Raw genomic sequence first — 143885 nt, forward strand, 5'->3', positions numbered from 1 at the left:
CAAGCCATTGCACTGAGTGTGACGTTTATAACATTCCTGGTTCCATCTGGTTGGATTCTAGCCCATCTAGAGGATTACAAACATCAACCCAGTGATTGAAGGGCAAACAGGAGGAATCTGCTTTAAACACAGATGACAAGAGGGAATGTCAAAGAAAAACGAGTCTTCTCTCATGGAAAGCAGCCCCTGGATGTTTTTATAAATAAAAATGATTGTTTAAAGCCATAGCAACTGAAATTGGTTGTTATTCAGAAACAAATGCATTCTGCTGAAGGAACTGAAATCTAAGGCAAGAGGACACTGGACCTTTGAGGGTATTTAATTAAAAGAATCACAATTTTACATGCTGGAATTTTAATAACTTTGAGATGGGGATTAAAAATTATACAGGATGGATGAAGCCACTAAAAGTAATAGGCCCTCTTTCAGAGTAACATCTAGCAATACAAAACCCAGGATAAGCTAGCATGCTGCAAGACTCCGTATTTCTGTGAGAAGCAGCTAATGAAGCAGAGGCAGTTTAACTTTTAAGAAGAATGTCACATCATGAATTCTGTATTACTAGATATTACTGTTACCAAGGGAGAAAGGAGGAGGTGGTGGTACAGGTAGAAGCCAAGCACACTCGATATCTTCTACTTCCAGGACAAAGAAATAGGTTGAGAGGCAACTGTAGATCTACACTTTAGAGCCAAAGACCAACAGCAGAGGAAAAACAGAAGGGGGAAGGCAAGAGATACATCCAAAACAGAATTTCTTCCTTTCCAGTGGCAAGTGAATTGTCACTAGAGCTCATAATACATAAAACTTGTATTCCATTTTGGACATTACATAGGAAATCAGAACCATGAAGTGTTAGTCCTTCCTTGTCTCATTTCTGAAGCTGCTCACAGGACAGCAAAGCTCGTTGTAATGAGCAAGGTCCTATATATGTTTTTTTCATCCTAATGGCCATGTCATGAATACCACAATTTAATACTTTCCTCAAGAAAACCCAGCCTTTTAGATATGTGATGCTCTCCTCAGTTTCAAGAGGGCCTGCCATGCCAGCTGAACCAGATGCACAGTGAGAAGTTGAGAGGGGTTGAACTTTTTTCACATAGCTCTTGTTGGGAATCATTCAAAATAATGCCTCCACTACCAGGGAGGTAGCTAGTCCATGCTTTAAAAGTTTTCAAAATATGTTAAGAAAAAACGTGTTTTACATAGTCTGCTTGCCCTTTCTCTTGACTAACAGATCAGCAAAGATACTGGAGCTTCTTCCACAGGAAAGTCTGGCTGCTGAGATTTCAGCAGATGTTGTCCACTTTCAAAGGGTTTTGTAACCTTATTGCCCTTAAAGTAAGATTTCTCCACCTGATTAAAAAACAATATCCGTAAAATACACACCGCCCTAGTTAGAGCAAAATGTTCTCTTCTCTTTGTAACAGATGAGGTAAATTGAGTTAATTGAATGAAACGAAGTAGCTTTGACATTGAGAGAATAAGCAGTTCTAGCTGAACGTTGTAAAGGATGAGCATCAAGTCAGAATACTTAAATGGGCGGGAGGGGGAGGTTCAGATCAGTCTGGAAACACAATCTTCTCAGCTGGAAGCTCATCCACTTAACCGCTGCAGCAAGTGGGTTCTCTGTGTTACATTCTGAAACTGATCAGAGTACTTAGATCTTTTCTTGCTTCATACTAGTGATTCCTAGGTCAAATTAAGCCCAGAAAAGAGAGATTTGAACGTTCTTTTCCTGCACGTTTTCTTGCTGAAGAAATTCATTCCCACCCCAAATCACCTGGACAATGCCCAGCAGAAAGAACAGACTGTAGTTAGAGCCTCTCTCCATTTAGTGTTCCATCAGCTTTCTGATATTGCCAAATGCTTCCCCATACCCACAAGCATCCCAGTATGAAAACTTCTAATCAAATGTCATGGATGAAAAAGAACAAATTACCATGGCCTAGTTCTTACTATGGTTGCCAACAAGCCTGGAGAAAACTGTCCTGTCCCTTTAACAGAGGCTTAATAGTAGAAATGGGCAGCTGAAGCTTTTCATGATTTGGAAGTAGTCACTTAGTTAATAACAAACCACTATGCATCTATTAAGGGGACAGGACTGTTTTTCTCCAGGCAGTTGGTAACCCTGGTTCTCACTGAGGTAAACTTGTGCATACTGGTACTACTATAGACCTGTAGGACGGGGGGGGGGGGGAATGTACCATGTGGGCTCACAGACAACTTGGGGGTTGCGGTGGCAATTTTCAAAAGGAAAAATGAAAGAAAATTTTCCTTCCTGAAAAAACACTTTCATGACTATTTACAAGTGCTCCCTGGGCAGAGTCAATACTTTTCTATATATAGTTCTTGACAGAGATGCAGTCACAAGTTCCAAGTTGAGTCTTTTGTCAGCTGTTAAAACTGACCATTGATAATACTTCATACACTTGAATTAGTGGAAGTGAGAAGCTCTAAACAGAGTGACATGACAATAAGAAATTCAAACCATCCATATCTACAGTGACAGAATATATTGAAAGGAAAAAGCTATAGCTATTGAGAGTGAAATATTGAGCATAGTGACCTTCAGTATCCCACCAGTTATTGCTTTTAGCTACAACTCAGCTGAAATGAACAGGGCTATGATGCTGCCTCCTCCTAGAGCTTACTGCGGTCTCTCTCCCCCACTGGAAAGGAATCCTACTATATAAAAGACTAAGCGTATTCAAGACAACTCACTTCCTACCCTGGTGCATCTCCAGAGGGCGCTGCTATGGAGGGAAGCCCAGATGGAGGCAGACCTCCAGAGAGGGTGCTGTGGTGGGAAGCCCAGGCCGAAATCAGTCGCAGAGCAGGCAGCAATGCCTGCCCCCGCCTTCACACAGCTGGGATCCAGAGCAGAACAGGTGGCAATGCCTGCCCCCGCCTTCACCCAGCTGCAATCAGGAGCAGGTGGCAATGCACACCTGCTGCCTTCACCCAGCTGGGATTAGGCACAGAGCAGGTGACAATGCTTGCCCACCCTTTACCCAGCTGGGATCAGGCACGGAGCAGGAGGCAATACCTGCCCTCCACCTTCACGCAGCTGGGATCAAGAGTGGAGTAAGTGGCAATGCCCCCCCTCCACCATCACCCAGCTGGGATCAGGAGCGGAGCAAGTAGAAATGCCCATCCCCTCTTCACCCAGCTCAGATCAGGAGCAAAGCAGGTGGCAATGCCCGCTCCCCCCTTCACCCGGCCACGATCAGGAGCGGAGCAGGTGGCAATGCCCACACCCTGCAGTCAACCAGCCAGGATCAGATGCGGAGCAGGAAGCGATGCCCCCCCACCCCCCACCCCCATTCACCCGGCCAGAATCAGGCGCAGATCATGTGGCAATGCCCACCCCCCTTCACTCGGCTGGGATCAGGTGCAGAAGAGGTGGCCATGTCCACCCCCCTGCATTCATCCGAGCAGGATCAGTGACGGAGGAGGAGGGAATGCCTACTTGCCTGCCTTCCCCTTTCTAGAGCCCACTGTATTTTTTCCCACAACGGGCTTTGTTGCTAGTCTGATAAATACTGTTTTAGAGCTTATTGGAGATCATCTTAAATCAACGTATTTGTAGACTTCAGAACATTATGAAATCCTAAGTCATTCATTATAGGAAAAGATTGGGAAGAAGCACCAAGACCAGAATTATGTCCTCCTGGTAAGACATGATGTCATCAGCAATAATTTCCAAAACTCTATTGAGACAAATGCCTAGCCAATGAAGGTTTGGGGGCCTGATCAGCTACCACTTAAATAGGACTGCTGCTAAATCCACATCTCAGCATTAAACCACACCAACAGAACTGCACAATGAAGGAAGGCAGAGAAGTTTTATTCCAGCAGTTCTTTTTTACTGCATCATACTTCAGGATAAAATGTTCATAAAAGACAAGAGCAAATCCAAGGAGGATATAAAAACAAATCCACGAAATTTATTATTTTATTCTTGGAAAACTCATTGATGGGGTCAAGCTTCCTCTGCTGCAAAATAGGTGGGGTGGGGGCTAGGGGAAAGAGGTGTTTGTTCTCAGTTATGCTGCCTTTGGGCTCATAATGGGGAAAAGATTCCAGGGAGGTCATGCTCTCCCCCCAAGCCCATCAGGAATGCCTGACAATGGTTGGGGGTGGGTGGCCCTTCCCTCTTGCATGCCAAGTGCAAAATGGAAGTTTTGCTGCCAGCTCATTTCTGAGATAGTAACCTCCACCCCTAGCACAGAGCTCCCACCCCCAACATCCTCCATTACAACAGCCCTAAACCAAGACTGATTAAACCCACCATTATGGAGCCCTTATCCCCCCTTTGGTGACAGCAGGATGGGAGCTCCCCTGGTGAGCACTACTTCAATGTTAGCACATAGGAGGGAATTCCCGACTCCAAGCACCAAAGGGTTATACAGCAAATGCCACTTAGTCCTCTGTACAAGTATCAGAAAAGAAGTTCTTCCCCTCCTCCCCTAGCCCCCTTTTAATAGAATTCAGTACAGAGTCAGTGGTCAGGGCACTGCCAGTTTCAGCAACAGTACAAGGTATTTTTTCAGCCAGTGCAAGTTCCTTTATGTTAGGATATCGTGGGCTTGGTGCTCTACCAACAGCTCCATGCTCTTCACATCTGCGTACCAGAACTCCAGATGATTTTTCATGCCCTTTATCTAGGAAGCAAATCCACAAGCACTTTAGAAATTGGGAAACACCGAAGTTAACGGGTTGTAAAAATTATAAAGGCAAGAACGGAAACTCTATCAGAACATTTCCTGGAACAGCTAACACTGTTAGAGAAATTAACATGCAGCCTGTCTCCCAGTGGTGTTATTTTCTGAAATTCCTCTCATCTTGGTAACAAGATATTTATCTTATATAGCTCTGGAGATATGATAATTAAGTAAAAAGGTATAGGGAATCAAACTCGATTATTTGTCAGCTCAGCAAAGAGCTTACATGGTTTTTCTGCTTTAAAAATCAAGCCACATAAAACACAGATTAATTGATATGGAAAAGGAATGTTTTACCAATGCTCATTCTTCTCTTCCCCACCCAGAGTTAAAATCTTTCTATGACTCCAGGATAACCCGAAAAAAGGGATGTTGCATTTAAGATTTCAGCTGATTACCTGTTGTAAATCCAACACCCGTGGTTGGACCCATGTCATGTGAACTCTTTTATCCACTTCATCAATACTGCCCTTTACTAAACCCACTGAAAGTGCCTTCATCACTAGCAGCTCCACCTGCAACGGAAGAAAATAATAGCATATGCTGGCTTCAAAAAATTCTCAGACAAGCCAAGGGAAACCACCCGGATAGTGAGAAACTGTAGACAACAATTCCGGGAATACGTAGCAAATTAACAATTCTTTATATTAAGTGCTAAAGTGTAAAGTGCAAATAAATAAATATACAGTATACAATAAATACTATCAGGTCTTATAATTCTTTTGTCCAGACACACAATAAATATAATCAAAATTCCTAATTTTACTATCAAAATCGTTATGAGAAAATTCAAATGTCCATCAAAATTGTCATAAGGTGCCACAATGGGAACACAGTGGGAACTTCGACAACGTGCAGCAAACTTTGGCAGCGTGCAGCAAACAGCCGGAGAATCCTGATAAAGATGATGGGCGACCCCAGTCCAAACTGAAGAATAGTCCAAACGTGCCGACGGGATTATGTGTGCATATTATACAATTCCCGTTTCGTATTGATCATACTTCTTCCTGGGCACAATTAATCAGGGACTGTGAACAAAAATACAGCATAAGGGAATTTATGACACATACATGAATAATTCCATTCTATGCCTTTATCCCATCTACTCACTGGTCACCAGCTCATAGGTTGCTCCGATCTAGCTGCTAATAAATTTCCTTCCCAACTTCAATGCGTAACGACCTCAAATCATGACTGTGATACAACGGACAAAAATCATACAGAGAAGGGGACCCCCTTCATTATATCTTTACAATTTAGATAAAGGTAATTACATCAATTAAGTAATGAACACAATTGCATCAATTAAGTGACAGCTCAAAGGGCAACACAACTTACATACAACCAACCAGACAGAAATCTTAAAGAGACCCACCAGTAAAGCAAATGAACAGCTCTACACCTCATGATTGGAAGTAGCAATCCAGTAGAGGAAGACAAAGTAACTTGTTATGTTTAGGTCTGTTATCCTAAAAAACACGAGTAATCTATCTCATTATTGAGCCCCCCGGGAGCCAGACTCCGGAGTTTGAAAATCCACCTAGTTTCAAGTTGCAGAAGCCTCCTAGGGCTATCTTTCGAGTGTTCGTGAATCATATCCACAACTGTTATTCTGACATCTTTAGGGTTATGTTGGCAGTTCAAACAATGTTGGACCAATGGTGCCTCTCTAACTTGGTTACGGATTCTAGACACATGTTCCTGTATCCTGATCTTCATGAACACTCGAAAGATAGCCCTAGGAGGCTTCTGCAACTTGAAACTAGGTGGATTTTCAAACTCCGGAGTCTGGCTCCCGGGGGGAATTATTCATGTATGTGTCATAAATTCCCTTATGCTGTATTTTTGTTCACAGTCCATGATTAATTGTGCCCAGGAAGAAGTATGATCAATACGAAACGGGAATTGTATAATATGCACACATAATCCCGTCGGCACGTTTGGACTATTCTTCAGTTTGGACTGGGGTCGCCCATCATCTTTATCAGGATTCTCCGGCTGTTTGCTGCACGCTGCCAAAGTTTGCTGCACGTTGCCGAAGTTCCCACTGTGTTCCCATTGTGGCACCTTATGACAATTTTGATGGACATTTGAATTTTCTCATAACGATTTTGATAGTAAAATTAGGAATTTTGATTATATTTACTGTGTGTCTGGACAAAAGAATTATAAGACCCGATAGTATTTATTGTAAACTGTATATTTATTTATTTGCACTTTGCACTTTATTCAAAAAATTCTCAGCTGTTCCCAGGCAAATCTCTGTACAACTGAGCAGCCTAAGCATTTGTTAGAACTCAAAATAAAACAGTTAATTAGAACAGACTGAGGCAATGGTCTCTACTTGCCAGGAAGCTGTTCACCAACCTGAAATGAGTTGGCCTACACACCTCAAGCTTTTCAATTGTGAATGAAGACAGCCAACCAAAGCTCAGGATACTTGGCTTCATCATTTATTAGTTCACAGAGCAACTCACCTCATTCACAGTGACTTTGGCACTCTTAGCAATCTCCTCAAAAGTGAGTTGCCTGTGATTAGCTGGTCGAGTGAAAGTCATCTGCAATCAAGTAAAATGAAAGTTAAGGCTAACTTAACCTGAAGGAAACACACTCTAAAAACATCAGTAGAAAACCTATTTTACTTATCCTTGTCATAAATGAAAGGTCATTTCTGCTAAGAAAATGCACCCACTTGTGGGACACAAAATCATAAACCACCTTACATTAGACCCAGGAGGGGATTACATAGTGATCAACTACAGGAAAAGAGGCAGTGTCTGCAGCCACAGCAGGACTGACAGAGCCTGCAGCCAGAAGCAGGAATGACAAATGGTCGTATCTTCAGATTAAAGCTATAAAACTCACAGATATAAGACCTGCCTGCCCTGGCAGGCTAATTGGATTTTGGTTGGCTCCTTCAAGGATCAGATTATTATTTACCAGCCATGGAGGTAACCAAGAATGAAAGAGATAAAAGCAGCTTGTCAGTCTGGAAAAGGGTGTACAACAGGAGGGAGGGAGAGAAAGAGCACCACATGCATGCTCATTATGCATATACATATACTATACATATATACACACACACAATACATATCCCCCTGCCCCCCATACTGGGGGGATGCCTGCGTTAGGTTAGCAACCTTCTCTGTAAGTATATTTCTTTAGATCTTTATTTTTCCTTGTATGCTGACAGATTTCTGTTCATCTGTGTTGGGACTTTGTAGAATGATGTAAATAAAGGTTTGTTGATCAGAGTGAGAGTGCATACAGTTCTTACCCATCACCTAGCTGCTCAGTCACACTATTTATTTATTACATTTCTAGACCGCCCTCCCCGTTGGACGGGCTCAGGGCGGTGTAACAACATACAATTTATAACATACAGTTTAAAACAATAAAAACAGTATAAACAAACATTTAAACATTGAAAACATTATTCCATGTGCAATAAAATTTCTCAAATGGCGGGTATAAATATTAAAATTCAGCATTTTAAGCACAGGGCTTGGCTCTTACATAATGACCTGCGTCACACTTTATGAGCTCCTGCATGGGTGGTGGACGTTCGCCAGTGGTCTTGGGGAACTATGGAGGAATTCCATCAAGGAAAGGTGTGATTCTGCAAAAACTCTCAATCCTCCCAGGTGCCTTGACTCTCAGCTGCTATCACATAGTGAGTAACAAGGTAGGAGAGAGGAGGAGATGCTTGGTAGGAGATTCAAGACAATCCTTACCAGCCTCTGTGAAAGAACTGATTTGCAAATAAGATAGATTTTTTCATAGCAGGGCATGTTTCTTTAAAAGGTCAGCCACTACTGAGGGATAGGGATGTGAAAAAAGCAGCTTGCTGAACAAATCTCAAGTTTAAAAAAAAAATGGATTCAGTTGATGCCAAAGTGCAATCCTGCATAAGCACCTGGTTTAATTCACCTGGTTTAATGCCCAAGGCACTCCACCACAGCATCAGGATGGTTTCGGTAAGCTTTGGATAGCAAAAATGTTAAGACGTAAGACTGACTTACATAAGGAAAAAGCAGCACTTCCAAAAACAGGACCTTCAATAAGATCAGTTAGATTAAGCTCAATCATGTATATGCTAGGATAACAAGCACTGTATGCCACCGGGCTACTAAGCAGTGTTCTTTGTACAGATGTAGGATTCCAATTTAGATTACCCATTCAGTTATTTCAGCCACAATGGAATGACTATATGCAATGCAGCAATTCCTTTTGTCTCATAATATTAAGAAAGTGTATCTACTATCATCATAAATATGACAGACAAGTGTTTAGAGGACAGTTATGCAAGTCCAGCACTTGCTTTTTATAATTCTTTTAGTAGCGTGAAGAATCCAGAAAAATAAATCCACATCCAGCCACTCATTAGATACTCAAAAGACCTAAAATGAAAACACATTTCTAAATTCACAATTCATACAGATTTTATGTCAAAACGATATAGGTGGGTCGTAGTAGTTAAATTTCTGCTACTGACTCACCTCCATGAGGCACAGCAGCTGAATCTTCTGTAGGAGGAGAGTTTCATTTGCTGCCAGGTCTGGCTGTAGAACATAACAGCACAGAGTTATTCAAACAGCTTCTTTTGTATTTCCCATTCTTTTTAATTTAGCAAGACACATGCCACATATCTCCCCCACTTCCCAGAACACAAGAAAGCACTAATAATTTCAATTGTTCTGTGCTAGGAAACCAAGGCCTGACATTCATATGAGAGTTTTTTCTCTTTACTATAATACAAGAACTCAGGGGCATGAGATGAAGTTGATGGGCAACAGGTACAGGATAGACAAAAGAAAATACTTTAGTCAATGAGCAACTGAATTATGGAATTTACTTCCAGGAATGTAATGATGGCCACAAGCAAGATGGCTTTAAAAAGGTTTAAGAGAGATTCATGGAGGAACCGTCTTCCGTGGCTACTAGCCATGGCAAGTTAAAGGGAACCTCCATTCAGAGGCAGTAAACCTCTGAAACCAGTGCCAGGAGGAAACATCAGAGGGCAGGCTTGGACTCTATACGCTGTTCACTGGCCCTCCAGGGCAACTGGTTGGCCACTGTGTGAAATGGGATACTGGGCTAGATGGACTACTGGTTATGACAGAGATATCTTACTTTTAAATGCAGTTTTTCAAGCACATCAACTCAAAGTCCATTGAAAGAGGAATGTCAAGTGTAATACTGAAAAGGATTTCATTAGGATATCAGCTTTCAGGTAACCGCAAACAGAGGATGTCTGCATAATAAACAAAATACAGCCTACCAGCTGAGTACAGAGGCCTTCCAACTGCTTGACAATGTCCGTTTGATTTTACAGTCTTGAGCCATCAGCAAAAACTAAAGGTTTAAGCCCCTTGGTGAGTAGTACTTGGTTTGGTTGGTCACAGTTTGTGTAGGCCTGAATTAAATATACAGGCCAAACTAATGAGGTTCTTACATCCTGCTGTTGCAGAAAATTTAAATAAGTACAAAGAATGACCAAAGTGATCAGGGCAAGTGTTAAAAAGTCAGCTGTATTAACAGAATGGTATAAATCAAGAAAACAATTGTTCTGTCTTTGTGTTATATATAATAGTAAAGGAACTTGCTTAGAGTGCCTTCAAGCCACAACATCCACTTACCTGCTGGCCCCATGCTGACTTCAAAGCCTGGAATTTTTCCACATTGCCACTGTTGAAGGCATAGAGCGTATCAATCAGCCACTGCCTATCAGTGCTCCTCAAAGACTCCAGTACAGGGTGCATAAGCTAAGGAAGGGAATCAAGCAGGATGTTACTGAGACAGTAACAGCCATCCCCCTTCACCCCAATGTTTTAATTAAAAAGACTGAACTTACCAGTTCCCCAAAATTATAGACTCCTTCACCCAGGAGCCCTGCTAACCCTAAAGTAAAGGCTCTCTCTTGCTGGTCAGCCACTGAAAAGGAAGAACCATCTTGCTCAAGTGACAATACTATAGTTGTTCCTCTATTTTAGCATCTCCTTTGCATGGGTGCATCTCCTTTGCATGGGTGCTTCACTAAGAAGCACCCATGCAACTTGAAATCAGATGTTGGCACTAACAGTATCTGTTTTGTTCATGTGTATGTTATATTATGACATACATAAACATGTGTTCCTCTATATTCTACAAAAGAACAGACTACAAGATTTCTATTCACAGAAGTGCCAAATTCATCTGTCAAGATTGGGGGGGATACTATATAATTTCACATATTTGCTTATTTTGCACAATTTATTGCATGTTCACAGTTCAGCTATTCAGGTGTTTTAGGACATTCTGTCACATAATGGAGTATCGAAAGGAAAGGTCCAGGAACTGAGAATGGAGGTAATAGGAAGCAGTAATAGTCATAAGAAAGTAATGAGATGGGGACAGAAGAGAGCTGCCAAGGAACCTCACTTTTTACAAACACAGGTTTTACCTAGAGTACCTCTACCTTACGAATCTTCACATTCCTTAGATTTCCAAGCTGTGTTACATGAAAGATAGAACAGTATTGGTGGTGGAGAGTGCTGTCGTGTCATGGCTGACTTATGGTAACCCCTGATGGGGCTTTCATGGCAAGAGACTAACAGAGGTGGTTTGCCATTATGTGCCCCTGCAACCCTGGTATTTGTTGGAGGTCTCCCATCCAATTACTAACCAAGGCCAATCCTGCTTAGCTCCCAAGAACTGATGAGGTCGGGCTTGCCTGGGCTATCCAGGTCATGGCAGAACAGTGTTATACTGAGAAATGGTTTTACACTTAGTAGCTACACAAAGCACCCCTTCATCACACTTCCTACCTTGTTCTATCAGGGTAGATTGCCTTATCAACTCAGGAATTCAGCCCCACAAACAAAGATCTTCATAAGCACAACAACTGCAATATGTTCAACTAAGAAAAGAAAGATACAATTACCTGGCAGATCTTTGACATCTATACATCCCAGGAACCGTAATGCATCCTTATAGTAAGAGGCATGATTCCCAATTGTCTGGTAATACTTGCTGGAGAGATCATAGAAGCGACTGTGAACAGATGTCACACCAGGAAGGTTATTCAGCATCTCCTCAACTTCCTCAATGGTCTCCTAAAGAAAAAAAGAGACATCTATTCTTAACTCCCAGAGATATTTTATATATATATCTACCTAACCATCCTTATGATTATATCTCTCAAAAGTTTAAGCACTGGCTAAAGAATCTCCTCCAACACCTCTCAACGTAATTCTCAGCAGTATTTGAAAGGAATCCAAATGCAATGCAAATCAGATTAATGCAAGGATCAGAGTACATCCAGCCTTTTTATTCTGTTGGCAACAGGACTTGCTCTACTGAAAGTCTTTGACTTCCCTGCAGAAACATATCTATAACTTTTGTACAGAGATCCATGACTACTTACAGCATATAATTTTAAAACAAGCCACTCCTAACTCCACCATGAAACCAATTCCTATCTTTTTAGTTAGATTCTCCAACAGTTCCACCTCCTTTCTCCTCAGCTGACTGCCAGAGTGTCACCAGACCCCTACATCTATCACAAACAGCTGATTAGCAATAGAATACAGCTTCTACCAGGCATAGTTATTAGAATCCTTTGGTTATACAAAGGACATTTCAGTACTAAGATCAACATTTTGTAAGGGCCAATGGATTGTGATACTGAAATGTGCTGAGGGATGAAAAGACATGAGAGGAAAAGAAAACAGCTAAGTATCTTAAAAACCTGTTAGGCTTTCTAGCCACCTGAAGAAAATGGATCAGCTTGTTTGTCACATTCACAAGCATTTTGTTGAATGCTTAATGTATACACCTGTCAGGAAAGCCAATACTATCAATATTCTAAGTTATATTGCATTTTCATTAAAACACCTCAAAGCTGAACAGGAATCAAAAGGACTTTTCCACAGAATTCAATACTTAAGAACATACACGAGCACCATAAGGGAAAGAGACACAAAAAACTAATATGCACAAAAATCCTAAGATGATTCATAAAAGAATACACAGCAAATATTACATTAATAGTGACAAATGATTCACCTTTGTAACTTGTAGATCACCAATATTTAATTTCAAAGCACCAATTGCAGTTTTACAAAGAATCACAGCTTCATCACTGCTTTTCACCTGTAGCCACAAAACAGATTACATAGCACAGAAAATTATTGTTCCAGCTAGACAAACTGCTACAGCATAAACAACCTTGGCTTAACTTGATCATGTGTTTGACCTTACTCTTATCCTTAGTCATTTTCTTAGTGATATAGGAATGCAGATTGTTGTCCAACATAGCAGAAGTACAGAAAACCGGTCCACTGTAATGGACTATATACTGTATATGTATGTAATATCTGTTACAAAGTACACATACCTTTTCTCTAGTCTTTTCCAGAAATGTTAGGGCCACATTAGGATCTAAAAAGGGTAAGCAAAAAGTCACATTAAGAATCCAATGGGACATATTAATCTAAAAGTCTTAATACTGAGGACTTTTTGAACAATTTTTCCTTTCGCAATCATCCTTGGGAAGAGATCAGAAACAGGTCTCTAGCTAATGTTCTCCTCCACTAAAGGCTTTATTGGTGATGGCCTCATCCACGTGCTTTCTGAAAGAGATAGCTATGAAGGAATGAAAAAAGGTATTTACCTGTCATCTGTCGCACTACATGAAGAATGATCTCTACAAGGGACAAAGGGTTCACCCTACAATACAGAAGAACAACTCATCTTATAAAGGTACTTCGAAGATTACATTTAATTTTAAAGTTTACATTTTTAAGATTAGTATTAACCCATCCTAGAAGCTTTACCTGTGTTCAAATTCACTGATGAAATTTTCATAAAGCTGTAATTAAAAAAAAGAGACACTTTAAGACAACATAACATATTTATTTTGGATAACAAATAACTTGGTCATCTGTATATACAGGACTTTTTTTACACTGGCAATAGTTTTTAGCTCATTGCTAAAAAAGTATAAAATGCAGAATCTGGGAAAATATAGTGCATCCTTCTTGAAGGTGACTTCACAATGTGCCCCACTGAATTTGACTGGACAATTGTAAAAATACATTCAAAGCCCACCTGTTCTGACTCTAAAGATATTACAAGATTAGTCTCCCAAACTTCTGGCTTCTGTAAATGATCCAAGCCCACAGATGGCAAGAAACATTTACAATAGCACATTCCCTGGGCATTTGTAATTCCACTATAATTGATATTACAGCACATTTCATATCATCAATGTAAAGCACCAGCATTATATATTCAGAACAGAATTCCTCTCACCATTGTCTCAAGAACTGTGATTATAAGCACAATGAAGTTTGATGGTTGTTGTGGGTTTTCCGGGCTGTATTGCCGTGGTCTTGGCATTGTAGTTCCTGACGTTTCGCCAGCAGCTGTGGCTGGCATCTTCAGAGGTGTAGCACCAAAAGACAGAGATCTCTCAGTGTGAGATCTCTGTCTTTTGGTGCTACACCTCTGAAGATGCCAGCCACAGCTGCTGGCGAAACGTCAGGAACTACAATGCCAAGACCACGGCAATACAGCCCGGAAAACCCACAACAACCATTGTTCTCCGGCCGTGAAAGCCTTCGACAATACACACTGAAGTTTAATTAAAGTTAAAGCCGCTTAGAGGATTCAAGCTTTTAAAAGCCAAACTTGCTTTAAAATAAATCACATTAAGGATTAAGATGTATACTTATGAATTTATATGAAACTACATGCTAGGCAGAGTTGTCACAATACGATGCCTTATCAGTAGCAATGTTAGCATACACAAAAGATCAAGAATACAGATTTACTTGATTTCACTGACGATTATCTAGGTATTTTATTCATGTTTTTTAACTTACAATTCCAAAGCACTTGGTGAATGACAATGCTCAGAATACAACCTGACATTATCATGATTATAATACTTGATAAAGGAGGATGTCTACCTTGATAAGTCCATCTCCTTGGGCAAAGCAGGGGTCTTGTACAAAGTCCAGAACCTGCAGAGTTAGTTGGTGCCAAAGTCTGCAAAAACATGCATATGCACCGATGGAAGAAGTTAGTCAAATGACAAATATATACACAGAGGAAAACAGGACCAACAGCCTTAGATACTCAAAGGGATGCAAATCCCTCTATGTCAAAGGATCAGCATGAAATGCTAAGAGTGAGTCTAAACATCCTTAACCAGCTACAAGTCTGGTTTCAACAAGCCTGCAACAGGAATATATCACTTTAAACAAAAAATAACAAAATAGACATGAAATAAGCAAGCACGTACTTCCATGTGTAGAAATGTGATTTTTAACTCTCAGACTTCATAGTATTGTGCAATATTTTATGCAAGCTCTTCAAAGAAGCAGACACCCCTCCATTTTTCAATTGAATAATTTTAACAATGTATTTAACACATTTATTGTTAGCTTTTCAGCCAAATGGTTTTGAAAGCAGTTCACAGGAATCAATACAAATGACAAACTGTAGAATACATGTTCCCTGATCAGGAAATTCTCAAATGAATTGGATACATGTACAACAGAAAGGTACTGTGCTGATGCCCCCCCTTCTTCTGATGGCCCCACCACTAACAGTAAAACGCTGTCTTAAAGCCAGAGCAACAAGGCTACATATTTATACCCATATCTAATCTAACATTTTGAGGAAAATTAAAGAGAAAAGATTACATTCTGTTGTTATTATGAAAGGACAGGGTGGGAAAGATTCTGTGTTCAGATGTTTGGAAGATATTCTAAAATTACTGAAGAATAGATATTTCAACTATGGTCTAAACTTTTGAATAAACTGCTTTATGGGCTGATGGGGAAGCACTAGACACAGCATCACTGGCACCAGGAGTTGATTTCACAAGTACTGGGTTTACACAATGACAAACAGCAAGGGAGTACAACAGCCAGAAGGCCACATCACACTCTCAAAAATGTGGGTTTATCCAATAATGCATTGCACAGCGAACTCTTATGGCAATCACTAGAAATTGTCAGGTATCTCAAAGCAAATGTTTTACCCCCAGGTTGGTCTAATGCAAGCAGCACATTGATTTAAGAGGTCAGACAAGAGCAAAGCCCATCTACACAACTTCAGAGAGAGAGAGGCATGCGTCATTAGCTTGTTCTGAATATCATTTTTAACACTGCAAACACTCTTCGAATTTGCCAGAAGTGGCAAAGATGAGCAAGCAAGACTCGTTACCCACATAGAAGATGGCGAAAAGCCCAGCAGAAACCACTGATTAAATCCCACCGCTAAAGTAAATGTAGTGAGGACCGTTCAAGAATGACACCCGTCTCCCCCAGTTAAGCACAGAGCGCCACTCAGCAACTACTAAAGATCACCACCCCCGCCCCGCACTGCCCATGCATACGTTCATTCACTTCACCCTCTCCTTACACACATCACTCACTTCTTGTTGTAGAGTTCTTCAAGACGGTGCCACACAGCGGCATGGCCGGGCCCCGAGCTCTGGCTCTGCTGTAAGAAGCCCGGTACGTCCTTCATGGCAGAGCCGGGTGAAGGGACAGTTAGAAGGAACGCGCGGTTGCTCCAAGGAACAGCAAAAGCAGGACACCAGGCCTCCCTGCCGCCGGAAATGCACACTCACTTCCGTCACCTTCGGCGCGAAGCATGCTGGGTGCCGTATGGCTCCGTATAGTCCACCCCCTCGGGAGTCGGCCGTTGCGCCGAGACTTGCTGGTGACCATGGCAACAGCGGCCTAAGCCTTTTTGGAAGGCCTGAACTTCCGGACGGAGCCGTGAAAACGCCCGGCTCCTTCCTGTCCGACCCGCGATGTCCTCTGGAGCCTCCACTGGTGCTGCCAGGCCGTAATCACGTGACTGTCTCGCACAGTTCTGTTCCTTCATGGGGGGAGACTACCGATTGCGACCGTCTCGTGTGCGCGGCCTGACGTCACAAGGTCAACAATTTATTAAATAAAATCGTCCCCACGTGTCAGGCAATAATTAATAACACCTCATAGGCTACCCTGTTCGGAATCATTGTTCCATTAGTGCAGATTCCATTTGCTGAAGTGAATGTCAGTGGTTCCTATCAGTTTGGATCATGATGATGAATTTTGTATGCACCTTTGGTTTTTTAAACATTTCCCATTAACAGCTGTAATTCCTAGAGATCTCGAGGTCCCACCTGGACGTTGGCAATCCTTGAGTGAGGGCTGAAGATCTGGATTACAGCTGATCACCAGACAACAGAGATTAGATGTCCTGCAGAAAACGGCTGCTTTGGATGGTGGACTCTAAGGCATTATACCCTGTTGAGGTCCCTCCCTTTCCCAAACCCTGCCTCGCAAAGGCTCCACCTCAAATCTCCAGGAATTTCCCAATCCAGAGTTGGCAACCATTGGAAGTATTCTTTTATATGGGTGGAGTTGAGATGAAGTGTGAAAAGAAGTAGCAAATGAATTGCACATTCTAAAACGAACGCCTTGGCATCTTTGTTGTGAACATTTCCCCATGATTTAATTAATTTGATAATTCTACTTCTGTGGATAGATGTTGCAGTAGTAGGAAGGGGGGCATTGTCACTTCTTGGCATATGGCATAATTTGTTTGTGAACATGACTGCAGCTTATGTGAGCTGAAGAAATGTAGTTGTGTCATACCCATTCCCCATACATTTTAACTCTACCTATTATCAGATATTGGATCGATTTGTCTCATGTCATTCAGTTTCTGGTTTGTACCCCTACTACAGCATATTCTCCAAATGCCAGTTTTCATGGTTTGCCACCATTGCTATGAATTTTAATTCATATACTGCATATTAACATTTTGAAGATTATTTAACACATTATATGCCTGCTTGAGGCAGCTCACAAAATCATAAAAATATAAAAGCAGTAAAATTAAAAACCAGCCAGTAAATCCCAGTAGCATAAGAGTACATTTAAAACCCAGTAGCATAAAAACCCAGAATACAAAACATTTGGCAGCCTAAATGATCCTCAGGATAGTCCTCAGGTTAAAAGCAAACTGTAAAAACAAAGTAAAAGATAAGCTCTGAGCTAAAAGCCTGAGTAAAGAAAGCTAAAAGACAGTAGAGTAAGTACTAGACAAGCCACTAGGGGGATGGCATTCCAAAGGCAAGGTGCCACTGCTGAAAAAGTCCCTGTCTCTGCTCACTACTCTCCTCATTGTGTGCTCTGAGAGCCAAGCTACAAGTGATGAATTACGCTTGCCTGGCAAGTGAACAGACTCACGTGTATTCCTTCCTGTTCACTTGCCGTTCACTTGCGCTCTATTTGATCAAGTGGAGCTTGATCAAGTGTAATTCGTTACTTGTAGCTTGGCTCTCAGAGCAGGGCTTGGGAGAAGGCTCTCAGTTGGCTGGATAGTATGGGAGGAGGCAGTCCTTCCCTGGCCCAAACAGGGAGCTAGATTTGAATGGCTTAGGAAGTACGTTGCTCCCTACAAGGATAGTTAGCAAAAGAAAATGGAATACCAGCTGCTGATTCCCTTTTAACTAGAGTGTAAATATATGGGCGTGCACAGGTTCTTCCGCTGCCTTCCCATCGTCAAAAGGATGATCGTACTGTCAGCTCATAAAGACTTGCTCTTTAAGGAGAGAGAGAAGAAAGAAAGGGGACTCTGTTCTCCATATACTCTTTCTCAGTGGTCAGTGGAGCACAACAACTGTTAGGCCTGTGATGCTCAAAAACCTCTGGATTGGGGCCATAAAGGGGCCTTTTTAAATACAACTTTCCTCAATATACTCACTTACTGCTTGTGGCATCACTGTGGTCTGACCTGCTTGGATTGCTTGATCTTTGGAAAACTAATGTATGTGGCAAGAGGCTGGGTTAAATTGACTTTTTAGTCTCATCAAATACTGGTTTATTAAAATGCCCTAGATTGGGACTGACAGGGATACATTACCCGCCCCCCCCCAAAAAACCTGGTCAAGCTTCAGAAGTTGTGACCCGACCCAACTTGCCACCCATCCCCAGTTGCCTTTGAAGGCAAAAGGATCAGTTTGGTCCTGTTTTCTGATGTTTTAGTGACATCACATGCCACAGGGCTGCCAACTCCAGGCTGGGAAATTCCTGGAGATTTGGGGGTGGAGCCTGAAAGGGGTGAAGCTTGGAGAGGGGAGGGAACTCAGCAGGGTACACAGCTATAGAATCTACCCTCCAAAGCAGCCATTTTCTCTAGGGGAAGTGGTCGCTGCAGTTTGGAAATCTGTGGTAATTCCAGGAGATCACCAGACCGTACCTGGAGGTTGGCAAACCAACAAGTCACCCAAAGCCATAAGGAAGCAGTTTATTCATGCTGTGGGCTTGCCAAGTCTGACCTATGGTGAACTGTTCTCTATAAAAACGGACATAAGTCGAAGAATAGGGTCTTCTGCAGTTAAAATTTTAAAAGGGATAAAGTGACTTGTGAGAATCACTGACTCTCCTAGAAGAATGGATTTTATCTCATTAGGGAGACCACTTTTATGAAAGAGTTAAGTTTTGAATGAAACATAAAGCTGTAGTTTTTGGACAGTTATGGCAACAAGAGACCAAGTAACACACAACACAAAGTAATGATCTGTAGCATCAGAAATTACTGTATTTACCCAGCAACTGCAGAGCAAGAAGCTCTTGCCAGTTCCGAACTGTTTTTTGTACAATACTGTTTGATAGTGTAATAACAACAGCAGCTGCATTTCACTTTGTGCCACTTTTTAAGAGTTCAGGCACCACAAAGAGAGAAAAACTTTTAAACCTTGTTTCCCCCACTCCCAGCACGAACTTGCAGAGGTTTGTCTATTAGGAACATTACAGTAACGAGCTTTTCAGACATTCTTGAAAGCAAACAGACAGAACTGTGCTGTGCCCTATGCTCCAGATCTTTCTCCAGCTTTCATTTCATTGTGCAAGAAGCTAAAGAAGGGGTGGGAGATGGGATCATGACTGCCCCAAGCCCACCCCTGCTGCTGGAACTGTTTATTCATGTGGGGCAGTAGACGGAAAGTCACCTGAACAGACGTGGGGCTTCCCTTGATTATTTGTTTTTTGCTGTAGGGCTAAGCAACTGAAGAGAAATGAACTGGAGGTTAAATTTTAACGTATCTGCGGGAAGGCAGCTGTTTCATTCTGTACATTTTCAGAGATTAGCAGGTAAGAAGAAGCTTTCAAGAGTATAAACGATTTGAAAACACTGAATGTGGGGAAGCGGGAGGGAGAGTGTCGAGAGCTGTATTGAAAAGGTGCCTGAGCAGTCCTGTGTGGACTAATTCACTGAAAGAAGAATGCTGGGTATTGAAAGCTGCCTTATATAGCAGGCGAGCCATTGGTCCTTGTCCCCCCACTAATGTACATTTTCAGAGATTAGCAGGTAATCTCTGACTGGCTGTGGATCTTCAAGGTCTCCGTGTTGGCAGAAGTCTCTCCCAATCCGACGTTCTTGGACAGAAGATGTGTGGGACTGAATGTGTGACTTTGCATGAAAACTGTGTTTTCTGTTCAAATCAGTCTCATCTTGCAAGCTCTTATTCATTGTATGTAGAATACTTTGAGTATGCACAGTGGTTTATAGTTCTAACTCATCCTGTCGGTAACTATGTGAAGCAAGTTAAGTTTAACTTATGTCTTTCCCCTTTCCTCTTTATTTACAATATTTATATACACTTTTTTGACAAACACTCAAATGTTTTCTAGATACACAGATAGAAATATAAACATTAAATCCAACAACGAGAGTCAACAATAGATTCAAAACAATCAGCAGCACAACCTCAGTTCAATTTCCAAAGGAACCCCCCCCCCAAAGATGCTCTCACTTGTCTGAAGTAGATTGTAAAACCTGTATTTGAGGCAAAAATCTGTTTTCAAGGCTTTTTCTGTATACAAGCACACAAGCTTAATAATAATTGATAGTAAGCCAGCTGAACAAAATTTGACTTAAAAGTTTAAATAGCTTTCCATTTCTCTGCAGAAACTCCCTTAACCAATCAACCAAATCAAGCCTGCATTTAAAAGTGGCAAAAAAAGAAAGTAAGGAGTGGTATTTACAAAGTAGGTATAGCAGCAATGACCACGTACTAGCCTTGCTAACGGTCACAATGTATTTACTAATACACTACATAAACTCAATACACAGTAAAATACATGTACAATGAACAGTTATCAATATATAAAACAGAACAGAGAGCTTTGGAGATTGCTACAAAGGAGCTTAGGAGAAAGGAAACATACTGGATCTTTAAGCTCAATAGTCTGATTCCAGGGGGCTTGAACATTGCCAATGATTATTCATGTTTTCTGGGTTAAACATTGATCCTGTTGAATGTTTGTGAGATGCAGTATTCTTTGAATACAATTCCCTTTAGGAAGTGATTGTTAACACATCAAGGTGTGGAGAGGCTGGATACATTAAGTTTGTGACTAGATGATGTTACACAGCAATTGTTGAATGGTTTTTGTGAAGAAGTATCTATGAATAAGATTAATGAACTTTTAACGTGAGTATATATCTTGTTTGTATTTTTAATATTGTTTTTTAGCAGATATTGTAATTATTGACTATGACCTTTGAATTTTAGCTCTGTGTGCTCTTTGACAAAGATTATATGAAACAGGTCACATGAGGATCTAGATAACCCTTCGGAGGACCAGACCTTTGTTTTTGGATTCCACACAGCAAGTATATACAACAAGGATTGATGTTGTTTAATTGGACATTCTCACTCACTAATTGGACTTTTGCTATCCAGGACCTGTGGAATAGAAATATGCTGGGTTGTTACTATGCACTTGCACTTTAATAGTTATATGTGCAATGAATTCATGTAGCAATTGGTGGCACCAGGACTTTATCATCTTGAGGTACCTGCATTTTAGCAATTGTATGAATGGTTTTCCACATGTGAAGTGTAAAATTAATTGCATTGTTTATTGTATTGATAATTGTTCATTGTATATGTATTTTACTGTGTATTGAGTTTATGTAGTGTATTAGTAAATACATTGTGACTGTTAGCAAGGCTAGTACGTGGTCATTGCTGCTATACCTGCATTTAAAAGTGATCATTACATCTTCTTCTAGGATGGAGGAATCTCTGCATCTGCGCTCAACAGCATCATTACAGAAGCTCTTCTGCTTCTACAGCTTGCAGAAATTTAGTTTCATTGGGATCTGTCTTCTGTCCCCCAAATGGAAACTTTTTGCTGAAGAAACCTCCAGAAAACAGCACAGAAAAGCTGGCAAGCGTCTCTGGAGAGAGGTACAGTCTAACTTCTTGTTCACTTTCCTGTCCGTCTGGTATTGAGTTCTGGCACCTCCTTCTGAAACTAAGTTTGGACATAATTTTCATGGATATATGTACCATGTCCCATAAGAATGTTAAAACTGTCTTCCTAGATCAGAACAAGGCCCTGCATTCTGTTTCCAGTAGTGAACAATCAGATGTATCTTCAGTTTATCAAGTATGATACAATGGTACTTGGTACACGGAGGTATAGAACCTCTGAACATGGAGTTTTCACTGTACTATTTTTACTAATAACCATTGATGATGTGCCTTTTGTTCTTTTTTTTTTAAATGATAGTTGGAATGTCACCAAATTGTTAGGACACTGTAGTCATCTATCTACTACTGATAAAAAAAATCAGGGGAGGATGGTGCACATTTTGTCCATATTTTCCCCCAAGCCCACTTTCAGGAAAGAGTGTACAAAAACAGGTTTCAGAAAACTCTCAGAGGAGCCAGGGAAAACCTGGAAGAGGGATAACCATACACTAATCTCATGCAGAAACCCCTAAAAGAACTATTGCAGGCTTGGGAGGGGGAAGCTTGGAGGAAAACTTCCATGTTGAAATAGCCTCAGAATTTAACTGATAAGAATCAAATGGTTGATTCGGTTTCGTTTTCCCGGCCATGTCGGACGCTCCTCTCCGCAGGTCTGGGAGGAAACGTCCGAGCAGCCTGACCGGGCGGTTGACCCGCGAGGGTTAACCCCCAGGACTCCCAGTGAGGGAGACGGGGTCCGGAGCGCGGCGGGAAGAACCCCCTGAAAGCAATGCAGGGGGTAAATTGCCCGTTTGCTCCAACGGAGGCCGGCAGACTTGCGCAGCACTTCGCGTGCTGCCGGGCCATGGAGAACGGCAATAAGCAGATTTAAGGTGAAAACCTGTAAGTAAGCGAATCCCTTCTGATTTCTAAGCATATGTGAAGGATTGGTGGGAGTTGAAGCTAAGAAGGCGCAGATTTCTTCCCCTTCATGGAGTTTCGGAACTTAGTTGGCGCCCCCCCCCCCCCTAAGATGGCGACGAAAAAGCAGAGCCCAGCAATGAGTAAATCAGTGACGGCGACGTTACAGGGGAAGGGGGAAACTTTGGAAGAGATGGTGAGACGAGCAGTCTTTGATGCTGTGCAGCCCTTTGTAGTGAAACTGAATGAAATGGGGCAAAAGGTTGATTCAGTGGAAAGTGAAGTGAAAACCATTAAAGAAACAGCGACCGGAACAGAGCAGTCTGCACACGAGAACGCAGTACTCATGAAAGCAACAAGTAAGGAAGTGAAGCTTTTGGAGAATCAAATAATAGGATTGCAAGTGGACCGTGCCCAAATGGTACTGCGTCTTCAGAATGTAAAAGAGGAGCAAAGTAAAAATTTGAAAGATCTGGTGTCTGGACTTTTGGCGCCATTCGCAAAGGCAACTAAAGAAGAGTTAAAAAGCGATATTTTGGAAGTCCGGCGGACATCTTCAAAGTATGTAATGAAGCGTCAGCTGCCTCGCGAGATTATTATTGACTTTTCATCTAAGAAGACTCGGGACACCATCTTATATAATTCGTATAATGTGGACTTGGATTATTTGGGCAACAAGGTTAAAATATTGAAGGATGTTCCATTTTTGGCTCGTAAAAGAAGATTTAAGTATAAAGGACTTGCGGCTTTCTTGAGGAAATGTGATGTAAAATATAAATGGTTGTTTCCAGAAGGCGTCTGGTTTAGATATAAGGATCAAACCTACAAGATTACATCGGAAACGCAGCTGACAGACTTTTTGTTCAACCATCAGGAGTTCCAGCAAGAAGAAAGTCCAAAGTCTGAAGGGGAAAGTGGGGGGGAGGAGAGAGCGGGCGCAGCTGCTCCAGCTGCGCAGAGAGAATTGAGACCAAGACGCAGGGGGGGGGGGGGGAAGAAAACCTGATCCTGAATATAGTCTGTATTGTATAAGACCTACCAATCTGATAGCATATTAGAAAGTTAACTTTTAAGAAAAATTGCAGCATGAAGGGAATACAAGACATGTAGTGTAGCGTTTGTTGTTTGTATGTTGCTCTTCCCCTTTCCCCAGTCCCCCCTTCCCTTTTTTTTCTCTCCCCCTTATACTTTTGTAGTCTTTTGTAGTTTTAGATATTAAAAAAAAAGAATCAAATGGTTTATTAAGATAGTATGCATAACATACTACACAAGCATGATGGTTAAATGCATGATACATCAATATGTGGTTAAAGGTGAGGAAACTGGAAAAACAAAAAGGGTTATCTCCCTAAGGAAAATAGTATGTAATACAAGAACAGGAAATAGTTGAACAAGTAATACAAGAGTCTATACCTAGGCTTTATTGTCAGCTTTCAGTAGAGAGAAGAGATTAACACAAACCATTATGCATTACAAAGACATTCATGATGACTTGTAAAACAATTCAGAAACTGTAAAAATAAGTGCAGAGGAGTTAGCCATGTTAGTCTGTAGTAGCAAAATCAAAAAGAGTCCAGTAGCACCTTTAAGACTAACCAACTTTATGCTACAATAAAGTTGGTTAGTCTTAAAGGTGCTACTGGACTCTCTCTGATTTTGTAAAAATAAAGATTACAAATTCAGTGTATTGAAGCTGAAGCCATTGTAAGCAACTTTTCTTCTTACTTAAAGCTAAGTGTTCATATTCTAAATGTTGCAAAATAAAGCAGTTCAATGGTTACCTACTGGAGGTTTAAGGACCAGGAATATAGGACAGCAGAGTCTAAGTAGGGTCTACCAGCCTGGGAGCATTCTGTCCTTCTAGTCTCCTAGCGCCTTTGAGGGTCCATCTATTTTCAGGGTCCTCTCCCATCTAGGTGTCCCAGTCCTATGAAAATGCTTTGCTTTGCAATACTTTGAACTTGGGAACTTCACTTTAATCCAGAAGGGCTGGGACGTGTTAGAGAGGAAAAAGTGGTTTCCAGTTTAGAATGGCTTTAGTTTCCATGCATTAAGTTTTTGCTCTTGTATTTATGATGCTTGAATTGTTTTGCAATATTCCCTGGTTCCCTGATTGTCTTTGTAATGCGTAATAGTAAGTGTCCATCCTGACCTCTACTGAGGACTGGTCATATGGACTGAGTAAGTTTGTCTGTTCTCTGTTCATATAATTTTTATTCATGTATTCCATGCTATTTTTATGTAACCATTTTAATCTTGTGGGTTTCTTTTCCTATTTCCTTGCTTTAGCCATTTATTTGTTTTTACCTTATGTAGTTCATTATGCTTTTGTAGGATGTTAATGCATAGTGCCTCAATAAATTGCTTAATACATATCCGTTAAATTCTGTAGTCTGTGTCTTTATCTTCCTGTTAGCAACAGTCCTTGCCTACTTTTGTGATAGACCCCTAATGAACAGTGTCCTCTAGACAGATAACCTGATTAACAGGCTAGTAGGGGAGAATTTATATGGTTTGTCAAGTTTAGGCTTTCTTCAATCACTATATTTGAGGTCAGTAAGGAATTTAACTTCTTCTGTGTCCATCTCATTGGACATCCTTGGGTTTGCCTTCTTCTATAATATGTGCCTTAGCTTGGTTTTTTGAATCACCTGGATTCCTTTACTTTTTATATTGTGCTTTATCCTGCCATTGAAATCAACAAGACTTCAATGTGTTTGAATTTGGCTGAAGTGAAACAATACTTTTATTGGATCAGCTATGTACTAACCTGTTCCCTGTAATGCATTTTCAGCTTCTGGCAACAAGAGACTACAGATACTTATGAAAAAAGTTACATTTATCTGACTTCTTTGGTTTTAATTCTGTATGAAGTTGTCCAGTCTAATTTGATAAAGCTTCTAAAGGTACACTTCTTCTTCTTCTTTTTTTTTTTAATTACTAACACTACAAAAAGGGAAAAATGGGAACAGGGGGAAAGGGAAAAAACAACATATAAAACACACACACTACATCTACAGGTATTGCTTTCCCTTCATACTACAATTGTTTAAAGTTAAAACTTTATAATATGCTATTAGATCGGTAGATCTTATAAAATACAAACTACAATCAGGATCAGGTCTTCTTCCCCCCCCCCCTGTGTCTCGGTCGCAGCTCTCTCTGAACAGCTACAGTAGCTGTGCTCGCTCCCCCCCCCCTTCAGCTTCTAAGTCCTCTTCTTGTTGGAACTCTTGATAGTTAGACACAAAGTCCCTTAGCTGTGCTTCCGACGTTATCTTGTAGGCTTGATCTTTATAACTAAACCAGATACCTTCCGGAAATAACCATTTGTATTTTATTTCACACTTCCTCAGAAGAGCTGCAAACCTTTTGTATTTGAATCTTCTTTTCCGAGCTAAAAATGGAACGTCCTTCAATATCTTAACCTTGTTACCCAGAAAGTCCAAATCCACATTGTACGAATTATATAAGATGGTGTCCCGAGTCTTCTTAGATGAAAAGTCGATAATAATCTTGCGAGGCAGCTGACGCTTCATTGCATATTTTGAAGATGTCCGACGGACTTCCAAAATGTCGCTTTTTAACTCTTCTTTAGTTGCCTTTGCGGATGTCGCCAAAAGTTCCAACACCAAGTCCTTTAAATTTTCACTTTCCTCCTCCTTCACATTCTGGAGACGCAATACCGTCTGAGCACGATCCACTTGTAGCCCTATCAGTTGATTCTCCAAAAGCTTTACTTCTTTGTTCGTTGCCTTCATGAGTTCTGCGTTTTCCCGAGTAGACTGCTCTGCCCCCGAGGCTGCTTCCTTAATGGTTTTCACTTCGCTCTCAATTGAGCCAACCCTTTGACCGATTTCATTCAGCTTATCAACAAAGGGCTTTATAGCTTCGACGACCGACCGTCTAAAGATACACTTCTGAATTAATCTGATGGTTTGTTGACATGACTCAGAAAATTGATGACTGTCTCTTTTCATGTACAAATTATACTAGTTTGGAAGAGCAATTTTTCACTAGTAGTAACTCACACAGTTTTCACACAGACACAGTAATCTCATTTTGCTGAATAAAATTTGAATGCGCTTCTTTGTAACCTTTTTATTTTTGCTGTCTTGTTGGTAGGATCCAGGGAGCAAGACATTTTTCCTTATCCAGTACTCCAATGGTGTTCTTTGGAGCTGGCAGAGGGGGAAATAATTGTGGAAAGGTGAAATTCACTCTCAAAGATGTGACAGAATTAATTCAAAAGAAAGAGTGCCACAGGATAGTAGTGATGGCTGGAGCAGGGCTTAGCACTCCCAGTGGCATCCCAGATTTCCGGTAGGTGCTACAGGATGTCTTATACTCTTGATTAGATTATCTATAGGAAGCTATTTACAAACATTACTTTCACCCCACCATGAATGTTCAGTGGCCAGCCCACTGCTTGTATCACATATGAAGCAGCCTTGAGAAGCAGGCAGCAGTCCTTTTAGTTTGGTCATAATCTTTGCTGTGGAAGAATTTAAAAAGAAAACTGGACCAGGCCTCTGTAATTATTTGGTTCTGTGTTTTTTGCATCTGTTATTATCTCTTTCATATATAATCTGTGGTTGAAAAAAAAATTACCATATCTCCCATATCCTGTAGTAAATGTCACTCCTTCCTCCCAACCCTTAAAAGCAGTCAAGTGTATTCCGAATTGTCCATGCCATCCCCAAGTCCTCCCTCCAATTCACCAACATACTATGTGCTATCCGAGAGCTAAACTTTTCAGTGGTTCTAAAACTTTCTAAAGTGGGAAATCTATGCTTATGTTGGGGAGGGGGAAAGTATTTTATTTATTTATTTAAAATGTTATATGCCACTTTTCCACCCATTTCAGGGTCCCCGGTGTGGCGAACATTAAAACATTTCAGTTACTAACAAGCATTTAAATTATAAATATATTAAACATATTTTTAAAAATTAAATAAAACTAACATAAAAGCTACATTCTTGTATTTTTCTGTTTTTTAATGGTTTTGGATTATAAAGGCCTATGGCCATATACAATAAATTCAGAGTACTCCCTTAAAATCTATAGACACACAAAATGCACAGATAGGAAGGACAACTAACAACAGTAAGTGAGGGAACATCAAACAAAATAAAAACACTGATGGAAGGCAATGATAGAGGGAGACATACAAATCTCCCTGGGGCAGAAGTTCCAAAATTTTGGTGCTGTGACTGAGAAGGGCCCTAGCCTCAGATGACAGGAAAACCCAAAGCTGCATCTCCAAAAATGACCAGAGTGGTTGGGTAAGTTCCTGTAGGAATAAACAGTCCTAAAGGTATGCTGGCCTCGAGGAATATGGGGCTTTAAAGGTCAATACCAGCACCTGGAATTGGGCCAAGTAGCAAATTAGGAGCCAGTGTAGATGGAACAAGACTAAGTGATACAGTCCATATGACCCACTCCAGTCACTATTCTGGCTGCAGTATTCTGTACCAACTGTAGCTTCCAGACAGTCTTCAAGAGCAGCACCATATACAGCATACTGCACTAATCTAATCTACCTGTTACCAGGGCAAGCATCACAGTGGCAAGATCTTTCCTGCTCAGGAATGGCCATAGGTGGCTCACTAGCCAAAGCTGGTGAAAGGCTCTCTTGGCCACCACTGCCACCTGTTTATCCAAATGGAGGCCTAGGTCTCAGCAGCACCTCCAAGGTACTAACTTGCTGCTTTTGGAAATGCCACCCCTTCTAGAACAGGAGATGTCCCACTCTTAGGTCAGATGTCCCTCCCACCAGTAGCACCTCTGTTTTGTTGGGATTAAGTTTTATCTTGTTAACCCTCATCCATCTCAAAACAGCCTCCATGCTCATTTTCAGAGTATCCATAGCCTCCCTGGGATCTGCTGGAAGTATGAGATAGAGCTGAGCGTCACCCATATATTGGTGGCAACTCAGCCCATATCGCTGGATGACCTTTCCCAGAGGCTTCACATAAATGTTAAAAAGCATGAGAGGCAAGATGAAACCTTGCAGTAGACCAAGGAGATTGAAACCACTGCAAAACAGTGCCTCCCAGCCCGAAAAGGCAGTCCAGAAGTATACCATGATCAATGGTATTGAAAGGTGCAGAAATATCAGGGATAAATAACAGGGTTGCGCTCCTCCTGTTCATCTCCAGTGCCAGGGCAACCATGGCCATTTCAGTCCCATAACCAGGCCTGAAACCAGATTGGAGTAGTTCTGTATAGTTTTCAAAGGCCGCCCCAAACAGAGCAAGATCTTGCGACTGTGGTTGCACTCCTCCCTGTTCATCTCCTAGCACCAGGGCAGCCAAAGCCATTTCAGTCTCATAAGCAGGCTTGAAACCAGACTGGAATGGATCCAAACAATCAACTTCTTTTAGGAATCTCTGAAGATGTCCAGTCACCGCTCTTTTAATCACCTTGGGCCATAGTTGTTCAATTCTCCAGGGTCCAGAGTAGATTTCATTCGGAGTGGATGCATTGTTGCCAGCTTCAAGGCAGAGGCAACCATCCCCGTAGGAACCAGGAATCCTGCCCCCTGTTCTTGGGCTCTGACCCACAGTCGCTCCAGACCTTAGGCAGAAGGAAGGTTCCTGTTCTTTTGTGAGACTTTACAGTCTGTGGGTTCTCTCTGAGGCTTAAAGAAAACTTCAGTTTATTGCTTAACAGAGTGTTGCTGAGCATAAAGCTCTCTAATTTAGGCAAGGGACACAAAACAAATAACTTGTCTTTTGCTAGCTAAAATCTGCCTAACTAAAACTTATAAAGCTTGCTACCTATGCATCTCTGAATAGCACTTAGCTGGTTGTTTTTCACCTGTCTATTTAGCAGGTGTGCCTTCTTCCATGCCATGCAGCACGTGACATGCTGAAGCGTCAAGGAGCATGGAGCCTGCAGCTTCTCTCTCACATGATGGTGAAGGACAGATAGTTAGAGAAGGGAACCGGGTATGCTGGAGAGTAGGAAGCCATCTTTTCAGGACTCCAGCCATCACCATACCAACCAAAGGCCAGCCATTCTTAGTAAACTTCTGGCCTTAACTCTGCACTTACTTATACCCTCCTCAGTCAGGGAGGCATTTACTGTCTCCTAGATCCAGTCTGCCAGCAACACCCCCAGCAGGGCAGATTTAAGCAGCCAGGAGGGGCAAGGGTTGTACAAGCAGGCAGTAAGTCTCAAACTTCCAAGAATCCTGACTGTATCCTCGAACTGAACAAGCTGAAAGGTATCCCATGCTAGACAAGTTGGTGCCATGGGACCATCTGATTTACTTTCTGCTAAGGTAGAGTTCAAGTTAGAGTAGGTGTGAGAGATTTTATCTGCTAAGTGTTGAGCAAAATTATCACAGTAGGCTGTAGAGCAGTCCATCTCCTGTAGGCTGGAACCCAATAGTCCCCTTACCTCCCTGAAGAGTTCTGTAGGTCTACACCATGGTTACAATGATGGCAGAGAAATGTTGTTTCTTTACCTGGAATCACCTGCACCAGGTCAGGCAAGGAGATGGTTGGCAGTATGGTGTGCAGTGTGTGTAAAGTGCAGTCAAGTCATAGCCAATTTATGGTAATCCCTTCTTGGGTTTTCAAGGCAAGGGATTAATAAAGCTAGTTTGCCATTGCCTACCTCTGCATAGTGACTCCAGTCTTCCTTGGTGGTCTCCCATCCAAGTAATAACTCTCAGAACTGGCAGAATCCTGGACAGGGCATCAAGCCAGGGGGATAGAATCCTGATAGGCTACTGCAACATTACCAGGCCTATGCTGATGCATCACTGAGTACCCTGGGGGCCTCTTTGGAGTTTTTAACTTCTTCCTCCTCTTCCCCAGCCAGGTGTCAGTGATACATGCTAGGTTAACCTTCTCATCCAGAGTTAAACCCTTGATGACTTCTGTTCTGCCTGCTACTGACTTGGCATTTAGAAGTAGAATGAAGTTGCTTTTGAAAGTTTTGTGTTGAAAAATATTATCACACAAAATTCTCTTTTTTATATGGCTAGGAGAGCCCGATTTTGTGTGTGTGTATATGTACTTGCAATGGTGGGTTTCCTACATATTTTGTCCTAATTTTAAATCTCCTCTTTGTCTCTGCAGGTCCCCTAGGAGCGGCCTCTATGATAACCTCCAGCAGTATAATATTCCCTATCCAGAGGCCATCTTTGAACTTAGCTATTTCTTCCAGAATCCGAAGCCTTTCTACATGTTGGCCAAGGAATTGTACCCTGGCAGTTACAGGCCCAACTATACCCACTACTTCCTTCGACTTCTGCTTGACAAAGGGCTTCTACTGCGTCTGTACACACAGAATATTGATGGACTGGAGAGAGGTTAGCCCTTCCTCTCCAGTTTGGAAGAGAGCAGTGTGGTGTGTACTTAGGAAGAGGAAGACTCAGGATCAAATCCCCTCCTCTTCCATGAAGCTCAGTGAATGATCTTAGGCTGAGTGTGTATGACTGGCCTAACATCTCTCATGTCATTCTGAGGGTGAAATGGCAGAGTGGAGAGTATGCTTCTCCAAGCTTCTTGGAGAAAGGGCAGGATAAAGATGGAATAAATAATTGGGGTAGTGGTGTCAAACTGCAGCGATGAGGTGTTGGGTGGTGGGATAAGTATAATCTGCTTTACTAACCTTGGGCTGATGAAACTAATCTCCTGCCTTGTATGTTCTAGTTGCTGGAATACCTGCAGATAAACTAGTTGAGGCTCATGGTACATTTGCTTCTGCAACATGTACAGTTTGTCGAAGATCATACCCTGGTGAAGACTTTAGGGTGAGTAGCTGTACTGAAGGTGTGCCACTTCAGGACTGTCAGAAGCATATCCAAGAGGTTTGGGCAATGTTGCCATTTGTTGTACAATGAATTGGATCCAAGGAATGGGTTATAGTGATGTGATGACAGACTGTGTTTATACTGCAGAACATATGCTTATGTCCTGTCACATATGATTTCATTTCAGGCAGATGTGATGGCTGACAAGATCCCCCAATGCCCAATATGCACTGGACTCATCAAGCCTGACATCGTATTCTTTGGAGAGGAGCTCCCCCATCGGTTCTTCTTGCATGTGACAGATTTCCCAATGGCAGACCTGCTCTTTGTCATTGGAACCTCCCTTGAGGTCTGGGCTATCATGAACATGGGAAGACAGTGATAGCTGGGGTGTTGAGACAAAATGTTTCAGGGAATTTGGAAAGTACAGAGTAAGCAATGAGAGTCCAAATGGAAATGGAGGGTAGCAATTCAGGGATTGACAGAATCATCTTGACATGTTGGATATAGGTTTATAGATAGTTCAGAAAGCATAGACTGGTAACATCTAAGCATGGTTTCCAAGTCACTACTTATGTAAGAAATATGGCTCATGTTTCCAGCTGAGTAGGTTGTGTAAGCCAGGAACATTGGAAGTACAAGTACAATTTTTCTCTGGGAGATCATCATCCCTGCACTAACACCAGGAAGTCCAGTGTGTGACCTGTTCTAGTCCCAAATTGGTCCCAATCAGAAAGAGTATTGACTGATGAGGGACCAATGCAGACTGAAGACATTAGTATACGCTTGTAGGGATCAGAGGTAATGAAACAGCACACCTGACTGCTTAAATAACAAAGAGCCACCTAGGCATCTCCCTAGTGACTGCTTGAATGTTATCATTCGGTAGTTCAGAGAAAGCTGTATACCTGGTGTAATGTAGCATCTATTTATTTCATTTCTACCCCTACTCCTCCCCAAAGTGGTTTACATTGTTCTCCCGCTCTCACAAAAAACGTTATGTAGGTTAAGGTCAGAGTGTATGACTGGCCCAGCGTTGCCCGGCAAGCTTGTGGCAGAATAGGGATTAGAACCTGGGTCTCTGAGAGCCTAATCCAGCACTCTAACCACTGTCCTATGTTGACTTGGCAACAAATTCACTATGGCATATTAACCATTACTGTCTTGCAAACACAACCCCACTGTATTACTCAGTAATTGTAAAGATGACTGAAATAATATTTGTGAAGCAACATTTCAGTCTAGCAGCACCTTAAAGACCAAAGATTTCCAGGAGATTTTGAGAGTCAAGCTCCCTTCATCAGATTTGTAAAGTGCTTTCAGTGCTTAGGACAAATGTTACATATTGCTATTCTAAATGTTATGATAGCAGTTTTATTTCAGTCTGCAGGCTCCACTAAACATAAAGTCTTATTTAATAAATGTTTGAGTAAGTAATATGGGAAAGTGATACAGTTAAACATTCGTGGCCCTCCTGTTCATTTCTCAGTGAGAAATAATAGTAAAGTGCTACGAATTTCTTGGCAGTCTTTCTTTCTCCCCTGCTGTTTTGTTTTAGGTGGAACCTTTTGCCAGTCTAGCAGGTGCAGTTCGAAGCTCCGTTCCACGCTTATTGATCAATCGGGACTTGGTGGGTCCATTTGCATATCAGCCACAATACAGTGATGTAGCTGAACTGGGAGATGTTGTCAGTGGAGTCGAGAAGGTGGTGGCTCTTTTGGGCTGGAAGGAGGAGTTGCAGGAACTAATCAAGAAGGAAACCGAAAAGGTATGCAAGCTTTTCCCTTACTCTTCCTCCTTCTTGTGAAGACTTGCATGAGTGCAAGCAAATAGCAAGATTTCTGAAAGAACCAAAACTGCAGCCAGCGTAATGGAGCCCACATCACCAGTTCTTCATCAGTCTGTACATTTCCACGTCCATCTCACAGTTGTCTCCTGTACTTAACAGTATCAATTCCATCCCAGATGCATGTTTTGTATTTATTAAAATATTTGTACTCTGCTTTTCTCCTTGAAGGGACCCAAAATGGCTCACCACAAAATACAAACTGTATAAATAAACCACCTTACAAGTCTAACAACAAACTAGGTCTTGGGCTGGTCCTGGGTTCAGTGGTTAACTCGTCTAAAAGTGCAGGCTGTGACCCATGGGCTAAGAGCCAAAGGATCAAGATTCTAGGCATACATGCATAGGATCTGTTATGTGATTGTTTTAATGTAGAATGACCAGAACTTGCAGGCTAGAACTGTGACTAGGGGATGATTCTGGCACCACATTGGGGGCTGCAGCTGCAGGAGATGGCAATGCAGCCTCCTAATCAGGAACTCTAACCAACTATGTCAGAATGTATGCCTTCATGGAAACTGGTAATCTTGTTCTTTATTTGTACCGTCCTTTTTTCCGTTACAATGAAACTTTAAGCAGTTTCTTTGCAACAAGCACATATTCAATTTTAGATCCAGAAATACCTGCATAAATCTAGACTGCTTAACAAAAAGATATTTCTTCATATGTTGAATTATTTACATAAAGGCCATAATCCAAAACCAGCGACGCCCCTTTCTGCCTAAAGTGCTCTGCTTATGTACAGAGATTCTTCATTGACATCACTTCCTCTACTCACAGATGGAAACAGGGAAGCAATGAGCTGTGCATGTGTCAAAGATATTGGATTGGGACAGGCGTGTTTAGAACCAGGATACTCTAGAATTATTCAGTGAATTTTGATTTTTTAAAAACTAGGTTGCTGAATTCTTCCACATACTGTCTTTAGATATTTTTTTAGAAAGGAGGAGATAAAAATTAATTAATTGTTTGGTCTTTGAAACTTAAAAGATAGACACCAGTGGTTTCACCCATAGTTTTCCCCTTGCTATTTGCTTGTACTCATGCCCATCAGAACTACTTTTTAAGGTTACATTACATATACACACAGCCTCCATTCTTCAGCTTGGTTTAATACTAGAATTTAAAGAGAAAGCCCTGTAGGTAGCCTCCTGTCTCAGGATCAGAGGGCCCTGTGAGGCCCACCCAATAAAAACGTCCCCTCCCAGGAGCCCTCTAGCTCTACAAATACACCCTTTTCCTTCCTGACCCCTTCAGTCCTGGCGCAGGCAAGGACCTGAATGGCTGCTATCACTCTGGTCGAAGAGTTCAACTAGAGAGGGCCCAGAGTATGCCCCCCTCCAAGCAGCACCCCTCTGTAGGAGAGGGTGTAGCCAGATAGCCAGATAAGTCAAGCTAGAGAAGTGAAAACTCAGGCAGAGTAAATCAAACTGTTTTATTTAACGATGGGCAATCATCGAACAAGTGTGAGGAGCAGAACACTTCTGATACTTTTCAACAAGCAGGACAAGATTAATAAAGGAGCTGGCAAACAATAAAGCATTCTAACACAGCTGCCTGAATTGTCCCTACAGTACCTAGCCCTTCCTGGGTCCAATTTACCCTTCCTAGGTGAGGGATTCTCTCTTGCTGGTAGCTGCTCCTCTGCCACTCAGCTCCTGGGGGCAGAACCCCTCCCCTCTTCAGGGGGCCTTATATTAGTTTTCCCATGGCCCTGCCTCCTTGGAGCCAACTGACCTTCTTTTCCCACAACTTCCCTTAGTCCTATTCTAAAGCTGGAAAGAATCTTGGGAAATGTAGGCCTGCAGGGGAATTGGCAGTCAGGTCTACTGGAAAATTTACTGTAAGGTCTCAGGCTTCCTTGAGGCCTACAGGCCCAGGATCATGACACCTCTATAATGTTCTATTGAGTAGGACAACCTGGAGACTAATGTGATTTTATCACCTCTGCTAGATATATAGATGTCTGGGATAATCATAGTGTGCAGTTAATAACCTCGTGGGTGGGGAGGGGAATAACCATCTTCTGTAATTATTTGCAAGGCAGCAAAAATACTGAGCAAATTCAGCAGTGTAAATAGTACCAGTTCTGTTAATTTCAGTTGGAGCTATGGAGAAAGCAGGGTTGCTTTTTAAGGAAAGGGCTGAGAGTCCATATTCCAGGCATGTCCAGACTTTGTTGATGTGTTCAGTGAGCTCCTCCACTGTTGTAAGACTCAGTTTTTAGCAGTTTATTTGGGGAGTGACTGAGCCCATGTTTTTCTTCTGATATGCTTAAATTCTTGCTTAGTCTACAGTGCAAATGTTCTCATTGTATGTACTAAAATTACCATTCTTTCCAGATCTACTTTAAAACATGTAGACCTCACATGTTATGTTCTTTCTATTTTTAGTTGGATGCAAAAGACAAATAGGAACTCTGACCTCTGCTGCTGAAAATATTTGTCTCCTAAAAGAACTGTCAGCCCAGTTGAATGTTGCGCTTATAAAAGCAGAGACATGGAGGTAAACATGCTGTCCATGTTGGTATCACCTAAGAAATAGCCATTAGAGAAATAATTTGAAGTTTCTGAATTTCTTCCAAACATCAGAGACAGTACATGTTCTCGGGGCTTTTAGGAAATAGCAGGTTTTGAACTGGCTTTTGTATAGACTCCAGATCTCATGTCTGAGGCAGAGATAGGGATGTTCAGTAGAGCTGCTGCCTCCCATTACAGTGTCATCGTCATAGTCTATGGTATTTCAGCAGCTTGTTGTAATAGGGTTTTGTCCCTCATGTGTGACCGTTTCCCCTTATTTGTTAAAGGGGCCAGGATTAAGTCAAATAACTATTGCAGCCTTTATCAAAAGTAAACTTGGAAATCTGTAATTGAGTTCAACCATGTTTGCTGTAAAGATCTACGTAAAAGCAGAGATTACTAAAAGAATGTGATATTCACTTGCATATCATTTGTATAAAATTGGAAGATGTCTGTACAGCCTCATTTCTAGAAACAAACTATAGCACTATGGATGTGTTAGTGCATTTACCCAAACGCATTATTAATCAAAATAAAAGTACCTTTCATGAGGATCCAATGTATCTGTTTGTAAATTAACCAGAATTTAAAATCTGAACTTATATCCTCAACCCTTGTGTTATCTTTCCTTTTTCTTTAAAGGTTGCCTGAGGCATTTTTCGTCCTTCAAATAATTGTCCCACTTACATACAGGAAGTTTTGCTGAATTCTCGGAACATCAATGAGTTGAAAACTTTTTCTTTGAAATATAAACAGACTTTAGCGAGTCTTCTCATATTACAAAAATTTTGATTAGTAAATGGAAGAGAGGTGTCACTTGTAATATCACCATTCATGTGCCCTGGGTCCAGTTACATTACAGCTTATATCGGATATATTAAATCCATTTTGGTTTTGGTTTTTTGTACAGCATCAATAGATACATTGCAAGAAACAGCAAGGCCCCAGTCTATGCAGAGCCCCACATATATTTTCTAAATTGTGACAATCAGCTGTTGGAAAAGGAAAGGGGGAAGTTTAGCCAGCCCCATAGATACATCCCAAACAGTTGATCAACATTAAGAGTGTTTCTAACTGAGATTTCTGTGTACATATGGCTCCATATGGAATCATAACAAAAAGATTGTTTGTGAAACACCTTTTGTTATTACAGTAGTACAGTAAAACTGAACTCGAATCAATACACTTGGATACAAAACATCCACACTAAGTGCTAAGTTAAATTCTGTGCTTTTAATTACTCCCCAAGTCAAAGTCATGTAAACCTGAGATTACCTGATTCTTGTGCTTTTAGTAAGACAGACAAGTCCCCTCCGCCCCCACAAGCTGGAAGAGCAATACTGATTTCTCTCCAATTAGCATCTTACCTTAGATACTAGATTAAAACAAATTATTTCCTGAAGTGGCCAGGAAGTCTTTGCAAAGAGCCTCTAATAGCACATTTAAATGACTAGATTTGTTTATCTGGATATATGATTTAAATATTGGATCTTGAGTAGGTAAGTCATTCAAACAAGGTAATGAAACAGCACACCTGTTTGTACTCATTATCCATTAAAGCACAGAAAACTTATTGAGATAAGAGTATTCATTGCCTTCAGTTTCAAAACTGATCTCATTTGTCAGACAAAATAATAATTTCCTCTGTTTTGCAACAGTGATGAATAATAAATAGTTTGTGCACTTCAACCTCCTTTATGTGGATGATGGGACACAGGATAAGACTGGGAAGAGCAAGATTCAAGTCCAGTAGCACCTGACAGCCCCCCCCCTCAACCTTAGAGAACTCCTCACAACAATGCACTTCCCAATGTGGACATGAACTCAGGAACCAGGGCCTGCAATAAACAAAGATGCCAGCTCTGTCCCCATATTCACTCCAATAATACAATCACTGGACCTAACAGCACCAGCTATACCATCTCAGGCTCATTCACTTATTCATCTTTCAACATTATACATGCCATTAAATGTCAGCAATGCCCTTCAGCTCTCTATATTGGAAAAACAGGTCAGTCTCTGCAAAAGAATGAACGGACATAAATCTGGTATCAAAAATCGCAACATTCAAAAATTAGTGGGAGACTATTTCAATCCGCCATGACATTTGATCACTGACCTAAGAGTAGCAGTTCTCAAGCAGAGAAACTTCAAAGGAAAATTACAATGCAAGATTGCTGAAAGTGATTTTATTTGCAAATTTGGAACAACAGATTCCCCAGGGTTGAATCAGAACATAGGATTATTCTCACATTACAGATGCAGATTTTCTGCACTTTGCACTCAAGCTCTATCAAGCTAATTACAAAATGTTTCATAGCTAGCTTTCTGACACTTTAATTTACAATACCCCCCACACACCCTTTTTCTGCTCCATGAATCTGACAAAGGGAACTCTGACTCTCGAAAGCCCATACCCTGGAAATCTAATTGGTCTTTAAGGTGCTACTGGACCTGAATCTTGCTCTTCTACTAAAGACCCACACGGCTACCCACTTGAAACTATCTTCAGGATAAGACTGGCTGTTCATGCAGCTCAAATTGAAGAAGTTCAAGACACAACTCAGTTTCAAAAGTTTGCATCGTTTAAAAATGAACAGTATTGCTCAAATCATAATTAGAAGTGGCCGGAAGATCATCATCCAATTGCAGGCATTAGGTAGGATCCTCACCATATCAGATCACTGCAGATTAACCCATATAAACCTTAATCTCCTTAGTGTTCACTTCGTTTCAAGTACAAAAACAGTTTCAGCCTTGTCTCACCTCCATAGCATTGTACTCAAAAACTGTCTGCAGCCATTCAAGTTTGGCCTTGGTTGTACCTTAGATCCTCTCAAAACTTGTTTCTAGTTGTTCCAAAACACAGTAAGCCACACGCCAACAATGCACACACATTGTTATCTGAAGATTTATTTTATCCTAGTGAAAAGCTTTCATTTATATTTGTGCTAAATTCAGAAATTGCTGGTAAAGTGGAAACAAGTTGGAAGATGGGATTGCTTCTTTCAACAGAAAAGTCTAAAATCAGAATGAATGATGTGATTACCTAAAGCAACCTGTGAACACTGAATGCAATAGAAACTTGGGACAGAAGCAGACAGAGTGCAATCAAGCAATTTGTCACTGCTTTTTTTGTCTGGCAAGCACAAAAAAGTGAGGAGAGTTCAGAAAACTAAACATGGTAGAAAGAGGAACAGCACAATGTCATAGACTCTCTAAGGGTCAAAGGCTTTCTGACCCCGTTATCTGGATGGATGTTTGTATGAACAAAGGACATTTCTCAGTTTCTCACATTACCCACATATTCTTGACATTTCCCCCATACATGTATTTTTGCACACTTATACTTACCTACATGTTTCTGTACATCCATAATGTGTCACATTGCTTACACATTCCACGTAAACTTCCAGCTGTATACAGTTTAATGTAACATATGTAAAAAATGCAGGTTTAGCCTGGTTCTCAATCCTACAGTATATTCCAATCATGTCTTCAGTATACCCATGTATTCTTAAAAACAAGTACATAAGCATGGTTGCTACATACGTGCTTGGCACAAGTATCAACACATACCTCTACCTGCAGACACCCCCCCCCCCTTCTATGCATGTATACCACATTTGCTTCTCTCACAAGTATCTGCACATACTGCATTCACAACACCTTAAGTGCAATAGCTCTTTTGGTGTAATGAGACTGCCCTTCCCGCTCCTCCCTATACAATCTTCATAAGATTCCTACTGGAAAGTCCTGGGAGTGAATGAGAGTGTGAGACTCTTATGGACATTGAGGGGAAGAGACCACGACAGAGCTAAACTGTGAAGAGCTCTCTGGGGAAGCAGTACTTATAGGTCTAGAGAAAAGGCAGATGTTACACCAGTCTAGGCAATGGATCTCCAGCCCACAGAGTCCTTTCCTGGAACTAGTCTCTTGGTACAGCACCGCTCATGGAGAGAGAGTAGAAGGTCCCTAGATTTTTAGGGAAAAGGTGACCGTTCAGTCCAATTCCAAATCAGAGTCATGTGATGCTGTCTCCTCATCTATTGGCTGAACAGCATCCTCCATTGAGGTTAAACGGAGAGCAGTCAGATTGCCCTCTGGAGTCACACCCATTGGCTGGATGACTTGTTGTCTGGAATGGGAAGAGGGAAAAATAGCAGATTAGTGTGTGGGGGGGTGTGTGTGGTTCCCAGGTGGAAATCCTTAGAGGAGATAGTGCAAAATAGATATGAAATGCGCCAAACTTTTCTTCAGACTGGCCAGTTACATGTAGTGGCACTGATTTTGCCGATGGCTGTGCCTGGCCTGAAGCTGCTGCGCCTGGCCAGGAGCGTGCGCTGGCAGCGGCAGCGCAGGGCAACTGAGCAGGAGGCCTGGGATGCCGCACGCACACCACCCTGGCTGTCTGCTGTGCCAATGGGGCGGCTGGCTTGCAGCTGCTGGCAGGGAATGCACAGAATCGTGTGGGTGCACTACCGAGGGCAGCGTGCCCTGTGTGATGATGTCACTTCCAGGAAGTGATGTCATTGCGTAGTCTGGGTGCACGCGTGCACAAGTGGTCGCAAGTGTGCCAACAGCCCTGGAGCTGCCCCCGGGTGCCGGCTATCCTCACTACGGCCCTGCATTTTCCTACAAGGAGAGGCCCTAATTCTGGTTGCATCACTAGCTAAAGGGCCATCCCTCCATGCTAAAAATATGAGCCTTCTAATGCCCTTTCCTGACAGATCCATGTTATGTGGTTAGATACCAATGCTATTATGAGCACAGAGGATTCAAGAAGTAACTGCTTTAAAATATCTCATAGTCAATTTAACAGGCAAATACTTTTGGAGTACATAGTGTTTTCCAGTTATGCAAGGGAACGTGAAGTTGCAGTGGAAACATTTAGAATAGCATTTCTGTCTGTCTCATTCACACTGGAAACATGTAGCATCTGTATTAAACTGTCTGCTGTCCTTTTTTCTCTGTCTCCCAAGGTATCTTTTGAATTCCTTAGGTAGATCCTGGGCTCCTGCTTGCACTACTCCTAAGTGATGCATAAGCAGCTACTGTAGAATGCATGCCTGGAGAGAGGCAGAATTGGTGGCCTCAGATCCTAGGGAGCTTGACTCTTGAAAGCTTATACCCTGGAAACTCTTGTTGGTCTTTAAGGTGCTACTGGACTTGAATCTCGCTCATCAGTTCCTATCTGTCACTGTACTAGTGCTTCCTAATAGCAACCATCCAGGGGCCTCAGCACAAAAATCAACATTATGGAACATTTAATACATGTGAAGTAATAAAACACAGAAAGCAGTTTATGACCCTAGATTTCCTGTTTTTTATTTCAACCAGGCATTCCCATGCCAATAAGGGTCCCAAAGAAGTTGCTAAGAACTGAAAAGAAAATCCTATTTATATGAGTTATCAAAATCTAGTTACTTTGTGTTTATCTAACCAATCGTCCTAGCTCCCTCTCCAAGTATACCCAATGTGTTCATTTTCCAGCCCTGATTAACCATTATCTACAACACTGAGCTTGGATTCCCTTTCCTATCCTCTTTCCAAATTCTAGTCATTTCTACTTTTATCTTGTTAATGTATATAGTTTTTAGCTCTCACTTGTAGAGGAAAAAACTTGATGGTGTTTGTGTAGCACTTTTTTTAACAGTCTAGTCATTCTGGATGAGAGTAATTAGGGCTAAGGTGCCTGTACTCAGCATTCATTTACCTTTTTGTCTCCCCATACCATTAGAGCCTCTTTATCTTCTAATGCATTAATGTCTGCAAATACACTAAGCGGTAAAAAGAAACCCTAGAAGTTCTAGTCATACTAAACTGAAAATGAATTCATGTTCATCTAAGTTATTATTTTAAAGTAAATTCCAATAACCGCTATTTAAGATTGCAGAGAGTGAAGACCTGTAATAACAGAATAATGGAAATCCAGTACAGCTAGGTAATTTGACAAAGTCTATTGAGCAATAAATCATTGTGTCTTGATAAATCTGCTAAAGCCATGGTGGCAGGGTAGTACCTTGCTGCTTGAACATTTTCAAACAACCTAATTGCACTGTATTCCCATTCAATGGTTGCAGGAGGAATTGTTCTCTGGGAAAAATCTACTTGTCTGAATCTACATTAGATAGAATTCCAGTGTAATTGATCTTAACCAAGCAGCCTGTTTAAACATGCCCCAAAGCAAAACCCCATTTTCACATAATGTCTCTCATGGTACCTGGAGAGTTTGTCAAACATGTTCACTAGTTTCATTGCTTCCAACTCCTTCTGCTCTTCTGTCATCCCCTCCATTGGATTGGGAAGTTTCTCTTCCACACGTCCAGTTATTGGGTTAATACTGAACAAGTATGCCAAAAATAAAACCAAACACACACACACACACACAGAGAGAGAGAAAAAATATGATTAAGACAGAAATATGTAAGTTTAGTAACCCCTGTGACTCTACTCTTCTGTGCTTTTACATGTCTTTCATTTAAACCAAAGGCTCTTGAGTATCAGCCAAAAAAAGTCATCGCTAGTCAAGTCCTGCCAAAGAGGTAAGGCCCCCAAGGAGCCTAGTCCTTGCAAAGAAACACACGTTGTCCCATGATTCTGCTCTATTTGGGGAACCCTGATTGCCCTATCAAATATATTTGGAATCCAGTACAGATGCCATCAGAGGTTATATTTATGCTTCAAGTTGTACTGCATCAAAGCAGTGTGTTCCTGATAGAGCATATGCATTTGGCAGAAATAAATAGTCGATGATCAGATACAAGGGCAGCTTGGATCCTGAGACACAATAACATGTATATGTACACTGCAGTAGACTACAGGTCAACCAAATCTTTCACTTGTAATTTTAATCTTTCCAGAAAGTGGATGACTTGTTTTGTGAAAGGCACTGTTTCTGTAGTACTTTACTTTTATGATTTGCAATGAACAATGTTGCAGTCTGTCCTAATTCGTGAGGATATTGGGGGTGGAGAGTGGGAGAGAGATTTGGAGTCCAAAAGCAAGGGACCTAGGATTATTCAGTAATTGCAGACGTTAATCATCTTAGCAAAACTAGTGAAATTGCATTATCCTCAACTGTTATTCCAAATGGCCTCTGTACTTTTCTTGATTAATTTGAATTATACTTAATTACATCACACCCTGTACTTCCTGCAGTCCACAGCCCCTTGACCCTACCGTTTACAACTTTTTTTCTTCATAAGCTCATGTATCTCTCCAGAAAAGGCTCCAGTTCAAGAAGGGTTATGTCAGAATGTCTTGTCAATCTTTAAGGTGCTATGAAACTCCTGTTTCTTTTTCAGAAGAAGGGAGTATCAATTGTCAGTCACCTGATACCACAATCAAACTCCTTTAATGTTAAAAATAACAGCAGTGTATCAGAAGATAAGAAATGTACCCTTCCATATCCAGATCAGCACTTGTCACATATCAGACATTGTCATAAATAATCTACACCGGTGGGATGCTAAGATGACAAATCATGGAAGATGGGACTGATAGTGCAATCCTTGTAGCAGGTAACAGGAAAAACTGCTGGCTGGGGGCTCCATGTGCACCACTATAAACAAGCTAATAGGCAAATAGGGAGGCCATCAGGCAAGGAAACAGTTAAGTGGAGTGTTAAACATGCAGAAAGTGAAGCGTGTGCCAAGAAGGTAATGAGAAGTTAGTAGTGTTGATAAAAGTGACGAGATGACAGAGAAAGGAACGTGCCAAAAGCAGCAAAGGAAAAAGTAGTGCCTAGATACGCTATAAATATTAATGGATCCATACTTGGACTTTGCTTCTTTGTACTCTTCTGTATCAGTATCTTCATCCTCAGAGTATTCACTGTCTGCCCGGCCACCAGCCATGAGGCCTCGTGCTGCCAGGAGCCCAGCAGCATTCCCATAACCTGTGTACTTCACAAACCGTGCCACTGTTGGAGCAAATGAAAATGAATGGATGCCATTCTTCTGCTCACATTAGCAATCTGCTCTACAGAAAACCAAAAGGACCGAAGGGAGCTGTTGAATGTAAATGTTAGTAAGACGAGGGGTTTTTTTTTTCCTTATCAGACCAATTTTCAAGGAGGCCGTTTCTTGCAACCCTTTCAAGCAGTTAGCCATATTTAGAGCTATCTTGACCCAATGAAGAGATTTTTGCCCCATAAGCCCTACACATTAATTTTGATAAGGATCTGATTCTTCTACAACTTTTCAGGCTACATCCCATCTTACTTTTTTCAACCAAATATTAACTCGCACAGTAGAAGAATTGTGTCGAATGTCATAAGGGCAAACATCTACAGGGCAAAACATATTTAGTAAGGACACAGAAACATCGCTCTTGGAAGAACAAGAAACTGCCTTCAATGCCACTGCCATTTGAAGAAAATGAATGGTAACTATTCTGTAAGTGAAGGAACTTTTATTATAGTAATGGCCAAGCTCTCATGCTCTATCCGAGTGTAAGCTTTTTTTTTATGCTGAGATTTCATCTGGGATTTTTTCTTTTTTGAGAATATCCCCAGCCAATGCTCAGCATGTCTCATTTTCATTCACTACATACCCTGGTAATGTTATTTTGGTCTTAGAATGTTCATTTTGCCCTGGATTTTAGCTCCACCTTAAAATCTGTTCCCCTCACCACTGCCTGACATTAAAAACCTCATAAGGATTATCATGTCAAAGGGATCAGCCTACCCACCCAGCTCCCTTTTCAGACAGCCAATGTATAATGTTGCAAGACATCTTGTGCCAGGAAAACAAGAAAAATGCCGAACACTCACCACTCTCCTTGCAGAGAACAAAGAGGAACTCTGCAGCACAGTGTTTCACGTCAGTGTCAATGTGAGTCATGAGGCGCACAAGCTTATTCCTCAGCAAATTCCCCACCTCAGGCCTATTTTTCACATCACGCAGTGGGGGTAGCACCTGCAAACCCATGAAAAGGGAAGTCTTGTGTTAACAGGTCCACCAATCAAATCCTCATGAGGCCCTGCTAGCATTGTACCAAAGAGCTCCTCAACAAAACGTCACCTACAGAAATTGCTTTGGAGGTATTTGCCAGCATAAATGGATTCTTTTAAAAAATGGAAATAAATTCACGAATAGCACAAGCATAGGAGAGACTCATGTCAGTTACCAATTATCATGACTTACAAAACAGCCAATAAGAGGCTAAAGAACTTCCACAACCATAGCCCCTAAGGAAAATTCAGTAAGGATAAATGCTGTGTCTGATGAGGGGGGAGAATGGAATTTTCCCAGTTACAGCCTGTCACATTTTGAGTGAGGGAAAAGCAGCATTTCCATTACTCAAAGCTCAACCTAAAGGAAAGACATGCAGACTTTGAAACAAATGATACATTAGACACAACTTCTGAGCAATCAGCTGATCACGTCAAAGGAGTTACGGATATGTAATAATGCAGCTTTTTCACTATGCCCATGAAGCAGAGCTGTGCATGCATTTATTGCACTATTATAGATTCACAGATCAGCAGCGAAGCAGAGAACTAGCAGCTTTACAGCTATCTGGCCAGATGGAAAAGAGCAGCATGGTGCAGTGGTTAGTGAGGGACTGGGAACTTGGAGCCCCAGTTTCAAATCCCCACTTTGCCATGGAAGCTTGCTAGGTGACCTTGGGTTAGTCACTCTCTCATACAGCCTAACCTACTTCACAGGATTGTTGTTGTAAGGATAAAATGGAGATGAGAGAGTGACATACGTTGGGCTTCCATTAGGGAGAAAAGCTGGGTATAATTATCTAAATAAATATGAAGCAATCCAAATGAGTGTTTTAGCAAGACTTCACCTTAACCCAAACCATGTACCCTAAGTGACTGCGTTAATCAGCCGTACTCCAGATATCCTAGATCTTTGCAGTGGGCTCAGCACTCCCATTGCAGCAGTGTAAAAGAAAGTGCCAACCAAGCCAGTACCCTGCTCTCTGTGTAAGTGGAAGGAAGTAATGAGCTACTCTGCTGCATGCACGTACACAGCAACTGACGCCTCAGGAACCTTCAGGATAGGGTAGAGAAAGGATTGCAGAGGTCAGGCAAAGCCAGAGTTTTCCTAATCCCTCCTGTTGGTGGCCATCCAATTTAGACTAGTCTCCATTACAAAGAAGTTCATCGCACTAGTTAGATTGCAAAATACTAATACATCAAAGAATATAAGACTAATAAATAAGAATGCGCTGCTGACCTAATGCTGCATCATGCACTGAACATCATGAGAAAGTATCAAATACACGACATGTGTGTGATTTTGGCAAAATGTATCACAACTGCGAAATGAGTAGCCTCAGAGCTCAGAAAAATCAAAATAGTTGTGCATACCAAAGATTCTAACTATTGTGATGCTTCTTGAGACCTCTACTCTCTCCATCACATGCTGCATGAAGACTGTGCATGTAACATAAACAGCATCTAGGACATGGGATAGTTGGTAGAGAAAATGTTTCCTTCAAGACACGAGTAGAAGTATTCCCATAGTTTCAAGGACAGTTCCCACAACGTCATGAAGGAACCAAGAATAACAATATTATCTGCGTGGTATATTTGTGCATAGTATTCATGCAATAAGCAACAGAATGTAATGATAAGAAAACATCTCCAATATACATCTCCAATATACATCTCTAGGCCTCTAGCACAGGGCAAGATTTGCTTCATAGTTTGCTGTTTCAAAGGACGTTTTATTTTCTGGGTCCTACCTGAACCAAATACAGTACCTTAGCTTTAAGGAACTTCCTTGTCTGTCGGTGGGCCCGGGCACTCTCAGTCAGCAAGTTCAGCACAGGAGTCAGACTCTCCTTAAGCTTGTGACCCTGTGGAAAAATCCCACAAGTACCAGGAGATCGTAACTACACACATTATGTTCCCTTATATGAAAAGTCTCATGGCTGTAGAAATCTTTATGGAAAGAACCGGGAAGGCCAACTCCCATTCTCTAAGAGCACAGGTAACTACAGAGTACCTGTCAGCCACCAATTTATCACTGGCCTGCAGTCAACCCAACAGTGTACATGACATTCAAGTCACCCCTTTCACAAGCTAGAACTACACGTGATACAAAAGACTGCCACCCCAAAATGGCAGCTCATGTAAGATTCCCCTCCATCGCACGTGATACAACTTACCTCATATTCTCACATGATTATGCTGAGCATTGCCTGTTCCCTGCCCTGCCAGTAGCAGCCAATATATGTGGAGCAGACATAAGAAGTCACTTAGTATAATGACATCAGGATTAAGTTATAAATCATAGTACACAGTAGTGGGGGAGGGGGAGCTCAACGTGGGGCTGTCATTCTTGGCAACAATGTTATGCTTCTTATAATATACACTTTCTCCCTCAATACATCAAAGTATGCTCTTCCTGCTAAATGACCTAACATCTCATTGCAAGCACTGAGTAAAAGAAAGTGTGTGAGAGCTGGTTCAAAGTATTACAGGGAAGCACAGGAGGCAGAAAAACAAGTAATTTGCATTTTTATTTTGCATGGTTAGATGTATCAAGTGAGACTCCCATATTTCACCCGGCATAATCCCCAAGACCTCAAGATACCTAGATTATGACGCTTTTTTCCCCCTGTGGTGTATGAACCAGCCCTGAGCAAATGCCATTCATCAGAAAGTAATCTCTAAGCTACTTTCCTAATCAATGGCCCTTTGGAACCATTCACCATCACCCAAACTCTGCTAATCTTTGCTATAATCTATGATCCCTACAGGAAAACTGACAGCTAGGAATATATTTGGCTATGAAGACACCCTGGAAGCCAGTGTATTATGCAGCAAAACAGACTGAAAAACAATGAGCTGATCCTTATTAATGCTTCTCTTTACTTCACTATTATAACTTATTTATTTACAAAATCATAAGAAAGCATTCATACTGCTTTCATTTTGCAGAATCTACAAACCCTAAATGTTCATGAGGGCATTTTTATAAAACGATCAGAACTGTAGTAGAATGGAACAGCTAAAGAGAATACTTTTCTAATGAAACAAGATAGTTGATTGCAATGTTTACTGTATGTATCACCTTGCTTTTACTGCATTGACTTCCTCCTTTGAAGTCCACTGCACTTTCTGCATTATGGTGTGTCATGCCTTAGACAGATTTTTGTTTGCATTGATTGTTTTGTAATCAAAGTCTTACTGCATTATTTCCTGGATGTCTCATGTTGTCTGATTGAATTGTTTTCTATTGCTCTTACTGCATTTTCTACGTGTGCAATTGCCTTTTGGCATGATGACATATCATGCCTTAGACAGTTTTTGTTTGTTTACTGGATATATTGTGCTGTCTTCTTGAATTGTTTTCTAAATGCTGTAATTTTCCCAGAGTCTCAGTGACAAGGATGGGCTACAGATGAAGAAAAAACAAAATTTATATCTTGTGTTTCTGCCCAATCAAGGTCACCAAGGCAGCTAACAATTAAAAACAAAAAATTATAAAACTATATACAGTTAAAACCAAAGCTAAACTACATCTATAAAACAAAAGGACAGCAATTGAAACAAAGCAAGAAGAAACGTTCACTGAAGGAACACCAGACAAAACAAAACAATCTTCATTCACTGGCAAAAGAGAGTGATAGAAGGGTGCAGACAAGTATCGCTGGGTAGGGAGTTCCATAATTTTGGACCACGGCAAGAAAGGCCCTCTCTTAGGTTGCCACTCATCTAACTACAGTTAAATGCTCATCTGGATCACTAAGTCCCATTTTACATTTCAACTAGTTGCTGACTCAGTTTCAAGCCAACCAAATACACCACCAAAACAACGAATGAAGCAATTCCTTTTTAATAACAGAAATAATCTATTATAGATGGTCCACCATCCAGCTAACTGCCTTATTTCCACCCAGTGAATTATCTTTCATCCCACTCACATTTTACAGCTCATCCATAGCCACTGTATCCCTGCCTCATCCCTATGATGATGATCACTGTTATAACAGCCTGTGTATAAAATAGAGAGATTTCTATGGTTAACCTAAAGCGAAACTCTTATCATACAAGCAGAGGGATGAATGCCCAGACCTGTCCTTTGGGGAGCACAGAAGACATCAGAGGTAAGAGTGGAGGTGAAGTAACAGGCAATTGTGAAACCCATCCTTTCCACCCACCCTGTCAAGGCGGCGGTCGAGGAAGTCCAGCAGAACATTGACAGCATCCATATTGACTCCCATGTATTCAAGCGAGCCTGGCTGCACTTTGGGTAGCAGCAGGACATCCAGACACTTGAGAGGCAGATTGCCCAAGAGGTTCACTGTGTGGCTGAACATGCATCAAAAAGCAAAACAGGTAGAGACTTAGCAACTTTCATGATCAACAAAGCACTATTTTGTAAATTAAACCTATCAAATATCCAAATAAAATATCTAAGCTCTGGCTACTTGAGAACAAGATCCCACAACTGTCCCTTTTCTGGTTCTCTCATGGAAAGCCCACTCAGGACAACTGAATTACTTATGCATTAAGTCCAGAGCATCAGACTTGGGCTGCTTCCACATGGCAAGAATTCTCCCTGTTGCTGACATCGCTGGTGCAAATGTGTCAGCAACATAGTTTCCACGTGGGAGTTTTCTTTGAACTTTTCCAACATCAGTCCCTTGTGGCTACCACTCTTCCCTGTCATGCCATCAGAGGGCTTTTTGAAGGCTTTTTAAAAAACAAATCTAAAATGCCCTTGAGAAGCCCCCAGTAGCACAGTTGGGAGCATGACAATAGTAAGGGGCTAACATGCTGGAACATACTGGTGATGTAGGTAGGACCTTTGAAAAAGTGGATGGCGTTTTTTCCAAAAAGATCATAGCAAAGCAGATTTGAGAAAAGTGCGCTAGAAATGTAGAAATGCTGGAAACAGGATGATGCTGTGTGGGTTCTTAAAAAATCATCCCAGTTTGGAAGCAACTGTGCAAAAAAAAAAAAAACCCATTCACATGGAAGCAACCTTGAACTTGAGTTCTTGTAACACTCTACATCAGTCACAAGTCCTCAGCACAGATGCTAACAGTTTTTCCCATGTTAAGGCAATTTCAGTATTGCCATTTTCTCTTCTAGCTAAGAAATACAGTAGGATCCAAATTTTTCATCAGAACAAGTCTTTACCTGTGAAATTCTTCGGTTCGGTCCTCACCATCTGCTGAAATCATCAGGCAATGGCGGAGAAGGGCACTTAGGTGCCGGTATAGAGCAGCATCTTCCTGCCCCAAAACATAATGAAAAGCCTGATTTTGAGTGGTGGATACATATCTCTTTTGCAGTCTCCAACAAACCACTCTTACTGTTCTCTAGATGTTTGTATCAAGATAAAAGTGCAAACTAAGAATATGCATGGTGATCACATTTGGAAGCTCGGAATACAATCTCTGCACATAATTTCGTGTTTCTGGCTGCCAGTTTAAGGGACAAATATGTGGACACAGCTGACAGGAACGGAGATGAGAGAGGTTTGCAGGAGCCCTCAACATTTCTTTCAGCTCCTCCCCTTAGCCTTAAGGCCTTGTTCTGCCCTTGTCTTCCTCCCATATTCTCTAAACCCCAACCTCTTCCTCCTTCCCTATCCCCAAATGTCAAATTCTGCATATAGTATTTAAGTTAAATTGATGCATATGCAACTAGACAAACTTGCAGACTACTTTCCTAGCAGAGTTTGCATCATCTGGTTGTTGAATCTGGAAACTTTTTATGCAGAACTTTAGATCCTGACAAAGTGAAGATTGCCAATAACAGAAACATCTCCCTAGAAAATGTTCAGCTCTCACGTCACATAGCCCGTGCTGCACTTTACACTTTGTTCTCCCACATCATCTTCCTCACAGGTCTTCTTCAGCAAGTAAGAAAGACCCCACACTTTTCTACAGTATATGCCATTGGGTCTACCATCTAGTTAATACAAACACTAGGTGATGGTTTGACTTAGTTATTGCTGCACAGATATTTAACAGCCAGTTCACTCGCCTTTCTTTTCCAGTAAGACATATTGCTGAAAAACACATTGTGCTGGATACTGTAGGAGAGATCCCTGTGAGCAAAGGAAGGGGTGATTTCTGCCAATCCCCCACTGCGGCAGCCCTCCAACTCCCCCCTCATGTTGCTCCTGGGGGTCCCCCATCCCAGAGGAGCACCATTTTTTATTTCTCCTTCAGTTTATAGCAACAACCACACAAAAAAAATTAAAAGTTCAACATTAATAGGTTAAACATACTACAACATCAAGATATGTTCCAATAATTGATCTATTACATATTACTGCTTTTAACGGAAATCTTACATCATATTCACTTAGTAGTACTTAATAAATGCATATCACGCAACAGTTTCATGGGCATTGTCTACTTAGTGGTGCCTCCCTTTCCATGTATTCTCAAAAAGACAGCCATCTACTAAGAAAATCAGTAGAGTAAGGTGTTATTAACTACTTTAAGTGGCAAAGATATCTTAGGAGCATCATTTCAGAGGGAATTTTAGGCTGCAATAAGAGAGGGAAGGCAGGGAAGTTGTGCTTCCATGCACATAATTTAAAATGCAAAAGCAGTGAGATGGATAAACAGAGGTTTGTTCCTGTGGAATGAACATGTGTTGTTTGACACATGGAGGGTTGCAAGCAATTGCCCGCCTCCCCAAATGGTTTCCTGGCCAGAAATCTAAAGACAAGGAGAAATGCCCGATAAAACAGAGATCTTGCAAGCCACTTCCTGGTGCCTCACCTCGTCGACCTCCCTCTTGCTGGTGTCAAAAGTGATATTGAAGAGCACCTTCAGGATCTCCATGGCACGCTCCACCTCCTCTCGAGGCAAGAGCATGGCAGGGTTCTCCTCAGCAGCCACCTCATGAGGGTCTATCCACTTCACTCCCAGTGTAAGCTCTAGGGTATCCGTCATCAGACCAATGCCCCGGAGTTCCTGCGCAAACTGCTGCCGGATGTCCAACCTTAGTGCGGTCAGCAAAAAGAGAAGACGTAAGTCAAAAAATTTGATTTCATGGGGGAGGTTTCTTTCATTGTAGAGTTTGATGCGTTCTGTGAGGCCCACCACAAGCTGGGCTTCAGAGGCCAACTCTTGGGCCTCATGGCTGCTGAAGACCACATTGCACAGACACTTAAGTGCCTCCAGGATCACATCCAGGTCTGGAACCTCCCGAATTTGTTCTTCTGTATAATCAATACCAGCATGCCTAGCTAGCGTCTTCAGGCTTTCCATGGTTGAAAAAGGGTCAAGACAGCTTTTGTCCCTGGAGAGGATGCGTATGCTTTCCAAACATGTGACCTGGCAGGATGGCTGCAGCACTCTCTCCAAAAACTTGATGAGAAGCAGAGCCAACATCTAGGACGTTAGAAGGAAAACATGAAAAGAACAGTAAGTCCAGCGGTTAAGGAATAAGCTTCTATGTAAGAAAAGAGTACTAGACTGTATCTGTATCTGTGGATTGCACAGGTTCAGTTAAGTTCCAAAGTACCTTACACCTGATCAAACCATATAGCATCCCAGCCCCATCTCTGCCTATACTGTAAGCATTGTGAGCACTGATGTGGCTCATGCAATACCTCCCCCCTCCCTTCATATGCAACAATTTCACTAAAGACTTTCACTTTAGCAACAATCTGCAGTTTAGTGTAACATCTGAATCTGGAAGACATAATGATGCAGTGAAGAGTGATTCTGCCTAGTAAAGCATTACTAAGTGAGATTTCAATCCTGGAACAATGTAAAATCTGGCAGGCCTGCTTACTGAGCTCCATTTATCTTTACCTGGTTTTATTCTGCAAACCATAGTGCAACTTCACCCAAATGCAATTACAGAAGTTAGACATTAGAAGATACACATTTTGGAACATTGTTAGGAGTAGGACTGGAACTCTCAGTAATATGCTGTTTTGGTTAACGAGTCTGTGTTCATAATACAAACTACTGTCCTCTGTAAGACTACTAGTTGATTTCTATCTGGACCCAAATCTGAGGAAGAGAGACTGAAAAATTAGGGAAAGATAAGAGAATGAAATACCAGCTTTTCATCCTAAGACTAAGTGCAAGGAAGTCATTGACACAGTTACTATGTGTAAATCACATGCTGTATAATTTGATAAAACCACCACATATTTTTATTAAACATTTGTGTACTTGCACTTCGGCATGCTTGCAATCGCAAGAAAGCTTGCCTGAACAAACATAAAACTGTGTTGGCATCTGTGCACTCTGAAGAATATGCCTGCCTCTGCATGACCCTGTTCTGGCATCAGAGGTATGCATGCATTTCCATTAGCAATGGGCATGTAGTTATAAAAAGATCAAACACTACCGATTTACAGGACTTGCAGTAGCTCAGGGTAATTGGCTTAGTAATGCTGCCTCTTCAAGGATAGTTCATGAAGGAGGTGAACTTTTAATTCCTTATGTTTGCTCTTCTTCAAGAGAAAGGGCTTTCTTTTCACATGAATGTAATGTCCAACAAACAGTATCTGTTAGGCAACTTTACCATTTGCTAGACGCTACTTTATAAAATTCTTAATGTCATGAATATGTTTTTAGAAGTAGCACTTGGATGCTAAGATGAAGTATGAGGTATGCCAAAAGGGTAATATACACAAGGAGTTCACAGATCAAAACTTGAACTCCAGGTATTTCTCCAGTTACGTACCATCCCTCTGAAACAGACATGTATGTTAGTCTCCTGACATTATGAACATATGGAGCTACTTTCAACAATGCCAGGTTATTGGTCCATCTAGTCCACTATTGTCTACTCTCATTGGCTGCAGCTTTCTAATTGGAAGTTTCAAGTATTAAACATCAGGCCTTTTAAGTGCAAAGCTTGTTCTGTCACTGAACTATGGCTTCTCTCCCTAACATTAAACTTCTGAATTTTCTGTGACTTAAATAATCAGGACCAGCCATATAAATTTACTATAGTGTTGCCAAGTCTTCACTTAGAGAAGTGAAACAATGCAGTAACAATAGGATCTACATTTGCTGCACATCCAGCCCTTGAAGCTTTTTGGCCACCTTTCTCTCCTGCCACCTCTGAGACAAAACAAGAATTCTGTTTGCTACAACAGGCAACAGAGGAGGCTGGGCAAAGGGACTGGCAGGTGCTGCAGCTGATCATTTATTGGTGTCACACGGCTTTCAAAGTGGCAGGCACCACCTCTGGATGAAGACCGGGCAATCCAAATTCATAATCAGCATTTTAAAGGTAAACCAAAAAGCTGTTTTTCTTCACATAACATATACTTCCAGATCCAGTAACCTTTATTGGCATAATAAAAGCGTCAAAAAAGTTAACATATACTTAACCAATGAAACTAATTGGGCAACTAACTAATTGCATTTGCCACAGGACACTGCAATCGCTATTAGCATAAATGGCTGATAAAAGAATTTGGTGCATAAATGGAGGAGGACTGGTATGTTAGTGGCTATGAGTCACTGAAGTTAAAAAAAAAATCAAGATCCATACTCACAGGTTGCATTTGCCGATGATAAGATGTTGGGATTAACAACAGGAAACTAAGACTGCCAACATGCGTGGTTTGTGAACTTCTCCAAGGCATCTGACTGGCCACTCTTGGCAGACAGGATGCTGTTATTGAGGGATCATTGGTCTGATCCTGCAATCCATTTCTTTTGACTTCCAACAGCAAAAACAGGAGCCACAACTCAGGATTTGTTTTTGTTTTTAAATTACATCTTGCTACTTTCCCATGAAATTCAAAGCAGTGTTCAAGAGTTTTCCAAATGATTTTGTGTCCAGGCATTGCTCTGATCCAGACCTGACCTGAAATGGTTGCCTTAAGATGAACACGTGCCATGGGAGAGCACATTCTTGGCATGCAGAAGACCCCAAATTGAATCTCCAGCATCTCTCGCTAAATAGAATACAAGGCAGCAGTGTCCAAAACTCGGGAGAGCTACTGAGAGGGTAAACAGGGCTGCAATGGATGGGCCACTGGTCTGATCTGGTAAAGACAACTATATATGAAACAACAGCACAGGAACTAACCCTCAATGCAACAGATCCCAGGTGCTCAACTGTTCAAGTGTTATACAACTATCCAAGACACTTGAGACACAAAGGCAATTCACACAAATATTATGCATGGATAGCTATTTGCATTTGTCCTCTCTATGCAGTGGTCAGCCAGCTATGTGCAGATGCTACCAAGTCCAAGAATAAGCTTTCTGAATGTTGCCACAAAGTCATTATTAATGCTTATGTTGAAATGTGCAAAATGCTTAATTTTGTGCATGGCAGACCTGCACAATTAGCCATAGAAAGAGAGCAAATGTGTGTGAACAGGTTTGCACTTCTTCAGACAACTCCATGGTATAAAACAGTGGTCTTTGACCTTTCTTACCTTTAATCCACAGGTTGCAGCATATGACAAAGTCATACGCCAAGATAAAGGGTTATAACTTCACCAAGTGTCAAGGCCAGGACCATGGGCAGCAGATCAAGTGATCCAGGGACAGGATACATAAGACAAGCACTTGAAAGCTTCCACAATGAGCGGCACACCAAGGGTCAGAACCCTAGAGGAATCCTCTCCACTGCTAGGTGACCTCACTTTACTACCCTGCTGCTCCTCTCAGCATGAGTACAAAGAGACGCAAGAGGCATGGCACCCTTGCTCTCTATGCATGTGCACAAGCAGCAGAACCTTCAAAAAGGCAGCACAAAATGGTGGCTCTAGGAAAGTGGCTTGTGACCAGCGACTGAGGCTCCACAACCTGACCCATGGGTTGAAGGCCACTGGTACACCACACTGACTGTCCTCCTTCCCCAGCACTTTTCCAATATGGTATTTCATTCCAGTGAGGCCCCATCAACCTCTCTCAACCAGTCAGCATGACCTCACCAACTTTAGAACCTTTCACCAACAGAATTTAAGAAAACTACTTGCCTTCCTTTCTTCTCGTTCCTCATCTTCAAAGGTGAAACACTGAGACTTCTGAGAATACAAAGGGGGAAAAAACAATTGAAGCAAACTGAGAAAATAAAATTTACTCCTAACAAAAAAAGTAACCAACTGACCAGCAAAAGAAAAAAACAACCTGTTTAGAACTGATAAGGGGAACAACCCATAGAGGTAGGTTTGCATCATCCTAGGCAGCTTGTGAGCCAAGGAAATCAGTGGGGCCTTTGAACATCTCAGGTTACAGGTCATGTGAAGTTGTCAATGGACAACTAGGATGGAATGTTAAAGATATTTATGACATGAGGCACTGAACAAACCAGTCATGATCTGCAATCCCTTAACCTACTTGTGCCAGGAAAGCCCATTTGAGGTCAACAGGGACCAACCAGAGGATATGTGCTTAAAGCTCCAGTCTGATTCAACAGAACAACACTGAAGAGATATACTCCATGCTGGTGACTTCAAGACAGAGTGGCTGTCTATTCTGTAACATGCCATTTTGTGGGTGAAGTTACATGACCCAAGTCTTGAAGAAGCACCTATATCATGATGTAGCACCAGTTTTCTAAAGCTCCTCATTCTATTGGTGGCATCTGTGAGAATCAAGAGAGAAAGTGATAGGGTTGCCAGCCTCCAGGTAGTGGCTGAAGATCTTCTGGAATCACAACTGATCTCCAGCCAACAGAGATCAGTTTCTCTGGAGAAAATGGATGCTTTGGAGGGTGGATTCTATGGCATTATACCCTGCTGAGGCCCCTCTTCTCCCCAAACCCTGCCCTCTCCAGGCTCCACCCCCAAAATCTCCAGAAATTTCCCAACCTTGAGCTGGCAATCCTAGAGAGTGAATGTGTGTTGGTTCTAAGGCCAGCATCAGCCCAAGGTGAGGTGGGCTTCTGGTAGAGCCCACTGCTGCTGACTCCCTAGTTACACATCTCCTCTTATCTTGATACCTCCTTCTGAGTGCTTTATCACCTCTGCTCCTAGCTACGTATATGGCCGAGCGCTGCTAGAGAAGGACATGCAGGTGCTGCACAGAGAATCAGCATTCCTGGTGGATGTGGCACTGGCATTCCCAGCTGCACCCGCCACCCCACACCAACGGGGAAAGGGTGTGCAAGTGTGGGTACCTGTGACTGCAGGTGGGGGGAGAGCTTGAAAGTAGGCAAAGGAAGAACTCAGGCAGGTGGGGGCACATGGGAAACCTTGTAGTGGGCTTGGTGGGGACCTGAGCACTCTCTGCCAAGCCCCCGCCCCCAAACCTGGAACCTGCCCTGGTTGGTACAACCCAAGTCTCAGGGGTTCAGCTTTCATGAAAACAGACATACATGGTCAGGGAGCCTACAAGTGTATTGGCAAGGTCCAAAATGAGACTCATTAGGCAAGAGTCATGCTCAGAAGAACAAGGCATGCAACATGTCGGAGCATTCAAAAAAGAAACAGTTTCACACTTGCCATAGTAACAACCTTGCAGACAGCCACTGCTCTCTGCACGTCACATGTCAAAAGAGGTATCTCTGTTTTACTCCTAGAGGTATCTCTGTTTTACTCTGTATTTCCTCTTAGAGATCAAGTATTACATGGAACTACCTTGCCAGAAACCCATAGTATATAAAACTGTGTGCACATATCACACATTCATTTCACAAGTTTCAATTTTAAAACAAACAAAACATTCAGAACTTCTCGTCTGACAGCCAGTTTTGCTGAACAATGCACTAGGGCGCCATTTGCAGTAGCATTTATCTTTGGTTATGCTACCATTGGTATACCTCTGGTAGTTTGGTATGTAATACCAAGGTAGATTACACAGTGCAAGTGAAATACAATATAATTATGGCAGAATTGCTCTAAATGTTGTCCACATACTAGCATAGCAATAGCCTAGTCCAATTTCTAGAAGAAGAAAGAAGCACAGGCCTTTGTTACAACCTTGCTTCTGTGAGGGTCCCCTTTGCCAGGGGCCCACACTAGTTTGCTGCTTTTTATTCCCTTAACATTTCCTGTCTCCAAACCCAGGATGAGAAGGAGATCTGCTGACCCCAACACTGGATATATTTAAACTATAACTTGCAACATGGATTATCTTTAATTTATCCATGCATAGCACTTATTTATTATTGTTATTAATGCCAGGAAGACTCAGACAATTTTTATGTTTCAACTTTCGAAAGCAAAGTTTATCAGTGCAATCCTAAACAGAGTTACTCCAGTGTAAGCCCACTGACTTCAATGGCCTCAGACTGGAGTAACTCTTCTTAGGATTGCACTGTAAATGTCCCATTCAACCTGTCTCTACTTCATTTATGTAAATATACATATAAATCTGCAACACAGAAGCCTATCTTTCATTCCACCATTCCTAATACATAAGATTTTGGACATTCTTTACACTTTGAAATCCCAAGTTAACTACTCTTAATATTAGCATAATGTTCAATAGTCTTTTAACGATTTCTTACACTATAAAGGGACTAATAAACTACAGATGCCTGGTATGTTAGAAGAACCTGACAAGGATCACAAAAAAAATCTTATACAGATTTAGAATATATTACAAGTTTATTGTAAGTATTTAACAATGAGGGATGCTATTAGGTCTAGTTGACGTGGCAAACATAAAAGAAAAAATAATGGTTGCAGCACCACTAGATTCCCAAACAATTCAGAGATTATCAATATATTCACAATATTTCATATCGCTACTAGCACTTAATCAGTAGCATAGCAAATCACTGTGCATCTAGCAACATTGTAGCAACATTCTATCTAAACACCATGTGTAAGACAAAGCACCAAAGTTATCTAATTAAAAATTTCTCCCTAAATGTATTCTCTCCTGCTCATATATTCACATACTACGTAACAATCTTCAAATATATTCTACATCTTTAAAAAATGGTATTTTTCAGATTTGGATTTCTGGAAGGACATGAATATCAAATTTCAACGGTACTCCGTTTCCCCAGTACCATTTTGAAATTCAGGTTTGAGCTTTTCCAGGATTCTAGAATTATTTGGGTCCCTGAAGACCTCACGTTTCAAGATATGCCCCCCTGAACAATGTGCCTCCAGCCATCCTACTTGCAGAGGGGGAAAGGCCCCCAAAGGAGGCAGGAAATGAGAAGGGGTGATTCAGAATCACAATTCTGCTAGGCCTTGGGAAATTTGGAGAATCAATGAAAAACAAGACACTTGCAGCTGCTGATAAACTCCAGAACACACCCACACCCACCCCACCCACACACCCACACATGGGAGGGGAGGAGTTGTAATGGCTAAGAATCCCAGAAAATCATGGTAATGATCCAAAACATCCATTTTCATGTACATGTTGGCTCCGGAATTCCAGAATACACACCACTAATAATCTTCCCTGTACAATCAAATCCTTTTTATTAACAACCTGCTCCCTGGTTCTCTATTTATTTTTTCTTCCAGTTAAATAGTATCTTTCAGATGGTTTGATTCAATCCTCCACTTTCCTCTTCTGTACTGAAACTTACTGTCCTTTACAATCAGCTGAACTTGGGTTAACTATTGACATTTCTTCACCATGAAGTGATGGGGAAACTCTGGATGGCCATGTGGTTCTAGCTTTTGGTAACTGTCTTGTGCCATCCAAGGATTCTCAGATTCAAGGAAAATCCTTTCCAAATTGCAGCTCATCATTCCTGCCCACCCACACGTCCTGAAGGACTGATGGACAGAAATCACAGTAAAGAGCCAAAATTAGACCTCTTGCTTTTTAATTTGCCTTCTGAATTGCCTCATAAAATTATAACAACATGTAAACATTTATAATCACCATGGCCAGAAAACTACTTGGCAAATTTACTTTTCATTTATACAGTTATCTACAAGGTAGATTTTTAAACAGACCTTGGCAAATCACTTTTGACAGTACAATTAAACAGTCCAACTGGCAATCACCTCTCTCTTGTGGGAATACTAGATGAAATAAAAACTCAGATTCCAGCTTTAGAAATGTTTCAGTAACACTGACCAACACAGCATCCTAGGCCATCTCTGGCACACATGCCAAGCAAGGGCATGCCAGACCGTTTTAATCAGCATACAAGGCCATTTGACTACCCAAGGAACTGAGGTGCTGTCAGTGCTGCTGGAGATCAGTTTGAGCTCAGCATATCTGGCCAGGAACAACCCGTATCTCTCTCCTTACCTCCCCTTTTGTTTGCTAGCATGCAAGCATCTCCACAGGTAGACGCTGGCTTCTTCAACAGTGATGATTCTCCACAGAGCTCTTGTTGCTGCTGCAGATGCAGATGTGTTTGCAGGGGCAATGACACATCCACTTGGAGGCTTCCCTTCACTCTTTCCCTGAGGCATTTTCAGTGTTTTCCTCTGCAGCAAATCCATGTTTTCCCTCAAGGAAGGATGCCATCACAGCTGTCATGGCAAGTCCCCACCCTTTAGGGGTCTTGTGCAAAACACATCCTACAAGAGGGGTAGGGAAGCTTTTTGGTATTTGTACCAAAAAGGTGCCTACCCTTCTTGTAGGTCTTGTTAATGAAATCTAGTACTTCATTCTTTTTATATTGAATCAACAATCTTTGCTTTTATATCCACTTCCACGATCTGCTACTTTCAGCTCCCTCCATGGTGGCTGAAGGTCCATGGATACCCTAGAAACAGACACCTGTCTATAGAAAAGAGTCCAGTAGCACCTTTAAGACTAACCAACTTTACTGTAGCATAAGCTTTCGAGACTCACAGTTCTCTTTGTCAGATGCATGGAGGGTAAGAAGAAACTGGTCAGATACATAGGTGGAGAGGGGAGGGGGGAGTAGATGCAATCAGTAGCTTCTGATAATGGGATTGGTTACTTCTGATAATGAGATAAGCATTCATAGTCTCTATTCAATCTAAGCCTGACCGAGTCAAATTTACATATGAATTCCAATTCAGCAGTCTCCCTGTTGGATTCTGTTTTTGAAAGGTTTCTGTTGAACTACAGTGACCTTTAAGTCCTTGATGGAATGTCCTGATAGATTGAAGTGTTCTCCCACTGGTTTCTGGATGTTGCCATTTTTAATGTCAGATTTGTGCCCATTTATTCTTTTGCGCAGAGGTCGGCTGGTTTGTCCAATGTACAGAGCAGATGGACATTGTTGGCACATGAGGGCATATATCATGTTGGAGGATGAGCAACTGTAAGAGCCAGAGATAGTGTAGTTGACGCCATTGGGTCCTGTAATGGTGTTTCCTGGGTAGATATGAGGGCAGAGCGGGCATCTGGGTCTGTTGCAGGGTCTTGTACCTGTGTTGGTGACTCTGCTAGCCAATTCATGATTGTAAGTGAGAAGTCGTTTAAGGTTGGGGGGCTGTCTGTAGGCACAGAGAGGTCTTCCACCCAGGGCTTGTGAGAGAGAGGCATCATTTTCCACGATGGGTTGTAGATCACTGATGATACATTGGATGGATTGGAGCTGGGAACTATAGGTAACAACCAGTGGTGTTCTGTTGTTAGTTCCTTTAGGTTTGTCCTGGAGCAGGCTGTTTCTGGGTACTAGTCTGGCCCTGTCGATTTGTTTCCTCATTTCATTTGGTGGGTACTGTAGTCCCAAAAATGTTTGTTGTAAATCTCTTAAGTGTGAGTCCCGGTCGAGAGCATTGGAGCAGATACAATTGTAACGTAAGGCTTGGCTGTAGACAATCGATCGAGCAAACTGATCCCATTATCAGAAGCTACTGATTGCATCTACTCCCCCCTCCCCTCTCCACCTATTTATCTGGCCAGTTTCTTCTTACCCTCCATGCATCTGACAAAGAGAACTGTGAGTCTCAAAAGCTTATGCTACAGTAGAGTTGGTTAGTCTTAGAGGTGCTACTGGACTCTTCTATTTTGCTACTACAGACTAACACAGCTAACTCCTCTGGATCTATGACGCCGGTCTATGCCAGCCCCTCACTTCAGTTTGAGAACATGAGCATGAGTGTAAGCCCTGCTTCAGTGTCAGCCACTTTTGATAGATCTGAGGAACCGGAGGAAATATATACCAAACGTCCCCTGTATACCAAAGTTCTGTCCAAATATCCCATCATTCAGAGGATGTTTTCAAAGGTAACTACCAAAATTCTCATGCTCCTTTCATATATTAGATTAACATTTTATCAACTGTAGAGCAGGCACATTGTATCTAATGACCTTACCCAGACTATAACCCATTTTCATCCAGTCCAAACAGCCTTTTGTAAATAGCAGAATAGGAGTAGAGTGCTCGAGTGTTCACACCTTCCTTTTCAAAACGACAATGCTCTCATATCAACAGTTCCATCTGAAGAACACTTTCCTGGGTATAAGCCCTATTGAATACACATGAGTAGACCAGGGCCCTTTTCACACTGCTTACCTTCACTTGCAACGACGCAGAACATCGCACTAAAAACGCGGAAGATCGCGTTTTCTCGTGCAAGATTTGCACAACATCGCACAAAATCTCGCGCGAGAAAACATGATCTTCCGCGATTTTAGCGCGATGTTCCCCGTTGTTGCGAGTGAAGGTAAGCAGTGTGAAAAGGGCCCTGCTTAGGATTACTCTCCGAGTTCACCCGTATATTACTTCATTTCTGTAATGGGATCCAGCACAGTATAGGAGTCAGATTATCCGACTAGGATCTGGGAGATCTATGTTTGGATTTCCACTCTGCCATGGAAGCATCTCAGCCTGAACGACTTTACAGGATGTTGCAAGGATAAAATGGAGAAGAGAATGATATAAACCATACTGAGGTTTCCATTTGGGAGATGGAGCTGGGGCATAAATTAAGTGAACAAATATTAATAAATGTTTTCACTACAATTTTAGTGGGGATTAAACTATTATTTTTCCTTTTACATAGAATCATAGAGTTGGAAGGGGCCATACAGACCATCTAGTCCAACCCCCTGCCCAGTGCAGGATCAGCCTAAAGTATCTCTGACAAACATTCATCCAGCCTCTTTTGTCCATTCCCCCCAATCACCACTACTAAGGAGAACTGCTATCTAATACTCCTTTGGACTGGGAATCAGGGCATAGAAGACTGCGCATTTTAGTCTATTATTTCTGTCCATAAGACTGAAGCAGTTACATATTTCCCTATAACTGTCTGTACCGAGTTAAAATTAATTACACTTTTAATTACATTATAAGCAAAATTATGAGTCTTAGTTTTGACTTACTTAACTCCTGTTGAAACCAATAATACTTAGGTAGGTAGGTAGTACTTAATTACATCCAATTTTAGCTAGATTGTGCCCATTGTCTCCTTCAAACATCCCAGGGGACACAGTAGTGTTACCAGAACTGCTTTTTATTATAAGGGGGAAATTAGCTTTAGCAGTCTGTAACTTAAAATTAGCGCGGATCTTAACCTATGTCTACGGAGGTCCCGATTCCAGACACTCTAGTGAAAAAGAGGCAGACTACAAATAGGTTCCAAACACGTGTATTTAGTGTGGCGTAAGCCTAAACTTGCACAAGCATACAAAGAACATACAAGACCTAAGAAATACAGAGTAGGAAATATAGAGACTTTCGCATTAGCTGGTTCCCAACGATGGTAGAGGGAATACTCACTTATCCTGAAGCGAAGCAGAGACACAACAGCGAGGGTGGCCCAATGCCAGCACTGGGACCACAGACGGACAGCGAGGGGTTCTGGATAGGATGGCACGAGCCTGGCTGGGACAGGACGGGAATGGCACGAGCAACGTGTCGTCTGAGAGACCAGCTTAAATACCCCAAAACGTACCCTGGGGCTGGTGCTGTACTTGGTGGTTCTCACAGTTTAAAACAAAGGTTCTAATGGGCTACTGAATGGCTTGGATGGGCCACTTTGGTAATCAGATCGTGATAAGTAACACCTCAGGAAAAAGGGACAAAGGAGGGAGGGGGAAATCCGAGTGGGCTGAATGGATGTTCCAGCGGACAGGGCTTGTCCTGATGTCATCAGCTCTGGAATGCGGAGGTTTCTTTGAGATGCATTCTCTAAGTGCTTGGGATGGTCGGCACTTAGTTCCTTCTCCGGGGCGGCTCCTAAGATATGCAGAGCGGGGCGAGGTACTCTCGCTGCGGACGTGGTGTGCCCGCTTTGCCGAAATGGCTTCTCAAAGCAGTCTTCTTCCCTGGGTCTTCAGGCTGCCTGGGAACATGGATGCCGGCTGGGCATAGCAGGGGCTGGATAGCAGGCTGCCCGGTAGCGAGGGCAAGCTCGGCGACCGACTCGCGGGAGGCTCCAGGCGGGAACTGACCAGGGAGCGCCTAGCCAGGCTCGCTGGAGGTTTCCCCGGCAGGCGCCCGGCTGCTAGCAGCGGCGTGGGCCCATATGAGGCAGGCTTCCATGGAGGCAGGGGGAACAGCACATAAAACACAGTCCAAAGCAGGGAACATGCACAGTCCATGGCAGATGGCAATGCAGGCACGGGGCACACTTGTAACACAGTCCAAACACACACTGGGAAATCCAGATACAGGTCAGGGCAGGGCTGCCCAGAAAAAGAGTCCTTTGTGCAGTTAACCAAACATGGAGTCAGTAAACTACACAGTCCATAGCAGCAGTAAGGCAATTGACACGCAGGCAGGAAACTTGACACGTGTATCAGAGCACACACGTGCAAAGCAATCTTTGTGTAGCAATAAAACAGCAACGCAGGAAACTTTAACACAGTTCATGGCAGGCCTTAAAGCAGGAGAGGGGGCCTACTTGGCAACAGTAGTTTACTGCCAATTCTTCCAGCAGCAATTTAACATTGTGCTGGCTATTTGGAAGCCCACATCAGAAAGAATCTGTTCAGTAATGGCTCTAGAGGTTATTATGCAGCATTATTATTTATAAACCACCTTAAAAACAAGGCAGTGTACAGGAATTGAACTAATAATAAACCTTGCCAGCAATCTTATAATCTAAAAAAGACAAGACCTTTACAAAAAGTAAAAGTACACAAAAGAATAAAGGAAAAGATGGGGAGGGCAAAGGGTCCCAAGTCATCTTCCATTCAGGCCCTGCCTAGATCTAGACCAGTTGGAGAAAAGAGAAAGAGAGGCATTTTCAACTTGTTTTAAATACTTTCAAGGAAGGAGAAATGTGGATGATGGGAGGCAGCAAGCTCTAAAGGATCAGCATAATGGAAAAGACAGAGATGTGAAACAGAGGAAGAAATCTGAGGTCTAGCCAAGGAAAAGGTATTGGCAGGAAAAAAGAAGGTGAGGCAGTAAATAAAGAGAGAGATGAGAATAGGTCAAAGACTGAAGAGATTTAAACACCAAAAGTAGCAATTTGACCAGAAGCCAATACAGAGATAGAAGCCAATAATGGGAGCATAACAAAAGAAAATGTGGGCAAAATGCGATGCATCATCATTTGCTAGCTACAGTCCTTTGTAGGACATACTATACTAGAACAAGCATTCTAGCACAGGCATTGAATACATTTTGAAGAGTCCTTGCATAATATAAGGAGAAATCTAGAGCTACCTAGCTAATGTTATATTATTAGTAACCATTACAATCAACTAAAGCTTTGTCTTAGCTCAGCAGCTTTCAATTTTATTTTACCTTCAGGTAATTCTTTCCAACTTGGTATGCTTTCCTGAGCACCTGCCACAAGGCCCACACATGCTGCAGAGAATTTAGAGGCATTATAGGACATTATAAGCCTACATGGACATCTTTTTACATCAGCTGAGAATGCAGCCAGGCATACTCAATATTCTCTTGTAGAAGCAAATGATAGCGGGCAGGCTGTCTTACAGGGAAGTCAGCCTGCCTTACAGTTCTTCTCATAGCTTCCAAGGAACTCTATATTTCCTTAGAACACTGATTCAAAAAACAGTGTATAGCTAATCAAAGAAATGCTGGAAAATCTGAAAGATAGGGTTATTGCTCAGCAACTTTAGAATTCTTCCTTGTACAGCCAAAGAGTAACATTATGCAAATTATTTTAGAAAACAAACAGAATATCTTAGGCTGTGTGTGAGAGAGGAATTTGTGCCCCTGTATACAATAAAATCCCCATATGATCTCTTATCATCAAGTATTTCCCAAAAATTCTTCAAAATATTGTAGTCCATAAATAACAATTCTATCAATATCCATTTCTCCTCGCATGAAAACAAGAGGTTCCAGTGCCTCAGAAGTGCATTTGACATCATCAGCCAAAACAGCTGCTACAGCCTGCTTTGAAGACACAGCACCAAAGCACCCACACTGCACAAAGCGAGCCATCCCGCTGCCTTATCATCAGCCACTGCTCCATGAAGCATGTAGAGGAGTGGCAGCTAAGGAGTACAGCATGGGCTCTTCAGTGTTATATCGGGTCACATGGAACAAATTATCTTCCTCTGCAATCAACAGTATCCATAAGTCCACTCTGCCTCACCTTTTGAAATTCCCCAGCACCAATTCATAGAACACCATATTGGAAGGTGACCATAAACTGCTTAAGAGCATTCTAGGAATGGCATCAACCCACCACATTCTGTTGGGGAAATATCCAGCCAAGTTGTTTGTCAAGTTTACAAAGCTAGTAGGACAACAGAACACTTCTCTGTTCAAAATTTCTTATAAAAATGTATTGGCATTATAGGGATTTAGAAAATTTGCTCTGTTAATACATAGTAATTCTCAGATATGTTATCTGCCGCTGTCTGATTCCTTCCCAGTGTCAATACTGGGATTTTCACCAAAGTAAAACTGCTCAGTTGAAGTACATGGGGAAGGTTCAGTGACAGAGCACAAACTTTGCATGCAGAAAACCCCAGGTTCAGTTCCCAGCATCTCCAAGTAAAAAGGATTTCAAGTTAGGAGTCAGAAAGGTATTTGTCCCAAACTTGGGAAAGGTGATGCAAATTGAAGCAGGCAGCACTGCACTAGACAGATTAATGATCTGACTCTGTCAAAGGCAACTCCATATTCAAATACAAAATATATATTATCCATTTATGTTATATATAATATCTACAACTCTTGTTTACTTCTCACCTGCACTGCAGGATTACTGTATGTGGGAGGTGGTACATAGATGTGCAGGACTAAGCATAACCCCGGTGCAACTACCTACAAGATTAATTTTGCAAGTATACCTCACTAGCAGCTTGATTTTAAGTAGTTAGATATTCTTATTATCAAAAGAGCTATGATTTTTATAAAATATTTTGGAACAACTCTTCACAGTTAATGCTTTGAGCCACTTGTTCGCTCCCAATTGGCTTGCAAATGTGACATCTACGGCAAATCCCCAGGTTAAGAAATTCCTTAATTATCTTAAATTGCAGGCCTCATGGTAGTTCTACACCATATACAGCTCCGCCCCAGCTGTGTTTGTTAATAGCACACATCTGCCTGCCACATACAGTTCTTCTTCTCCCTGCTGCTGTCTGAAATCTGCTCCCCCTCCCCATTATTATCTGTTTCCTCAGGATATCTCACACTGGCCCAAACAGCACCATCTACTCATGCATGTGATTTTTTTTAAGCAGGCAAAACATATGCGTGCTGACAGAAGCTGATAACATTTTTTCCAGCAGTGCACTGACTGATGAAACCTCAAGAGGCAATACTGGGAATGATACTGTAACCACCCAACACAGATTCTCCACCTGATCCTTCACAATATCATCAGGCAAAAACTCCCAACAAACACTCACCTCTTGGTTGTAGATCTGTAGCACCTTGAGGACAGTATCTTGGTCCCCACTTTCTACAGTTTCTAGCACGGTCTGGAGCGCCATTGCTCCACTGAGTGGAGGTGGACTGGAGTGCTGGAAAGGGCGGCAGGAAGCTTTACGATCTGGCAGGAGAATGACAGATGTACATGGGCCTTGTTGTCACACAGCTGAGGAGGAGAGGGATGAAAGCAAGTGAGACTGCCCACTTTAATACACCCAAAGCACAGAGCAGATGGATGATCCCAGTAAAACCAGCCAGTAGCTCACTCGCTCTCTCACACTAATCCTCTTCCTCTCTCAGCTTTTCAGTGTTTAATAAATGCCCTTCCAAGCAAAGCAATTAGCAAGCCTCTCCCCCGCCCCTTGCCAAAGGATTACCACAGAATGCATGCTACAGTTCCCTAAAATAGCCTTCCTGCTTCATAGATGGTCCTGATTTCTCTTACTGCACAAAAAAACCCCAGAGGGTCCCAAGGTATTAAGAAGGATGAATACACAATGTAGATTAATGTTTCTCTTGTCACAGTTAAATTGGTGAGATTCATTGGAGGGGGGGGCGGGGAATAGGGGATGATCCTAGTAGAGCCAAATATACAGACTTAAGAAAGTTGATTCACGACTCAGATCTACATCTCTGAACCTGTTTAAAAATATATATTTAGGGCCGTCTACTCAACACATCACTAGCCATCACTAGTGAAACTAAGCCCTATGGGCTTTAGTTTCACGATCAGATTTTCCGCTGCATGTACCACACATATTCAAAATGTTCACAACATAGAAACAAAAATGGCAACTGTTTAAAGGCTGCAAACATGCTTCTTTCTCTCTAATACTCATTCTATCGTAACTGATTTCACAGGATGAAAAGACAGCAGCAGAGACACGGAAGAGGGACTGGCAAGCTGTGCGTATGAATCATGAGAGGCCACAAGTCCACCCCTAACCCACTATATACTTGGAAGTGCTGAGCCTTATAATCAGGAGTTCTAGAGCATTCTATAAGTAGAAACAGGGCTGCAGAACTGTGAAAGCCAAACACAATGAACATCTGCCTAGAGTCGAAAGCTGTGTACAAGCAAGAATGAGAAAACCCTGATAACATTTCCAGAATTCCATAAGACCCACTGTTTAATTGCTCCTCATTTTACATGGTCTGTTCTTCATATTTCATAAGTTTACTGAGGGAATGACCTGGGGAACAATAGTGTAACTAGCCATCAGGTATATAATTAAATGTATATTTACACTTAAAATATGAGACTATTTACTGAGAATTCTTTGAAAACCATTAAGCACAGAGTAATTTTTATACATTATCATCTCTAAACTTTATTTACTTATTTAAATACGTCATAAAATATATTTCTATGTCAACAATTGCATGGGTTTTAAGTATAATTTAACATAAGAATTTGCCTCTCTTTTAAAACCGTCATTCTCAGTTAACAAGGAGAGAGGGAAAGCCTGATGACATAAAATAGAAATCCTGATATCTGCCAAGAGCTGGCCCCATGTGGGTCAAAAATCTGGCACAATGGGTTGCACACAGCCAAAGGAGGGATTTCTGCTATCTTACAGGATTCTCCAGATGCGCAGAAAAATATGACTTTGTAAAATTAACCAAATCTAAGAAAACCTTCAGAAACGAGAGTGATGAGAACTGAAGGGACAGAATGTTCAGAGTAGCAGAGTGTCATTTAAATAAAAAACAGGAGAGGGAGAAAGGTTGCTCAAGTCCTGAAGAAGTTAGAAACCCATCATAAGGGAGATGTGGGGGGGGGGGAGGGGGGTTCCAAATTGAAGCCCCCTTCTGTGTTTCCTTTCCAGCCCGCAGCTTGTACTACAGGCAAGGCCATCCTAAGCAGTGTTACATCCTTCCAATCCCATTGACTTCAATGTGCTTGAAAGGATCATATAACTACTTAGGATAGCGCTGAATAATACTTGCAGTTCAATCCTAAACAGAGTTACCCCAGTCTAAGCCCATTACACTGCCAGCCATTTATACATTAGTAAAGTATATCATCATCCAAGGTCACCAGCTATTACATGCAACTGGTTGCCTGCATCTAGAGCTGCACCCAGGGCTTCTATCTTTGAAACCTTGTGCAGTGGGAATCCTCATGAAACCTAATGGATTCCAGAAAATTCTACAGCAAAGTCAGATCACACCAGCTCAGTTGTAAGGGGCATGATAAATCTTCTAGTGCTTGAGCTTGTTACATTAAAAAATAAGAGTGACAGAAGTTCTTTTTGCACTTCTGGCAAAGGTGGTACTTGCACCAAGATGGAAAAAACTCTCCCTGTGGATCATCATACATTATCATGTTTCATCTATCCGTCATTCTGCCTGTGTTATACATAGTTCCTGTTCTATTCACATGCAATCTCATTTATTGCTATAGGCTGGGTTTGTATCCAAATATTAACAGAATAAGAACTCCAGTTACAATCCCAAGGAACCAGCGGAAGAATCACACTGATTTCAGCAACTTTGAATGGGTCTCTTTTTATCTACTCAAAGCTGTTAAGCCAAGACAAATAATGAAAAATAAGCTACTCCAGGCATACAGATGGGTAAACAAGATGGCCCACAAAACACACACACACCTGCCTCCATGGAATGATTTTATTTATCTAATGTAATGACATTGCTTGTCTAAAACTAAGTCCACATGATCGTATTGAGCATGACTGGCCCAGATGTATACATTTGCATATGGGTCACTTGTCACCAGTACAAATCTAGGTTTGGTACACTCAACAATTCTTAGGAATATTTGCAATGGACCAAGTTTTGCACTCACAACAAATGTTAAAGATGGCCCATTACCATGTAACAGACATAATCTGGGCTGAAGAACAAAGCACAGAATTATTGTGTGAATCAAACTTCAATTACAATGGTACAAATACAGTTTGTATATTTAGCTTTTCTGTGTGTTATTGTGCAGTAAAATGTTGGCAAAATGTACATGGAAGCAATGCCTTTTAATAGACAGCTAGCCTTTGGATGTGTCCACGGTTATCATAACAGCTACTTTCACAGGATAGCCTGGTTGTGTTGAGGGTTTATCAACAATCACTTACAGTAATGAAAGCAAAATATATCAACAGCAATCACATTATTCTCTGACAAACTAATCAAATGATTATATGAATAGGATAGTGGTAGGCTGTGAAACGTACTAATTCCTACATTACAGCACACACAAACTTATGAACACAAGCATGAATCTGTATGAGTGGGGTCTGTTTCTATTAAGCCAAACCATACCTGAGTGGTAAGAATCTTTTGAAATATATCAATGCTTACTGCCATCCTAATTCTTCCAAAAAGTACAGGCCAGGGAAAACAAGGCAAACATCCCACTATTCAGCTTGTCCCAATCCATCATGTGATCTCTTCGTACTAACCAAGGTTAAAACTATTAGTTTATACGATATCGGGTTTTATTTTGTTTTTTGAAAAGCAAAATACCCTTTCCCCCTCTAAATCAATTTTACTTAGTGCTATCATCTTTAATCAAATCAGAAAATATAAACTAACCTGATTAGTAAATGAATTGATGGGATAGGGCGATATTACCTTTTTGTTAGCTTTGTAGCCCTTTGTGTGTGGTTTTCGATCAAGCTTCCGGCTTCATTTCCTGAATGCAGCAACTCCTTCTGTTCCTCCTTCCCCCAACCTTCCAAATGCAGTTTCCAAGAGCAAACAGCAGCTTTGTTATTGTTCCGCAGGAAAATCCCACCAGCAGAAAAACAAGACAGGGTAAAAGATTGAACAGGCCAGAACGGGCCAGAACAGGCATTAAATAAATAAAGGTACCACAAAAAAAAGTGGGAAGCATTAAAGACGCTGCAAAACAATATTTTAGAAATTGAAAACATGCTAATATCATGCATTTATTAACTCTTTCCCAGAAAAAATGCTATCGGAACACCACGAAACAGGCCAGAACAGACACTAAAGAAATGCTAGTACCACAATATTTTAAAAGTGAAAACATTGAGCTGGCATGCTTTTATTAACCCTTTCCCTGCCAAAACGTTCCTGGAACACCACAGAATGGGCTGGAATGGGCACTAAAAAATGATAGGACTACAAAAACCAGTGGGAAGCATTAAAGACACTGCTAAACAATATTTTAGAAATGAAAACACTGAACTGGCATGCTTTTATTAACCCTTTCTCTGCCAAAATGTTCCTGGAACACCACAGGACTGGCTGGAATGGGCACTAAAGAAAGACTGCAGAACAATATTTTAGAAATGAAAACATGGAAATATCAAGCTTTTGCTAACCTTTTCACTGCCAGAATGTTCCTGGAACAGAACAAAACAGGCCAGAATGGGCACTAAAGAAATGGTAGTACCACTAAAAACTGTGGGAAGCATTAAAGACACTGCAGAACAATATTTTAGAAATGAAAACATGAAAATATCATGCTTTTATTAATCCTTTCCCTGCTACAAGACTCCCGGAACACCACGGAACTGGCCGGAACAGGTACTAAAGAAATGCTAGCACCACAAAAAACAGTGGTAAGCAATAAAGGCACCAGAAAGCAGTATTTTATTAATGAAAACATGAAAGTATTATGCTTTTATTAACCTTTTCCCTGCCAAAAGGCTCCCAGAACACCATGGAACAGGCCAGAGCGGGCACTAAATAAATTATAGGACTATAAGGCATTAAAGACACAAGAGAAAGGTACTGGTTATTACATACAAAACTCTTCACGGCCTTGGTCCAGCATACCTCTGGGACCACCTCCCTCCCTATGTCCCTCCACGGTAGCTTCGCTCATCTGAACACGTTCTCTTGCAGGTGCCAGCCTGTACATGGGCGAAATCAACAGCAGTCCATACACGGGCTTTCTCCGTGCTGGTCCTTACCCTGTGGAACAGCCTGCCTGAGGAGGTCAGGAGAGCCCCCACACTCTTGGGTTTCCACAAACAATGCAAAACTGAATTATTCAAAAAGGCCTTTTTCTCGGCTAAGAGGGCGGTATTGTAGGAAAGGGGTCCCAGATGTTTCGCTAATGAGTTAGGAACCATAGATTTCACCAGTATGTTGCCTTACATATTATCTGTTGCTTTAAATATGTACTCCTATATACTATCTGTGCTTCATGTTGTTTAATCTAAGTCCTAGAATTGATTATGTTCTGTTTCAGCAATTCTTCAACCCAATATTGGATCCTTGCCAATACTATGTCTTTGTAAATTTGTATTCATTTACTGTATGACATTGTTTATGGAAATGTTCTTGACACTATATGGAAATGCCTGCCCTTGTCCTTGCTACTGATTGTACTAATCCCATACTATGTAATCCACCTTGAGTCTCAGTGAGAAAGGCAGAATATAAATTACATAAATAAATAAATAAATAAATAAATGAATGAATGAATGAATGAATGAATGAATGAATGAATGAATGAATGAATGAATGAATGGAAATATCAGGCTTTCATTAATCTTTTCTCTGCCAAAATGCTCCCAGAACACAATGGAACAGGCACTAAATAAATTCCAGTACCACAAAAAAACAGTGGGAAGCATTAAAGAAACTGGAAAACAATATTTTAGAAATAAGAACGCTGAACTGTAATGTTTTATTAACCCTATCCCTGCCAAAATGCTTTCAGAAAGCACAAAACAGGCTGGAACGGGCACTAAGGAAATGCTAGTACCACAAAAAATGTGGGAAACATTAAAGTGGCCTGGAGCTATGGTTATCAACAGTTCTGGAGGAAAATGTCTTGTCCCTTTAATAAAGGAAATGGGTAGTTGAAACTTTTCATGGTATGGCATGGCTAGCACCACTTAAAGACAGGATATATGTTCCTACAAATATCAGATGTACCCTTGTTCACTGTAAAATCTTGGACTAAACATGAAGGTTACAATCCATCTAAATTAGCCATCAACTCTTCCACTTGCTCAGACATTGCACAAAAACTGTCTGAAATATGGGGTTGTGAAGTTCCATAAAAAGGTAGGGATGAGTTATGGGTGAGTTCTGGAAAGGATAGTTTGCCAGATTTTCAGGAGGGGAGAGCAATAGAGAATTGGATCGGAACAGCAGTGGTGCAGGGTTTTAAGTGCACCCAAACCAAGTTTTCAGCCCCCTCTCCCACCCCCCACAACTGTCTGGAAGTAGCCTGGGGCTTAAAACATGGCTTCAAGCCAATAGGTGTCACCTGGCTGGAGGCTCCAACTAACAATCAAAAAGAGATGTCCTATTAATATATATAATCAACCAAATAAAGGAAACTGCTTTAAGCATTGCTCCCTATAGACCAATTCAGTCAGTGGGTCAAAATGAAGGTGAGTACAACAATGATGGAAAGAGTGTGTGCGAGAACATTGAATAGTGGATGAATGTGAACAAAACCAGTAATGCAGAAATTGACACTTTGTTTGGAAAACTGCATGAAGCACTGGTATTTGAAAAAAGGATTTGACTAAAGATCAGTGGGCACTTGGAAAGATGATTCAAGCACACAGGGGAGACGAGCAGAGCTGATTTGAAGAGCAGGAGACTGGGTCAAGTTGCTAACCTCCAGGTGGGGTCTGGAGTTCTCCTTGAATTACAGCTGATCTCTAGATCAATTCCCCTGGGGAAAATACCTGCTTTGGAAGAGGGGACTCTATGACATTATTTCACACTGAGGTCTCTTCCTAAACCACGTCCTCCTCAGGTTCCACCCCCTGATCTCCTGGTACAAGCAGGAGTCTGCAACCGTAAGATGGTGGAGCAGCAAATGTCACATGCTGGAATATAACATATAAGGGGCTTCTGAGGAGGAGCAGTTTGCCATTATGACCCCCCCACACACACACACAAACCACTGCTGGCTTGTATTTGCATATTAGCCCAGTAGCTGGTGAACCTCCACCAGATGAGGCAGAGTTGCTGGAAGAGGGATGGGACCAGTGGAGGTGAAGAGCCATTTTTCATGGCTATTTTAGCAACCCTGTCCACCCCTGTTGCTAAGTCATAAAGATGATCCGTTTCAGTCTGATTGTTGCTCTCATTCTTTTTAAAGAGAAACAAAAGAAACCAGTCAAAACCACAGACACTGGAGGAAGAAAGTGGCTACAAAGCCTATGACAACACACAAACACCCCTCCCTCTATGGGCAAACATGGTCTCCATTATTCCCTATGGACAAGCGTGGCCTCCATTATTCTTTAAGGGGAAACGTGCTCTCCATTATTGCATATGGGGAAGTGTGGCCTCCATTATTCCCTATGAGCAATCATGCATTCTCTATTGGCAATCATGCATTGTCTATGGGCAATTGGTGTCCTTAGTTTAAGTATGTCACCTTTAATGCTTGTGGTACTAGCATCTCTTTAGTGCCTGTTCCAGCCTGTTCTGTGGTGTTCCAGAAGCACTTTGGCTGTGGAAGTGTTAATAAAAGAATGTCAGTTCAGTTTTTTCATTTCTAAAATCTTGTTCTGAAGTGTCTTTAATTCTTTCCACAGTTTTCTGCGGTACTAGGGTTTCTTTAGTGTTCATTCTAGCCTATTTTGTGCTGCCTTTTGGTTCCTGGAACAGAACGCCAGTTCAGTGTTTTTATTTCTGAAGTCTTGTTCTCTGAAATCTTGTTCTCTGATGTCTTTAATGCTTCTTCTTTTTTGTGGTACAGCTAGTTTGGTATAGTGGTTAAGAGCGCAGGACTCTAATCTGGAGAACCAGGTTTGATTCCTCGCTCCTTCGCTTGAAGCCAGCTGGGTGACCTTGGGTCAGTCACAGCTTCTAGGAGCTCTCTCAGCCCCACCCACCTCACAGGGTGTTTTGTTGTGGGGATAATAACAACATTCATTGTAAACCGCTCTGAGTGGGTGTTAAGTCATCTTGAAGGGCAGTATATAAATCGAATGTTTTTTTTGTTGTACTAACATATCTTTAGTGCCTGTTCTAGTTATTCCAGGACTTGTGCTATTTGTGCTATTCTAGGAACCTTTTGGTAGGGAAAGGATTAATGAAAGCCTGATATTTCCATGTTTTCATTTCTAAAACATTGTTCTCTGATGTCTTTAATGCTTCCCATAGTTTTTTGTGGTACTAGCATTTCTTAGTGCCTGTTCTGGCCTGTTTTGTGGTGTTCTGGGAGCATTTTGGCAGGGAAAGGGTTAATAAAAGCATGATATTTCTCTTCATTTCTAAAATATTGTTCTCCAATGTCTTTACCACATCCTATTGTTCTTTTCAGTAGCACTATTTGTTTAATGTCTGTTCTGGCCTATTGTGGTTCGTTCCAGCTTTTACACCATCGTCACGCCAAACTCGCGCGAGAAAACGTGCTATTTCGCGTTTTCCCCATCGCGATCCGGAACATGGCGGCATGCAGCACCTTCAGGTTAGTCGTCTGGAATCGGCCCATCTCTGGAAAAACATCGGGCGCAGTTGGAGTTGCCAGTCTAGGGATTGTCGCTGAAAAAGAACTGATCCTGCAGCAATTTCCCACCCTTTCCACAAACCTACTCCTCTCATAGGAAAGGGTGAATGCAAAACTATATGGAAGTGGAAAATCATGGCACTAGGTGGATGATCGGCTGAATTCAACTCTTGAACTTGTCCCTCAGCCAAGAGTAGGAAATAATAAAACATCTAAACGAGTAAAAGAAGGGTTTTTATTTCATTTTAGACGTGGCAGCCATGGAAATTTAGATTATTTAAACAAAGTTTTCAGGGACCCACACTTGGAAGCTTTGTTTTTCTAATTTTCTGTAACTACTAAACCAGGCTTTTGTGTTTACTACTCTTTAATCTATAAGTCTGTGACTGGTTTGAGTTCTGGTTAGGGCCACTGGTTTGAGTGCTGGTTAGGGGTTACCAACTCCAGGTTGGGAAGATCCCGGAGATTTGGGAATGGTGCCTGGGATGGGTGATGTTTGGGGAGGGGATGGATGCCCCCCCTCCAAAGCAGCCATTCTCTTTAGGAGAACTGATCTCTGTCGTCTGGAGATCAGTTGTAATTCTGGGAGATCTCCAGGCTGCACCTGGACCCTGATCCAGATCAGGACCATGGTGCTGAGGAAGGAGGGCTCCAGTCTCCCCCTCCCTCAAGCCATTTTCTCAAACTGAAATGGCCCTGGCAGTGCCTTTTTGCCCTTTTGGGTTACTCCATGTACGGCATTCAATACTTGGATCAGTAAGTTCCCTAGCTGTTGCGTGGCTGTGGGGAAAGTGGCTTGGATTCAGGGAGTTCCGCCCAACCCAACATGTGGCCAAACATGCCGTAGTTTGGCCCTAAAAGGGACAGTATTAGTAAGAAATTTAACTTACTCTCACCTATGCCACAGATGCAGCGCAGTGTAGTGGTTGAAGTATAGGAGATTGGGGGGAACTATGTTTGAATCCTCACTCTGCCACGAAGTTCACTGGGTTCTCTCAACGTAACTTACCTCACAGCATTGTTGTAGAGATAACAATGGGGATAGGGAGACCCACATTGGCTCATTGGAGGAAAGGTTAGATAAAATGTAATAGATACCTCCTTGCATCACTTCAGCCATGTTATCAAACAATCAGTTCACACATTCAGCAGCCAGCCACACAATACATAGGAATCAAGCTACGTACTGCGTATGTGAACCAAAACTTGGAACGAGCTTGAGAATATTGAATTATTTTGCCTTTTTGTTGCAATAATGCCTTGTATTGTAGTGGACAAACATCCCTGCAAATCCTATTTAGGCTAAACACTACACCAAAGCAATTATTCAAGAGAAAATCACTTATGGCCTACTGTCCTTGCCTTACTTTGAACCTTTCTCTCTCTCTCATACACACACACATACATTCCAGTGGTCATGCTTTGGTTATTAGCTCACATGTCATTTTAGAATAATTTCTTCACTGTGAACCTGGAGTTCCTCCTGCAAACTTTTGCATATTTACATAACAGAAATGACAAGGGTTCCCAATTCTGGACTAGGAAATTCCTGGAGATTTGGGGGTGGAGTAGGAGTGCCAGCCCCCACTCCATCTGGGGCAGGGATTCCTTGCCCTGAGTTTCCGTTGCTCATTGCCCGCCATCATATCAAGCGGTTGCTGGGGGGAAATGGGGGGGGGCAGCATTTCAGTCATGATGATATACGGCAGGTTCAGAAATGGCAATTCCTAGAGCTATCTGCTTTCCCCTCTGAGTCATTATGCTTGCGATGCTGCTGCCCCCCCCCATGCCCCCATGGCTCCACTTCTAACCCTCCTGCTGGTTGTCAGGCTTAGTCTGGTAACCTTGGGCAGGCAGGGTTTGGGGAGGGACACCCTCCAAAGCAGTCATTTTCTCCAGGGGAATTGATCTCTGTAGTCTGGAGATCAGTTGTAACTCCAGGCGATCTCCAAGCTCTGGCTGCAGGTTTACAGCCTTAGCAACTACCATCGAACACAGTGAGATTCATATCTGAGTAAACAAGCATAGGAGTGAGATGCAATCCTTCACATAGTGGTCTTAAGTAGACATGGGCACGAACCAGAAAAAAACCGAACCATGGGGTTCGTGGTTTGTGGGGTTTCCACGAACCACAAACCAGCACGGAACTGGCCCAGTTACGAACCAGTTCATGGGGTTTAAATGCCCCTTTGCGGCTTGGAAAGGGGTCTTTAATCGTTTAAAGGGCCATTTCCTGCTGCTTGCAAGGGGCAGGACCCTTTAAACTATCAGCTGGCAGGCGGCGGGGGGGGGGGGGTCCCTGCCGCCTGCCAGCTGATAGCTTAAAGGGCCCTGCTGCTCGCAAGTGGGGAATGGCCCCGGGGAAATGGCCATTTAAACTGGCCCTTTAATACAAACCAAACTAACCAGTAGTCCAGTTCGTGGAAGTTCATGGAAATGAGCTTCCACAAACCCTGGTTTGTATTTAGGTTCGTGCCCATCTCTAGTCTTAAGCGTGCCTAACTCTGCATATTTTAGAGTTATTAAATAACCCTACTGTATTGAGGACACTCCCTCATGAATATAGTTAGGATTGCATCCGAAATGCCTTCAGACTGGGATTTATGCAACCTATATGCAGGATTGCAACTATTTGTCTGTCAATGCATGTATGAGTTGTTGGTAATGCCAACAAAATTGCATTGTATCTAAGAAATCCAATTTATTTAACTAGTAGCACATTGTACTTCAGAAACAAGTGGTACTGCAGAAAAATGTGTTTTAAGACTGTATTACAGCACTCTTATATGTTCTTTCTCCAGTAATGCGGAGCTACAGTTCACCTGGTGGTTTTTATTAACTTAATTTATACCTCACCTCTTCCCCCATGGGGACTCAAAGCACTTTGCTTTGCTCTCTCTTTTTATCCTCACAACAGCCCTGTGAGGTAAGTTAAGCTGAGAGTGTGTGACTAGCCCAAGGTCATCTAACAAGATTCTATGGCAGAGGTGGAGATTCAAACCTGGATCTCCAACTCCAACCAATACTCCAACTGCTACACAACACTGGCTCTTTTAAAGGCATTATTATTTTTTACCTGCCCAATGCTGAAAAATACATAACGGTTATTAAAATGTGTAACTACGGGACACTAGTTCTATGCGCCACTGAACAGAGAGTGGAGGAGAGCTGCGGGATGGCTTCTGCCTTTTTCTCTGCTAGAGCTCCCCTTTCACAGCTGACAGGCAAGTCTTCCACCGGTGAAGCTCCCTATCCTCCATGCAGTGTCGGCTAATACAACATCTGCCCATTTTCTGTATGTCATACAAACTGTTAAACGGCAGAAAGGTTCTATGCTTTTGGGGGGAGGGGCGCGGAGGAATCCCCTCTTTCGTCCTTCCCTTTTCTTTGGCTTAACCAATAGGGAGGTTGCCAACTTTTGCATCAGCCCACTATAGTTTTTCTCTTTAACTGGAGCTTAAGAGGCAACAATTAGCAAGTGATGCGTTCAGCCCCTTACTGTTAAAAGCGCCACTTCCGGATTTTCTCAGTCCGCTGTAAACAGCATAGAAGCTGGTCGGGCAAGCTTCGTCCCAGCGCTACTTAGCGATCTTACGCGCAAACCAAAGTATGTTGGTGCCCCCAAACAGAAACGGCGCTGTTTACTCACAAGCATTGTGTTTGGTCGGTTCGCACTAGCAGGCGCGACGTCACACAGCCCCGCCCACCCCCTCTTATCTGCGCGCCCTTGGGAAACAGTCCATCCAGCCGCGCGGCAGGCCGTCCACACAGGCTAGCTGCAGCCGGGCGGCCCCCTCCATGACGCGCCTCCTCTCGGTGGGCGGAGCGGGACACCGAGGCCGGAAGCAGACATGGCGGACTGGGGCCGAGGTGAGAGTGGAGAAGGGGGGCAACTATCTACGCCGCTGCGCGGGGGGCCTCTTCAGAGGAGAAGCCGCTCTTATCTCTGTGCTCCACGGGAAGGGGGGAAGTTTTGGGTGGCAGAGTTGCCACCTACTTATGGCCGGGGCGGGGGGGCGTGTAGCAGAGCCTCTCAGCTGTTTGGTAGAAATTCAGCTGGCAGCACCTTTCCTCCGTCGCTGCGTGTCCCTCTGCCCTGAGGAAAATGCTTTCCCTGCCGAATTCCTGACAGCTGGGCAGGTGTCAAAGACACAGAAGTCGCCTTGCTAAACAAAAAGCTATTGCTTCTTATCACACACCCCCTCACTTTCTTTTTCTCCTTGCATATTAGGTCTCCTGGTTCTCCAGTAAAATTTCATTTTCTTGGCTGGAGCACAAAGGAAAAAAATAAGGCTGACGAAATTAAAGCAGAACCCAGGATTGGGGAATGTAGCTTTAGGGAATCTACAGAATCTGTAGCGTAAGCAAATGTCAAAATAGCAAGATAGAAAATTTAATGATTCATGTTTTTTGTAGGCATCTTTTATTTAACTGCTGGATATGGTCTTTGCTATAGTTAGTACTTAGGCTCTTTGTTCATTTCAGGTCAGAACCCAAGTGCTGTGGATGAGATGATAGATATGGAAAACAAGCGCATGGCAGAAAATCTAGCCACTAAAGTCACCAGGCTAAAATCGGTTTGTTGATTATTTAATTTCCTTTTTTTTGGTATGTTTTTGGTGGTTTTTCTTCAGCCCTGTACTGGATTTTGGATTGTGTTCAAATTTCTATCATCCTTACTCTATTGAATGTCCCAGCCAGTGTTCATATTCACTTATACTATATAATTTGTCTGAGTCTTACTGAGAAAGGCAGATTATAAATAACATAAATAAAATTTTGTGTTTTGCTTTTTAATACACAGCTGTGGAAAAAGAGGAAGAAGTGATGCCCTTGTTTATGTTTGCAATGGTGCTTGCTTCAGCAGTACATATATTCTTGTTTGTGTTTTAGTGTTTATTAATCCTATATAAAATGTCTTCTGTTTCTAGAAGATAACAATTGTTTCCTTCTGTATCTTGAATAGCTTGCCTTGGACATTGATAAAGATGTGGAGGATCAAAATCACTATGTGGATGGGATGGTAAGCAACTGCTTGCATTATGTATAGAATTATTAGTGAAGTCCAATTATTGCATATGCTCTGCCTGAGTGATTATACAGAAAAGGGCTGGTGCCTGTTCAACCCCCACTTCCTTGGGTGGGCTGAAAGGCCCAGGTGCGGCCAGACAGGGGGAGAGGTTTCAGACCAGGACACCCCAGGAGGATGTCCAGCCACTGGCTGTTAGAGGCCCGGGGAAGGGCCTGGGGGTGGGATAGGGCTGCACCTTGAGCCAGCTGCTGCTACAACTCCTGGCCCAGGCGGTGGCACAAGCTATCGAGGCAGGCCAAGTGGGTGGGGCTGGAACCCTTTAAAGGGGAGAGTTGATAAAAGGGGCCTCCAGAATTAGTCCAGGCAGGAGGAAGGAGTGCCAGGCCAGAGTGCTGAGAGGCCAGGACTCCTAAGAAGCAAGCAAGAAGAGGACCAGGGTGCTGGAAACCCCTCCCCCCTTGCCTTTCTGGTGTGAGGCCTGGGGAGGCCCAGGTAACATAGCAGCACTCCAGGAGCCAGGAGGCAGCTCTAGTTGAGGAGACACCTCACACGTATGGAGCAGGTGAAAAAAGGCCTTTCTCAAAGCCCATTAGAGAAAACCCCAGAAAACTCCTGCTGGGACTTCAAGTAAACAGCTTTTCTCATACTGTGCACCTAGGAAGGAGGGTGGGGCAGCTCCACTAAGAAGACTGGCTCAAGGGCATGCAGACTTAATGTAACCTGCAAATGCACCCAGTGATTGGCTGAGCAATTAAACTGACTAGTCAACCCAAAGAATGGCTGTGTCCTTATTTTAAAACTGAACAGTGACACAGTGTGTCTTCTCCCAAAATGGGGAACTGACCCATGTAGGAAGTACTTCTGTGGAGGGGGAAAGTGTACAGCCCACTATAAGTGATGAAAATTGCGCAGAAGTTAATCTGTGTGCATGCATTCTTTGAAGCTGTAGCTAATTGTGGCTTCATAAAATCATAGAATCATAGGGTTGGACGGGACCTCCAGGGTCCAACCCCTGCATAATACAGGAAATTCACAACCACTCCTTCGCCCCCCGCCCCCACACACACCCAGGGACCCTTGCTCCATGCCCAGAAGATGGCAAAACATTGTCAGGATCCCTAGTCAAACTGGCCTGGGGAAAATTGCTACCTGACCACAAGGTGGCGATTGACAATAACCTGGCATGTAAGAAGGGGCAAAAAGAACTAAGCACTGATGTAACCCTTCCGCCCGTCCCCCCTCCCCCCCGTGATCTGCCCAGATTCACAGAATCAGCATTGCTGTCAGATAGCCATATAGCCTCTGCTTAAAAACCTCCGAAGAAGGAAAGCCCACCACCTTCCGAGGAAGCCTGTTCCGCTGAGGGGCCATTCTAACTGTCAGGAAGTTCTTTCTAAAGTTTAGCTGAAAACTCCTTTGATTTAATTTCAACCTGTTGGTTCTGGTCTGACCTCCTGGGCCAATGGAAAACAGCTCCGCGCCAGCACTTAAGCAGTCAGAAAAATGCCTGTATGTGCAACTCTTATATTTGTCTTCTGCATTAAAACTTTTAAGTTCTGTCCATCTCACCATATTGAGAGACTAAAATTCAAGTCTCTGTTGAGCTTTGAAGCTCATTGGGGGTATGTGGATCAAGTAATTTTCTCATTCAGGTTATTGTAATGAAGCAAGAATACAGGCACTGAGAAGTGCAGTATGGTTGTTATAAATAATGATAGTTCCAGTTGTAATATGGAAATCGTTTTGTGTATTGTTTTATGATATATCTTCTTACAGTTAATGTTGTTATGCCTTCCTGTTAATAAAGTTTAAAATTAAAAAAAAATAATAATGATAGTTTTGTTGATGTAACTGTCTTCATTTAATCTCGTCTGTGTACATGTTTGCATTTGATCTTCTGTTATTTTACAGCATTGAGGAATTGAAATAGCTGAATTTTCTGCCTTTGAAATCTATATGATATCAGTTCCTCTAAAACAGATTTTTAAAAAATATCCTGCTTGTGTTGATTAGGGACTTACAACTTAGCATTCTTTGCTGCTATAAAGTGAAAGCCTTCTCTTTCAATAAGTGATGTCTTTTAAATCTCTTATTTTGCTCTTCTTTGCCCCAGGACACAGACTTCATGAGTGTAACAGGTCTTCTGACGGGGAGTGTAAAGCGTTTTTCCACCATGACCCGTTCAGGAAGGGACAATCGTAAACTTCTCTGTTACGTCTCTGCTGGACTGGTTGTTGTCTTCTTTATTCTTTATTATTTGGTGACAAGAGCACGGACTTGAGGAGGGAGTGTAAGATATGTGTTGGAATGAATGAAGGGAAGAAAAATGAACAATGAAAGACAGGTATTTCCTGGAAAGGACTGTTCATGTGTTTCTGGTGATGGTCTCCAGTGTTCTCTCTTTCGGAGTTGATTTGAGATGATTTTTTATTTTTAAAAGGATATTCTGTCATTCTCCCTTTGAAAATACAGCATAATTCACCTTGTTGAAACAAACTTTATGTATTACTATACCCTTTTCAGGGGCAGAGGGAGAAGAATGCTGATGATACCTTCTACAATTTTGCTATTCAGCAAAAAAATCTCTACAGTATCAGAATATGTTTCTTGGAGGATTGTGATACTAGGATGCATCCATCTCCTAAGAAATAATTGCTCTCTGGAGAGGACTTTTTCCTTGCAAATTTCATTAACTTTCTTATTTCTGGAAACACCAGCGTTTATAACTGCTGCAATAGTCCTCATTGTTTATTAGTCATTAGAACTTGCTTATTAGACTAGAATTAAGCCAACTAGAATACTCATAACTGGAAGGGGAAAGATGACTTGCACAGTGATAGTATCTTGTTTACCTCCTCCTTATTCTGCCCAATATATCCTTTCTGGATTATTTATATTTGTATATGTTTAGACCAAACTGTATAACAAATTATCTTTATTTTAATTTTTTAATTTTAATTTTTTTCTCTTGTTGTCCTGTTCTGTGTTACCATTATGTGCTTTTTAGTGTTTTGTCCTAGATTAACTTGCCTAGATAAGACTGTAAAAATTATCCCCTCTAAACAGCCTGACTGCACTTAAATAACTTTTTATTATTTTCTAGTGCATTATTTTCTTAATAATTAGCATTCCTCAGTTTTTGTTTGTTGGATTTCAGTATCCGTCATGAAAAAAACATATTAATAGCAGTTTTACAGCTAAGCTGCTACACATATTTTAGTTGTATCTTGACAAGTGTTTTAACATTCTGATTTCACAGAGGAAACTTGCCAGTGCTTACAATTTTGCAGCCAAAAAGTAAACTATAAGCAGGAAACTTCCTGGCCCAGTCTGGATATTGACCCAGCCCCAGCCTATCTCTGGCTTAGGTTATTTTCTTAATCTGGAGAGAATCACTTTGCTTATCAATTATTCCATACTACCTCCCCTAGTGATAATATCACTGGATTGCTTTACAAATTTAAAATTAAAAATGTACAGTCTTTGAACACTTGCCAGTATATCTTATTTTCTGCATGTAAAACTTTCCCAGGGAATAGATCCAGAGGAGTTAGCTGTGTTAGTCTGTAGTCGCAAAATAGTAGAGAGTCCAGTAGCACCTTTAAGACTAACCAACTTTATAGTAGCATAAGCTTTCGAGAACCACAGCTCTCTTCGTCAGATGCATGAAGAGAGCTGTAGTTCTCGAAAGCTTATGCAACAATAAAGTTGGTTAGTCTTAAAGGTGCTACTGGACTCAATTATTTTCTGAGAAAGCAATAAAAACATATTGCTCATGTAGCTCTGAAACTAGAGCAACTTTAGTCTGTGCCATTGCTAGTGTACACAGTAATGTGAGACTTTTCTTATGTATAATTTCATATAACAAATCTAGTGTTGAATATATATTTTGTGCCTCTGAAGTCACAGAATCAGAGTTCTGTTTTTGCAGCGTGATTAGGAGCAAAGTATATTTAGGGTCCAATTTACAGAGGCTAGGACCTGGAGGCAAGAGACCTGTTTGCAAAGTTCCATCTCTGTCATGGACTCTTGTGCAGCCTTGGGATTAGAAACATTTGCATCCTGAGATGCTCATTGTAAAAAGGATGTAATTGTCAACTTCCTCACACGATTGTTCTGAGGATAAACATATAATGTACTTTACAAGTGAAAAACACATACATTCTGAGTAACTGCACAAAACTTAGATCAAGATGGGTTAGTCTGTCTGTAGCAGTAGAAAAGGGCAAGAGTCCAGTAGCACCTATAAGACTAACAATATTTGCGGTAAGGTATGAGCTTTCGTGAGCCACAGCTCACTTCTTCAGCTGCCTAAAAGCTCACACCCTACCACAAATTTTGCTAGTCTTATAGGTGCTATTAGACTCTTCTCTTTTCTACTGCACAAAACACGTGGAGGAAAGGGACAGGGTGTAATCATGTTCTTCCTCATTAGTTACTCTTACTGACTCTAAAAGGGAAGACGCCCAGTATTGTCTCCACAGTGCTAATGGTTTTCACTGCCGTGCTGATAGTAGGGACAAAGCCCTGCTAAATTCCAAGGCACCGACTATGCTGAAATCCTTTCAGCTGTTTCTTTAAAAAAATTCAAGTGTCCTACTAACATAATGGTTTCTAACTGGCATCTTTGTTTCCAGAATTTGTGTCTTGTGCGCCCTCTAATGGCAGGATTGAAGTTTATCATCAAATAGGTTGAACATGCAAAAATATTGATCAGGTACCCAATTTATTTTTTTGAAACATATTTCACAACTAGAAACGGTAAAAGGGATTTACAAAATACTTTATCTGAGTTATTGCAAGAATATACAAATATCATGAAAAATTTCTGGAGCAGAAGCCTCAGTGCCTTTTTCCACAAATGTCCCAAATGTACGTAATATATTAAATCCCAACTTTTGCAGCACAACACCATTGTCTGTACATTTCTGTCAGAATTTCGAAATACAACTGATGCCCTCAACGTGCTCCAGCTGCAGTGTATCCTCATCATCACATGGGGCCTATGGCACATTCTTCATCAGAGGGTATAAATTCAGTCTTGAACAATAATCAGTTTCTGAATATTTGCAATGGTCCTTGGTGCACAGGCTGATGGTCAGTTTGGAAGTTATGTGAATAGTCAGCCTGGAGACTGTCAGTGTGGAGAAACATGATAGAGAAATATCGGTAGAAAAATTTGATCTCTGCGCAGAAGTTCAGTAGACATCCACAATAAGAGGTGCTGTGTAATCAGAGTGTCTGATTCCAAAGGAAACAACTGGAGCACAGGATTTGGTCGATGATATCTAGAAGCCAGAGGGAAAACATGTAAGTTGAAGGAGACATTCTTCCATTATTTAACAAAAATTATTTTTGCTCTCTAATCTCATATCTTTTGGACAGAACAGGCTGTATCCTGATGGTTTACTAAATTCAGTTATTTTAAGTGATAATACAAATAAATCATGCATAGTCACAAAACTCAACTGGGACTTTGATGAAATATTGCTGGAATAGTTAAGTACCCTGTGGAATTTGAAAGGTAGACTCCTCAGAGGCAAATGTGATTCTTTGTGCCGAAATGAACATAAGCCATTTTAAAATTCCTTACTCTATGCTATAGCTATAAAGAACTGTCCACCTGTGTGAGTTTGATAAGTGACTGTTTACATTCTGAAGTTCTTGAATATTAGTGATTTGTCCCAAGGCATCAATGAATTGGATGAGCTCCCTTCACCTTTTTTGCAAGACATTTTGGAATACTGATTCTGAGATTGAAATTTATGAAAAGGCCATGCAACATCAGTTATTTCCTGCTAACAACTTCACATGGCATGTTAGATGCTCAGGGCTAATGATATGATGTCTAAAGTTACGGGCCTTTCTATGCTTTAGACACAGTAGAAGGCAGCATAGCTTGCCCGGAGTAATTGCTCTCGCTTCATTTTTTTTTCCCCCTCTGAGAGAGTGCCCAAATTTGATAGAATTCACCACTCAAGATACACCAAAGAAGATACATCCTTTGCCTCCTTAACTGAGGCAGATTCACTTGATCTTTTACAGTGTGTGAAATCACAGTGCAAAATTAAGAAATAAACCCACCATATTAACTTCCAATATTTTTTGCTATTGGTCTAGCCATGAAATGTAGCTTCAGTAGTAACTAACATTAATTCTGCTTATGGCAGTTTGTACGAACAAGGTTCAGAACTGTGTGAGTACACTTCATATGTGTTTACTGTCCAGCAGCTTACTGTACTACACCCGTAAATTACTCATGCACTCAGCTGAATTTATTTATACATATAAAATGGGCAAGAGGGTTGAAATGAAAATGGAGTGGAAACTCAGAGAGCAGAAAAAGTCCCCACCAAAAGCACCTTTTCTTTAAAAACTGTTTCCAATAGCTAAAACTGCAGCAGTGGATGTAGGATATTTCCGTGCAAAAGAATATTACCTATGCAAACGAATAAAGCTGATATTAAAAATCACAGAAAGCAGTGGATAACATTTAATCTTCCACAGTTGCTGTTGATTAACTAAGAAGGATTCTTCTCAGGCAACGGAAATCCAAAGGGAGAATCTAATGTGCAACTGTTGAATTAGAATTCATTAACAAGTTCAAGACTAATGAAACCCCAGGTTTTAAAAGAGACCTGGGAGTCTTCACTACAGGTGCTAATATCTTGTATCCTTCTATAACTTCCAATCGCATCTGCTTATCTTACACTAGAATTTATGTTAATCCTCCTTAGCCTATAAAACTGCGGTTGGGCTTGGCCTTCATACCTTCTGAGTAAACTGATGACACTTTTTTTTTTATTCTTGTTTTAAATCAGCCTCTCTTTGCAACATCTTACCTCCTCCACACACACCTTTCTGTTGTGAACGTGAAAACAAGATGTACACTTCAAAGTATATGATAAAGTGTGCTCTGACTCATGGAATAAATTTTGTCTTTAAGGTGTTACTGGACTTCTGTTTTATTTTGTTGCTTCAGACTAACACTGCTACCACTGTGTGTGTCTAATGGGCCAGTCTAGGGTTATTTGTGTATGTGGGCCTGTGAGAGATGCTCTAACCTTATTTCTGTTCATGTTACTAACATTTTTCTCTTGCCTACCCTCCATTCTTCGGCTCAGGATTTATAGCCAGAAAAAAACAACATATCTTTATACAGCAATCCAGGAGGAGAATCCTTCAAACGGAGGGATGCTGGGTTTTTTTTGTTTTTTTACCTTTCCTACTTCATAGTCTGCAGGTCCAGGTCCCATTTTGTTTGCTGAAGTCTTCGTTCGGGACCCCATGGAGTACTTTGGTGCTCTCTTTTTGTAAAGCTCTGTGTCTGGGTTTACATATGCAGCAGGGCCTGGGGTCTGTAAGAGAAAAGCAATATGACTTTCATCAATGAAAAGAACCTCCAATTTCCTAGGGGAAATTAACCGTTCAATAATATCAAAAGTGAGCTTTGTGCTGAAACGCAGCAACAGTCAGCCCCCAGAATGCAACTCTTAGGCTTTCTGCCTGCTTATTCTCAAACTTTGTTTCTTCCCATCAGCCATGTACTTAGCATGCACACCTCCATCTCTGTATCCAGTATTGTCAGTTCCTGAACAGACCTGTTTCCTTAATCGGTTTGTCACACAATGATGTGAAATTCTCACTCTGGGAAGATGTAAAGATTTTGAGTATCGCTCATGGAAAAGGTTTCTGTCTGAGTCCTCAAAAAGCTAGTGCCAGTCATAGACTGCTTTTGGTCTGGTTCAATATAAAGAAACATTTTAGGAGTTAGACTGTGGTTTAGTATGGTTTCACATTTTTCTTCTTGGCCTTTTCAGTCTGCAAATTAATGTGGGAATGGAGATGGTTTTGCACATCAACTTGAAAATTTGTTGAGTTGCAGTTAGATGTGTGAACAGGTTGTTGATCAAGGCTGAGTATGAGGTGATGTAATATGAAAGCTGTGCTTGTGGAGTTTGACCTATGATGGCTGCAACTTGCAGCAATCATTAAAGGTGGTAGAAACATTTTTATTACTTTTTTAACTTAATAAGGTAGGAAAGAGATTACAAATGACCATTCCTATGGTTTAAGGACAATGGGCAGTGAAGATGTAATTCTACCATTTCAGTCCCACAACACAAGAGTGGGACACGATGTGATGCTAGGTGTGGAGTGTCCAATAACTAGTGATATGCATTAAAACAAACTTTATTAAAGTGTACTTAGGGAAAGGTTGACTCCAGCAGGTATGCCTTTTCTATTTATAATCAACAGAAAAACTGCAGGTATAAATTGACTGCACAGCCTACCTTATGGAGGTCTTCATGAAAACACCCAAGTTTATTCTTCCCCATCATAGTATAGCCAGGGCTGGCAGTTGTGGTCACTGTGTATGGTCCAAGCACCTGAGGGATCATGTATGCATTAGGACCTGAAAGAGGAAAATATGACCAATATGAAAAGTGAGACTTTCAACATAATTGTAGGAATAAACACATAATGGATTATATCTAAAGAGTTACTGTGCATATGCCCAAGGATATGCACAATAGAATTTTAACAATGTCACAAACTTGTGGATATTCCTTCACATTCAAAAGTCATTTTTTAATGTTCATTTAGTTTCAGAGGCCATGTGCTCAGTATCTGCAGTGTTCTAGCATGCAGCTCATGCAACTTTTTAAAAAAAAACAATTCCCACCACCTCCGTCCCCCAGTCAAGGCTGCTCACTCACTACAAGTCCCTTTCCTTTCAATACCGTGTGGCAGTTACAGCATTGTGGAGGATTAGTGGAGGGGGAGCACAGTGCTAGCCATCTACAGTATTACCACCAAGGGGCAAATCCTGTATGGGAGAAGCCAACAGTCCTGTGCTACTTTATAGAACTGAATGGGACTTGTGTCTAAATAGAAGTACATTGAAATGGACTGTCCATCACTTTTATTTTTATTTATTTATATTTCAGTTTATATACCGCCCATCCCCAGGGGCTCTGGGCGGTGAACAGTTAAAATCGATAAAAAGAAGAACTAAAATCAATATACAAACAATAAAACAAATTAACAAAGTACAGTGGTGGGGAGAACCCTCCCCCACCCCAAAGGTGGGAGGCCAACATGGCACCACCGCCCCCTTCAACCACTGAACGCCTGGCGGAACAGCTCTGTCTTACAGGCCCGGCAGAACGATAATATGTCCCGCTGGGCCCGGGTTTCCATTGACAGAGCGTTCCACCAGGCTGGGGCCAGGACTGAAAAGGCCCTGGCCCTGGTTGAAGCGAAGCGGGCTTCCTTAGGGCCGGGGACCACAAGTAAATATTTATTCACTGATAGAAGCAATCTCCGGGGAACGTACAGGGATCCTTTGTGGATCTTTTGATATGAATCCCTTAATAGGACAAGCAATTGATGATTTACAACAGACCTGAGGATCAAAACTAAATAAGAGATGAGTCTTACCTGGAGTGCTGTCAACTTTGGCACCTTCAATCCTGAATGACATGGAATGCCTAGGAGCGTTTTTATAGACAATTTTTTGTGACTTCTCTGGTGAATAAGAGGCTAGGCAAAAGTTAAAAAGCTGCAATTAAAATGAAGTTCATCTTTCATTATAACATACAATTAGTGTATGTAGTCTTTTGAGAGAAGTCTAGAATCCTGTATTTCAAAAAGCTAAAATTTTGTGAGCAGGAAAAGTGCACAGGTTTTGAATAACGTGTGTAAAATAAGTGATAGACTAGTTTGCACAAGTACAAGGAGGGAGCCCTTTTTCATGAGCAACATCTGCCTTTGTTATCCCTATCAGCATTTATGTGTATGTGTGCTCAGTTTGCTTTCTCAAGGAAGACATGTTTGTATTATTTTTAGTCTGCTTTTCTCATTGGGACTCAAGATTGATTACCCAATATAAGTCAGAGCAATCAATAGAAGACATCTGATAACCAAAAGTAATAGGAATAAGATTACAGAAATTTGAAAATAGAGCAGAAGTATTAAGACATGAGCAGGAGACCCACAAGGACTTGCAAGAGAATCAAATTTTCCCCTCCTACACTATTTCTTCTTTCCCTTTCCTGAAAACCCCTGCAGCCACTCCATTTTTCCTGCCTCCTTCCTCTCCTTTCCACCTACCAACAAATGTACCTTTATCTGCCCCCCCCCCATCTTCTATTTTCCTTCCTGGAGGGAGGAATCTATGGCATGATAACCCACTGAAGTTTCTCCCCTCCCCAGGTTCTACCACCAAAGCTCCAAGAATTTCCCAGCACAGAGCTGACAATCCTATGGTGGGCTAATGCCCCTCCCCAAGGCCAAGACAGGCCTGTGGAGGAGGGGCTGCACCTTGCCCAAGCTCTGTATGGAGTGAAGGAGGTAGCAGTGCACAAGCCCAGCAGGAGGTAAGGTGAGAGAGGCGAGGGAGCCTTGCATGAGGGGAAAGGGCAGCACCAGGCCTGCCCAAGCCCTTAGCAAGGTGAGGTGAGAGAGGCCATGCCTGGCCCATCCCTGCCCTACACGATTGTGAAGGAACTGGCAGTGCCTGCCTCATCCAAGACTATTGGGAGGCAAGGAAAGGTAAGGGAGGCAGTGGTGGTGTTTGGTCCACCCAAGCTTCATAGGGGGCAAGTTGAAGGAGGTGGCAGTGGTGCCCAGTCCACTCAAACTCCAGAGGAGGTGAAATGAGGAAGGCAGTGGTGGCTCCTGGCTCACCCAAGTCCCATGGGAGGTGGTGAGGGAAGGGAGGTGGCACCCAGCCCACCAAACACTGTTGGAGGCTAGGTGATGGGAGGTGGTGAAAGCAGAGTAGCACAATAGGTTCAGCAAAGCGTTTGTGTATGCTTGAATTGCAAAGAGCACGTGTGGAGAGAAACTCTCACAGCCTGCTTAATCCAGAAAAGAAACATGAGTCCATTTATTACTGGAACTCCATTGTGGATAGGAAAGGGTAGAGGGAAGATTCTTTCTAGCTCTCTTGTCTAAGATGCCAAGAGATGCAGCATGACATGTCCTTCACCCACGGTGGCAAGATGGAGGAGAAGCACAAAAAGAGGAAGGTGTGATTCAAGAAAGAAGGAAGTCCCTGAGAAAACAGTCTACATTTCAAAGGGATATCACATGGATAGTAGAAAGGAAGGATGGATAGACCCTTGACCTCTCTATCTCTCTTGACTCTCCAATTGCCCCCCTCTGAAACTTGAGATGAGGGATGGCATAACACTTTTTACAGGTGGCACTCAGCCCACCCAAGCATGAGATAAGGCTATGAAAGGGAGACAGTGTCTGCCTCCCAGCCCTGCACAAGACCTGGCAAGGAATGTAGCACCCAACCCAGCCACATGTGAGGTGAGGGAGGTGACACCAAGCCAACTGGGGGGGGGGGGTGCCCAGCTTTTGGGGGTCAGGGCACGGGTAGGCAGACTGTGTCTCCCTGTCTCCCTCCCTTCTTTAGGGAGGGGTGAGGCCAGGCCAGATGTGGGGTGCTTTTCCAGGACTGTTTTTTTACAACCAGTGCCTTCCCCCCCTCTGCCTTTTACTGACAAAAACTAATACCTGAAATCTGGCAGTTCTGTTTTGTTGCCTTGGCACAACCAATGAGAGCATTTGATTCTTAGCTACAAGTGCCACTTCTATTATCTGGACTAACCTCCCATGATTAAGCTTTCAAATTTTTGCTCAAATGTACATTTTTCATGTCCGTATAAAGATCTGTCTGGTCAGTACATGGCTCCAATCTGCTGATTTAAGTATCCACAGATTTGGCCATGTTGAGAATTACATATACTGACAAGCGGGGGATCCACAAGGACTTAGGGGCGACATCTCACTTTCACCTGTATCCCCCTCCCAACACTGTTTCCTTTTTCCATTCTTCTGGCAGCCCCCATATCGTCACCTTTCCCTGCTTCCTTCTCTCCTTCCCACCCACCTACCCAACTACTTTTTAATCTGCCCCTCATCTTCAGCTATATTATTTTACTTCATTTATACCCTACCTTTCTTTTCAGTGAAAACTCAGAATAGCTTACATCATTCCCTTCTCCGTTTTGTCTTCACTACAACTCTGTGATGTGAGTTAGGCTGAGAGTGGGAAGGGTTGTGGCTGACTGGAAGAATATCTGGTTTGCATGTAGAAAGGCCCAGGTTCAATCCCTTGCATCTCTGGTTAAAAGAACCAGGCAGTAGGAGATGTGAAGGGCACCCAAGATCCTGGAGAGCCTCTGCCAGCCTGAGCAGACAATACTGATCTTGATGGGGCTGATTCAGTATGAGGCAGCCTCATATGTGTTCAAGGCTGTTTGGCTGCCTAACGATGGGCACCAGGACTCCAGGAGCATTCATTTCTTAATGCTACAAGAGCTGCTTGTATTATTTGGGGGTTGGAATTAACCCCCCAACTTGTTGTTGTTGTTGTTGGTGGTGGTGGTATTATTGTTATTTCAGATTTTTCTGCAAACCTAGGGCATTTTTCAGGTCTGTAGAAAAATCTGTCTTGTCTGTTCAAGACTCTGTTTTCTAGATGTAAGTATCTACAGATTTGGCCATGTTGAGAATTAAATATATTGACGATGATATGTTAACAATGCCAGAAAGTGATTTACACCTGGCCTGGCCTCACCCCTCCCTAAAGAAGGATGGGAGACAGGAAGAACAAAAATGCAGTAAGAGCAAGATAATATATATGGCAAACAGGTTCTATACACAGTAGTGTAGAGCCTTGTTTTATCCTGGGTGAGTCTTAAACTTCTGTTTTTCTCACTAGCTGAAGATTTGTGAATGATAAGTGTTAAAGGAATTGGGCTCCAGAATAAGCTGTTTGTGTACATATGCATACTCTGATAAAGAATGTGAAACAGGATTAATTTTATCTAGGAATCTCATCAGTCAAGATAAAATATTACACACAAGTTGCAAACTTCTGTTTGGCAGTATTGCTTTGACTTTCTACAGCTGATAAGAGTTACACAGAACTTTGACTTGTGGAAATTAACCTTCATATGTAAACTGTGAACATTGTTTAGTTGGAAGGCACTTTTTGTTTTTTTCCACAGCTGATGGAGCTGTTGTTTATTGTAATTAGAGACTGTCTTTTGATGTATTTTGTTAGTATACGGTGGAGGGATTGGAGTATTTTTTGGAGTTTATTGTCCGGCGTCTGAGTCCCAGCCCCCAGACTTGCCAGGAGGGAGCAGTGGGAGGCAACCAGGAGGCAGCGGCCCTGCCACCCCAGCCAGCAACCAGGTCCAGAACTTGCCTACTCCAGGGGGAAGGGGCGAAAGGCCAAAACCTCAGAGCTGGAGGAAGCAGGGAGAGACCAGCTAGTCCCACCCTCCAGGGGGAGGAGAGGGGGCTAAGCAGGCCAGAGGAAAAGGGCCAAGGCAGGGGGAATAGGGACCCAGCAGCAGCCCACACAGAGCCCTTACCAGCCAAGGAGGAGAAGCAGCCACTACAGCCCAGAGCCATACCCTGGCCAGAGGACAGTAGCCTGGCTCAGGAGTTGCTAGGAGCCAAGCCCCTCCAGGTGAAGCTGCCACAGGCATTCTGGGGAAGAGATGGGTAGCCCCGCCCAGCATCAAGGAGTAGGCAGCCCAGAAGCTGGCCAGGGCAATTCCTTGTGAGCAAGGCCAGGGAAGCTCAGCAGCACAGAAGCCGGCTGGGGCAGCTCCTCGCGAGCAAGGCCAGGCAAGCTCAGCAGCTCAAAGGCCTACTGGGGCAGCTCCTTGTAAGCAAGGCCAAGGAGACCTCAGCTGGGGATGGCTCACATTCAACCCCACCCTGCCAGCAAGGCAAGGAAGCCTAGAAGGGATTAGTGATAGGAGGGAAACACCTGAAGGGAGGCACAGCTGGGCCAAGTCAGGAGAGGGAACAAGCCTGGAAGGAGGGTGGGGCGGAGAAAGGAAACCCTATAAAGGGTGGCTAGGAAGAGCTCTGAGGTGGTGGGTGTGAGTAAGGAGTGATAGCAGAGCAGTGTGAGAGTGGAGGCTTGGAGGAGAGTTCTGGGAGTTTGAGATGATGGAGGACGCAGAGGGTGAGCAGGCCAGGTTGAGCAGGCCAGCGAGTGGACTGAGAGGGAGTCTGGGTGATGTATACCGCCCCTCCTTCCACAGAGCAGGGTCCTGCAGCATCCCTGGCACCCCTCTGACGTCAGGGCCAGCCCAGCCGGTGTCTCGCCCAGCGGCGGCAGCGACAAGCCCTGACATTTATAAATAATTATATAAGGGTTTGTAAATTGTATTTACTGAGTTATTAGACTATTGGTCAATTTGTAGATTTATTATATTGATTATCTATGGATTAGAATTGAATTAATTGATTTCACACAGTAGATTTTATATTTATTTTGTCAATTCACTCTACCAGCAACAGGAGAAGGTGGGGGTGAGGAAGACAGGCTCGATTTCCAGCATCAGATATCCAAGACAGAACTGGAACCATCCATCAGCGTCATATATAAATAATTAACTTTTCTCCAAGCGATTGCAGTTCTTTGGAGGATCAGCAAGATCCAACAGGGCTTCAACTATATGTGCCCCCAACAGATCCAGTGCATCCTTTACAGAGGACACAAACGTTTATGCTGAAATAAAATCTTCTTAGTCTGTAAGGTACTAGTACTGTTTATTTTTGCTGCAACAGACTAACACAGCCACTCCTTTGGAATGTATGCAATAATTTTTTCCTGCATCCATGAGAATCATTCCAGCTGCTGCATATCTCTCTTAACTGAGTGGATGTAGTGAATGGAGACCCCAGAGAGGAGAATATTACTCACCAGGGCCAGGTGTTGTCTCCACTTTTACTCTGGGGCGCCCAGCCATTGTGTAAGCTGGAGCAGTTTTCCTCCCCCGATAAGTCATAGAGGACTGCACATGGTAAGGACCTGGAGTGCAGTCTTTGTTGAGTAAAGGTTTTGATCCATGCATACTGTAGGCAGGGGCTTTCCATTTGGTTGGAAGGTGTGACACAAAACCTGGAGGAAGAAAACAGGGACATATTTTATGGCAAGTTTAAGACATGAAGAGCTGCCTGGTGCTGAGTCATCTGTCTATCTGATGGGCAGCAATTCTCCGAGATCTTGGCAGAAAGCTCTTTCCCAGTCCTGCTACCTGAGATCCTTTAGCCAGATATATGAATAACTGAATTTATTTATTCATTTATTTTCACCCCTCCTTTCCTTATACATAGTTCAAGGCAGCTTACAATGATAATGGGACTGTCTTATGGTTAGAAACAATAAGGTGAGGCTTGGAGTTCTCCCAGAATTTAATTTATCACCAGAGTCCAAACTATGGAGATCAGTTCCTCTGGAGAAAATGGCAGCTTTGGAAGGTGGACTTGATGGCACCACATACCTGCTGAGCTCCCTTCCATCCTTAGACTTCACCCTCCCCAGGCACTGCCCTCAAATCTCCAAGAATTTCCAAGATGGCAATCGCCTGTGTATGAAGTATGTGCTCTCTGTCTCTTTGCACCATGTAAATCTGTTTGGATCCTGCTTCAAATCTCAGAAATTCCTTGTCATGGAATTTTCATTCTCCCCGCCCCTTTCTCCATGTTTTAAGGTGTCTTAAAGACCAAGAGGTATTCCACATTATGCAAAATGAGAAGGTAAACAAAGGACCAAGATATGCATGACATTAAGGACGCCATGATCTGATCTTCCAATGTAATTTTAGCTCACAAAGCAAGGACAGGAAGCCCACTTGGATCAGGGCCATGAGGGAGTAACTCTTTCCAGAAAAGATTAGGGTAACACAACAAATCTACAATCCACAAAAAAGGGGCAAAACTGAAAAAGTTGCTAGAAATGATCATTTATTTGAAAATTCTCCAGGTTTGCGATGTATACATAACAAATAAGTATTTATAGCATCTTTCCCTCAGGTTCACCTTTTCCAGTGGGAAAAGATTAACTTCTCTTAGGAAATAGGCTATTTTTTCTAAGATGTTATAAGAATTGGCTGGGATGGGGGTGACTAGGTATGATACAGGTGCCTCCCCTCACCACGAGTGGGTCTAACAACAGCTTGAAAGATGGTAGTGATTTTTTCCAATGAAATGGCATGGTGGAGCAAAGTGTGTGTGTGTTTTATAATAATAATAATAACAACAACAACAACATTCGATTCCCTTCAGGATGACTTAACACCCACTCACTTTACAAATGATACCATTATTATGCCCACAACAAAACACCCTGTGAGGTGGGTGGGGCTGAGAGAGCTAGAAGCTGTGACTGACCCAAGGTCACCCAGCTGGCTACAAGTGGAGGAGTGGGGAATCAAACCCAGTTCTCTAGATTAGAGAACTGCGCTCTTAACCACTACACCAAACTGGCTGTAGTACTTCTGTAGTACTGTAGGCCTAATCCAAATTCCCACCTCCAACTGCTTTTGGAGTTTTTATTGCAGCTGAGGAGATCCAGTGTCAGCTCCTCAACATCACAAGTAGTTTGGCTCATTAATGGCATACTTCTGGACTTTATCATTTCAGAGTGTGGGCAAGGGTCATTTTAAAAAAAATTAAAGCTCTATGTATGTAGTAAAAGAGCTTATTCGGAAGAGGGCTACCTAAACCTTTCCTCCTGGTGCATTGTTTTAGTACATATGTGCAGATTTTTCACATGAGGGTCATTCAAAAGCAGCAGTGCAGGGTGTATTCCAAACTCCATCAGTGAGTGCTGCTGAAGTAGGCAAAGTGGTGACAGAGTAGCCAGGTCCTCAGCTGCAATATCATCCATGCATGTATCTTCAGAGTGGGTAATGGAAACTACATAACTGTAGGGTGTATTGATGTCCAAGGCCGTTATTGCTCTCCAAGGCCATTCTATTCTGCACCTCTAGACTCCCCTTCGGCGTGTTTATTTGAGGCTAGGCCAGCTCTATTTCTGGTGTGCAGAAATATTTTCCATGATCTTTTTGGTCAAGATCAGCATCTGTTCCCCTAAATTCCTGGCCATATCCATGACATTGTGCACTTGCATAGTGTTGCAGCCGTGGCTCTTCTGCTCCCTTTTTAGTGGTACACAGTGAAGGCAGGGATATTTCCTGCACCCTACACCACATACTGACTGCTGTTTGGAAAGTTCTGTCCTATCAGACTATCATTTCATGCTGCATATTTGCTCTAGCTATCAAAAGCAGAAGATATTCTCAAGTGTACAGCCTGATTGCTCTCTAGAGCTAGCCCAGATAGTAAAATCTGTTGCTCTCTGGGACCAGGCATTAGCTTGGATCCTGTGATCTGCAGGTGGAGGGATCACAGTTGTTTCCTGCATTCCGCTCCAACAGTCCTTTACAACTCTGTGAAAGTATATTTCTGAGGTCACAGGACACGTGGACTAATAGCCAACTAGATCCAGAGGGGGCAGTGGGGAGTGGACAAGGGGCAAAATTGCCCTTGCCCCTTCTGGTCAGCCTGGGATCTCCATGCCTGATAAAGTATATCCATCCCCCACCTGTGGTCCCTGATGGCCTTTTTAATGGACAAGCTAGATTTTCAGGACTTTACTGACTGTTTTTATAGCCTCCAGTTGAGGGCTGTTTTCACACTCGTGCATAACCTCACGGCATAGAGCATCTTCCTAGCACGATTTCCTGGCATGATCCCCTATAATGGTGCGATGACATCAGAAAACGTGCCATTAAACGGGATCATGCTGGGAAATCATGCTAGGAAGATGCTTCATGTGAGTTTTGTGTGATTTTCCGGAGGGTTAGGGTATGGGAATAGAGCAAAGCTGTAAACTGGTCTGATTGTATGACAGAATGATTAGGCTATTGCTTTGCATCCTGCTACCTGCTGCACACATTGAACTCAACTTGAAGGCTGTGTTAATTTTCAGTTAAGGAAATTGGTCCTGAGGCTTGTCTTTTGTGAGACTAGTGTAAGGAGGAGGTACACATAATGCAGTGCAGTTTTTTGACAATATATGTACCTGGACTATGCAGGATGTTTTCCAGGTTTCTATTTTTGGTGCTAGGAGACAAAGAGAAATTTCTCATAACTTTTGTAGGAAAGTTCACCTTATTGATCCTCTTTGTTGTTGTTTATTTGCATCATTTATTCTACTTAAGCAAATCACAGGAAGAAAGCAAAGAACTATGTAAAACATTGAAATCTCTATTCCTGGAAACCCAAACAAGCTCTGGCATTTAAAATTTTAGTAGGCATTGCCTTCACAATATCAATCTATCTTCATAGTTTTAAAATTAGAAAATTAATTTTTTTATGGAAACTCAGGAGGACACCCAACTCTGCACATTTCATGCATGTGTTTGAGAAAACGACCAGTATCCCACAATTTTTGCTACCATATGTTTGACAGTCTTTAATGTGTCCCAAGACTTTTACATGTTACGATCACAAAACTGTAGAATTCACATAGCCCCCATTATAATCCCAATAATAATAGGGCTGTGTTGGACTGAATGACTGCAAGGATGGGAACTCATCGAGATTTTTTCTTTTGGAATCCTTCAAGCCTGCCAATCATAGAACTCTATCTAAATCAATAAAAAGTGGAGTTAACTGTGCCATTTCCTAAATTCATAATCAGAATTAATAACAAAAAGGTATAATGAGATGAGGTTATCACAGCAAAATAGTGTTACAGGCAAAATTGTCAGGGAATGGTTCCAAACAAGTGCCACTGAAATAATGCAGAATCTCTCTTGAGCACATCTAACTCATTTCAGCGGGGATTTTCTCAAGCAAAATATTTTTCAAACAATTCTCAAAATGCAGATGTTTCGCCAGGACCTGATGCTTCCTTAAAAGAAATTCACTTGACTCCTATATATTACTTTAAAATAATGATTGAAATAGGGTTTCTTTACAACCTCCCTTTTCTTACCTGTTGCTCCTTGTACATAGTACTTGGGCCCAGGACTGGTATACTGGGCCATGACTGGACCTCTTGGACAATGAGGCCTCCATGTTCCCACCCATGGTCCCTGGCTCATGATAAAAGCTTATTCCAGGACCTAAGAAAGGGAAAATACAGAGTGAATTCTTTAAAAGGCAAATGTGAATTTCTCCTTCTGTATAGAAAAATGTAGGATATTGCATTATGGCCAGCACAATCTGTGTCTAGTCAATGAACATGTCTACTAACATGAATGTGAGGTGCTGTTTCATAAATTGAAGCATTATGACTTCTGTCCATACGCTAAAAGCAATAGTCTGTTTTTTTCTTTGCCATGACAATGATATCAAAGTCTTTGGAAGGCTCCATAACTTACATGTAGAAGTTCACAGCAACACTCACAATTCTTTGTAGGACATGAAATAAAAGCTATTTGTAGCTGTAAATAAAATGCTGCCAAATTTAAAAAGACAGTAAGATCTAGAAATCTTAGCAACAGAAAAAAATGAACCGATGATTTGTGCTTTTGAAGATTAAGAGGTAAAAAAAAAGTACAGGGAAAAGAGAAGCATTTGTTTATGGTAATCATAGAGTGAATGCAGAAGGCTAAAGGGCTAAGTAGGCATAGTATGTGTGCATATGTGCCATCAAGTCGCAACCAACTTATGACAATCCCAGCAAGAGGCTTTCAAGGCAAATGAAGAAGCACAGGTGGTTTGCCATTGCCTTCCTCTGCAGAGTCTTCCTTGGTGGTTGCCCATCCAGATATTAACCCTGTTTGGCTTCTGGGATCTGACAAGATCGGGCTATACCATGCTACCTTCCCTCCCCAGGCATAGTATAAGGTAGCATTAAACCAAAAACCAAAAATGAGGTTTGGGGGAGGTTCTAGCTAAATCTAAGCTATGGATAACCTGTTCTGAAGATTAAAAATAAGAAAAGGCAGTATTCTGTGTATACAAAGAATAATGTACATGCACTACATTCTGCATGAAAAGGGTAGCCAGCTTTTTTGCTGTAGGCAACTTAGAACACAGCACCAAGTGAGCTTGCTTGGAAAACAAATCAACTATCACCAGAATTACAGTTTTCCCTTTGCTAAGGGGAAGAGCTGTGATAAAGTCCATAGAAATCAATGCCCAGGGTCTGGACGGGATCTCTAAGGGTTGCAACAGTTCTCTCTCCTCCCCCATTTCTTCCCCTTCAAACATATCTGACAAGAGGTCACGTATTGGGAGATGTCTTTTCTCATACCAGGTCACCAAAATTGACTCCGAGCTAGATGCAGAGTTTTAACAAACCTGAAGTGCCCGGCCAGTTTGTCATCACGACATTTCTTTAGCGCCTCCCCCCCCCCCCCACAGACCCTCTGGCACATAGAGCTTACTATTTCTATACCAACATCCATCCTCCCTCTTCACCAGAGGATCTTGCAGTCCCTCCTCCCCCTCCTTTTCCAGTTCTGTCTTTTTTCTCCACCCAAGGGTGGGCCGGGGTCGTCTGGAGCTCTTGCACTTGCCATCATGTCATCACTGCCCTTCCCAGCTGTGTCGGTGTGAACATAGTGTCAATAATCTCCTCCCTCTGGCTTTCATGTTGTGGGAGGTGGGACAAGGCATCTGCTAAGAAATTCGAGGACCTGAGGAGGTGTTTACGGGTGAATTGGAACTTTGAAAAGAATTCCGCCCACTGGAGCTGTTTCGCACCCATTCTGTAAGGCGATCAGCGTGTAATGATTTTAAGTATGTGTCTTTAAATGCTTGGTGTGGTATAGATGAAGAGTGGGGGTGAAAGAGAGCGATGAGTGAGTGATATGTTGATGACTGAGAGTGTGGGTGAAGTGAATGCAGTTTTAGACTGAGAATCCAGAAAAAGATTCAGTCACAGCAAGAGAGGCAAGCTGTGTGCAGCCTTAGTATTTTTAAGCAGTTCTGAGAGACATATTGAGTCAGGGGGAAGCAGGCAAGCTGTGTGCAGCCTGAGCTTGTGTATGTTGTCTGAGAGAAATGTAACCTGTGTGGAAGCCTGAGCTGTGTGTTTGTGAAAGAACATACAGTCAGGGAAAAACAGGCAAACTGTGTGTGTGCACCTGAGAAAAGGTTTTACTTGTAATTGAGAGAGAAATTAATATGAAAAGCAGGCAAACTGTGTGTGAAGCCTGAGAGAAGATCTGTGTGACTGGGTTTAAGTAAAATAACTTTAAGAATTGAGAACTACTCCTTTGAAACCATCAAGTTTTAGAAATAATATGAAACCGATACGCTTCTTATAAAAACACAAGTTTACTTTGTTGTTGTTTTTTTATATCCCAGAGTATCTGTCATTCCTATATCCCAGTTAGTTGAATATTAATATTCTGTTACACTCTTTGATGGCCAACCACTTCACCATGGCTATGAACCCTCATAAATGGTCCACGTGTAAATATGTTCATTAATTTAAAAACACGCTTCATGAACAGATCATCCAAAGTGATAAGCAGCTGCATAAAATAAACAACAAAAATGTGAACCAAGCGGGTTTGTCTAGGGCAGTCCATCTGTTATGTGAGGTGGAATGAGAAAATGAACTTGTGGGGAGGACACAAAGACAAACCAGTGCTTGGCAGCTATGAGAGAAGCATTTAAGGCAAGCTTTGGTTTCCTGAACCAAAACTTTTGTACCTTGTTAAATTTAATTTGGAACATTTGCCCATCAAATAAGTAGATCCTGACTCATGTAAAAATGCAATTTCTGATGGCACCTGGCCTGATTCCCAGAAGTTGCCATCAGCTTCCAAGGGAGTCAAAAAGCCATACAAATAGAGGATTTCTTAAATAATTGAGAGCTAATTCACCTACTGTTGCCCTTGATGATGTAATTTATTTTGGTAATTTTGTTGTCTGCAGGGTCTTTCCTTGCTTTTTTTCAAAAGGACTGTGGATAGTTTCAGGAGAAGATGGAATTCCAGCCAGGCAGGCCCATCCTTGTTTGCATGGATTTCTCTTTTATTCCATGTGGACTTGAGAAGAATCTTCATGATATTGTCATAGAAATGAACAATTGCCCTTCACAGTACCTCTGGGTGTTCTAGAACACCAGTTATGATTGAGCAATCCAGACTGTATTTTAATGAATAACTCTCCTGTCCTACTACCCCTGGCACTTATAACTTGGATTGCATTTATTGAAACAACAGTGATCGTTAGAGTCTTGCCTGCAGATTTTTATCATGTCCTAGGGCTGATTCACTTAAAGTTCTTGTTGCCACCATTTTCAATGGCTGTGAATGTACTGTCTTCCCCCCCCCACCCCACCCCACACACACACACAAATTTAATTGGTGTTTAACAGTTTCTGAATTTTCATAACTTTGTAATAAAGAGAATCCTCAAATTTTTATTGCCCTTTAGGAATGATCTCAAGAGATTAAATATATTGGCTCTGGATATTGTTCTTGCTATTTTTGAAAGCTGCAATTTTAAAAAACTGTGAATGCTATTAGTATTGTTATTATTGGTATACTATAGTATTTATGGTCTTTGATACTGTAGTGCTGACCCTTTATTGACAAAAAAATCATCCTACTAGAGAGAAAACAATGTGAGAATTACCCAGTGGAAACTTTAGAATCATGATAAGAGCATTTGTCAGACATAACAGTACAGTAAGTTTAATGAAACATGCCATGTGAATGATTCAAGATTTCTCTAGATTTCACTATAAGATAATGATAATTGTTTCAGCAGGGAGCTGCTTAACCAAAGATAGGATGACAGAAGAGGCTGAATCAATAAGTGTTATTTTCTGTGGCTGATGGTGGGACTCAGCAGGTAGAATTATCTTGGTTCCCTCAGAATTCCTGGAATGATCAGCAGTTAGACAATAAATTTTCCTGAAAGCAAATGAAATGAAAGTCAGTTCAGGGTATTTAAAGAAAAAGAATTAGATGAGCAATGTGGGGCAAAAGGTATTCCTTTGGCTGGTGGAAATGTCAATGAGGAACCTCCTTCCCCAACAACATAATATTGTATCATGGTGGATGGGTAAAATGAAATATAGTTAAAGGTGCTCTGGACTTCTGATTTATTATTTTATTTAATGAAGGGGCATTTCCCATGTAGTTTATGGCTTGGCTTATTATCTGCATGCTCAGAACAGACAGGAAGATTTATCATAGGATAAAATTAGGATTTGTTTAATGACATGTCTGAGAGGGGAACCTATATGAGAATTACCCAGTGTAAACTTTTAAATCATGATGAAGTGCAGTCTGATGGAGAAAGGCAGTATAAAATGTGCAGGCAGTATAAAATACACTATCTGTAGTCTGATGCTGAAAAGACAGTATAAAACATTTTCATAAAATCAATAACACATTACAGCCACAATGATCTAGAGGAGATGCTGGCATGTGCTGTGGATGTGAAAGTGTGTGGAGAACGTAGGTCCTTTTAAAGAGCAGAATTGCTTTAGACCACATTCATGGAGAGGCCATGTCAATATTAACAGATATAAATTATTATCAGTGCTGCAGTCAAGGCTATTGTTTGTCAACAGAGTGAGTTCATGGAAGCAGTTTTCATCAGATTCTTCTTCCAGTTTTCTGTGTCCCCTCGAATGCCTCTGCTGAGCATCAGGGGGACTCTCCAGAACAAGATGCCATGAAGGGACTTCAGCCAGAAGATGGACTCAGCAGTCTCTTCCTCCATCTGTTCTCCAAGTTTCATTTTCTCAAGTGAAAGGGAAGGAGATTTCTGCAGTCCCTTTTTCTGTTGCAGCCTCATGCCTCCAAATCCTGCAGTCTTCTGACCATCAGCTGTGGGATTCCAGGTGTGCAGCAGGGGGCTGCTGCAGAAAAGTATCTGTGGAAAATTGCTTCCCTGAACTAGCTACATTGACAAAAGTATAAGATCCAGCACTGCACTCAGTTCTCTCAATAAAATGTAGTCCTGTGATCAAAATTTCTTTTGATAATCTCATACCTGAACATGCTGCAGGAGAAGTAGAACATAATTTGTCTTCCTGTGTAAATTATTATTTAATGTTGTATTTGATTTTGATGAAATGTGAAAAAAATCCCTAATATGCAGGTGTACTGTATTCTGCAAAGCAATCTGAGAGTATGGGGGGGGGGGGTTGCCTTGTTTTCCCCAAATGTCAGTGACACAAGGAATTAACTTTTACCTGCTGCGCTTCTCATAATTTTAAAGAAAACCCAGGAGAGGCCTGTAATAGAGCAGGAGGCAGGAGAAAGTATTCAAATGCCTTTAAAACCATTAGATTTTATGAACCTATATGAATATTGTTAAACCACATGGATTGTAACAGTTGGTTGTGAAAAAATACAAATCCTTGCATCTGATAGCGGACTTCAGTGGCAAAAAGCAAGCAAGAAACATAGCAAAACTTATACTTACCACCAGCTCAAAAAGGGCAACTTTTTCTTCATCTGAAAAACCTTCTGCACAATCTTTTAATGTCAAGGCAGCATCCACTGCCTTGCCAGACCCATAACGGCCAGCTTCTTTCTTGAATGCATCATCTGACTTAAAAAGGAACTTAATCACAACATCTCTGACAGGTTGACATATACTAGCATCTAGGAAGAAACAAGGAAGACAATTTCTAAAACATTTTACACATATTTTATCTAAAATATTTAGTGCAGTTTTCTTTCGGAAAAACACTCTATAATTAGCAGTTGGAAGAGGAAGGACACAACTGAAAATGCGCTGGCTTTGATCTAATTTAAAGGCCGAAATACACAATACTAAATCCATGTGTCACTCAGGAGTCACGACATAGGTTCTCAACCTCAACACACAGTTATACATTGTAATAGAGATTCACCTTTAAAAAGCTCTCAGTTTCTCCCTTTGGCTGCAAGTGGGGTGCAGGGATGGAAGGGGCCTTGGGCTTCCCTCCTGCTGCATTTTTGCTACTTGAAACAGTTTGGAAGGGAGCAGTTTGCCCCTTCCTCTGGCATCATGTGTCTTGGGATGGACATGTAATGCCACATGGAACTGGTATCCTGACACATGGATTTTGTATCATGTATTTTGGGCAATAGATGCAGCTCACTCTACATGTACTGAAAGGATGTGTGAAAAGTGTTTAAAAATCCTTACCATATGTGCAGTGTTCACATGCCAGAGACATGTAGCCCTTGTGGTCATGTACTAACAGTTCTGCTAGAATTATGGAGCTTTCAATTACTATTGTTTCCTGCATATTGCATTGGTGTAAATAGATTTACCATGCTGTGTATGTGGGCTGAATAAAATCTAAACTGGCCCTCATGGTATTATACCTGAGTTTTCCATGTTAAGCAGAGGGCCACTATAAAGAAACCATATGCTCCAGACATAATATTTCTTTATGTAGTACATTTTATACTACTCTTCCTCCATTGAGCTCAGGGTAGTATACATGGCTCTAACTTTCTCCATTTGGGCCTTACAACAATTCTGTAAGGTAAGTTAGACAGTGCAAACAAGGTCACCAAGTAAGCATTCTGGCAAGCGGAGGGATTTTTTCAGCCCTACTCCAGCACTACACTACACTACACCAATACTCACTCCCTACTAAACTCTTTCCCATTTTCAGTTAAAGACAAAATCCAGGGTTCTGGTATTTTTTTCTCACAGCAATTGGAAGTGTGGTTTAGAGCAGGAAAATTGCTGGGAAACACCTCTCCCCTCCCTCACAATCCCTGCTTTTCTTCCTTTTTTCATTTTACAGGTTCCTTTTTTAACACCTTCCTGCTTGAAGATAGATGATGTTATTCCCAGGGAGGGTATGATGCATTAAGTGTCCTGCACCTGGAGATTATGTCACTGAGGCCTTCATCTCTGAAGACACCTGTTGGTCCTCAGGTTCCTTCTCTTAGTTCAATGGATTTGCACAATTCCACCAATTTACCCTCCTCCCTGCAGGCATCCCACATTGTGCCCAAGGATCCACTTATTTAATTTGGGTAGCACAGCAGGCTGTAGCAGGAAGCAGGAAAGTTCTGCTCTGCAAGAGCTGCTGTGCTTACCGGGCTTAGGATCCAGCTGCAAATCTGAGCAATATTACTAGACAGCAAGAACCAGTGAATTTAGTGGGGCTTACTTCTGAATGAACACGCACAGCATTCCAGTATAAGCTGAACTCTTTAAAATCTGTCCATTCCATATGTGGGGGCAAAGAGCCATAAATAGGACTAGTGATGCTTACCAGAGCTGCATGCCAAGCTGATGCTGAGCAGAAGGGCAAGAATCAACTTCATAGTGGAGGAGAAGAATCAGCTTACTGATACTCAATGAACCACCTGGGATTCTTATATTTATGTGACAGCAAGAGTTGCTCCACCCACAGCACGAGATGGTGAGAAACGTGACCTTACTTGCTTGTCATGTTTTCCTTCTCTTTAGGAGAAGGGAAAATGGGCAGGGTTAGGATTGGAATCTTCCCATTGATTTGCATCTGTTTAAATGTCATGATCCTAGAGTGGGATCTAAAGGCAATAGAAGGCTGCTCCACAAATTAAAAAAATAGCTGGTGCAATATGGGTGACTATGGAATTTAGTGTAAAATCTTTTCTTTGAAAATAGAAGCATAAGTTTTTGACCAGGGCTTGTGGCCAAGTGTATTGTTCTGTAATATGTGATTAAAAATATTTAATTTGGGGAGGGGTGGTAGAGTACCTGTTTTGCACCTGAGATGGTCCCAGGTTCAGTTCCCAATATCTCCAACTGTAAAAAGAATCACATAGTACATGACGTGAAAGACCTCTTTGCGGGAACCTGGAGAGCCACTTACAATACTGATTAGCATTTTTCAGATTCAGGTTTCAAGAATCCGATGAATATTGGTATTCCAGATATTTGGGTCCACCCAGATGACACCCAGTTGTATCTGCTGATGGACAGCCAGCCCAGCTTTGCCCCAGATGTCCTATTTAGAGCTTTGGAGGCCGTGTCTGGATGGGGGAAGAAGAGTCGACTGAAGCTGAACCCTGTGAATATGGAGGTGCTGTACTTGGATTATGGGGTGTTGGATCTGGGGATCCGGCTCCCAGCTTTCGATGGGGCACCACTGGTGCCTGCTCTGGCAGTCAGGATTCTGGGCGTGACACTGGATACCTCCTTGTCAATGGAGGCCCAGGTTGCAGCAATGGCCTGGTCTGCTTTTTTCCACCTTCAGCAGGCTAAGCAGCTTGCCCCCTACCTTTCAACCCAGGACCTAAAAACAGTGATCCATACAATGGTCACCTCCAGATTGGACTACTGTAACTTGCTCTATTCAGGGCTTCCCTTGGGTCTGACCCGGAAATTACAACAGGTCCAGAATGCTCCTGCACGTGTCCTTTCCGATGCTCCGTATAGGGCGCATGTTACTCCCATCTTGCAACAGCTGCACTGGCTCCCTGTGGAGTTCCAGGTGAAATTGAAGGTGTTGGCTTTGACTTTTAAAGCCCTTAGCGGACAGAGTCTGGCATACCTACGGAACCACCTCTCACCATATGTGCCCCAGGGAGTGCTGAGATCAACTGACAAATGCCTGCTAGTGGTCCCAGGCCCCAGGGAGGCTAGACAGGCCTCAACCAGAGCCAGGGCCTTTTCGGTCCTGGCTCCAACCTGGTGGAACTCTCTATCGGTGGATATGTGGGTCTGCCAGGATCTTCTATCGTTTTGGCAGGTCTGCAAGACTGAAATGTTCAGACATATGGTTGAGGCTGGTCCAGTAATCATCCAGAGAGCCTCCCAGCTGACCTCTTGAAGGGGGGGCATTAGACCCCATATGGGATACAACTTAAACTGAATGGCCTGCTCCCCTCCTTCTTCTACCCCTCTGTGTGTTACTAGCAGGGGTAGGTTGTAAGGTTGCTGTCTGGAGGTGGTGTTTTATGGAAATTCTGCATTTTTGTTGTGATTTTGATGTAAATTATATGTTTTACTTTTGTAACCTGCCCTGAGCCCACTCATGGAGAGGGTGGAAGCCCAATCAATCAATCAATCAATCAATCAATCAATCAATCAATCAATCAATCAATCAATCAATCAATCAATCAATCAATCAATCAATCAATCAATCAATCAATCAATCAATCAATCAATCAATCAATCAAATAAAAATACTAGTTTTGTATTCAGATCCAGGTTTTTCTCAGGATTCTGAAAATAACAGTTCATTTTTCTCTATGGGGAAACTTTCCAGAAGGCTGGAGGGGTTCTTATTCAAAATTACTGCTGAGTGAGGGCTGCCTGACCTCTAAAGACCCCGCAAGTTTCAAGAAGATTGAGTCAAAGTATCCAGTTCTATGGGCCCCTGATCAAGGTGCTCCCAGCCATCCTCCATTGTTCCCTGGGTGGGGGTTTTCTCCAGGGCACAGAAAAGTCTTCAGCAAACAAACGTGCAGACAGAACAAACAAAGCCTAACGAAAACAATGTCAAACCAGAGAATCCCAGCAGAACCAACCTAGCAGCAGAAAGCACACACTCCAAAAAATTTTCTGGCTGGGCAGGCAGAAGGGCAAGGGCAAGGGAGGTGGAAGGAGGGAGACAACTTTTACAGGCAAATAGAATTGCACCTTAGGAAAAGCTCAACTGTCTGGCTAATCACAATGATTCTCTCGTGTGGTCTATGAGTGAAACATCATGATTGGACAGACAGTTAAGTTTTCCCTAAGATACAATTTTATCCACCTGTGAGAATAGACTCCCTTGTTTCCTTTTGCCCTGGAAAAAGCTATAAACAATAAAAGAAAAGATGCTGTGATCTTTATAACATTTGATTTATATATTGCTCTTCAGGACAACTTAATGCCCACTCAGAGCAGTTTACAAAGTGTGTTATTATTATCCTCACAACAATCACCATGTGAGGTGGGTGGAGCTGAGAGAACTCTGAAAGCTGTGACTGACCCAAGGTCATCCAGCTGGCTTCAAGCGGAGGAGTGGGGAATCAAACCCAGTTCTCTAGATTAGAGTCCTGCTCTTAACTAGAGATGGGCACGAACAGAAATACGAACCAAAATTAAGCATGAACCAGGTTGGTTCGTGGTTCATGAACCGCGGTTCGTTAGATCCCATTTCTGATGAACCGCCACAAACTTTAGGCTGGTTCGTTTGGTTCATTTTTTGGTTTGTGACTGCAGACAGCCTGGTGCCAATCAATCAGTTTCCTAGGCAACAGGGGATGGACTTCCTGCAGACCTTCTGCTGACCCAGAAGTGACCTTCTGCTGACCTGGAAGTGACAGTTTTCTGACCTGGATGTGACATTTTCACAAACCAAAGGAACCGGTTCGTGAACTAGGCGCAGGTTCATGAAAGTTCGTGGTTCGTGAAATTTGACGAATCACGAACCACATGGTTCGGGTTTTCCCCGGTTTGTGCCCATCTCTACTCTTAACCACTATACAAAACTGGCTTTGAAATGGCAGCCCTGGTTAATCCCAAATATTTTCAGAATTAACTGGGAAAGCCAATACTGGTATATTCAAAAATCCTGATAATGATCAGGGCTCCAGGATATACTTGAAAAGGTAACAGATAAAGTATTTTTCATGTATATTTTTGGACTGGATAGATCAAATCACACATCCCTACTGAGTGGTTTTGGTAAGGATACTTTCTATTAGTTTCTTAAAATAAAGATACAATTAAAAAGTAACAAATAAAATGTACACTTCTTACATATTTTGGATACTATTATACATCATGATATCCTACATCAGGGTGGGAAGTGGGAGAACCCAAGAACAATCCCAAGAGAGGCTGCACTTTAACTGCCAAGAGTGAGGCAAGGCAGGACTGGGCCTTAAAGGCAGCAAAACATAGGCTTACTCTGTGTCTGCCTTTGATAGGCAAGCTCCCACCCCCCACTCCATCATCTGTACTTGATCAATGGTGTAGCAGGAGAGAAAATGTGAGGAAACAATATTGTAAATCCTGTGACATCATTTCCAGGTGATGACCCAGAAGTGATGTTACAAGTTCTTCAATGCTCTAGGAATTTCCTGTATTTCTATGACACTTGCTATAGAGAAAGACAGAATGCCTGGGTGGAGAAACAGCCCCTGGCCTTGGAGATTTGACAAATGCATAGTGCTCAGCCTGTTACATTTTTATTGATGAACTAATCTGGTTATTATGAGTGAAATGCATATGGCAATACTAAGTACAGCACAAAGTAAAAGTATACCTCAATGTGAACAAAGCTAACAGGGTTCTTATAGATTTTCCAAATGATTAAAAATAATGAATATTTTATTTGTATATACATTATTAAAATTAACAGCATGTTAATCTGTGAAAGCCAGTATAGTGTAGGGGCTATAATGTCTGACTAGGATCTAGGAGACTCAGGTTTGACTCCCACCTCTGCCACAGAAGCTTGCTGGGTGACCTTGGTTCTGTCACACACATACAGCCTCACCTACCTCACAGGGTTGTTTGGGGGATAAAATAGAGAAGAGAAGAATGTTGTAAGCCACTTGGGGTCTTCTTTGGGAAAAAAGTGAGGTATAACTGAAGTACAATAAATAAAAAAAAACATGTTGCAGTTTTTGTGAAGCTGCAGCAAACCATACAACAATGAATGTAACATTTTTCTTTTGGTTAGATACAAGATACTATATTTTAATTGTTTCATTTGGAAACCACCAGACCAACTAACAATGGCTCAACTCCCGCCCCCATACCCCCATTCAGTAGAGACATCACACGCAGTGAAGAGTCTGGTGACAATTATCCTCAGTCACCTGAGCCCCAGAAACATAAAAATGTTGAACATATCTTTTGATAACATCCTCTAAGACATTATCAGGCATCGATAAGAACTATGGAGACCTGCTGGATCCGACCAGTGGTCCATCTAGTCCAGCATCCTTTTTCACACAGAGACCAACCAATTGCCTCCCTCTGCATGGCCTCCCCTGATACCGCCTCCTAGCACTAGAATTCAGAGGTTTGCCTCTTCCAACTATGGAGGTTTCCTTTAGCTGCCATGGATAGTAGCTGTTGATGGGATCCATCCCATCACAAATCTGGCTAATCCCCTAAAGTTATTTATATTTGTGCTATCGTTGCATCCACTAGCGTTTGACCAGTTGTTCATTAAGTATTTTCTTTTGTTTATCCTATTTCCCATCAACTTTATTGTGTGTCCCCCAAGATTGGAATCCCGGGCTCCAAAAGGCCTATACAAGGCATGTGAGAGTATGAAGGTAGCTTTCAGAAACATGTTTTGCTTTGATGCAGTGATGCATAGAGAAAGACAGGAGTATTGAGTTCAACTTTGATTTACAAAATATTCTTTTAATTTTATTTTTTTGATCCAAATATTAAGTTTTTAAATTGGAGGAGTTAATGTTTAATGTGGCCAATTTCTGTTCCCACTGAAATAGTCATTTTCTCCTAATGTGTTTTCATCAGTTTTGAGAAGTTTGCAAAAACACATAAATAACCACTAATGTTATGGCATTTTCCTTGTGTAAGGGAATCTGCTGGGGGTTGCTGCATGCACTTCAAGTGGCTTCAAGTTTGCTCATTTAAAAAAAAATGTCACAAACCTTGCAACTGGTGGCTTTTAGAAAACTTTCCATGTTTTAAAGGGCCAGGCCCAAAGAAACTATGTTAGCAGGATTTCTCCAAGATTTAAGAAGCCCTGTGACAGGGCAAAGAAGCTGGAGGAAACATAAGAGCATTTAATTCACTCTCAGACAGAAAATGCAACTTCCCTTTCTCTTCAACCATGTGCCCTTGCTATCTTACAATGCAATCCAAGAGGAGAAACTCGGTTTAGGATTGCACTGTTAAGACTGGATTTCCCTTAAAATCCTATGAAAAGATACATTACAAATTTTTGTTCGATAATATGCACAAAAAATGAATGCAATAGAACTATATGAATGTTTGATCTTAAATGTGTGTAGTTAAAAATCTTGAACTTTTAGAGAACACTAAGAACTGCAAACCTGGATTCTGGAATTTCTAAAGGTCATTGGCCATAAGATTTTAAAGGCTGAAAGGAGGAACTTGTTGGGAAAAAATTGGGAAAGGGAGGTTATTCCAGGACAAGAACAGTAAAATGTCACAATGGGTTTTATAAATGTTAACGATCTTGCCTTTGGTCAGAATCACTAATTGCTAATATGAATGCAGTTTCCAATTCTAAATAATTTAAGTCATTAAGGGATTTATTTTAATATATTTACTCTTCTTCTTTTGATAATTGACTTGGACTCATGCATGTTTTCTCTTTTTCATGCTTTCATGGCATGCTTTAAAAATAAATTAGTGGAGAAAGTATGGGAAGTGGACAGACAATTTTTTCTTCCTCTTCCATAATACTAGAACTTGATGAGTAATAGATTCAGAATGGATAAAATGAAGCAACAAGTAATTAAATTAAATTACTCAACAAATTTACGGCCTGTGGATGAATTTATGGCCACTAGCACAGAAGGCTTTAAGAGTGTCCTTTTTTTTTTCTTCCCCACAGGGGAATCTCAACATTTTGAGGAGGGGGTGGGCGATGGATCCCTGGAGGAATGGTTTGTGTGATATGAAAGATCCCTCCCGTCCCCATCCCAAACTCTCAGTGGTGTCCCTGCCTGCAGTCCACCTCTCACACCGTCGTCCGTGGCCAGCTCCGCAGCACAGCCTGTAACCCTTCATCCTCCTTCCCCTGGGACAGTTAGTGGTCCACGTTTCAACGCCTCCGTACGGAGGCACTTTCGAGTCCTTCCTAATGACCTCCATGTGGTGCGGTGCTGTGCCTGTGATGTCCTGGTGCACAGGGGCAAAAACCCGAAGCACCTCTCTTTGATGGCCCTGACTCGGCACCTGAAGAAGCACCACCTGAGCCTGTCTCCCTCCTCACCCAGTGAAACATCCATTGGGGGGAGAAAGGCGGCAACCAGCTCTTCTGAGCGGGGGTCAGTGGGAGGGTCACTTTGCCCTGAGGGTGACGCTGGTGGGAGCAGAGCACTCCGGCAGGCCGCACTCACGGAGGTTGTCCCCTCGGGGTCTGGGACAGTGCTGCTTAGCACCTCGAGGCTGATGGCTCAGGAGGTGGGCCTTTGCGTCTTGGCAGAGACAATTGCCTTATATGGCTTGCCTCTATCCAGCATGGAGTGCATGGGCTTTCGCAGGCTACTTAAACATTTCGCCCCTTGGTTCTCCATGCCGTCACCACGCACCCTTGCCCGTCGAGTCCTGTGGGTATCTTGAATGAGGGCTGGCACATTTGGGTCAGGTTTAGCCAGGTCCAGTCCCACTGCTAACAGGTTTCTGAGACCTTGATAGGCCTTCCTGGCTCAGCCAGATCATCATGTGACACCTCCTTTCTGCGAAGGCAGGAAAGTGGGTGATGCTGGAGGCAGCCTCCTTTGAGCACTTGTGCAACAGCTCAGGAACTGTTGCACATATAGTTGAGCCACATGGTGCCCCTATCCATCTCAAATGCTGATCCCTCTGAGTAGGGGGGAATGGGTCCCTCGACTCATGTCCTTCCCACAAATGTAGGAAGGTGGCCGATGTCAGCTGCTGCTGCTGCTGCTGTCCCGTTTCTGTCTCCCCCTCTCAGGAACCACCCTGACCTGTCCAAGCAATGTCTCCTGTGTTGCCCATCCCCTACTTTCCGCAAAGGCAGGACGGTGGGTCATGTCAGCCCCCGCTTCACGAGGGACTATCCTGCTGCACACCTTAGAGAATGTCTGTTAACAGTGAGAGAATGGTATATATTGGGTCCAATTGCTTCTTTTACCTTGTGTTTGCTTCTCACATATCTGTAGACGTTTTTCTTATTGTAGCGAGCCCCCCTGGCCAGACTCAGCTGATACTGAGCTTTGGCTTCTCTGATGGCTGATCTGCAGTACCTAGTAACCCTCATATACTCCTCTTTAGAGGTCTGTCCTCTCCATTTCCTGAACATTCCCTTTTACACCTTTAGCTTATTCTGCAGCTCTCTGTTCAGCCACATCGGTTTCTTGGAGCCCTTATCATGTTTCTGTCTTGCTGGAATAGTGAGGGCATGAGCTTGCAAAAGCTCATGTTTGAGAAGAGCCCATCCTTCACTCGCTCCTTTCCCTTCCAGCACACTCTGCCACGGAATGACTCTTTGGGACCAGGCCTGCCAGCAACCACTGGTTGACTTGATACCACCAAACTTGCATGACTTATCCAGGCCCAGCTATTTGCTATTGTTCAACAGCAGCTGCTCCCCCATAAAAGCCAGTGTGTTATAGTGGTTAGAGTTTCAGACTAGGATAGGGTTGCCAGGGCCCTTGTCCTCCGAGCAGGAGGCAGGGGACCTGGCACCTACCTTATGTGTTTTTTCTTATGTGTGCCGGGTGTGTGTGTGCTCCCTGGCCCGCATGATGACATCACTTCCAGGAAGTGACATCATTGAATGGGCCGCAGCCACCCCAGGAGTGCTCCCATGCTACACAGGGGGTCAAATCGGGCCCAAATTGGCCCGGATCAGGCCTGAATTGGCCCGGATCATGCCACTGTGGTGTGTGGGAGTGCTCCTGCATTTCACAGCAGCCCAATCTGGGCTGATCTAGGTTGATTCGGGCTTGATCCAGGCTGTACCCAAATCAGCCCGGATCAGGCCCAGATCAGCCTGGATTGGGCCTGAATCAACCTGGAACGGGCTGCTGTGGAGTGTGGGAGTGCTCCTACGCTCTGCAGTGGCCTGATCTGGGCTGTTCTGGGCAGGAGCATGCCACAACACCCAGGAATGTGCCCCCAGGAGGCCAATGCCTCCTTCGCCAGTCAGGAAAGTGGGGCGGGAGGTGGAGGGTGGGAGTGGGGGATCCCCCTGCCCTAGCGGGGGACTGGCAATCCTAGGGAATCCCCCTAGAATGTGGGATTTCCAGGTTCAAATCCCTACTCTGCCATAGTGCTTTCTGGGTAACTTTGGGCCAGTAACTTTCAGCATAACCTACCCATCACAGTGGTGATGTGATGATAAAATAGATGTCAGTCCCTGGCAGGTAGATCCCTCAAGCCCATCTGTAGTGATGGGCTTGAGGGATTTGTTGAAACCCCTTAAATCTATTCCACTTTCACCACTGCTTTTCCTAGGCATCTTTCATTCAAGACTGACAGCCTCATTTGCTTCCTTGGAGACGGGACCCCATAAATACTGGTGGAGTTATCCCGCAGTTACTCCTCTTGCATAGCCTTCCTCCTTGCCTCTAATTCCCCCCATTTACTCACAAGGAGCCTCATTCTCGGTAACAAGTGACAGCCACTAAGGGCATCTGGTTAAAGCTACAGGCACTCCTTTTATCATGTTGAATTTTTTTTAACACCTCAATGTATTTTTTTTTAGATTTCAGTTTTTTCTGCAAGCTTGCGGCATTTTTTAGGTGTGTAGGAAGATATGCCTTGTTTGTTCATGCTTCAGTCTCTACTACGTATTCAAAGATCAGGGCCATTAGTATATAAGATGGCCATGTTTTAAAGAGTGACAGAGTTCCACACAAATATGAGTTCCTGAGATTTGATGTCTGGTTCCCAGATAAGAAGGCTGCCCTCCTTACAATGAAAGTAAGCTTAATTGTTAGTTTCAGAAATGTTAGTTTCTCAACCCAAAGTTAATTTCCACTGGTTTCACTGGGAACATATTTCCCAGTGTACCTCAACCCAGTTGGGATGAAATGCTCAGGGAATGCACCCCTTACACCAATTGTCAAATTGTAGGCAAAGAGGAAAACAGGATCTTCTCCCTTGCAGAGGGCATATTAGCATATGAATTTTTCCTCCTTTCTCAGAATGCTTAAGGAATGAGGGAAGTGGTCTTTTTAAAAACTAAAATGGAACATACAGGAAAACAACATTATCAGTCCCACTCCCCAGTCCTTATGCCACAGCACTCAGAGCCAAGCTACAAGTGATACCTGACACAGGTTGGACACTTGTCAGCTTCCCTCAAGTTTTGATGGGAAATGTAGGCATCCTGGTCTTGCAGCTGTAATGGAGAGCCAAGCTGTAAAACCAGGACGCCTACATTTCCCACCAAAACTTGAGGGAAGCTGACAAGTGTCCAACCTGTGTAAGGCGTCACTTGTAGCTTGGCTCTCAGATGCTTTCAGCATTTTTCTCCCAGCCTGCCCCCAATACTGGAAGTCAACTGATCTGGGAAAAATACTGAACGTTCTGGAATAAGACACAGGCTAGGGCAGGGTTTAACTCCTCAGACCTGGATGCTCCATTTTTTTAATTTAAAATAGACTCCACTTTCACTTTCTTAACACAGAACAGGAGGTTGCTTCTCTTTTCCTGTTTGAGGGCTAAGAGCAGCCTGAAGGAAGGGTGTGTCAAAGAAATGATGTGGCTAGGCAACTTTAAATGTTTTCACATGCAATTAAAGAGATGTCAAAGTTGATCCTCATTTTTAATTTCTCATAGAGATGGGGTCTTCTTCATCACAAATCTCTTTCATCTTGTCTCATTTGGCCTTGCCTTCATGGATGAGTGAAACCACATGCCTTACCCCCCTCCTGTGTTTTGTCTTTTGGCCAGGTGATGGTGGAAGCAACACTTTCCCCTCTGGATTACCCAGGGAATGTACAGGAATAAGTGGAAAACCAAACTGTATTGAACCAAATAGACTGTAAATGTAGATGTAGCCATAAAAAACAAAAGAGAGGCTAGCTATTTTCAGTGGCTTTTTATATGTCCACTGGTGAAAAAGTAAGCCATGAAAAACTAGTAGTTTGCTTTTTATTTAGTAAGAGGACAGAAAGTGAATTAAAAGAAGCCTCTACAGATTCCAAACCTTGAAAAGCAGAATCATTTAAGCAGCAAAGAACATGATGTTTTTGTGCAGGATAAAGATTAATGAAAGTGTATCACAACCAATCAATAGCTATGATTGTGATGAATTCTTCTGTTAGTTGGTGGAATTACGACATCTCTGAACACTTGGCCAGGACGTTTGTCTGCAACAGATGATACGTAAGTATGAGTTGTATTCATTACAGTTTATTCTTATATTTTTTTCAGTAATATAAAGTGATACGGAAAATCTGGTTGAGAATATGTCAGAGAACAAAGATATGTAGTTCAGTAAGACTTGAGTCATGTTTAGACTGTTCTAATCTCTGGGAATGGGAGTACTGCTTCAGTCCTGGTATGTGAGACACTTCTACCTGTATCACCCCACGCACCCACCCAGCGACCTATTGGTCAAAGGGGATGGGACTTTTCATTTTTTCACTACAGAAAACTTGGTCAGATTCAACCCAATGTGCTTGATATGAATGTTGTTCCATTTGTGGCTGCCTCACTAGGTTTGCCAGGTGAAACTTCTGGCAGTTTGGCTTTCTGCAAAGAGAGGATCTGGGGGTAAGTGCCCGCTGCCCCCACCCTCCCTCTGGTTGCCGTGGGGGACTGGCAAACTTGTCCTTCATGCCTGCAGTCACTAAGTAATGGAGATGCATGCAAGAATTTGCCTCTAATTGACCCCAAACTATGATCTAAAGGAGGGGGAGTAATGTAAAAAAAATTACCAGAACTCGGCCTTTTGCTAGAAGAACATCGATTGGAAGTTTAAGAGCACATTGCTTCAGGTCAGAAACAGCTTGCTTCATCTCACGTGAGGGTGCAAAAGGAGCAATGGTCTCCATGTATTGTTGCTCAGGGGCAAAAAGGAACTGGGTGAGAATATCGATGAGAATTGGGCAAGGTTCAGCACCAGCTGCTGGAAAACAAATGTTGAAATAAGATGTCAGCAACAGGACAATACATAACTGTTAGAAAATTTCTTTTTCTAAAGCAGAGATTTTAAGGGAGAAAATCTGAAATGTAGTTAATAGGATCTGAATAGCTCTTGGCTCTTATATTCCATTTGATCAAACTTACTCCCTTCTTCTTTCCCTAAGTTTCTCCTTTAGTCTCTGCTTTGGAGCCAACCCCTTCATTGACTGAGATGTTCTCTCAGGGCTTTCCCACATGCTCAACTAATTCCTGATTTTCTTAGCAGTCAATCCTGAGGCATTGAAATCAGTTTAGGTATGGTTCTTGTACACATCTGCCCTCTTTTTGGATTTTTAGAATTGTGGAGTCCACATATTATTGTTCTGCACACGCATTAAATAATTAAAGGAGTGTGCTGTCGTCATCATCGGCGATATCACAGCACCCCCCATTTTAACTTTTTGAGTATGCTTATAACATTGGCATCATCTGTGATGTCACAGCGCACATATACAACTTTTAAAAAACTTTTTGTGTATGTTTAATAACATTATATCAAGATAATTGGGACAGAACTTGGAACAGCAGTACCTATGTGCTTTTCAACCCATGTTGCTTTTTCTGGCACCAGAATTGACCCCCCACACACACACACTCTAGCTTTGCAGTTTTTTTAAATGATAATTTTTATAGTTTTCTCACACCCTACCATTGTAACAATACATGCAGCAGATTCTCTGAATACCCAGCTTTAATTTTTTAAAAAGTAAGTCTCCATCCCCTTCACTTGCAGAGATATAAAGAAAAAGACAGCCTTGCAGTGGAACAGGCTAAAAGACTTTTTAAAAAAAATTAAAACTAGGAATTTAGAGAATCTGCTGCATGTATTGTGACAACCGTCGGTTGATATCACGCTATGAAAATGACAATTTTGAAAAAGATAGAAAACCAAGATAGGAGAGGGAAAGGAAGTGGGGGGGGGGGGGGAATGGTTCGATGATGATAAATATCCAAAAATTGGGTTGGAAGTGGGTGGAAGTAGGTACAACAGACAAAACTGAAACAAACATTATGCAGTAGACAAACATCGACTCAAAATCAGCTTCCAGAAAAAGACTGGGGTAAAAGTGGTTTCAAAAGAACCAGAAAAAAACAGGGGAAAACCAAAAACAAATGTGGAAATCAAGGGATAAATTGAAGAAGTATGAGGCCAGACCTAATGGGAAAAACCAGTGTGGAAAACCCATCAATCTTCTTTTCCTTAAGAACTGCTCTGTCTCTGACCATTCTGTTGCAGAATGCTTTCAGCCTGCACATCACTTTATATTATTCAGCATTGTATACAGTACATATTTCCCTCATACCTTGTCTTGTTCCTTCAAGGACCTGCAGTCCATTGACTAAATGAGTTTCTCAAGCTGGGAAGCACCAAGTTAGGAGCCCCCACCCCATGTTTTTTAAACTTGGCATGTGAGTACCCATTGTAGATTGGGATTGCCACCATGGTGCGTTCAAAGGAAGGTAAGGTATAAGCCTCCCACCAGTGACAAAGGCCGCAGAGACACTATTTGCTCCACTGTGAAAAAAACTACATTTTAGTAAGTTTTCCCAATGGGGCAAAAATACACCCCACAACCATCTTAGAACAGGAAATCAGCACAGGGAAAAGGCTTAAAACCCTTTACCCACTGTAGTCCCAGTGTGAACTGGGCCCCTGCACACCTTGTAGGATATTTTTTTAAACTCCTGAATTGGAGCTTCCAGCATGCCATCTAGTTAGGCCTTGAGACTCTGCAATTTTTGCCTTCAACTCATCCTTGTCATTACTTCTTGACTCACTTCCTCCTGTATCCAAAGAAAGCAGTCATGCCTTCAGTTCAATTGATTCCCTCCGTCTGAGCTCTTGTCCGGCTGAACACTTCTGTTGGCTGATTTTTCCGTTATAAATACATCCTCTCCTCCAGCTAAGAAACACTGCTATGTCAACCTCATTCACACCAACTCTAGGAATCCTCAGTACCTCTTCTTTGGTGACCTTAAGGCCTACCTCACCCCCTTCTCAACGTACTCTCACTTCCTTCAGATCCTTCCTCAAAACCCAATTTTCTGTGAAGCCTAGCAAAACCTCTTAATCACTCTTCCTTCCTGAAACTAAATTTATGTATATAGAATTGGAATGAACATACATTCTTCCCCTCTCCTCCCTTTTTAAATCTCCATTATGCCAAATTCTAGATTGTAATGGAAATATTAAAGATGTGCTTAACACTTTTCAGTTGAAATCAATAGGGTGCTGCAGCCCATTTTCCATATAATAGTCCCTGGTGAGTGCCCCAGTATAATTCTGTCTGTGTGCCAATGATAGCATAGTATTATTGTTGGTCCAGTTCAAAAGCTGAAAAGTTATATGAGATTTTGGATGCTTCTTCAGGTTACAAAATTAACTACAATAAATATGGAATTATGGGGGGAAATGCCACTCAGTATGTAAAAAAGAAAGCGAACATCATTTGCACCTGCTGGATCCAGACGACCACAAGCATAGCTTGAAGAACCCATAATTTTTCTCTCTTCCCCTTCTTGCTGAAATCCCCTAGCATTTCATAGGAAGCCTCTCCTGGGGGTCAGAGCATTCTCCTACGGGGTGGGATGCAAGGACGCTGCAGTAGGAAGAAAGAATTGGCGGACATTGCCCCCCCTTGTGTCAGGGCTCAGATAAGAGAGGGATCCCGCTGATTCTCCCTTCCTGTTGCAGCACAGCAATCTGTAACTCTCAAGAGAATTTAGTGGAAGATGCAATGGAGCATCAGAAGTAAGAGGGAAAAATAAGTCTGGAATTACTATTGTAAAATGTATATTGAGTATCAGGCAAAAAATTAATAAAGGCTCATATGGAATTACAAACTTCCAAGAGTGAAATATACAACACAACAGCTTTAAAAAAGGAGGCCTTGTTATTCTAAATCTTTATTTCATTATTTTGCAAATTGAATTGAATGGATGATTGACAGAAAGATGTTCCTTTGAATCAATGGAGAAATATAGAACAAGGCCGTAGTAAATATTATTAAGTTTTTATAAAGCAGACCCCTTCAAAATGACCACTTTGTGTGCTAGAAAACATGATGTTAGGTTTTTAGCATTTTGGCACATATTTTGAAGGAATTTGTATTTTAAAAATGTGTTTCTATGTTGCGGAAGAGTACAAATTAATTTTAAAGAGATGCAACACATGGTGATGTACTTTTCCTGGAATGCTGGAAGATCACACCTATGAAGTTTTCATTTTTTTCCTCCTGGTGTTAGTGGTTTTTATCTATACTGGGGAAGTGGGGAAGTGCATTCTTTCTTTACTCCTTGTGTTCTGCTTCTCAAAGATCTGCAAAAATTTGATGGAAGATTATCAGAATGAAACTTGAGGACTAATGAAAGAATGAATCCTATTCAGGACAGTGCTGAAGGAAACTATTAGTATTAATTGGATCCAATGATCTCTTTCTTCTAAATGAGAAATCTTCCTCTAATGGAGGAAGACTTCTCACTTAGTGGAAAGTCTTTGGATCCAATCCAAAGTAAAGAGGGCCTAGTGTTATATCATCCAGCTGTGAGTTCCTTTCATATGGAGAAGTATATTTTGTTCAGAGAGTAAAATTGATATGCAAGTAACTCACCTGAATAGCAGCACATTGCCAGAGTGACTAGAAGAAGGACAGTCATCAGCTTCATGGTAGAGATTATTGTCTGTTGCGTACCAAACCTCAGCGAGCAACAGTCAAAGGACTCAGTCTGGAACATCATGGACAGATCTTAAGTATATATGAGAGGCTGTTGATTCTGCTCCACCTATTTGAATCTATGCCAGACTGAACAGAAGCTTTAGTGATGGAATCCAAGCCATGTTTGTCCACGAAGTGGACCCCAAGAAAAGCTGTCATGGGGGTGGGAGGAATGCAAATATTGTTTTTGGTTTTGTTTTCATGAGGTTGGAGTGTCTCAAAGAATGTAGATTCATTTGTTCCTGTTCTGCGCAAACATAGGTGAGAAAGGATACTTTGCAGACAAAAAAAGGTGTGCTCAGCTCAGTTGATCTGAAATACCTAAGAAGACTCCAAATACCTTAATATTCATCTGCCAACTTTCTCACTACTGAGTCTTAAGCTCCTTTGAAAGAAAAGTATAAGTAACACATAATGCCAATTGATTCATTTGAAACATGGTGCTGGAGGAAAGTTTTGCAGATACTATGGATGGCCAAAAAGACAAATAAATGGGTTCTAGATAAAATCCACGCTGATTTCTCCCTAGAAACTAATATGACGTAACTGAGGCTATTGTACTTTGGTCACATCATGAGAAGGCAATAGTCTCTGGAAAAGTCAATAATGCTAGGAAAGGCAGAAGGAAGTAGGAAAAGAAGAAGACCTAAAATGGGATGGCTTGACTCAATAAAAGAAGCCACATCCTCCAGTTTGCAAGATCTGAGCAAGTCCGTTAATGATAGGATGTTCTGGAGGTTTTTCATTCCTAGGGTCGCCATAGGTCGGAGGTGACAGCACATAACACACATAAATATAGGAATATGGGGGAAACGTGGTTATCATTAGCACATAAAAAGCCAGCCTTTAATCCAGACCCACTACCCAGTTCCTCATAATTTTGTTATTGCTTTTCAAAGCTCCATTTAATTGAATATTGTAGCCAGTATAGAAAGCAGCTTGTTAAGAAATCAATTCATCCATCACCATTGAATGGTGTAACGTTAAGGTTACATCCTGATGCAAAATGATAAGCAATCTTTGGATCCAGACAGTTTTTTTGCTCAGTCTCAGCCATCTCGCCTTGTTTCATATGTCTTTTTTTTGGCCATGGTAGTCCTGTGATCCCAAACATAGCCCTTTTTGGTGGTCAAAAGAAATGCTTTCCTCTCTTTTTCACCAGTGGAAATCTGGTTGGACCAAACCCTTTGTATTTCCACTGAAAATTGCTGAATGATGTTACGATAAAATCACTGCTGACTATCTTAGGCGCCACAATGAAATTTTAGGTGCTCTGGTACCTGGACACTGTCAAGCCCTGGTAGGGGGAATTCTTCCCTCCATGGCTTTCTCCTGTGGTTTGTCCCTCATCTCCAAATGATGGGCTTGTATTTTTTGTCTCCAGCTCCTTTGGTCTGTTACCCATGCTCTTTCACTGCTGGTGAAAACCCTCTATGGTAAACTCTATGATAAAACCATAGAATTTCTGGCAATTCCTATAGAGCCAACTCCATCATTTCTGGGTTTTCATTAGAAGTAATGTAAAGACAAATAAAACACACCTGTATTTTCCTTTTGTTTTTCTCTTGCTGCTGCTTGGAGTAGCAGCAGGCAACCGGAGGGTGGGGTATCCTCGCCCCCACCCAGGGGACTGGCAACCCTAGTACAGAGAGGATTTGCATTAAAACATTTTAAACTTTATTTAGTAATATTGTACTAGCTAAAATATTGAAGAAACAGTTTTAACTATGTAAAAATATTTCTTGATGTCACAGTTTGATCTAGAACTTAATTTGAGGAAACTTAGCACCCCTGAGGAAGCACTTAGTTAGTAGCATTAACACTCAAGGGGGAGAGCAAGGTCTCCCATGTACAGGTCTCCCATTTCCAGGGACACAAACTGAAGGGATAACCTCGCACTGGCAGCTGTGCTGTTTGCCATCATTGCACATGCTTGTGTCTGGTGTCTCTATAGGCGGTTATTCAACAGGGAGATCTCCATGTCTGCTGGCTCTCTGTGGGGAGGAGTGTCATCAAGGGGCAGTGGTTGCTGATGCTGCAGATGGGTGATTGTCTGGATTGGATCAAAACACTACAACCATTCCATCACCCTCTATCCATAAAAGAGCAGATCTGGAGTAAAGTGAATTTACATACCCTGACGATCAACCAAAATACCATCCTGGCATCCATACTTAAAGCGTGAGATATTCATAGAAGCAAATTAATGCTGGAAATATCTCGATTTTCCACATTCACAGCTCAAATTTGGTTTCCACCCAGTCAGTATCCATCCAGCCTCTAGAGAACTCTGGAATCATCTGAATGTCCGGCATTTGATAGATATTGTTACTGATAAAGGGATTATTGAAAAATCAGAACTAGAAAGGAAAATATAAAAAAAGATCCCATGGTACTCTTACCTACAGCTCAAACACATGCCCACACAGATTAAAACAGCTGACATACTGGCCAAACCAAAATCAGAATTCGAGCAAATTTTAGATAATCCAATGCCAGTTCGTAAAGGCTTAATTTAAAAAATTTACAATGCAATCCTCCTTACTTGTAACAATAAAGTTCCAACATGCCAAGTTAAATGGCAGCAGGAGTGCACAAATCTGAACTCAAATGATTAATGGACATCTATATGGGCCTCAAATCTTCTCAATTCACCAGTGGTTAACACTAAGCTACAAACTTACAAAATAATACATCATTGGTACTGCACACCTAAGAAAGTGTCCACAATATCTTCAGCAAAATTCCTTCTATGTTGGAATGTGGAGAAATGGGCACCTATACCCATTTCTCCACATCCTATGCTGGTGGGAGTGCGAACACATTGACCTAGATCCAGAGGAGTTAGCCGTGTTAGTCTGTAGATGCAAATTAGTAAAATGACCTGTTGCACCTTTAAGACTAATCAACTTTATTGAGGCATAAGCTTTCGAGAACTACAGCTCTCTTCGTCAGAGTGCATCTGACGAAGAGAGCTGTGGTTCTTGAAGCTGAAATATACACCAGAACAACAAACTTAACAGAAAAATGGCTCTCCTTCATTGAACATATAGCCAAGAATGACATACAACCAAAAAATCCAGTGTACCAAACCATGATGTTATGAAAATTTCAAATCTATGAACACTCATGACTATGCATTCTTAGTCAGACCTCGCACAACAACAAATGACATGCGCAAACAACTTATTCAATCATTTGGTTCATCATGATACATCTTATCCTTCTGAACATTTGACAACAAAATGAAGTTTTCAATCTCGTGTAACATCGAAAGAATCCATGCAGATAACCTAACTAAGTTATTGACTCAACAGACATATAAGAATGTCAATATTGTGCCTTGCAACAGCTGATTTTATTGTTACCTTTAATGTTGTTGTTGTTTATCTTTAATTTTATCTTTGTTTATAAGAAGTTAAAATCAATTTTAATAAATGTTTTTAAAAAATCAAGGGGCAGTGGCCAGATGGGCAGGCAATGACTGGGTGCATCTGTGTGTGCCACTCAGAGGGACATAGCTGGGTGCTGCTAGCTGGTTGACAGGTGCTTGCCAGGCTTGCTACGGATACCAGCACACTTGCTATGTCATCTTGTTATGCCAATAAAGGTATTCTTAAATGGAATGGAAATGGAAATGGAATGGCTATGTCATCCGTGCCTTGCAAAGGCGTGTATGTTGTCATTTCCCCCTGAGGAATTTCCAAAGGGAATGGACCAGCGGCACCTCGGATGTGCCATCAGGCAGCTACCTCCACTATAGTGGCCCTCAGGATTGCTCTGTAAATTGGTGGACAAGTCTTATTTGAATCTGTGTGCATTGCTTAGTCATTAGGTACTTCATAATAAATAAATAAATAAGTCGGTGTTAAAAAAAATTAGGTGCCTTTCCCTCATCAATGAATAAACAAATGCCCAATTAGGAGTTGGGTTTTCAACTTAAATTCTCAAAAGGTTGGGAAAATATATTCACTTCCTTTGGGAGGGCAAATATACATGGGTAGCAAAGGAGCTTCAGAAAGCTAAAGGACATTGTGCTTCTGACCTTTGACGGGTCCAGTTGACTCTGGCTGACTCATTTAAGAGCCTAAGGGTTATACTGGACCCAGCACTGCTACTAGAGAAGCAAGTAAATGCAAAAAAGGCCCTCTCACAACTCAGTCTGGAAAAAGGGCCCTTACCTTGACATGGCCAATCTGGCCACTTGGAGTCATGCCACAGTAACATCAAGACTAGACTATTGTAATGCAGTCTACTTAAATGACCTGCCAACATCTTTTCCACACTGTGACACTGAGAGATCTCTGTCTTTTGGTGCTACACCTCTGAAGATGCCAGCCACAGCTGCTGGCGAAATGTCAGGAACTACAGTGCCAAGACCACGGCAATACAGCCCGGAAAACCCACAACAACCATCGTTCTCCGGCCGTGAAAGCCTTCATCAATATACTTAGGTCACTGCTTAAAGGTGACTTGGAGACTCCAGCTGGTGCAGAATGCAGCAGCTCAGTTGTTATCAGGAGCTAGACAGAGCATGCATATCACTCCCATTCTGCAGTCACTCCATTGGCTGCTCATCAGTTACTGGGATCAATTCAAAGTCATAATTATCACATTCAAAACCCTTAATTACTATGATCCCTCATCTTTGTGCAACTGTCTCTCTCCCTAAGTTCCTCCATGGCAGCTTCACTCATCTGAACAGGGCCTTCTACAAAAACCACCCTGGCAGCTGGGCAAAATCGACAGCTGCCCAAACATATGGTTTCTCTGTGGGAGCCTCCTACTTATGGAATGGCCTGCCTGAGGAGGTCAGGAAAGCTCCCACATAAGAAATAGCTCAAAGAGATGCCTTGATTGAAACAGGGACTATAAGCTATGCTATTGGGTACTGTCTGCTGGTGTAGATATGCTCCTACTGAGGAGTTTCCATGTTGCAAAACATGTCAGCAGCAAGCTGAAACAAAGCATATGTATTAATATGGTATATTAAACAATGCAGAAATTATACAATAGGATAATACATACAGCAACAGATATTACTGACTATATACAGTAATTTAGTCCATACTTTCCCTTTATTAAAGTGTTCTTTCAGAACCATTTTTGTTATAATAAAGTTCTATTACTCTTGTAAAAAATGCCCTCCTCAATAATTCAGTTTTGCACACTTGCAAAATGACAGAGCAGCGGGATCTTTCCTGACCTCATCAGGCAAGCCATTCCATAAGAGGAGGCCATAACAGACAATATATATGTATAGGCTGTTGTTTATCTTGCCAGTTGCAGGATGGCACCTGCAGAAACATCCTCAACCTGTTGTCATGACGGAGCATGAGGAGAGAGGTGATCCTGCAGATTGGGAGGGACTGTAGTTCAGCAGTAGACATCTGCTTGGTCTGCAGAAGGTCCCAGTTTCAATCCCGGGAATCCTCAGTTTAAAGGATCAGGTAGCGGGTGATATGAAAGACCTCAGTCTGAGACTGTGGACAGCTGCTGCCAATCTGAGTAGACAATACTAATCTTGATGGTCTGGTTTAGTATAAGGCAGCTTCATATGTCCATATGTCCAGATATGAAGGTCTAAAGCCATGAAGGCCATGATAGCCAAAACCTTGAATCGGACCCAGTAACTGATGAGTAGCCAATAGAGTGACTGCAGGGTGGAGTTAATATGTGTGGTCCCCTTAGTTTTTGGTAATAATTGAGCAGCAGCATTCTGTTCTAACTGCAGTCTCTGAGTTGTCTTTGAGAGGAGACCTAGGTAGAATGTATTACAGTAGTCTAGTCTAAATGTTCCTATGGCATAGATCCAGGTGGCCAGATTGACCAAGTCAAGGTGGGTGGGTGGGATTTTTTGTGCTAAACTGAGTTGGTAGAAAGCTTTGTTTTTGCAGCTGCATTAACTTTCTTCTCCAGCAGTAATGCTGTATCCAATATAACCCCTAAGCCCTTAAGCAAGTCAGTGAGAGTCAGCTGAACCCCATCAAGGGTGGGAAGCACAATGTCCTTCAACATCTCTACCTCCCCAAACAGTATTACCTCTGTCTTGTCAGGATTTCATTTCAGTTTGTTCACTTAGCCATGGAGATTTGGATAAGAAGATATAGAACTGAGTGTTGTCAGCATATTGATGGCATTCAGCCCCCAAACTACAAATGATTTGTCCTAAGGGCTTTACATAGAGGTTGAATAGAATGGAGGATAGTACTGAGCCCTGTGGAACCTCACAGGACAGGTTCCACACTGATAACAACAGGTCTCCAGTGGCAACCCTTTAAGCTTGGTCTGTGAGGAGTTACGTGAAGCCGTCCAGACCACATCCCCATATACCTACCTCTGTTTCCCAATGCTGCAACAAGATGGTATTGTCCACTGTATCAAAGGCTGTAGTTAAGTCCAGTAGAATCAACAAAGAAGCATGGCGTTTGCTAGATTCAGGCGGTCATCAACCAAAGCTGCCAGAGCTGTCTCTGCACCATAGCCTAGTCTAACGCCAGACTGAAAATGTTCCAAAGGAGATGAGTTAGCCAAGAAAACTTGAGGAAGTGGTTAGCTACCATTCTCTCCATCATTTTGCCCAGACAGGGTAGATGTGGCAATAGCTGGCCACATCATTTTTCTGTAGAGGTGGTTTTTAAAGTAGACAGATAACTGCCTCTTTGAGTAGCCAAGAAAAGATACTTTGAGTTATTGATTTATGATGGACACCAATGGCTTGTTGATATGGTCCTTACATGATTGTAGCAGCCAGGATGGGCAATTATCCAGGCTACAAGTAGTGGCCTTCACAGATCCCAGGATCCTGTAAACATTGATCATGGTAATTGGGTCACAATGGTCCATAGTTGTCCAATAAGAGACCAATATATTATACATTTCTTTTGACTGACCTATGTTACAACCAGAATCCAAATCAGTGCATATTCAAAATATTTTATCAGAAAAAAAATTCAGTAAGTATCAAAATAATTGTTCCTGAGTCAATAAAGTCTCAGGTTTAGGAGTCAGCAGGTGCCAAGATGCCTTAAACAAGTGGGATGGTCATGAACTAGCTGATTAATTGGTAGCAAAGAAGTAACATTTCTTTGCCACTATTATCACCACTTCATAGATCTTCCAATGGGCTCAATAACATGATCTGTTTAGATTCAGTGTGAATTTTCCACCAACGCCTTTGCAGATGCCTCCTGGATCTCTTCAGGTCACCTGGCTCCAGAGCCAGGTTATACCCCAAGGACGGAGAAGATTGATGAGGAACAACCAACTGTTGATTGTATTGACTGCCACGCTGTAATTTGCTTTGAGTCCTGGCGAGAAAGGCAGATTATATGGAAATAAATTTTTAAAATGTAACCAACATAAAAAGAAGTGACATAAGCTATGGCCCTAGTGAAGAAAAATGGAATTTTATATATAGTAAAGGTGCATTTTTATCAATAAACATGCATGCAACCAAGGGGGAAGATGTTTTAAAATGATTAGTTACTACAGATGCTTTGTAAAATTTGTAATGCTATAAGTTTTGAATGTTGGTTCTGCTCTCAAAATAATGCAAATTTTCTAAATATGTGGTAGGGTGTTGTAGGACAAAAATTTACTGGAAAATGGGTCAGAGTGTAATTAAGGATGTTTGAGAAATCATACTCTATGAGTCCAGAAGTTTTTCTGTTGAACTCTATTGACCTAATACAAGTTTCACATAATGAAATAATGCTAAATACATTAACATTGTAAGTTGTATGGTTAGATTTTGCTAGACATTGGAAAAGTCAAGTGTTCTCTAATAAGAGATGATGGTTATTGAAGATGTGGAATACGACAAGAATGATTTAAAAATAGACTTTGTAGTCTTGCACAGAAAAAGTGCACTGATGGAAGTGCTAATTTTAAACAAGAAAGTGGTAGCAAATGTGTACACTTTTACTGTGGGAGTGTCAGCAGTGCTTATCAGGGTTTGATCCCAATATTTTAGAAGTCATGTGATCTTTCCCATTTGAGCAGAACATGCAACTTTTTTTTCTTTTTTTTTATTGATGCATCACTTATTATTACATTTCAATACAGTCATAGTTCTCCTATGATACATCTTTTACCCCTTTTGTAACCCTCCCCCCCGCAAGGTGACCATCCTATAACTACAAATTAAATTTTTAGCCATGAGCACATTTTTTCCAATTTTCCAAATATAGTTGTATTGGCTTCTCCATTATATACCCATTGAAAATATACAGACCATTTCTCTTTTATCTCCTCCATTTTTCCATCCCATGCCTTATCTTTTTTTAAACATTCCAACATATCCGATTGAATATATTCATACAAGTAATCATTCCATCTTTCTAAGGTCCATTTTAACTTCTCCTTCCAACCGTATGCAATCACTGCATGTGCAGCTAGTATCATCGCTTTGAAAATATCCTGGTTTTGTTTCTCAATTCTAGTGTTTCCCAATACACCCATGAATATTAGATCTACATCTATATTGAGGTTGACCTTACATACCAATGTTATTTTTCCCCGTACCTTGTCCCAGAAATCTATGACCTTTGGACACTCCCACCATAGGTGGGAGTACCACCCTTCTTTTGCATTGCAATGCCAGCAGTTAGGTTTCATCCCTTTAAGCATGTATGCCAATTGGGCAGGAGTTCTATACCACTTCATAATAATCTTCCTTTCAAGTTCTCTATACTTTTCTAGCTTAATTGCCTTCAAATTCACCATTAACTTATTAACCTCCTCAGAAGTTATTTGTTTTTCTTTATTCCATTTATTTTTTAGAGTTCTAAACATAAACTCCTTATCCCTCACCAATTCAAGGTAAATTTTCCCTGCCAGCCCTTTCTTTATTTCATCCACATATAATGCGTGTTCTATATTATTGTCTTCCCTTTTAATAGCTTCTTTATATTTGTCTTGTTTAATTAACTGGTGTAACCCCATTAGATTTAACCAATATCTTTCCCCCAATTTTTGATTCAATTCCTGAAGTGGTAACAAATCCCCTTGACCATTGTACATGTCCTTCACTCTAGTTATACCTTCCGCCTTAAGATCTTCCCAAAATTTCGGGTTCATCTCCTTCTCCCAGATATACTTAAGTGGAGTCCATTTTGAGTTCTGTGGCATCATAGCCGTTTTCCACCTCTTCCAAGCAATCAAGGCTATTTTTCTTGGGCCTTTTGCTTGTCTTATCTCCTTTTGCAGATCTCTAGTATAAATTCCATAACTACCTGCTCCCTTATTGATTGCAGATTCAAATCTTACCCACTTATCCCCTTTCCTCCATTCTAGCTCCATCAATGCTTTCAACTGAAATGCATCATAATAAGCTTGCAAATGTGGGAGTCCCCATCCTAAATCATCTTGGGGCATATATACCAATTTTTTTGAGATTCTTGCTTTTTTCCGTCCGAACACCCAATTTTTAATATTTTCATCCCATTTCCCTATATCTTTCTGGTCCAGCAGAACATGCAACTTCTAAAACGAAAATTAAAAAAGAATGCACTCTATTTCAAAATGGCATCGATATTGCTCATGGCCATTATGAATGGATAAAGGCCAAACAATACATAAATTTGAAGTTTTGTAACTGGAGCTTTTGATATGTCATTTGGTGTGATATACATTAGAACCACATATTTCATAAAGTGAGGATACCTTTTTAGGGCCCCTTTAAGCTGCAGTAAGGAGGAAAAAAGGCACATGTGATGGACTGCTATTTAAAAGCAGATTTCCTAAGTGCAGTACAATCAGAGAGCTGGGAGGGAGGTAGTTAACTATTGTCAGGAATGTACAGCTTGAATGGCAGGCTGCTCCCTCCTCTCTGATTGGTCTGTTAGAACCAGGCTGAAGGGAGTCAGATGGTTTTCTGATAGACTTGTCCAGTTATGTGTTAGAGTCTGACAAGAAAGGTCAGACAGGTTCTCTTCTGGAGTGATGAAAGATAAATCTTTTGCCTTAACAGTAACATTACTGTCCAGAGGAAGAATTCTATTTAGGAATTCAAAGTATAAGTGTTAGCATAAACTGAAGCCCATTTTACACAGACACGAGAGAATTGGGAATGTGTTTTGGCAAGAGTGATTGGGTAGTGGGTTAAGACTCCCTTTAAAGCCAAAAGAAGGAGGGTTATAACTTCTGACAAGAAAAATATTAATTCCTGCCCAGTGTCTAAAGGGGGTTTGGTTCTGAGGAGGACCCTGGGTCTGTTGTAAAAGGAAAACAGTTTTAAACTAACTCCAGGAAAGTAATCTGTCATAGGAAACTTTGCGAAGAAACATTGTTGCTGTAACTAAAGTTCTGAGTAAAACACCTCTCACTCTTAAGAACCAAGATTATATGAAACTAAGCTTTTAGGACACAATTTTGCCTGTTTCTCGAAGTGTATTCTGTGGTATCAACAAAATTTTACCTCAGCACTTCCTTCCCCTGACTACAATTATTCAATCTCAGTCTGTTAAATAAAGTTATTGTTTCTTTTGAACATTATACAGTCTCTAGTGCCATTTCCAACAAAAGGAAGAGGGATTCTGCTTTCCCCATCAAGTTCCTGGACTGGATTAAAAAGCTATCATTACATCTGCCTGTCAGGGTGGGACAAACAGACTTTCAAAACCTCAGATAATAGACAAAGCTGAAGTTGGTTACTTATTCCCAGTTCCTTATTCGCACTTCCTTATTCCTTATTCGCAAAGCCAAAGAAAAATATTGTGGGAAAACTGAAAAGCTCTACACTCCAAAATGAAGTTTGCAGGGGCACATATTATACACCTTCATATTCACAAGACTCAGCATTCTAAGTGGACCTATGCTGGGTCATCCTACAAAACCCAGATCTTGAGTAAACAGCTTCAAAATAGGATCCCCCAAAACAATTCAATAAGAAGAAAGGGGCAGCAGGGGCAGCAGGAAAAAACTTTGGATCACCCCAAATCACACAGATCCGAACTCCAGAGACTGTCCCCCACAAGACGACATGAGCTGGTGCTGATCCAGTCTCTGGTTCTGGACCTCAGGCCTTGCATGTGGCCTGCCACCAAGCACCCAGTATTAGACATTTTTTGAATAAGCAAATGGTGAAAATATAAGCCTCCTGCAACCCCAAATAATCTTTGGATCACCCCAAATCACACACCCCTGAACTCCAGAGCCTGTCCCCCAAAAGAGGACATGAGCTGGTGCTGATCCAGTCTCTGGTTCTGGACCTAAGGTCTCACATGAGGCCTGCCACCAAGCATCCAGTATTAGACATCTTTTTGAATAAGGAACTGGTGAAAACATAAGCCCCCTGCAACCCCAAATAATCTTTGGATCACCCCAAATCACACAGGTCTGAACTCCAGAGACTATCCCCCACAAGAGGACATGTGCTGGTGCTGATCCAGTCTCTGGTTTTGGACCTAAGGCCTCGCATGTGGCCTGCTTCCAAGCACCCATTATTACACATGGCATTGACTATGGAACTGGTGAAAATATAGGCCCCCAGCAACCCCAAATAATCTTTGGATCACCCGAAATCACACACCCCTGAACTCCAGAGACTGTCTCCCACAAGAGGACATGTGCTGGTGCTGATCCAGTCTTTGGTTCTGGACCTCAGGCCGCGCATGTGGCCTGCTTCCAAGCACCCAGTATTAGACCTTTTTTTGAATAGGAAAATGGGGAAAATATAAGCCTCCTACAACCCCAAATAATCTTTGGATCATCCCAAATCACACACCCCTGAACTGCAGGGCCTGTCCCCCACAAGAGGACATGTGCTGGTGCTGATCCAGTCTCTGGTTCCGGACCTCAGACCTCACATGTGGCCTGCTTTCAAGCATGCAATATTAGACCTTTTTTGAATAAGGAAATGGTGAAATTATAAGCCCCCTGCAACCCCAAATAATCTTTGGATCACCCCAAATCACATACCTCTGAACTCCAAATGGACCTATTCTGGGTCGTCCTACAAAACCCAGATCTTGTGTAAACAGCTTCAAAATAGGATTCCCCCAGAACATTTCAATAAGAAAAAAGTGGCGGCAGCTGAAGCAGAAAAATACTTTAGTCACCCCAGAGGCAATGAGGCGGGGCGGGGGGCGTCGTGGGGGAGCGGCGCAGACGCGACCCCCGGGGGGCCCGGCTGTCTTGGTCTTGGTCTTCGTCTTCGTCAACAATCCAACTCAAATAAGTATATATATAATTCAAACAGTATTGCTTCTATAATCATATTAGGCATAAATATTAAACATAACTTTTAATCATTAAATAAAAAGTATTAAATACTCGGTAGTTTTATCTTAAATCTTGAGCAGCTTGAAACCTTCTAGTGAGAACTGAAAACATGTTTCTCTGTTTTAGAGAAACTATTTGTCAGTACAAAATAAACAGGATGGATGTTTTTGTTGCGCTCTCCCAACCAGGAGACAGACTTCTCCTAAGAGTTTAATGGCTTCTTTCATTAACAAACACTAGTCTTTTTCATTAAGTGAAGTATCAAAATATAAATGATTATTTAAATAAAACATAGAAAAATAGAACAGATGAACACAAGAATTAAGTTTCCTTACATTTTTTAATGAAATGTAACTCAGATTAACCATGAAATGCATTCAAGTTACCATAGCACATATTACAACGATAAGTTTCCTGCCTAGATCTTCATGAGATTTCTTTTGGCCAAAACCCTGATCTGCTATTTGGATTACCATTTTTATATATTATCTTATGCGGAAATCTAAGATCTTTTCATATGATAACATAGATAAATATAAAACCAATCATAATTTAATTCTTTTTTACTATTTCCAATCATGTGACATTCTACCTAGCCAAAAGTACCGCTATGCCCAGCTGCAAGGTAAGAGATATGGATAGTAAAAATGACAGGAAAAGTTACATGACCAGGTCATCCTTGGTCTCTGCTAACAATTACAGAACATTTATCTGATACTGTTCACTATTTTTAATTGGCTGTCAAAGATAAAGAAGCACCAGTTATACACCGTACTAGAAAAAGAACTACAGTGAAGTTCATACAGCGTTATTTAGAATGCATATGTTTCACTAAGTATGTGTTCTAAACCATAATCAGCAGTCTACTGGTTTGAATCCCACTACTGACATGAGCTCAGTAGGTGGCCTTGGGTCAGCCACTCCTCTCAGCCCCAGCTCCATTGTGGGGATAAGAATAACACTAACTTGTTCACTGCTCTGGGTGAGGCACTAATATGTGTAGAAGAGCGGTATATAAGCACAGTTATTATTATTATTTATATTTCCATGACGCCATCCCTTGACCTGTGAAATTAAGTATTTTGATAAATATGAAAGTGATACAAAATATAAATGCATTGCATAATGTGTGAGTGTACATATACAAACTTTAAAAATTTTATTGGATAATATTGCAAAGCATGATTACTGAGAAAGCTGCTTTCACTGCTTTCAGTGTGGAGAGCTGCTTGTAGATCAAAACAACCTGGCGAGCTGTCTTCATGCAGAGTGCACGATTCTCTTGGCTTTCAATTCTGCTTTCGTTCAGCACGGGTAAATCAATGTGTCAGCAGCAGTAAACATTTGTATCACTCCTCTCTGAATGAACTTTTAAATTTTACTTCCTATTGTGTCAAAGCAATTAAAATTAACAATACAGTTACTAAGCTGCTAAGATCAATTAATGGCTCTTAGGCTTTATCTATTGATCTAGTGACATCTTCAAAACCCACTGGTAACAGACTATACATACTTCTCTTCTATCCACAATATATACACAAGGATTAATTACATATTCTTATCTTCTAAATTACATATTTAAATGACATATTCTTATCTCCTAAATTAATTAGTCAAACTCTTACATCAAGGATTGGTGACAAGTTGTGGACAGACTATGCTTGGACAGAATGTACACTGAGAATAAATGACATCAAACAAATTGAAAACTAAATAAATCACTTTTATTTAACAAATAAATTTCTTCTGAAATCTCTTTAGAAATTAAACAATAGAAACAAACTATGTGGCATTCCTCAAATCCACGTGTAGGATGGTATGGAAGTGGTACTTAGAGGGAAATTCATCTCCATTGCCTCCTGTCATGAAGAGCAAAAAGAAAACATTAGAAATGAAATGATATCTAGAATAAGAAAACTAGAAGATGAGCACAAAAAAGGCCACCCAATCTATAAACCTACTTGCTTGAAAATTAAAGGAAAAAACCTCCTCACATTCTATACAAGCTATTAAAGGCACCCAGGAAAAACTGAAACTAATTCTGTAAATACTACCAAACCATTTGTACATCAGACAATCCTGACACTAATCATATTTTAAATTATTTATCGTCACAGGAAGTTATTTGCAAAAAAACTCACAAGAACATAAACAATATCTTGACCAACCAATCACAACAGAAGATGTTACAGTCACTATCAAATCCTTGAAAAAAATAACAAAGCTTCAGATAGGGATGGATTCCCTGCCAAATTTTTACAAAAAAATACATTCACCTACTTTCAACTCCACTAACTGCCACATGCAACTCTGTTATGATAGGAGGTAGCATCCCTCTATCTGGGTCAGAAGCTGAAATAGTAGTTACTCCAAAAAAGGACAATGATATTACAAATAGTAAATCTTCACAACCAATACCCTTACTGAATCAAGACCAAAAGATCTTTACCAGCATATTTGCCAAAAGATTGTCTAAATTTAAATAACCAACTACATTCACCTTGACCAGACTGGCTTTATGCCATTAAGGAATCTTATTGACAATACACATAACACTTTAACTATAATTAATTTCTGTGAAGCATACAAAATCCCTGCATTACTTCTGGCCTTTGATATAGAGAAGGCATTCAATTAAGTGGAAATACCATATCTAAAATTTTTACTTCAAAAATGGGTTTTGGCGACCAATTCTAAAATGCCATTAATGCTCTTTATCTTTCTACAAAAGCTACAGTTAGGACCAGCAATGTACATTTGATAGATATCCATATAGCAAGGGGAACTAGACAAGGCTGTCCCCTTTGTATTGTCGAAGGCTTTCACAGCCGGAGAATGATGGTTGTTGTGGGTTTTCCGGGCTGTATTGCCGTGGTCTTGGCATTGTAGTTCCTGACGTTTCGCCAGCAGCTGTGGCTGGCATCTTCAGAGGTGTAGCACCAAAGGATAGAGATCAGTAGTGACACTGAGAGATCTCTATCTTTTGGTGCTACACCTCTGAAGATGCCAGCCATAGCTGCTGGTGAAACGTCAGGAACTACAATGCCAAGACCACGGCAATACAGCCTGGAAAACCCACAACAACCATCGCTGTCCCCTTTCCCCATTTCTTTTTGCCATAACTATAGACAGGGCCGGTGCTACCATTAGACCAACTAGGCAGCCGCCTTGGGCACAGACCTCAAGAGGGGCATAGTTTTATACAAATTACTTTCTTGAAAAAAATGCAACTGAGAAAACCTATTGAGCACCCCCTAAATGGTCCTGTCCACAGACATCAAGCAGCTCAAAAGCTCACGGTAACATTTTTATTTATTTATTTATTTATTTATTTATTTATTTTATACCCTACCCTACCCACAGATGGCCTAAGGGTGGCTAACATTAAAAAATACATTAAAATCACAGAAACATAAAATCAATAATATTTTTTTTAAATGATTAAAATAGTCCGGGAGCAGGCTATTTAAACAAATATTGGGAGTCCTTATACAAGCATGGCAGATGGCTGAGGGCAGCTCCGGAAGAAATGGTGGTCTTAGATGGAAGAAGAAGGACACTCACTGGCACTCAGCCAAAGGCCCAGCAGAACATCTCCGTTTTACAAGCCCTGCAAAACTGTAACAGGTCCTACAGGGCCCAGATCTCCAGCGGGAGAGCATTCCACCAGGCCAGGGCCAGGGCAGAAAAAGCCCTCGCCCTGGTTGAGGCCAGATGGATGTCCTTTGGGCCAGGGACCACCAGGAGTTGCTTGTCTGCAGAGCGCAACACCCTGCAGGGGACGTAATGGAAGAGGCGATCCCGCAGGTATGGAGGTCCCAGTCCATGAAGGGCTTTAAATACCAAGGTTAACACCTTGAATCAGATCTGGAACTCCACTGGAAGCCAGTGCAGCTGGCACAGCACATGATGAATGTGCGCTTGGATGGGTGTTCCGGTAAGGATGCGTGCCGCTGCATTCTGGATCAGCTGTAACTTCCGGGTCAGACCCAAGGGCAGTCCAGGATAGAGTGAGTTGCAGTAGTCTAGCCTGGAGGTGACCGTTGCATGGATTACTGTGGCCAGGTCCTGTGGTGAAAGATAGAGCACCAGTTGCCTGCCCTGTCAAAGATGAAAAAAGGCAGACCTGGCAACAGTCATGACCTGGGCCTCCATTGAAAGTGTGGCATCCAAGGTCACACCCAGACTCCTCACCATCAGTGAAGATTTCAATTCTACCCCATCGAGGGCTGGGAGCCGGTTCCCAGCTCGATTGCCCCATGATCCAGACACAGAACCTCTGTCTTCAGGGGATTCAATTTCAGGTGACTCTGATGTAACCATACCGTCACAACCTCAAGACCCTTGACCAAGGAATCCAAAGCAAGATCGGACTGGCCATCTGTAATGATTCCAAGTAAATGTATCTTTAAATGCTTGATGAGATAGTGGGGGGTGAAGGAGATGGATGAGTGAGTGATATGATTGGTTGAGGACTGAGAGGGTGGGCAGAGTGAATGCAGTTTGAGACTGAGAGTAGAGAGAAAATTTTTAGTCAGAAGAAAACAGGCTAGCTGTGTGCTGCCTGAATATGTTGAAGTGTTTATGAGAGAAATATAACCTGTGTGGAACCTGAACTGAGCATGTTTGTGAAAGGACACTCAGTCAGGGAAAGAGAGGCCAGCTGTGTGAATGAGAGTAAATGAAGTAACTTTAAGAACCAAGAACTACGTTTATGAAACCGGTACGCTTCTTGACTAAATAAAAGTTTATTTTTGTTTTGTTATATCCCTGTGTAGCTGTTATTGTTATATCCCATTCCTATCTTCAGGGCCACATAGAACCACGAAGGAGCCTGACGCTTAAGAACATTACCAAAGGGAAAATTTAAATAAAATATCTTGGAATAAAATATTCCTGGTGGCAGCAGACTACCCAGAGGGTTAAGGGATAGATTAAAAGAAAAATCTACCCTAAAGAAAGTAAAAGTCATAACACCATCCATCAGCAGATAGAGCTGAGTGTCATCCGCATACCGGTGACAACCTAGCCCAAAGCTGCGGGCTAACCGGGCAAGGGGGCACATATAGATGTTAAATAGCATCAGGGAAAGAATCGCCCCCTGAGGGATGCCACATACCAAAGAATGGTAAGCAGACATCTGTTTCCCGAGTGCCACCCTCTGTCCTAGATTGTGAAGGAAGGAGTTCAGCCATTGCAGGGCTGTTCCACGAATGCCCACATCGGCAAGGCAGTGGGTCAGAAGATTATGATTGACCATGTCAAATGCTGCTGTAAGATCTAAAAGTATCAGCAGTGCTGACCCACTCCGGTCCAGGTGTCGCTGCAGATCATCTGTGAGGGCAACCAGAGCTGTCTCTGTACCATGGCCAGGCCTGAAGCTGGACTGGAATGGATCCAGGATAGAGGCATCACCCAGGTATACCTGCAGCTGTTCCGCTACCGCCCTCTCAATTACCTTACCCAGGAATGGAATATTCGAAACTGGGTGATAATTGGCTGGATCAGCAGGATCCAGTGATGGGTTCTTTAATAAGGACTGCACCACTGCCTCTTTCAGTGAGTCCGGAAAAAACCCAGAACTCAGAGAAAGATTAATGATGTCAGCTAATGGTGCCCAAATCCCATCACCACCACTTTTCACCAGCCATGATGGGCATGGGTCCAGTGGGCACATGGTAGGTTTCACAGCATGCAGGACCCTGCCCACCTCCTCCTGGGAGGGTGGCCTGAATTGATCTAATATCAACCCTGAGGACAACCAAGGGGCCTTCAGTACATATACTGCATCAACTGTGGTGGACAGATCCCGGCGGAGTGACAAGATCTTATCAGCAAAATAGTCTCCAAAAGCCTCACAGCTTATTACCGAATTTACATTTTTATTTGTCCCATGCGTGAGGGACGTTAGAGACCAAATCACTCTGAAGAGTTGTGCCGGGCGAGAACTAGTGGACGCAGTGGAAGCTGCATAGTAGTCTCTCTTTGCAGCTTTCAGTGCCATCTCATAGGCCTTCATAAACGTCCTATAAAATGTTCTTGTCATTTCATCATGAAGTCGCCGCCACACTCACTCTAGCCGTCTCAGCTCCCATTTGATTTGTTGTACCTCATCAGTATACCAAGGAGCTACTCTAGTTCGGGGGCGGAGAGAGCGACGGGGAGCGATCTCATCAACAGCTTCAGAGAAACAGGCATTCCAGTCCTCTATCAGCTCATCCAATGAGCCACCAGGGGGCATCGGATCCTGCAGAGCGTTCTGCAATTCAATTGGATCCATTTGACTCCACGGGCGAGCATAAATCAGCTCGTTGCCGAAGCAGGAGGGGGTCATGGTGCCCAGACAAGCCCTCAGGATGAGATGGTCTGACCATGGCACTGCTATAGCTTCATCCAGATCCACCTGTATCCCGAACCCAAAGATCAAATCCAGTGTGTGTCCTGCTCGATGTGTGGGCGTTGATACAAACTGGGAGAGTCCTAATGCTGCCATGGAGGCTATCATGTCCATGGCCTGTGAGAAGGTAGCATCATCAGCATAGACACTGATGTCCCCTAAGACCAGAAGCCTGGGGTACTCCAAGGCCCAGCCAGCCACCGCCTCTAACAGGCCTGGCACAGCATCTGCTGGTGCGCTGGGCGATCGGTACGCCAGACAGATGGCTATACTCTCCTCAGCATCCCACACCAGGCCCACACAATCAATGCCAGCAATCTTTGGCAAGGGGAGCAGCCTGATGGAGAAAGACTCTCGAATGAGCACCACTACCCCAACAAGACATTTCCCAATATGTAAAACAAATATGAGAAACCTGTACCATAAATGTGTTGGAATATATGTGTGTTGCAAGGTCTGAGATTCAGTCATTATGGGGTTAATGTGTTTACCTACCATGCTATCATTTAGATTGACCTGGAAGGGGAACCTGGCTCAAAGCCAATAATCTGCAAGCCTGGAAAACTTGTGAGTGTTTGCAAACTGTTATTGGTCAACAGGTCAGGTGATTTTCTTTCAGGGTCAAGAAGACAGAGGAATAAGAAGATTCTCCATTCAGTTATCCCAGCTCTTTGTTTGTAACCAGTAGTGAGAATGTAGCTCCAGGCATTTGTTATTTTGTAGGCAATCCTGTTAACCTTTCTTCCTTTAGAAGTAAATGATTTTAAAAGCTAAACTCGTGTGCTGACTCTCTATTGATTCAAGATCCATTGCACCTCTGAAGAAAAGCTATTTTTTAACCTTTTTCCCCAACCAAGTGGACCAGTTGAAGTAATTATTAAGGTGAAAAAGATGCTAGCGATTTGTGTATATTGTTATTTGAATAACAGCAGTATGGTATGGCTTTGGATAGGCAATATGAGATCATTAACTCTCAAAAAAGGCAAACCTTATGAGTTATATCATCCTGCTTTCAGATAATACTGCCAGTCATTGCTGCATCTCAAAATAGTCTAGGAGACTCAAAGTTATCTCAGAAGTCTCAGTCAACTTGAGAGGAACAATCCTTACTGAAACTACTCCTTTTTAGCTCTCCAGAGAGCCAGCTAAAAAGAAGAAAGCAAACAAACAAAGTAACTGCAGACAAAAGTATCTCCTTTTCAAGTACAACATAATTCTCTCTCTCATTGTCTCACAGCAAACATGAGAAGGGGGTGGGAGTGGGAGAAGGGGGACACTCTGTTGTGCCAGCCAGGAAAAAGGTGGGGAAATAGCTTCCAATGCTACAAAAAGAAACTTTCAGCAACTTGAGGAAGCCAAGCAAGAAGTGAGAAGGAAAACAAAAGGGAAAAGTTGGGAAACTGCCTCCAGAGCTAAGAAAAAACCCCACTTCACAGAGCAAACTGTATCCCAGCAACACCAAGAGAAGCGGCAGAGTGGAAAACACTAAATCTTCACAGCTATTCTGCTGTGTCTGGAAAGAAATGGGCAGAAAGTCAGCTTCATGGCTGCAATAAAAGGGAGGAAAGTAGGGAAATTCTACTGTAGCAATGCGCAGAGCATACTTGCTGCAGAGGAACAAGTGCAGGGAAAAATACCTCTGCACTAGAACCTACAACTATATAGTCAAGCTTTTAAGGTTTCCTCAAAATCTGAAAATCATTTAAAGAGTTATGATGACCTCGTCCAATCCTTAAGGCCACTTTCGGTAGGTGCTCGAGAGGGAAAACTGGTCAAGACTAATTTGTCATCTAAACCTTGGTTTGATCAAAGCTGTATTTGTGCTAAAAATGCTTTAATCTATGCCTTTAAGCTAGCACTGAGAGCTGATGAAAAGACCAGACAGGATGCATATCATTCTCTTTCATTTTTAAAAAAGAAATATAAATCACTGGTTGCCCGCTGTAAGAAAGAACATACCAGAAAACTGTGGGCCAATATAATTGAAGCAGCTACGAGCAAAAACTCAGTGGTGTTCTGGAAACTAGTGTCAAACCGCGCCTCCACAGCCGCCTCCTCCTTGGCTTCCTGTATCCCCCCAGATAAATGGACTTCTTTTTTCCAAAAAATGTATGATGATCCTATTCAACCCCCTCCTGCCCTAACAATAGAAAATCTGGCCAAATGCCCCCCAGTTCATGCCGAAGAGGTAAAAGCTTATATTAGCTAGTTAAAGAATGCAAAAGCCCCTGGGCTTGATGGAATATCTCCAGAATTACTAAAAACAAATAAGGACTGGTGGGCAACTTTCCTAGCCTCCTATTTACTTATATTGATGAAACCGGCTACATCCCCAATGATTGGGGAATGGCTATAGTAGTCCCCTTCCATAAGAAGGGAAAGAAGGAGGATCCATCCAATTATAGGCCCATCAGCTTACTAAGCATTGTAAGCAAGTTGTCTACAAAACACCTGCTGGAGAAATTTTCAGACTGGCTAGAACAGGAGGATATAATTGCGGATGAGCAAGCTGGGTTTAGAGCTGGCAGGTCAACAATAGATCACTGCCTAGTAATACAACACCTTGTAGAGAAATATGCTACAGGAGACCAAGCATCACTTTACCAGGCATTTGTTGATTTAAAAGCAGCTTTTGACACAGTCTGTAGAAGTAGACTTTGGAGGAAACTGCAGGCCTCCTCTATTGATAGGCGACTGCTGTTCCTTTTTGGGGCTAGCACAAGCAAACTGCCCTGAGTAAGGTGCAGCCGAATTGGGCATTTGACTGACCCCATTCAAACTTACAGGCAGGTGTGCCTTCTAGCCCCCTTTCTGTTTATCTTCTACAGCAACAATTTGGTAAACCTTTTGAATGACCCTGGATTGCACCCTCCC

General features: G+C 42.0%; 6 protein-coding genes across 14 annotated transcripts; 2 read left to right on the plus strand and 4 right to left on the minus strand.

The window, feature by feature from the left end:
* Positions 1–3834: 3834 nt before the first annotated feature.
* PSMD13 (proteasome 26S subunit, non-ATPase 13) lies at positions 3835–16465 on the minus strand. Its single transcript, XM_054972652.1, has 13 exons — positions 16156–16465; positions 14681–14759; positions 13544–13578; positions 13381–13436; positions 13105–13148; positions 12774–12860; positions 11650–11821; positions 10582–10661; positions 10367–10492; positions 9227–9289; positions 7205–7285; positions 5126–5242; positions 3835–4667 (listed from the first exon to the last, which is right to left on the minus strand). Exons 1-13 carry the CDS (start codon positions 16248–16250, stop codon positions 4572–4574), a joined length of 1131 nt encoding a protein of 376 aa, XP_054828627.1. The 5' UTR covers positions 16251–16465; the 3' UTR covers positions 3835–4571.
* Positions 16466–16578: 113 nt separating this feature from the next.
* Positions 16579–38025, plus strand: SIRT3 (sirtuin 3). Of its 4 annotated transcripts, none has more exons than XM_054972649.1 (9): positions 16579–16666; positions 19778–19873; positions 21801–21978; positions 27031–27228; positions 31000–31232; positions 31576–31676; positions 31864–32025; positions 33235–33444; positions 35916–36595. In XM_054972649.1, the coding sequence occupies exons 2-9, from the start codon at positions 19798–19800 to the stop codon at positions 35934–35936; spliced, it is 1179 nt and encodes a 392-aa protein (XP_054828624.1). In that variant the 5' UTR covers positions 16579–16666; positions 19778–19797; the 3' UTR covers positions 35937–36595. The 4 variants fall into 4 exon arrangements, 3 of the variants coding, with proteins under 3 accessions (XP_054828624.1, XP_054828625.1, XP_054828626.1); XR_008596580.1 differs by lacking the exon at positions 16579–16666 and adding an exon at positions 36684–38025 and having other exon boundaries at positions 19567–19873; positions 35916–36027; XM_054972650.1 differs by lacking the exon at positions 16579–16666 and adding an exon at positions 21085–21216 and having other exon boundaries at positions 19785–19873.
* Positions 38026–38934: 909 nt separating this feature from the next.
* RIC8A (RIC8 guanine nucleotide exchange factor A) lies at positions 38935–79773 on the minus strand. 5 transcript variants are annotated; one of them, XM_054972647.1, is made up of 12 exons: positions 79701–79773; positions 71224–71356; positions 67611–67753; positions 55949–55996; positions 51759–52373; positions 50158–50252; positions 49173–49323; positions 46767–46862; positions 44818–44962; positions 43821–43965; positions 42265–42384; positions 38935–40179 (listed from the first exon to the last, which is right to left on the minus strand). In XM_054972647.1, the coding sequence occupies exons 3-12, from the start codon at positions 67692–67694 to the stop codon at positions 40044–40046; spliced, it is 1635 nt and encodes a 544-aa protein (XP_054828622.1). In that variant the 5' UTR covers positions 67695–67753; positions 71224–71356; positions 79701–79773; the 3' UTR covers positions 38935–40043. The 5 variants fall into 5 exon arrangements, with proteins under 5 accessions (XP_054828622.1, XP_054828620.1, XP_054828623.1 ...); XM_054972645.1 differs by having other exon boundaries at positions 67611–67798; XM_054972648.1 differs by lacking the exon at positions 67611–67753.
* Positions 79774–79818: 45 nt separating this feature from the next.
* On the plus strand, positions 79819–84715 carry BET1L (Bet1 golgi vesicular membrane trafficking protein like). The gene is made up of 4 exons (XM_054972657.1): positions 79819–79921; positions 80537–80628; positions 81018–81074; positions 83197–84715. The coding sequence occupies exons 1-4, from the start codon at positions 79903–79905 to the stop codon at positions 83362–83364; spliced, it is 336 nt and encodes a 111-aa protein (XP_054828632.1). The 5' UTR covers positions 79819–79902; the 3' UTR covers positions 83365–84715.
* A 1566-nt stretch (positions 84716–86281) lies between these two features.
* ODF3 (outer dense fiber of sperm tails 3) lies at positions 86282–100027 on the minus strand. Its single transcript, XM_054972656.1, has 6 exons — positions 99919–100027; positions 95836–96033; positions 90528–90629; positions 89378–89499; positions 88304–88441; positions 86282–86371 (listed from the first exon to the last, which is right to left on the minus strand). Exons 1-6 carry the CDS (start codon positions 100025–100027, stop codon positions 86282–86284), a joined length of 759 nt encoding a protein of 252 aa, XP_054828631.1.
* A 17594-nt stretch (positions 100028–117621) lies between these two features.
* On the minus strand, positions 117622–122407 carry LOC129325114 (secretoglobin family 1D member 2-like). 2 transcript variants are annotated; one of them, XM_054972659.1, is made up of 3 exons: positions 122285–122407; positions 118427–118614; positions 117622–117856 (listed from the first exon to the last, which is right to left on the minus strand). In XM_054972659.1, the coding sequence occupies exons 1-3, from the start codon at positions 122337–122339 to the stop codon at positions 117821–117823; spliced, it is 279 nt and encodes a 92-aa protein (XP_054828634.1). In that variant the 5' UTR covers positions 122340–122407; the 3' UTR covers positions 117622–117820. The 2 variants fall into 2 exon arrangements, with proteins under 2 accessions (XP_054828634.1, XP_054828633.1); XM_054972658.1 differs by having other exon boundaries at positions 118427–118617.
* Positions 122408–143885: the final 21478 nt, after the last annotated feature.

This window comes from Eublepharis macularius, chromosome 2 (assembly GCF_028583425.1).
Source record: "Eublepharis macularius isolate TG4126 chromosome 2, MPM_Emac_v1.0, whole genome shotgun sequence".
In the NCBI taxonomy this organism is placed as follows: domain Eukaryota; kingdom Metazoa; phylum Chordata; class Lepidosauria; order Squamata; family Eublepharidae; genus Eublepharis; species Eublepharis macularius.

Excerpts from the sequence above, each read along its gene's own strand:
- PSMD13 (XM_054972652.1), bottom strand. The coding sequence starts at position 16,250 with ATGAAGGACGTACCGGGCTTCTTACAGCAGAGCCAGAGCTCGGGGCCC. Across the intron at positions 13,149-13,380 it reads TGTAGTGCGACAGATGACAG|ATCCTAATGTGGCCCTAACA; the intron begins GTAAATACCTTT and ends TACCCTTTTTAG. Across the intron at positions 5,243-7,204 it reads CCAAAGTCACTGTGAATGAG|GTGGAGCTGCTAGTGATGAA; the intron begins GTGAGTTGCTCT and ends CTTCCGTTGCAG.
- SIRT3 (XM_054972649.1), top strand. The coding sequence starts at position 19,798 with ATGAACTGGAGGTTAAATTTTAACGTATCTGCGGGAAGGCAGCTGTTT. Across the intron at positions 19,874-21,800 it reads ACATTTTCAGAGATTAGCAG|GATGGAGGAATCTCTGCATC; the intron begins GTAAGAAGAAGC and ends ATCTTCTTCTAG. Across the intron at positions 33,445-35,915 it reads TCAAGAAGGAAACCGAAAAG|TTGGATGCAAAAGACAAATA; the intron begins GTATGCAAGCTT and ends TTCTATTTTTAG.
- RIC8A (XM_054972644.1), bottom strand. The coding sequence starts at position 54,907 with ATGCTGGAGATTCAATTTGGGGTCTTCTGCATGCCAAGAATGTGCTCT. Across the intron at positions 44,963-46,766 it reads GGAAGTTCCTTAAAGCTAAG|GTGCTACCCCCACTGCGTGA; the intron begins GTACTGTATTTG and ends ATGGGTTTGCAG. Across the intron at positions 42,385-43,820 it reads TACAAAGAAGCAAAGTCCAA|TATTAACCCAATAACTGGAC; the intron begins GTATGGATCCAT and ends ATACTTGTTCAG.
- BET1L (XM_054972657.1), top strand. Across the intron at positions 80,629-81,017 it reads AAGTCACCAGGCTAAAATCG|CTTGCCTTGGACATTGATAA; the intron begins GTTTGTTGATTA and ends TATCTTGAATAG. Across the intron at positions 81,075-83,196 it reads ATCACTATGTGGATGGGATG|GACACAGACTTCATGAGTGT; the intron begins GTAAGCAACTGC and ends TCTTTGCCCCAG.
- ODF3 (XM_054972656.1), bottom strand. The coding sequence starts at position 100,027 with ATGAGCCAGGGACCATGGGTGGGAACATGGAGGCCTCATTGTCCAAGA. Across the intron at positions 96,034-99,918 it reads CTATGTACAAGGAGCAACAG|GTTTTGTGTCACACCTTCCA; the intron begins GTAAGAAAAGGG and ends TTCTTCCTCCAG. Across the intron at positions 86,372-88,303 it reads CAGACTATGAAGTAGGAAAG|ATATCATCGACCAAATCCTG; the intron begins GTAAAAAAACAA and ends TCTGGCTTCTAG.
- LOC129325114 (XM_054972658.1), bottom strand. The coding sequence starts at position 122,339 with ATGAAGCTGATGACTGTCCTTCTTCTAGTCACTCTGGCAATGTGCTGC. Across the intron at positions 118,618-122,284 it reads GGCAATGTGCTGCTATTCAG|CAGCTGGTGCTGAACCTTGC; the intron begins GTGAGTTACTTG and ends TTTGTTTTCCAG. Across the intron at positions 117,857-118,426 it reads TAGCAAAAGGCCGAGTTCTG|ACAAACGTCCTGGCCAAGTG; the intron begins GTAATTTTTTTT and ends CATCTGTTGCAG.